Consider the following 144179-nt stretch of genomic DNA (forward strand, 5'->3'; position numbering starts at 1 on the left):
CTTGGAACTGAGGCATCCTCACTTGGGCACTTCAGCTGGTTGACCTTTTTGAGTTCTGTGGACTATATCTTTGGTACTCTGCACTTTTTCTCTTTGGCTAATATCTACTAATTAGTGAGAACTTACCATGCATGTCCTTTTGGGCCTGAGTTCCCTCACTCAGGATGATATTTTCTAGTTCCATCCATTTGCCTGCAAAACTCAGGATGGCCTCATTCTTAATAGCTGAGTAGTATTCCATTGGGTAAACAAATCTCAACTTCAAAAACATAAACAAAATCAAAAACAAAAACAGGGTAACCAAAACATTATGAACAATAAAAGTACTTCTGGGGAAATCATTGTCACTGACATCAAATTATTATCTTAAATTTAATATTTATATCAAATGCTGCCCAGTCCCTTTGTCCCCTCACAGAGACCCTACCATCATCTGGTATTTCCTTCTCCTCTGACAGGGCAGAGGATTCCCATGGGTATCCACCCACCCTTACACAACAAGTCTCTGCAGGGATCAGCAGATTTTCTCCAAGGGAAGCCAGAGATTTCAAACTGTGTTGAGGAACAGATTACATAGTCAGGGTATAGCTTTAGGGAAAGCTTCTGCTCTCTAAAGTTTTTTTTGTTGTTGTTTGTTTTCTTTGGTTTGTTCTGTTTTTGCTTTGTTGTTCTTTTCTTTCTTTCTTTTTCTTTCCTTCTTTCTTTTTTTTTAAAGACAGGATTTCACTGTATAGCTTTGGCTTTCCTGGAACTCTCACTGTACACCAGGCTAGCTTCCAACTCTGAGCTGTGAATGTCTCTTCCTCAACAATGCTTGGATTAAAGGCATTTGCCAGCACCACCCACTTCAAAGCTTTTGTTCCATTTATTTGTTTGTTTGTTTATTCAATTTATATACTGTTCCCATCCCTCTCCCACTACAACCTCCCTGTCTCCCCAGAGTAGAGGAAGTCCTCCTGGGTGTCCCTCCGCCCAGGGACAGCTAGTCCCAGCCAAACTAAGCACATCAGCTCCCACTCAGGACCAACCAGGAAGTCCAGCCAGAGGAAGGGTATTTCATTCAATTTTGAGATCATGATATAATTATATATTTCTACTTTCTCTTTCTCTCTTCAGATTCTCCCATATATCCCTCCTTGCTCTCTCTACACTAATCAGGACTCATGGGATGATAGTTTAAACATGAGATAAAGACAGGCAAGATATATGGCAAAGTGGACAGAGAAAGCCCATGAAGCCTCAACCATACACAAGAAACTATTGGAAACTATGAAATGCTGAGAGTGGGAGCAATATCTGCACACAGATTGGTTAGGAAAGATTATTATTATTATCATCATCATTATTATTATTTCCTTTGTTGAGTTATAACCACACCACTTCACCCTGCCAGTATAAGATGAAATAAGTCCTCTCCTATCTAGGTTTGGGTATATTTTGGAGCCTAGTAACCAGTTGAGGTAGGTGCTTGTGTCCCCTTGGCAGTGGCCCACCTTTTTTATGCTGTATCATTTCTAGTAGTTTGGGTGTGGTGTGGATCCACAGTGATAGTACACCCTGGGCAGGCAGGACCATTCTGCACATCACCCTGTGTTGTGTCAAGGAAATGTTAGTGATCCCCAAAATACAGGACTCTATCTGATACAGGTCACAGCAGGGTCTTTATTCCATTTGAGCTAGCTTGCCCACCCCCTTCAACACACCACCGTCATGCAGTACAGTTTTCATGGTAGAGGAACACTGAATGTCTATAGGAGCAAGGCTTTATAATAAGCAGCAAGCACGGAGTGCATGTGCATGCATGTAATTGGAAAGCTACTGTGGCCTTTAACATAATTGGCTGGTGCTGGGAGTCATATCATAAACATAACTTCTGCTCCCCTCTGCATTGGTGGTCATTAGGCAAGGCACGGGCTTATAACCTGGGGGTGCAGGTTGGTTGAGGGAATAACCGGGAGTCACTGGTATTGTTAAAGATGTAACTTGGAAATGCTGGTCTTGTTGGGGATTAGCCTAGAGACTGGACCTAGGTTCTGGTTTTGTTGGGAGGGCTTAGAAACTAATTCTAGGTATCAGTCTGTTTTACCTGAGTTCAAACTTAAGTCAGGTTCTCTAAATGAAGTCTGAACTTAAAAGATATGGCATCTCACATACATTTGAGGAGTCAGGATGAGAACTGATCATCCTATACCAATGCCCAAGTGGTAATGGTTCTACTGCATAGTGAGAGGATATGTGTTCAGATCCTGGGTCCAGTGCCTATACTTCTGTATCTGAGGATTCTTATCTCTCTTCAAGCAAAGAAATGGAGTTCCTTATATAGTTATATAATATGGTTCCTGTCCCTTGAAATAACTTAATCTTCGAAGTACAGTGGAAATAGGAACAAAATGGGATCTTTGTTTCCCAGGCTGAGTCACCTGATTCATTCTGAGAGGCACATGTCTAGCCAGAAGTAGCCAAGATACTGCAGTAGCAAATACTGAGTTTGGAAGGTAATGGGTCAGGGTGTTTGGCTCAGTCGAGGGATCACTTAGTGTGAAACAATGCATTATTGTGAAATAGCCTCTTACATGCCAGTTCTATGTTCCTAGTTTTGACTCACCAGAAGGGCATGTTGCTAAAGTAGCAGACACTGATTCCTGTGCAACAAGCACCATGCCACTCAACTCCATCCCAAACCCTAAAGCAGTAAGAAATTTGATTACTACCACTAAACAGAGTTCATGATTAGGCCTGTCTGTAATTCCATTATAAAATCACACATAATTGAAATGATAGAGTCCCCGGAACTCTATGGTGTTGCTGTATATCCTTGATTTGGTTGCCATAATCAACACCCCGATTCCACAGATACTGGGCTCAATTGGTGTTTCTTAATAAACCTTATATTCCAAGTTCAATTGAACAGATCCTCAAAACAGACATTATAGATATAGTAGCTATTGCTTCTAATTGGCAGCTCAGTCTCCAATTTTAGACAGTCAAGGGGTCCGAGGCAAATGTAATCCCTCCGACAAAGTACAGAAAACATGTGTGCAAACTTTCAGAGCAAAGCTGCCATTTTCAAAATATATTTCACCCTTACCTTTCTCTCTTTGGGAGAGAAGATCCTGTATCAATGGAGTTGTGAAATCTCTGTCCCAGAACACTCTTTCTCAAGGAGCTACTGGAAAACACCTAGCTAATGTTCTTCAATGGAAGAGTCCCTTGATTCAGCACACTAGTGACTAATTAAGAGGAGAGACTTAAACATTAGCATCAACTAATCCAAGAGTAACTTCAGAAGGATCATATGGAGTTACACTTCAGCACCTGGAATACTCCTATCTCCTATATTCCTGAGAGTCTGGTACATGGTTTACATTTCTTCCCCTGTCAATGCCCATCTCCATTGCTGTGATGCTCTTCAGCCTGGAGTTTCTGTTCCTGCCACGGTCACTCAAAACTACCATATAATTGTCATTGATTTACAGGATGATATTCCTTTACAACGTAGTGAAAAAGTTTTTTTTCCTTTTTTTTTTATTTGATATACTTTTTATTTACATTTCAAATGATTTCCCCTTTTCTGGCCCCCCACTCCCCGAAAGTCCCATAAGCCTCCTTTTCCCAGTTTGTTGGTTGCTGATTTGCCCTTTTGATGGTGTGCTTTTTCAAGGACTAATTCTCAGGTATCAAGCACTGGCCATCTATCTGGCTTTCAAAGAGCTTTCCCAGGGTATGCTCAACAGCCCCACCTTCTGTCAGCTCTTGGCAATACAGCAACGTACCCTAAAAGACAAAAATATACCCACATAGAATACCAAAATGCATTTGTTTGAATGTAGTAATGATTTCAGAGCAACAAAACCCATCAGTGTCATGGAAAATAAATGTAAACATGTTTCCTTGGTGTAAATAAACCAAGAATGAGCACAGATCTGAATTCTTCATTTCTGTCCCTCCATCATATCTTCCAGTGTTTCTGTTTCTCTGTTGCATGAATCTGGGTCTATACAGGCCTGAATCAATCTCATCAATCTCTCTCCTCCCCCCCCCTCTCTCTCTCTCTCTCCACTGAACTACACAGAAAGCATTATATGGGGAAGAAAATCTTGATACTACCTGCATTTTTTTATTCAATATTTATGGTAGGTATTCATTTTAAGAAACAGCTTTTATTCTCTTTACCATTTTCTGAATATGATTATCATAACACATATACAAGTACACATTTGTTACACTTGGTCAAGACCATTAAAAAGAGCATATTTTAAAATAAAAGCTAGGCCTTAGTTCAGATTTTATTGGTTGTTTACTGAGAAACTCATGTCAAGTAAGGTTGGTTGTTGCATGGATCCCTTAAAGATGGGTTATTCCAAGGAGATGAGTACAGTAGGCATCAGTCTCAAGTCTGAAGTGACCTCAGAGTATATTATTAACTCTGGCTGTGAGAGTAAGCAAAAAGTCCAATCTTAGAAAGTAACAGAAATTTCCTCAAACATGGGAGTCTTTGTGAGAACCAAGGTCCAGGTTGACCCGTGGCAGTTTGGACCAGTGGTGGCTCCTGGGGCAGGCAGTATTCCAGAGTTCAAGACATAGGCGATATATATATATATATATATATATATATATATATATATATATATATATATATATATATACATCTAAGCCATGTGACAGCCATATCTGCCAGGTGAGCCAGTTGCTCATTGCCCATGAGAATGCATCTGACATTGAGGGATGTTGTAAAATTTCCTGGGATGGCTTCCTGGCCACTGCACACATCAGTAACATGCAGCAGTGCACAGGATCTTTAGTTCTCTTCTGGGCTAAGCAGCCCCACTCACAGCTAATTTGAAGAAGCCACACCTTATGCTGGATATCCTGGGATCTTCCAATGGTGTTTGTGGCACACAGATCTTTCACAAAAAAATGTCTTCATCTTTCCTTTCTCACTTCATCCTTGTCTCTGATCCTCCATCTTTGCATGTGTGCCTAGCCCCAAATACAGATATGTGACTGATTACAGAGGGCACAGAAAGTCTGAGAGTGATGTAGAAACTTTGCAGAAAGGAAAGACACTGAAGTATACTAAATAGTCCCTGTTGATTGTGGTGGAGTGTTGTGGGGTGATGGGCTGGGGAGAAGATATTGTGACAGATCTCAAGATAGCTCATTAAAATTGCCTGACTTTGTGCAGTAGATGTCTCAGCTTGGTGCCCAAGCCCAGGGCTTGGCAGGCAAGGGGTGGGGGTGGAGGATGGAATATTTCTCCTTTTGACAAGTCTTTTTGCCCACAAATGTTCTTATTTCCTATCATACTCATGGCTCAGGCTTGAAAAACTGAATAGAGCTGCCTATGACTTGACCTGTGTCCATCCCACAGCCATATTCTGGTACATGGAAACATTGCCACCCATGTTTCTAAGTGACACAGAGCAAGTCAGGAACCGAAAACAGATATTCTCCCTTATGGCATCTGTTCACTTCCCCTTATTCCCAGACATAACCAGCCCTCTTCCCTGCCAGTTCAGGGTGATCCTGGGAGGATTTTAAAGATAAGAATCTCTAAACTGAGAGAATTCTTGTGATCTAAATTTCAAATTCCCATGGTAGGCTTGGCTGCTATACTGGTTCCCCTGGTGGGAGGGCTTAAGTAGACCTCTCCTGGATCTCTGCTCAGGCCCCTATAAGAATGCCCTGGCTTGGAACTGAGTGAGAACTGTTTAAGGTCTGATGCCTAAGTCCATGAACTTGTTTCTGAGGCTCCTCCACTATGTTCCTGATTGGCATTGGGGATTCTGTGTGTGTGCCTGTGTGCATGCATGTGTGTCTGTATGCATTTAATGCAAAAGTGTTTGTTTGAGTGTTTGCATGTGTACATTTCTGTCTAATAAATTCTACATGTCAGATGCACAGGAAGCTATGCCTCAGAAATCCAAGAAGCAAGGCCACAGAGGGCATGTAGTATAACATTTAGGGTGGACAGCTGAGAGTTGACCATGGGAAGGACAGGTTGTTTTGGAGGGTAAGCCATTAGGGTCCCCATGTCTCTGAAGTAGACAAGGCAGGCACAAGGTCTGTACTTAACCCTGGGTGTGTGGAATGCATGCGGCCTCGGCATGTGTCTTAGTCAATCACAAATCATGTGGCAACACCAAGAAGGGTGAGAAGACCCATGACCAGAAGTCACTGGCATGGAATCTCTGAGTACTCAGAGCAGGGCCTCCCCTATAGATTTCTCTTTGGAGCATCAGAGCAGATGTCTTTAAGAGGCTTCCTAGAGAGGGAGAGTTGAACTTCAATGATGGGGTTGTCATCAGGAGGCTGGGAGAGTGCTTTTCTTCTATGGATGATCACAGTCATTATGGGCAGTGTGGTATTGGAACTCCAGAGGCTTGGTTCTCAAGGGATATAAGAATTTCTGTGAGTACACATGTGCACATGATAAATGCTCTGACAATCAGACACGTGCTGCTGCCTTGATTACTGCCCCTAGGAGTGTAGATATGAAAGATGAGAGAAGGAATTAAAGGTAGAAGCAGAGACAGACAGATAAATAAAGAGAGAGAAGCAGAGAGGAGAGGAGAGGAGAGGAGAGGAGAGGAGAGGAGAGGAGAGGAGAGGAGAGGAGAGGAGAGGAGAGGATAGAGGAGGAGATGGGAGGGGAGGGGAGGGCAGGAGAGGAGGACTACATACTGTCTAAAGACTATATGACCTTCAACCAAAACCTCCTACTGGACCACCTGCTAGCCCACATCCGTCAATCCTGGAACCTTTCCAGACCCATGGGTGCTCACCTGTGACTGACAATAGATGAAAGATGAAGCAAGGTACATGGAAGCTACAGTAGATACTTTAACCTAAATTAGTTGGGCCCAAGTCAGGTACCTCAGCCCAGAGAACAAAACTGATCAATATGACCCAGGCATTCAGATAGGGAAAAGGAAACTCCATCACCATGTACATGGACAGTCGCTATGCCCTTCACTACTGTGTTCACTCTATGATTCATAAAGAGGGTATCTCACCACTATGGGAAAGGGCATTAAAGACAAAGAGAAAACATTAGCCTTTTCTAGTGGCTATTTGGCTTTTCCTGTAAATTGTGGACACCCATTGCCAGGTTGCTGACCTGGCTGCACAACAAATTATTATGGTATATCACAGCCTGAGACTCCATGGTAAGGAAGAAATGGACAGCTCAAACCCACAGGTTGATGAAGAACATCCGAGTCAAAGATCATTCTCACACAAACAACTGGCAGGATTGCTGGTAATTGTCCTTCACCAGCCACACTGGTTCCACAAATTTTTCTGAGTTGCACCTTTAAGGAATGTTACAACTAAATAGGACAGCCTGGTCCAAGATGCCAAGTTTGTCTTCAAATAAATCCGAACACAGAGGCCTTAACCAGGAAGGGGTCCAAATATGAGATCAACACCTCAGAAAACTCTAGGAAACCTGAATTCACTAAGATCTAACCTGCTAGGGGAGAGTAAATGTCCTGGCTAGTTCTTATTGGTACATTTCCAGGTGGGTAGAATCATTCACCTGAACTGAAATTCTTCAAAGAGTATCTTCAAAGTTCCCGATGGACTTCCCCTTAACAATAGGGTCTGACAATGGCCCAGCTTTCATAGCCCAAACTCAATTAATTGCTAAGATTGAAATTTTTATTGTACTCAGAGATATGGGCACTTAAAAAATAATCAGGTCAGTAAAAAACTCTTAAGAAAACTCGCATTATAGTCCAATAAAGGACAGATAGATATCTTTCCTTTGCTTGTGGAGGCACCCCATATAGGTAGAGATTTACTTCCTTTGACATTACATTTGAAAGGCCTCCTGTCAGGACCCATAATAGGACAAATTAATAACTAGCAGATGATCTTCCTGAGATGGTCTGTTTTGGATTAAAAATCACTGACAGATTTACTCTAATAGGCAAGGCTCTAGAAAATTCATTTTAGGAAAGATTCCTGCTATTAATATGTTTTCCCTGTTATTAATAAACATATATAACAATTACTAGGCATTAGCCTATTCGCTTTGAGCAGATCTCTACAGATCCATGAAGTTGTACTCTCTTGTAGGATGCTATATAGACAAATAGATGATTGCTTCACTCTTTTTTTTTTACAATAAATGTTGTAAATATTTTTTATAGGAGGTAGAAATAAATTCACATGTATATATTCACACTTCTTTAATAATTGATACATAAATAGTGGCTAGGTGTTGTTAGAAGCAATAAATAACTGGACTGATGTAAATATGCATTATATACTAATGCATTTATTAAATATACACATGCATATTTTCTTACTGTTTGCATACAGTGACAAAAATCACAAAACATATAGAATGATGATCACATTTTATGACTTCATCTTCCTGGATATGTACAATACTTCATATTAGCAAGTCTCCTTGGAGATTTAGCAAATCCCAGAACTGAGGCATAGAAAACATAATGTATAATGTAAAGTTTTGCCAAAACTTTAAGAAATTCCCAATAAATGATATTAGCATCAAAATAACAAGTACAAATAAAAATAGGACCAAGGTGGGCAATAATAAGCCAATTTCAATGTGAAATAATGATTATGACATGGATTATAATGATATATCTAAAGAAACTAATACAATTATTTTTTTCTTTATTTTTATTTTTTTATTTACATTTCAAATGATTTCCCCTTTCTTGGATCCCCACTCCCCACACGTCCCATAAGCCCTCTTCCCTCCCGCTGTTCCTCCATCTATCCCTTCTCACTTCCCTGTTCTGGTATTCCCTTATACTGATGCACTGAGTCTTTCCAGAACCGGTGGCCACTCCTCCATTCTTTTTGGACCTCATTTAATATGTGGATTATGTCTTGGGTATTCAAAGTTTCTAGGCTAATATCCACTTATCAGTGAGTGCATACCATGATTGATCATTTGAGACTGGGTAACCTCACTTAGTATGATGTTCTCCAGCTCCATCCATTTTTCTAAGAATTTCGTGAATTCATTGTTTCTAATGGCTGAATAGTACTCCATTGTGTAAATATACCACAGTTTTTGTATCTATTCCTCCACTGATGGACACCTGGGTTCTTTCCAGATTCTGGCTACTACAAATAGGGCTGCCATGAACATAGTGGACCATGTGTCCTTATTACATGCTGAAGAATCCTCTGGATATATGCCCAGGAGTGGTATAGCAGGGTCCTCAGGAAGTGTCATGCCCAGAATTCTGAGTAACCGCCAGATTGATTTCCAAAGTGGTTTCACAATCTTGCAATCCCACCAGCAGTAGAGGAGTGTTCCTCTTTCTCCACATGCTTGCCAACACCTGCTGTCTCCTGAGTTTTTGACCTTAGCCATTCTGACTGGTGTGAGGTGAAATCTCAGGGTTATTTTGATTTGCATTTCCGTAATGATTAATGATGTTGAACATTTTTTATGGTTTTTCTCATCCCCCTGAAGTTCTTCATGTGAAAATTCTTTGTTTAGCTCCATTCCCCACTTTTTAATGGGGTTATTTGGTTCTCTGGGTTCTACCTTCTTGAGTTCTTTGTATATATTAGATATTAGCCCTCTGTCGGATTTAGGGTTGGTGAAGATCCTTTCCCAATCTGTTGTTTGACATTTTGTCTTTTTGACAGTGTCCTTTGCCTTACAGAAACTTTGTAATGTTATGAGGTCCCATTTGTCAATTCTTGATCTTAGAGCATAAGCTATTGGTGTTCTATTCAGGAACTTTTCCCCTATGCCCATGTCCTCAAGGTTCTTTCCCAGTTTCTTTTCTATTAGTTTCAGTGTGTCAGGTTTTATGTGGAGGTCCTTGATCCATTTGGAGCTGAGCTTAGTACAAGGAGATAAGAATGGATCAATTCACATTCTTCTGAATGCTGACCTCCAATTGAAACAGCACCATTTGTTGAAAAGACTATCTTTTTTCCACTGGATGCTTTCAGCTCCTTTGTTGAAGATCAAGTGACCATAGGTGTGTGGGTTCATTTCTGGATCTTCAATCCTATTCCATTGATCTGCTTGCCTGACATTGTACTAATACCATGCAGTTTTTATCACTATTGTTCTATAGTAAAGTTTGAAGTCTGGGATACTGAATCTCTCTGAAGTTCTTTTACTCTTGAGTATAGTTTTAGTTATTCTGGGTTTTTTGTTATTTCAGATGAATTTGAGAATTGCTCTTTCTAGCTCTATGAAGAACTAGGTTGGGATTTTTATGGGGATAGCATTGAATCTGTAGATTGCCTTTGGCAAGATGACCATTTTAACTATATTAATCCTGCCAATCCACAAGCATGGGAGGTTTTTCCATTTCCTGAGATCTCCCTCGATTTCCTTCTTCAGAGATCTAAAGTTCTTGTCATATAGGTCTTTCACTTGTTTGGTTAGAGTCACCCCAATATACTTTATGCTGTTTGTGGCTATTGTGAAGGGTGTCATTTCCCTAATTTCATTCTCAGTTTGTTTATCCTTTGAGTATATAAAGGCAACTGATTTGCTTGAGTTGATTTTGTAGCCAGCCCCTTTGCTGAAGTTGTTTATCAGATGTAGGAGTTCTCTAGAAGAGTTTTTGGGGTCACTTAAGTATACTATCATATCATCTGCAAATAGTGATAGTTTGACTTCTTCCTTTCCAATTTGTATCCCTTTGACCTCCTTTGAGGAAGGCAGGATATCAGTAATCTGTGCCAGAGGAAACCCAGTCATCCAGTGTTGCAGAAATAACCTTAAAGATCCACAGTATGTTGAAGCACCAGCCAGTGACTATAGTACCATCTAACACCTGGGAGAACTAGATGGCTAAAGGCAAATGTAGGAATGTTACTAACAGAAACCAAGGCATTATGGCAGCATCTTAACCCAATTCCCCAACAATAGCAAGTCTTGGACCACCCCAACACACCAGAAAAACAAGAGTTGGATTTAAAAGCACTGGTCAGGATGCTGTTAGAGGAACACGTGAAGCTCATAAGTAAATCTCTTTTAAAAATTCAGGAGAAAAATGATCAAAAGCTAGAAGCCCTTACAAGGGAAATACAAAAATCACTTAAAGAAATTCATGAGAATATGGGTCAGAAGTTAGTAGCCAATAAGGAGGAAATGCAAAAATCACTTTAAGAAATACAAAAGTTTGATCAACAGGCAGAAGTCATAAAAGAGGAAACACAAAAATCGCTCAAAGAACTAGAGGAAAACACAAACAAGCAAATGAGGGAACTGATCAAAAAACTTCCAGGATCAAAAAACAGAAGTAGAAAAACCTAAGAAAGCACAATCGGAGAAAACTTTGGAGATAGAAAACCTTGGGAAGAAATCAGGGACCATAGATGCAAATATCAACAACAGAATACAAGAGACAGAAGAAAGAATCTCAGATGCCGAAAATACCATAGAAACCATAGACTCAACAGTCAAAGAAATGCAAAGTGCAAAAAGCTTGTAACCCAAAACATCCAGGAAATCCAGGACACAATGAGAAAGCCAAATCTTAGGATTATAGGCATTGGGGAGAGTGAAGATTTACTCTAATAGTTGTAAGATTTACAACTTAAAGAGCCAGCAAATATCTTCAACAAAATTATGGAAGAAAACTTCCCTAACCTAAAGAGAGAGATGCCTATGAATATACAAGAAGCCTACAAAACTCCAAACAGACTGGACCAAAACAGAAATACCTCTTGTCACATAATAATCAAAACCCCAAATGTACTAAACAAAGAAAGAATACTTAGAGCAGTACGTGAAAAAGGGCAAGTAACATACAAAGGAAGACCTATCAGAATTATACCAGACTTCTCACCAGAGACCTTGAAAGCTAGAAGATCCTGGGCGGAGCTCATGCAGTCTCTAAAAGAACACAAATGCCAGCCGAGACTACTACACCCAGCGAATCTCTCAATCACTATACATGGAGAAACCAAGATATTCCATGACAAAACGAAATTTACACAATATCTTTCCACAAACCCAGACCTACAAAGGATAATAGGGGAAAAACACCATTACAACGAGGGAAACTATAGCCTGGAAAAAGCAGGATATTAAGCTTCTTTCATCAAACCCAAAATAAGATAATCACACAAGTATAAAATTAAAATCAAAAATGATAGGAAGCAATAACCACTACTCCTTAATATCTCTGAACATCAATGGACTCAATTCCCCAATAAAAAAGACATAGACTAACAGACTGGCTAAGAAAACAGGACCCTACATTTTACTGCATACAGGAAACACACCTCAGTGTCAAAGACAAAAACTACCTTAGAGTAAAAGGCTGGAAGACAATTCTACAAGCAAATGGCCCCAGGAAACAAGCCAGAGTTGCCATTCTAACATCAGATAAAATTGACTTTCAACCTAATGTCATCAACAGAGACATGGAAGGTCACTTCTTGATGGTCAAAGGAAAAATCCAAGAAGAAGAACTCTCAATCCTGAACATCTATGCTCCAAATACAAGGGTGCCCTCATTCATAAAAGAAACTTTACTAAAGCTCAAAGCACACATTGCACCTAACATAATAATTTTGGGTGACTTCAACACTCCACACTCACCAATGGATCAATCAGGAAAACAGAAACTAAACAGGGAGACAGTGAAACTTTTTGTTATTGAAGCTTTGGACCAATTGGATTTAACAGATATATATAGAACTTTTCGTCCCAAAGCAAAATAATATACCTTTTTCTCAGCAACTCAAGGTACCTTATCCAAAATCAATCATATAGTTATTCACAAGACAGACCTCAACAAATATAAGAAGATTGAAATAATCCCATGCCTCCTAGCAGATCACTATGGAGTAATAAAATGTTATAGGAGAATTTAAGTGTAGGCCGTCTAGGTGAGAAGTGTGGGAATGTAAAAGGAATAATGGAAATAGTAAATGCCTTTGAATCGTAATTGCAGTGTTAGGGGTACTCAAGATTAGAGTGGAGAACAGGCAAAGGGAAAAATATAAACTATGAAGAAACTAATATATGAATTATAGAGTATCAACTTAATCGCAGTAGTAGATGCTATGGAGAAATGCAAAACCATGTTATTGAACTAAATAACCTGTTTAAACCATGAAAATATCCAAAGGTGTTTCAAGTAAATGTCAACTCATGCTCTTCAATGGCGATACACTAAAATTCTGAAACACTAATAAAATAAAAGAAATAAAGAGCAAAAGTTACAATAGGCACATAATAAAACATTGGATATGAAATATATTTCTAAAAATAGATGTGAGAAAATAAAGTTAACGTTCTAAGATCAAGAATTGACAAATGGAGCCTCATAAAATTATAAAGTTTCTGTAAGGCAAAGGACCCTATAAAAAGGACAAAATGACAACCAACAAATTGGTAAAAGCTTTTCATTTTTATGAGATCCCATTTGTCTGGTTAGAGTCACAGCAAGATAACTTTATACTGCTTGTGGCTATTGTGAAGGGTGTCATTTCACTAACTTCTTTCTCAGCCTGCCTATCCTTTCAGTGTAGGAATTCAACTGCTTTGCTTGAGTTGACTTTATAACCAGCCAATTTGCTGAAGTTGTTTATCAGCTGTAGGAGTTCTCTGGTGGAGTTTTTGGATCACTTAAGTATACTATCATATAATCTGCAAATAGTGATAATTTGACTTCTTCCTTTCCAATTTGTACCCCTTTGACCTCCTTATGTTGTCTAATTGCTCTATCTAGAACTTCAAGTACTATATTGAAAAGATGGAGAGAGAGGGCAGCCTTGTCTAGTCCATGATTTTAATGGGATTGCTTCAAGTTTCTCTCCATTTAGTTTGCTATCGGCTACCAGTTTGCTGTATATTGCTTTAACTATGTTTAGGCATGGACCTTGAATTATTGTTCTTTCCAAGACTTTTAGCATGAAAGGATGCTGAATTTTGTCAAATGCTTTTTCAGCATCTAATGAAATGATCATATGTGTTTTTTCTATGAGTTTGTTTATGTAGTGGATTACATTGATGGATTTCCTTATATTGAACCATCCCTGCATCCCTGGGATGAAGCCTACTTGATCATGGTGGATGATTGTTTTGACTTGTTCTTGGATTCTGTTGGCAAGAATTTTATTGAGTATTTTTGCATTGATATTCATAAGGGAAATTGGCCTGAAGTTATCTTTCTTTGTTGGATCTTTGTGCGGTTTTGGTATCACTGTAAATGTGGCTTAGTAGAATGAGTTGGGTAGTATTCCTTCTCTTTCTATTTTGTGGAATTTTTGAAGAGTCTTGGTGTTGGGTCTTCTTTAAAGGTCTGATAGAATTCTGTACTGAAACCATCTGGTCCCATGTTTTTTTTTGTTTGTTTGTTTGTTTGTTGTTGTTGATGTTTTTGTTGTTGGGAGACTTTCTATGACCCCTTTTATTTCTTTGGAAATTATGTGATTGTTTAGATGATCTATTTGATCCTGATTTGATTTTGGTGTTTGATATCTGTCTAGGAAACTGTCCATTTCCTCCAGATTCTCCAGTTGTGTTGAGTATAGGCTTTTGTAGTAGGATCTGATGATTTTTTTAATTTCCTCATTTTCTGTTGTTATATCTCCTTTTTCAATTCTAATTTTGTTAATCTGGATACTGTGTCTGTACCATTTGGTTAGTCTGGCTAAGGGTTTATCTATCTTGTTGATTGTCTCAAAGAACCAGCTCCTGGTTTTGCTGACACTTTCTATGGTTCTCCCTCTTTCGACTTGATTGATTTCAGCCCTGAGTTTGATGAATTCCTGCCTTCTACTCCTCCTGGGTGAATTAGCTTCTTTTGTTCCAAGGCTTTCAGGTGTGTGGTTAAGCTTCTAGTGTAGGCTCTCGCCATTTTCTTTTTGGAGGCACTCAGGAATATGAGTTTTTCTCTTAGCACTGCTTTCATTGTGTCCCATAGATTTGGGTATCTTGTGTCTTCATTTTCATTATATTCTAAAAAGTCTTTTATTGCTTTCTTTATTTCTTCTTTGGCCAAGGTATCATTGAGTAGAGTATTGTTCAGTTTCCATGTGTATGTGGGCTTTCTGTTGGTTTTGTTGCTATTGAAGACCACTTTTACTCCATAGTGATCTGATAGGAGGCATGGGATTAGTTCGATCTTCTTATATTTGTTGAGGTCTGTCTTGTGACCAATTATATGGAAAATTTTGGAGAAGGTACCATGAGATGCTGAGAAAAATAATAGCTCTGAATGCATTTTTATTATGCTATGGATAGGTGAGGCCACCATAGGCTTGTTTTTGAACAAGTCTTTGGTGGCCAGTGAGAGGAATGTGGTGGTTTGAATATGCTTGGCCTAGGGAGTGGCACTGTTAGGAGGTGTGGCTTTGTTGGACGAAGTGTTTCACTGTGGAAATGGGTGTTGAGACCTTCTTCCTAATTTTCTGAAATATAGTCTTTTCCTGTTTTCCTTTAGATGAAGATGTAGAACTCTCAGTTCCTCCAACCCACATCTGCCTGGGTGCTGCCATGTTCCCATGTTACAGATAATGGACTGAACTTCTGAACCTTGAAGGCAGCCCCAGGTAAACATAGTCTTTATAAGAATAGACTTGGTCATGGTGTCTGTTCACAGCAGTATAACCGTAATTAAGACAGAATTAACTAGGAAAATTAGGTGGAGTTGAATACTTTTTATGATGCTTTGGCTTGATATAAGCCCCATATGCTCATTTGTTTAAATGACCCTATTGGTGCCAGGGAGAGGACGTGATTGTTTGAATATGCATAACCCACAGGAATTTGGCACTAGTCAGACATGTCGCCTTATTGAGGAAGGTGTTGCTTTGTTATAGTAAGTTTGTAACAGTGGAGATGGGGCTTTGAAGTTTCAGGAAGTTCACAAGGCTGGCCAGTGTGGTTCCGATTATCCTCCTGGCTGTCTGTGGAAGGGAGTCTCCTAACTGCCTTTGGATCAAGCTGTAGAATATTTGGCTCCTCCAGAACCATGTCTTCCTGCATGCTGCCACACTTCCTGCCATGAAGATAATAGAAGGAAGCTCTATAACTGTAAACTAGCCCCAATTAAATGTTTTCCTTTATAAATGTTGTCTTAGTCATGAAGTCCCTACACTACAATGAAACTGAAACTAAGACAGAAGTGAGTACCAGAGACTGGGGTATTGCTGTGATAGCTCTGGCCATGTTTTTGTTTGAAGGAATGTAGATTTTTGGATTTGGAAAGCAGTGGGGTGGTTTAAGTGAGGTTTAATGTCTTGCAGTATTAGAAGCATGAAAGGCAGTTGGAGAGTGATTTGAACTGAGGAGGCCTGTCTCAAGAGACTTCAGAGGAACAGAATTTTAGTATGTGACTTAGGAAACATTCTTTTTGCATTTTGGTGAAGCATGTGGCTGATTTTGCCCTTGTCCAAAGACTCTGCCTGAAGTTAAGGTAAAGAGATTGAGGTTAGTAGCATTAACAAAGGAAACCTCAAAGCACCCTTGTTTAGACTTTGTTCTGTGGTTCACTCTTATGGCTGCCATTTTGAACAAGTATAGCAAACTCAGAAAGAATAATCCAAAATGTATGGTTCAAAGATAAATGGGGTAACAGAAAGTGGAATGGGGTTAACTCCTATGTTTTAGGATATTAAATGGAATTATAGAAGTGGTGACCTTGGGGCAAGTCCCAACCCAGATAAGCCTATTGTTTAATATGTTTCATACTTTCTACTTTGCCCTACATATACTTGTTAGGGGAAAAGAGGTATCTAAAAACAGTATAGGGATCACTGCAAATGTTAGTGTGTGGAGTCTAACTTCTACTAGATAAAACAAGTCTATTCATTAGGAAATATGTAATTCTATAGGTGCCATTGTAGCAAGGCCTGTACTATTTTCAGAGGACTATTACTATAACGTTGCCTGGTATTATCTTGTGTCTGGTAGCTTGTTTATACCATTTATAGCAGTTATTCTCAACTTTCCTAATGCTACAACCCTTTAATACACTTCCTTAGTTATGGTCACCCTCTACCTAAATAATATCATTTTTGTTCCTTCTACATAATTATAATTTTAAAAATTTATATCAATTGCTCATGGTAAAATGTTGTTTTACCCAGGGTGTGCAGAACTTCTTAGAATCTTTTATAAGGAAATCTTAAAAGGAAAGACTATGCTAATATCTCAACTTTGGTTCCTATCACTCTTGTTTTTACCACCTTGAAGAAAAATGCTTGTGGAAATTATGTCAGAATGTGAACTTATGTCACATACAAGTGTTAAGTGGTTGCTTAAGAGCCATCTTTTATTAATATTTAAAATTAGGTAAAGCAATCATTTACATATATCAATATGCAAATCCCAAGATAAAAAAAAGTCAGACAATTTAAGTTGAAGGCAATTGTCTAGAAGAGTATTGTGTTTTTGTGTTTGTTTCATGTACATTTCCATTGTTTTCTTTCAAATTTTTCGCTGTGTTGGTTTCTGTGTGCAGCCTGATTGATGGCTCCATCTCTGGGGTCTGGGTTACTTGAGACTGTTGGTCTTCCTATGGGGTTGCTCTCCTCCTTAGCTTATTCCAGCCTTTCCTTGATTCAACCTAGCAGTCCCTGACTTCAGTCCATTGGTTGGGTATAAGTATCTGTCTCAGTAAGGTACTTGTTGGGCTTCTCAGAAAACAACCATGCTAGGGTCCTTCCTGTCTGTAAGCAGACCATGGCATAAGTAATAGTTTCAGGCCTTAGGGCCAGCTCTTGTGATTGGATCCCAAGTTGCGCCAGTCACAGAGTCTCCTTTTACTCAGTATCTTCTATGTTTTTTTTAATTCGATATAATTTATTTACATTTCGAATGATTTCCCCTTTTCTAGCCCCCCACTCCCCGAAAGTCCCTTAAGCCCCTTTCTCTTCCCCTGTCCTCCCACCCACCCCTTCCCACTTCCCCGTTCCGGTTTTAACGAATACTGCTTCACTGAGTCTTTCCAGAACCAGGGGCCACTCCTCCTTTCTTCTTGTATCTCATTTGATGTGTGGATTATGTTTTGGGTAATCCAATTTTCTAGGTTAATATCCACTTATTAGTGAGTGCATACCATGATTCACCTTTTGAGTCTGGGTTACCTCACTTAGTATGATGTTCTCTAGCCCCATCCATTTGCCTAAGAATTTCATGAATTCATTGTTTCTAATGGCTGAATAGTACTCCATTGTGTAGATATACCACATTTTTTGCATCCACTCTTCTGTTGAGGGATACCTGGGTTCTTTCCAGCATCTGGCAATTATAAATAGGGCTGCTATGAACATAGTAGAGCATGTATCCTTATTACATGGTGGGGAATCCTCTGGGTATATGCCCAGGAGTGGTATAGCAGGATCTTCTGGAAGTGAGGTGCCCAGTTTTCGGAGGAACCGCCAGACTGATTTCCAGAGTGGTTGTACCAATTTGCAATCCCACCAGCAGTGGAGGAGAGTTCCTCTTTTTCCACACCCTCTCCAACACCTGCTGTCTCCTGAATTTTTAATCTTAGCCATTCTGACTGGTGTAAGATGAAATCTCAGGGTTGTTTTGATTTGCATTTCCCTAATGACTAATGAAATTGAGCATTTTTTAAGATGCTTCTCTGCCATCTGATATTCTTCAGGTGAGAATTCTTTGTTTAACTCTGTACCCCATTTTTTAATAGGGTTGTTAGGTTTTCTGGAGTCTAACTTCTTGAGTTCTTTATATATATTGGATATTAGCCCTCTATCTGATGTAGGATTGGTGAAGATCTTTTCCCAATTTGTTGGTTGCCGATTTGTCCTCTTGATGGTATCCTTTGCCTTACAGAAACTTTGTAATTTTATGAGGTCCCATTTGTCAATTCTTGCTCTTAGAGCATACGCTATTGGTGTTCTTTTCAGGAACTTTCCCCCTGTACCGATGTCCTCAAGGGTCTTCCCATTTTTCTTTTCTATTAGCTTCAGAGTGTCTGGCTTTATGTGGAGGTCCTTGATCCATTTGGATTTGAGCTTAGTACAAGGAGACAAGGATGAATCGATTCGAATTCTTCTGCATGCTGACCTCCAGTTGAACCAGCACCATTTGTTGAAAAGGCTATCTTTTTTCCATTGGATGTTTTTAGCCTCTTTGTCGAGGATCAAGTGGCCATAGGTGTGTGGGTTCGTTTCTGGATCTTCAATCCTGTTCCATTGATCCTCCTGCCTGTCACTGTACCAATACCATGAAGTTTTTAACACTATTGCTCTGTAGTATTGCTTGAGGTCAGGGATACTGATTCCCCCAGATTTTCTTTTGTTGCTGAGAATAGTTTTAGCTATCCTGGGTTTTTTGTTGTTCCAGGTGAATTTGATGATTGCTCTTTCTAACTCTTCTATGTTTTCGTCCCTATAGTTCTTTTAGATAGGAACAACTCTGGGTCAGTGATTTTGACTGTGGAATGGCAACATTTAAATGTAACTTACAAACTGATGGGAAAATACTGACAGATACTGACTGATGAGAAACCTGACAATCAGCTTTCTACATCCATAAACTTAGATTCATCTTTTGTTTAATTAAAATTAGAAGCATTTTGATATCTTCTCACTGAAAACTGCTTTTTTCTCTCAGAATTTTTCTAGAAATTTACAAATGTAATTTATTTACCAATGAAGTTCTTTTCATTTTGTCCATGTACATTTTGATTATAATAATGTATATTATATTAGTGTTTTTATTAAAATAAGATTTTATTATTTATTTGAGGAATCTGTTACTGCAAGATGCATGTCTTTATTAAAAATTAAATCTAGATAAATGCTGTTTGCATTGTTTTCCCATCAGTGCTTATTAGTGTAAGGGTAGTATTAAGTGTCCTTTGTTTTTTTGTCATACCTTAATGGCATTTCATTTTTCATTACTGTCAAATGACTTCAATTATGCTTATTTTTCTTGAATGTCATCTCTCCCAATATGCTACTCCTCCATCTTTTCCACCCAATGATGTATTCCTCTTGCTTTCATCCCCACCTGACTCAAATCCACCTACAATATCTATTTCCTCTTCCCAAGGAAAACCATAAGTCACCCCTCCTTGAGGCCCCCTTGTTTTGCTTAGGTTCCCTATGCCTGAGAACTGTAGCATGATTTTCCTTTACTTAACAGCTAATATCCAAATATAAATAAATGCATACCATGTTTGCCTTCCTGTGTCAGGGGTACCTCGATCAGTATAATTGTCTCTAGTTCCATGAATTTGTCTTTCAATTTAACGATTTCACTGTTTTTAACCATTGAGTAGTGTTCAATTGTCTAAATTCACAACTTTTTCTTTATTCACTCTTCAGTTGAGAGACATCTAGATTGTTTAATGTTTCTGGCCATTATGAGAAATGCTGCAATGAAGATGATTAAACAAGTGTCCTTGTGGTAATATGGAGAGTCATTTGGATATATGTTCATGAGAGGTACAGCTGGAACTTGAGACAGAACCATTTCTAATAGTCTGAGGAACCATTATGGTGATTTTCATAGTGGCTGAACTAGTTTGCTTTTTCACAAGCAGTGGAGAAGTAATCCACTTGTTTCAAATCATTGCCACCATGTGCTGTTCCTTAGGCATTCTGATAGGTGTAAGATGGAATGACAAAGTAGTTCTAAATTTCATTTTTCTGATGACTAGAGACATTGAGAATTTCTTAAGCGTTTCTTGGCCACTTGAGATCCTCTTGAAAATTCTCTATTTAGATAATGTAACCCATTTTTACTTGTTTTATTAGGTTTGTTTATGTCTGGTATATTGATTTCTTTATATATATTGGACATTAGCTCTCAGTCAGATTTGGTCTTTTCCCATTCTTTAGTATTTTGGTGGTGTTCTCAGCCTTACAGACTATTCTGTTTCACAATGTCCCATTTATTGATTGTTGTACTTAATGTTTCTACTATCAGTATTCTGTTCAGGAAGTTGTCCCGTGTGCCACTGAGTCAAAAAAAAAAAAAAAAAAAAAAAAAACACCTAAATTGCTCGTTGATTAGGTTAAGTATATTTGGTGTTTTTGTTGATATATTTAATCCACTTGGACTTGAGTTTTGTCTAGCGTGACAGCTTTGAGTCAATTTGCATTCTTCTATATGCTGACATCTAGTTAGACCAGCACCATTTGTTGAAGATGTTTTCTTTTTTCCAATGCATATTTCTGTCTTATGTATTATGTACAGGGTTCCATATGTATATGGATTTATGTCTATTCTTCAATTCAATTCCATTGATCAACTGGTCTTTTTTTTATGCCACTACCATGCCATTTTTTACTCCTATGGCTCTTTAGTAGAGCTTGAACTCAGGAAAACCTATTCCAGATGGTTTTTTATTGTACAGGATTGTTTTAGCTATCCTGTGTTGTTTTGCTTTAACTTTGTTGTAAATTTATTTTCTTTTGTTTTCTCATATGAAGCTGATTAGTACCCTTTTAAGATCTGTAAATATTTACTTGGAATTTTGATAGAAATTGTTGTGAATCTGTAGATTACATTTGGTAGGGTGACTCTTTTACTATTTTAATATGTCTAACCCATGAGCATGTGAGATCTTTATATCTTTTGATATCTCCTTCAATTTATTTCTTCAAAGACTTGAAGTTTTTGCCATACATGACCTTCATTCATTTGCTTAGAGTTATAACAACATATTTTATGTAATTTGTGCCTATTGTGAAGAGCGATGCTACCCTGATTTCTTTCTCGCCCTGTTTGTCATTTGTGTAGAAAAAGACTATGCTGTTTTGTTAAATTTAAATCCAGCCACTTCACTGAAGATGTTTATCAGCTCTAGGAGTTTCATGGCAGAATTCTGGAGAGTAAATTATGTATACTCTTATATCATTTATGAATAGTGATACTTTGATTTATTTTATATGTTGTATCCCCTTGATCTCTTTCAGATTTCTTATTGCTCCTGCTAAATCTTGAATTAATATATTGAGTGAGTATGAAAGAATGGAAAGCCTTTTCTTGTTCTTTATTATACTGAAATTCCTTTGAAATTCTTTCCATTTAATTTGAACTTTGGTACTGGCTTTCTGTAAATTGTCTTTATGTTGTTTAGGGTAGGCCCTGTATCCATAACATTTTCCAGACTTTTATCTTGAAGGGTGTTTGATATTTTTCAAAGGCTTTTTCAAAGTCTAATGTGATATTCATGTGTTTTTTACTTTCAGTTTATTTATATGATAGATTACATTTCTGCATCTTTGGGAGGAGACATCATGATGCATGATTTTGATGTCTTTTGGTTTGTGAGTATTATGAGTATTTTTGCATTTATGTTCATGAGAGAAAATCCTCTGTAATACTCTTTCTTTGTTTAATCTTTGTGTAGTTTATGTGTCAAGGTAACTGTGACCACATAAAATGAATTTGGAAACATTCCGTTTATGTTTTGTGCATTGAATTGAATAATATTCGCATTTTCAGTTCTTTAACTGTCTGGTAAAAATTTCTGCAATTTAAGCTTTGGTTCTATTCATTTCTTTACAAATGCCAGTGCCATTGAATTTGTGACAAAGATGCTAAGAATTTAAAGATCACTTTGATGAATCATTTCTTTGATGAATATGAAGAGTCTTTGTGTCTGTATTAATTTATTTTGATTTGAAATCTCTTTTGTTGGATATTAGGATGGAAAAAACAGGTTGCTTCTTGGATCCATTTGCTTTTCCAGTTTAGATCAGGATAATGGGAGCTCACATCTTGAAATAAAATCAAAAAGCAGAGAGAATAAACTGGTGGTAGTAAGATGATAATTGCCCTAATTTTCTGCCTGTAACAACATACTTCTGCCTAACCCCTACTCCAGCCTGAAATCAACACTAAACTTTTGTGGCCAAGTGTTTAAATTCTAAAATGTATGGAAAGCATTTCTTACTTAAATCACAACACTAATTCCTCCTCTCAAGTTTCACAGGTCACCACGGACAAGATAGATGAAAGATTGCTAGGACCAAAGGTAGAGAATGACTACAAAGAAAGTCTGTATTCCAGACAGAATAGGGCTTTTGTATATGTGAAATGATAGTACCTATAACTATATTCACAAGTCCCATGCAGGATCAAGCCAGACAAAGCTACACTTGCAGGAGTGACAGCATTAGAATATCCCACTCCTGGTTAAGGAACATTCACCACTTCCATTTGATCACTATAGGGAGGTAGAAAGTTAGATTTTTCTTTAGGGATATGAACTATGCAACTAATGACAACAGAACCTGAATATTGTGGGTTAAATGTGAAATGTCTCCTAAAGGATGTTAGTTATATGTGATTCTACCCAATTCATGAGAAGTGTTCTGCCAGCTGTAACCACTTTTATGTCTTGTTGAACGATTTGAGAGTTATGACGATGGACAGAAACAACAGGTTTCTGTCCATGGTCATACTTCCTATCTGAAACTATCTTGATGTCCCTGAGATTCCTGGCAACAGAAACCATGGTATATCCCAGATACCTGCTGACACAGGCAACCAGGTCATGATTGAATGCTCCTGACCCTTTGGATCAATTGATAATATCAGAAATACCACCAGGCAATGAAAATATATTGACATTACTAATGCATGATGCCACATGTTGAAATCTATAGTCTGTTTAACCTTTGAAGAGCTCCCTGATGTCTGAGATGCTAGGAACAGAAGCGTTTATCATGAAGGTCATTATCAATAATGCTGCCTATGGTCATAATAAGGTAAGTGCTCTGTGATGATACTGAAGACACTATTGATGCAAGTGATCCTACCTGCAGCCTGAAGCTATGTTGAGGTCAGTGGTGCATGCTGTGACCAGCAACAAGATGGAGCACATTTTTAATATTGCTGATGGAAACCCTGGTAATGGCTTTGAGGTCCATAGAGACACCCAAGGCCATTTTGAGGTAAGTACTCTAAACTAGCACTGGAGATCAAATTGTTGTGTGAGATCATACCTGTCACAGGAAATACTGTGATGTTTCCTGACACATGCATGTAGCTCCAGATGTTAAAAGAAAAAAAAGGAATGTACGGTCAGGAGAGGTGCATCCATCTTGGTTTCGGACTCCAGGGATCGGACAGACTGAGGTACACAAACATAATCCGAGGCCAACACCGCTGTGGTCTGAGCCCGACGGGCGTTGGCCTGCACCCAGGCCCTGGGCTGGTCGGGGGGCCATCGGGGTGCCAACCCACCCAGGAGGTTTTTTGCCCAGGCCTGCGCACGCGCCGCCATTTTGCCTGCAGGACGACAGAGAGCTCTGGCGGGCAGACCTGTAACAGGCATAGCCTGAGGCTAACAAAGCGGGGGTCTAGGCCCCAAAAGGCACAGGACTGACCCCAAGAACTGGGCGGCTTGGTGGGCCATCTGTGAGTCAAACCGCCCAGGAGGTTGTTAGCACAGCAGACTCTCCCCCCACCCCCCAGCGCTTTCAGGGAACGCGGGCAAGCACGCCCACCATCCTAGTCACCTGGCAGACCCAATTAACAGTCATAGCCCTAGGGGAACTTTGCTCAGACCTTGACCCCCAGGCTTTTGCCTGGACTCAGGGACTGGGAGGCCAGGCTAACCTTGTGTGCGCCAGCCCGGTTGGCAGATCGGCTGCCCAGCGGAGTGAGCTGAACACAGGGGAGGTCACAGCAGCATACACCGTCGGCACTCCCTGGGGGTGCACACGGGCTCCATCTGGTTCACAGACACAATCTGGGGCAAGGCCTCAGACAGAAGGCCTCAGCTCTACTCTCTCCGCTTCCGGATCCAGATCAGCCTGGGCGGCAGCACCACATCTCTAAGTCCTGCAAGAGGTTAGCTGGGCTTCCGAACGGCCAGCTGGGAGAAGTCAGTGTGCTCCAGTGAATCCAGCGGGCCCCAGCGGGAGCCTTCGGGTGCCTGCTTTGGGATCTGAACAGCCTGGGCAGCAGCACCCTGTCTACAAGCAGTGCAGGAGGTAAGCTATGCACCAGAGGCCAACTGGGAAGGGGCAGCTTGCACTGGTGAGTCCAGCACTGACAAGACAAACTAACACCAGTGAGAACTAGATGGCAAAAGGCAAACGAAGGAACGTCACTAACAGAAATCAAGGCAATATGGCAACATCTGAACCCAATTCTCCTCTACCAACATGTCCTGGATACCCCATCACACCAGTAAAACAAGATTTGGATTTAAAAATCACTGGTCATGATGCTGGTACAGGAACACATGAAGGACATACTTAAAGAAATTCAGGAGAAAATGGATCAAAAGTTAGAAGCCCTTGCAAGGGAAACACAAAAATCATTGAAAGAAATCCAGGAGAATACAAAAGCCAACAAGGAGGAAATGCAAAAAACACTTAAAGAAATACAGGAGAACTTTGGTCAACAGGCTGAGGTCATGACAGACGAAACACAAAAATCTCTTAAAGAAATACAGGAGAACTTTGGTCAACAGGCTGAGGTCATGAAAGAGGAAACACAAAAATCGCTTAAAGAATTACAGAAAAGCACAAACAAGCAAGTGAAGGAGCTAAGCAAAACCATCCAGGATCTAAAATCAGAAGTAGAAACAGCTAAGAAAACTCAAAGGGAGACAACCTTGGAGATAGAAAGCCTTGGGAAGAAATCAGGGGACAGAGATGCAAATATCAACAACAGAATACAAGAGATAGAAGAAAGAATCTCAGATGCTGAAGATTCCATAGAAACCATGGACTCAACAGTTAAAGAAAATGCAAAATGCAAAAAGCTTGTAACCCAAAATATCCAGGAAATTCAGGACACAATGAGAAGACCAAACCTAAGGATTATAGGCATAGATGAGAGTGAAGATTTACAACTTAAAGGGCCAGCAAATATCTTCAATAAAATTATGGAAGAAAACTTCCCTAACCTAAAGAGAGAGATGCCCATGAATATACAAGAAGCCTACAGAACTCCAAACAGACTGGACCAGAACAGAAATACTTCCCGTCACATAATAATCAAAACCCCAAATGTTCTAAACAAAGAAAAAATACTAAAGGCAGTAAGAGAAAAAGGCCAAGTACCATATAAAGGAAGACCTATCAGAATCACAGCAGACTTTTCACCTGAGACTATGAAGGCAAGAAGGTCCTGGGCAGATCTCATGCAGACTCTAAGAGAACACAAATGCCAACCAAAACTACTATATCCAGCAAAACTCTCAATCACCATAGATGGAGAAACTAAGATATTTCATGACAAAACCAAGATTACCCAATATCTATCCACAAACCCAGCCCTAAAAAGGATAATAGGAGGACAACACCAATACAAGGAGGGAAATTTCACCCTGGAAAAAGCAAGATAGTAACCTTTCATCAAACCCAAAAGAAGTTAAGCATTCAAATTTAAAAAATAACGTCAAAAATGATAGGAAGTAACAATCACTATTCCTTAATATCTCTTAACATCAATGGACTTAATGCCCCAATAAAAAGACACAGACTAACTGACTGGATACGTAAACAGGACCCTACATTTTGCTGCTTACAGGAAACACACCTCAGGGTCAAAGACAAATACTACCTTAGAGTAAAAGGCTGGAAGACATTTTTACAAGCAAATGGTCTCAGGAAACAAGCTGGAGTAGCCATTTTAATATCAGATAAAATTGACTTTCAACCCAAAGTCATCAAAAGAGACCCTGAGGGACACTTCTTGCTGGTCAAAGGAAAAATACAAAAAGAAGAACTGTCAATCCTGAACATCTATGCCCCAAATGCAAGGGCACCCTCTTTCGTAAAAGAAACTTTATTAAAACTAAAAGCACACATTGCACCTAACACAATAATTGTGGGTGACTTCAACACTGCACTTTCCTCAATTGACCGATCAGGAAAACAGAAACTAAAGAGGGACACAATGAAACTAATTGAAGCTTTGGACCAATTAGATTTAACAGATATATATAGAACATTCTATCCTAAAACAAAAGAATATACCTTTTTCTCAGCACCTCATGGTACCTTCTCCAAAATCGACCATATAATTGGTCACAAGACAGACCTCAACAAATATAAGAAGATAGAACTAATCCCATGCCTCCTATCTGATCACTATGGAGTAAAAGTGGTCTTCAATAGCAACAGAAATAACAGAAAACCCACATACACGTGGAAACTGAACAATAATCTACTCAATGATACCTTGGTCAAGGAAGAAATAAAGAAAGAAATTAAAGACTTTTTAGAACATAATGAAAATGAAAACACAACATACCCAAATCTATGGGACACAATGAAAGCAGTGCTAAGAGGAAAACTCATAGCCCTGAGTGCCTCCAAAAAGAAAATGGAAAGAGCATACATTCCCAGCTTAATGACACACCTGAAAGCCCTAGAACAAAAAGAAGCTATTTCGCCCAGGAGGAGTAGAAGGCAGGAAATCATCAAACTCAGGGCCGAAATCAATCAAGTAGAAACAAAGAGAAACATACAAAAAAATCAACAAAACCAGGAGCTGGTTCTTTGAGAAAATAAACAAGATAGATAAACCCTTAGCCAGACTGACCAAAGGGCACAGAGAAAGTATCCAAATTAACAAACTTAGAAATGAAAAGGGAGATATAACAATGGAAACTGAGGAAATCCAAAAAATCATCAGATCCTACTACAAGAGCCTGTACTCAACACAACTGGAGAATCTGGAGGAAATGGACAATTTCCTTGACAGATACCAAATACCAAAATTAATTCAGGACCAACTAGACCATCTAAACAGTCCCATAATGCCTAAAGAAATAGAAGGAGTCATAGAAAGTCTTCCAACCAAAAAAAGCACAGGACCAGATGGCTTCAGTGCAGAATTCTACCAGACCGTCAAAGAAGAGTTAATATCAATACTCTTCAAACTATTCCACAAAATAGAAACAGAAGGAACACTACCCAATTCCTTCTACGAAGCCACAATTACGCTGATACCAAAGCCACAAAAAGATCCAACAAAGAAAGAGAACTTCAGACCAATTTCCCTTATGAACATCAATGCAAAAATACTCAATAAAATTCTTGCCAACCGAATCCAAGAACACATCAAAACGATCATCCACCATGATCAAGTAGGCTTTATCCCGGGAATGCAGGGTTGGTTCAATATACGGAAATCCATCAATACAATCCACTACATAAACAAATTCAAAGAACAAAACCACATGGTCATTTCATTGGATGCTGAAAAAGCATTTGTCAAAATTCAGCATCCCTTCATGCTTAAAGTCTTGGAGAGAACAGGAATTCAAGGCCCATACCTAACCATAGTAAAAGCAATATACAGCAAACCGGTAGCCAGCATCAAACTAAATGGAGAGAAACTTGAAGCAATCCCACTGAAATCAGGGACCAGACAAGGCTGCCCCCTTTCTCCTTATCTTTTCAATATTGTACTTGAGGTACTAGCTCGGGCAATTCGACAACATAAGGAGGTCAAAGGGATACAAATTGGAAAGGAAGAAGTCAAACTATCATTATTTGCAGACGACATGATCGTCTACCTAAGTGACCCAAAGAACTCCACTAGAGAGCTCCTACAGCTGATAAACAACTTCAGCAAAGTGGCAGGTTATAAAATCAACTCAAGCAAATCAGTGGCCTTCCTATACTCAAAGGATAAGCGGGCTGAGAAAGAAATTAGGGAAATGACCCCCTTCACAATAGCCACAAACAGTATAAAGTATCTTGGGGTGACTCTTACCAAACATGTGAAAGATCTGTATGACAAGAACTTCAAGACTCTGAAGAAGGAAATGGAAGAAGGCCTCAAAAAATGGGAAAACCTCCCATGCTCATGGATCGGTAGAATCAATATAGTTAAAATGGCCATTTTGCCTAAAGCACTATACAGATTCAATGCAATACCCATCAAAATCCCAACTCAATTCTTCACAGAGTTAGAAAGAGCAATTATCAAATTCATCTGGAACAACAAAAAACCCAGGATAGCTAAAACTATTCTCAGCAACAAAAGGAAATCTGGGGGAATCAGTATCCCTGACCTCAAGCAATACTACAGAGCAATAGTGTTAAAAACTGCATGGTATTGGTACAGTGACAGGCAGGAGGATCAATGGAACAGGATTGAAGATCCAGAAATGAACCCACACACCTATGGCCACTTGATCCTCGACAAAGAGGCTGAAAACATCCAATGGAAAAAAGATAGCCTTTTCAACAAATGGTGCTGGTTCAACTGGAGGTCAGCATGCAGAAGAATGCGAATTGATCCATTCTTGTCTCCTTGTACTAAGCTCAAATCCAAATGGATCAAGGACCTCCACATAAAGCCAGACACTCTGAAGCTAATAGAAAAGAAACTGGGGAAGACCCTTGAGGACATCGTTACAGGGAGAAAGTTTCTGAACAGAACACCAATAGCGTATGCTCTAAGAGCAAGAATTGACAAATGGGACCTCATAAAATTACAAAGTTTCTGTAAGGCAAAGGACACCATCAAGAGGACAAATCGGCAACCAACAAATTGGGAAAAGATCTTCACCAATCCTACATCAGATAGAGGGCTAATATCCAATATATATAAAGAACTCAAGAAGTTAGACTCCAGAAAACCAAACAACCCTATTAAAAATTGGGGTACAGAGTTAAACAAAGAATTCTCACCTGAAGAACTTCGGATGGCAGAGAAGCATCTTAAAAAATGCTCAACTTCATTAGTCATTAGGGAAATGCAAATCAAATCAACCCTAAGATTTCATCTTACACCAGTCAGAATGGCTAAGATTAAAAATTCAGGAGACAGCAGGTATTGGAGAGGGTGTGGAGAAAGAGGAACACTCCTCCACTGCTGGTGGGGTTGCAAATTGGTACAACCACTCTGGAAATCAGTCTGGCGGTTCCTCCGAAAACTGGGCACCTTACTTCCAGAAGATCCTGCTATACCACTCCTGGGCATATACCCAGAAGACTCCCCACCATGTAATAAGGATACATGTTCTACTATGTTCATAGCAGCCCTATTTGTAATTGCCAGATGCTGGAAAGAACCCAGGTATCCCTCAACAGAAGAGTGGATGCAAAAAATGTGGTATATCTACACAATGGAGTACTATTCAGCCATTAGAAACAATGAATTCATGAAATTTTAGGCAAATGGATGGAGCTAGAGAATATCATACTAAGTGAGGTAACCCAGACTCAAAAGGTGAATCATGGTATGCACTCACTAATCAGTGGATATTAACCTAGAAAACTGGAATACCCAAAACATAATCCACACATCAAATGAGGTACAAGAAGAAAGGAGGAGTGGCCCCTGGTTCTGGAAAGACTCAGTGAAACAGTATTCAGCAAAACCAGAACGGGGAAGTGGGAAGGGGTGGGTGGGAGGACAGGGGAAGAGAAGGGGGCTTGCGGGACTTTCAGGGAGTGGGGGGGCTAGAAAAGGGGAAATCATTTGAAATGTAAATAAATTATATCGAATAATAAAAAAAAATTAAAAAAAAACGGCAAAAAAAAAAAAAAGTCCTGGAGAGAACAAGAATTCAAGGCCCATACCTAAACATAGTAAAAGCAATATAGAGCAAACCGGTAGCCAGCATCAAACTAAATGGAGAGAAACTTGAAGCAATCCCACTGAAATCAGGGACCAGACAAGGCTGCCCCCTTTCTCCTTATCTTTTCAATATTGTACTTGAGGTACTAACTCGGGCAATTCCACAACAATAGGAGGTCAAAGGGATACAAATTGGAAAGGAAGAAGTCAAACTATCATTGTTTGCAGACGACATGATCGTCTACGTAAGTGACCCAAAGAACTCCACTAGAGAGCTCCTACAGCTGATAAACAACTTCAGCAAAGTGGCAGGTAATAAAATCAACTCAAGCAAATCAGTGGCCTTCCTATACTCAAAGGATAAGCAGGCTGAGAAAGAAATTAGGGAAATGACCCCCTTCACAATAGCTACAAACAGTATAAAGTATCTTGGGGTGACTCTTACCAAACATGTGAAAGATCTGTATGACAAGAACTTCAAGACTCTGAAGAAGGAAATGGAAGAAGGCCTCAAAAAATGGGAAAACCTCCCATGCTCATGGATCAGTAGAATCAATATAGTTAAAAAGGCCATTTTGCCTAAAGCACTATACAGATTCAATGCAATACCCATTAAAATCCCAACTCAATTCTTCACAGAGTTAGAAAGAGCAATTATCAAATTCATCTGGAACAACAAAAAACCCAGGATAGCTAAAACTATTCTCAGCAACAAAAGAAAATCTGGGGGAATCAGTATCCCTGACCTCAAGCAATACTACAGAGCAATAGTGTTAAAAACTGCATGGTATTTGTACAGTGACAGGCAGGAGGATCAATGGAACAGGATTGAAGATCCAGAAATGAACCCACACACCTATGGCCACTTGATCCTCGACCAAGAGGCTGAAAACATCCAATGGAAAAAAGATAGCCTTTTCAACAAATGGTGCTGGATCAACTGGAGGTCAGCATGCAGAAGAATGCGAATTGATCCATCCTTGTCTCCTTGTACTAAGCTCAAATCCAAATGGATCAAGGACCTCCACATAAAGCCAGACACTCTGAAGCTAATAGAAAAGAAACTGGGGAAGACCCTTGAGGACATCGGCACTGGGAGAAAGTTTCTGAACAGAACACCAATAGCGTATGCTCTAAGAGCAAGAATTGACAAATGGGACCTCATAAAATTACAAAGTTTCTGTAAGGCAAAGGACACCATCAAGAGGACAAATCGGCAACCAACAAATTGGGAAAAGGTCTTCACCAATCCTACATCAGATAGAGGGCTAATATCCAATATATATAAAGAACTCAAGTAGTTAGACTACAGAAAACCAAACAACCCTATTAAAAATTGGGGTACAGAGTTAAACAAAGAATTCTCACCTGAAGAACTTCGGATGGCTGAGAAGCATCTTAAAAAATGCTCAACTTCATTAGTCATTAGGGAAATGCAAATGAAAACAACCCTAAGATTTCATCTTACACTAGTCAGAATGGCTAAGATTAAAAATTCAGGAGACAGCAGGTGTTGGAGAGGGTGTGGAGAAAGAGGAACACTCCTCCACTGCTGGTGGGGTTGCAAATTGGTACAACCACTCTGGAAATCAGTCTGGCGGTTCCCCCGTAAACTGGGCACCTCACTTCCAGAAGATCCTGCTATACCACTCCTGGGCATATACCCAGAGGATTCCCCACCATGTAATAAGGATACATGCTCTACTATGTTCATTGCAGCACTATTTATAATTGCCAGATGCTGGAAAGAACCCAGGTATCCCTCAACAGAAGAGTGGATGCAAAAAATGTGGTATATCTACACAATGGAGTACTATTCAGCCATTAGAAACAATGAATTCATGAAATTCTTAGGCAAATAGATGGAGCTAGAGAACATCATACTAAGTGAGGTAACCCAGACTCAAAAGGTGAATCATGGTATGCACTCACTAATAAGTGGATATTAACCTAGAAAACTGGAATACCCAAAACATAATCCACACATCAAATGAGGTACAAGAAGAAAGGAGGAGTGGCCCCTGGTTCTGGAAAGACTCAGTGAAGCAGTATTTGGCAAAACCAGAAAGGGGAAGTGGGAAGGGGTGGGTGGGAGGAGGGGGGAAGAGAAGGGGGTTTACGGGACTTTCGGGAAGTGGGGGGCTAGGAAGGGGAAATCATTTGAAATGTAAATAAATTATATCGAATAAAAAAAAATTAAAAAAAAAAAAAAGAGAACCCATCACGGCCTAGAAGTTCAGAGGTAAAAATCTACAGTCTTTGGAGCCCCTCTGCCATGTTTAACTTATGTTTCTTTCTAGTAAAAATTTACAATATATCTATTTCTCATATAATATACACTGCTTACCATCCCCTCAACTTACTCTTCTCAGTTCTTTTCCCATGTCTCCTCCCCTCCAGATCCACTCCTTTTCTGTCACTCCTTAGGAAAGTACAGGCTTCTAACAGCCAATAACCAAATATGACAAAATAAAGTAAAAAATAGAAAAATCATCACATTGAGGCTGGACCAGGAAGGCCAGCAGAAGACACAGAGTCCCAAGAACAGGCACAAGAGTCAGAAACCAACTTATTCATACACTCAAGAATCTCATAAAAATCTAAAGCTGGACGCTATAATATATATGCAGAGGACTTCCTGCAGACTGAGTAATCCCTGTGCTTGATGCTTTAGTCTCTCTGAGTCTATATGAGCCTTGTTCCATAGATTCAGAGGGTCTTGTTCTCCTTATGGCCTCAATCCCTGACTGGATCTTACACTCTTTCTTTCTGCTGTTCTGCAATGTTCCCTGGGCTCTGAGTAGAGGGATCATGGCTGAATAAGGTACTGATCTGTGAGTATAGGACAATTATACAGTTATAATCATTTCATCACTACATTTCTTCTCTTTTTTCGACCAGTATTATTTGATTGTACGCTAGGTCCCTGGGCTATCTAGTCTCAGGTTCCTGGTTATTGAAGCAGTCTTGGATATGGGTTCCATTTAGAAGAGTGGGCCATAGGGAAAATCAGTTATTGTTTGGTCAATCCCACAAGTTCTCTGCTACCATTAACCTAGCATGGCTTATAGGCAGAACAGATTCATGTCAAAGATTTTGTGGTTGAATTAGTGCTTATATCTCTCTTTGGTTAACTTCCAAAGTATCTACCTGCATCAGAAAACTAAACTGTAAGTATGAAGGTTCTGTTTAGGTACCAAAATGAATTTTACATGTTCAATGACTTGTGTTGATATTTTCCTCAACAATGGGGTCCCAGAGACTGTTTGCAGAGAGCAACCCATTATATTGGCAATGGTCTGTGTTGTTCGTGAGTTTCCATGGCATCCCCTTGGCCAACAACTCAATAGAATGCCACTCAGTACGTGTAGTGGAAGCTTTGTTTGGTAACAAGAGATGCCCAGTTGGAACTCAGTCCCCTTCATTAGTAGGAGATTTCCTTAGCATCACCTTCACATATTTTAGGAAATGACCTCTGCACTAGGTTTACCTATCATCCATCAAATGCCCCACTATTTGAACTATCTTTTCCTGTATTCCCTCCCTCAACCCCATCTCCCTCCACCATGCCACCTGATCTCATTCTTGTCCACCATGGTCCACCAATGAAATATATTCTATTTTCCCATACTGTGAGCATCCATGTGTCCACTGCAGTCCCTTCCTCTCTACCTAACTTCAGTTCATCTATAGATTGTAGACTGGTCATCAATTATGTAATGTTGAATGCTTTAGTGTTTCTATTGCTGTCACAAATTAGTATGACCATACAGAAAGTTTGGGAGGGTAGGTCTAATTTAGCTTACACTTCTTCATTGCTGTTCATCATTGAAGACATCCAGTACAGGAACGGAAACCAACAAGTAACCTGGAGACAGGAGCTGATGCAGAGACGATGGATGGGTGCTGCTTAGTAGCTAGCTCTGCATGGCTTGCTATATTATAGATAACTCAGGACCATAAGCCCGGTGATGGCAGGAAAAACAACAGGCAGAACCATTCACCATCAACCATTAATGAAGAAAAGTCCCTGAAGTCTTGCCTGCATAGCCTAATCTTATGAAGGAGTTTTCTCAATTGAGGTTCCCTGCTCTCAGATAACTTTAACTTGTGTCAAGTTGACAAAAAACAATTCAGCACAGTGAATAAAAACATATGAATCCATACATACCATATTTATCTTCCTGAGACTGGGATACTTCATTTGGCATGATATTTTCTACTTCCATCTATTTATCAGTAAATTTCATGATGTCAATTTTTTTTCGAATAGCCAAGTAATACTCCATTGTATCAATATACCACATTTTCCTTATCCATTCTTCAGTCAAGGTACCTGAAGGTTGTTTTTAGTTGCTGCTTATGAATACAGCAGCAATTAACATGGTTGTGCAAGTGTCCTTGTGATAGAATGAAGCATACTTTGGCTATATGCCAAAGAATGATACAGCTGAATCTTCAGGGAAATTTATTCCCAGCTCTCTGGGAAAGTGCTGCATTGATTTCTAGCCCAAGGTCTGGGCTTCTGCTTCCCTTATCAGTTTCTCAGATTCCTATAGAACTCCACCATATTGGCTACACATTCTCTTGGTTTCCTGTGCTCTCTTGGTGCTTGTGACTTCTGGTCTCTCTCATGCTCTTCTTTCTTCTCTCTTTTCCTTGTTCTCCCTCACCTCTTGTTAAAGACCCAAACTGTTTCATAGGGTTTTTTTTTGTATTATTTCCTCTCTATTTTACTTATTTTAGCCCAGAGTTTGATTATTTCTTACCAGCTACTACTTTGGGATACCATTTCTTTTTGTTCTAAAGCTTCAAGTGTGCTTTGAAGTTGCTAGTATGACATCTCTCCTGTTTTTTTAAGTATGCAACACACTCATTTTGTAGGTAAAGATGACTTTGAAATTTTAACTTTCTTGCCTCCATCTCTTAAGTGTTGGAAATACAGGCTTATGTCATCATACTTAGTTTGCAGGTTACTGGGAATCCAACCCAAGGCTCTGTGCTCATGCATGGTACCAACTACAGTATATTCTCACCCTTTAGCAGTTTTATCTCTGTGTGTATCTGGTTCACTTATATCCTAGAAAGGGTATCAGATCTTCTGTAATTGGATTTGTTTCTTGTCCCAACCTGCAGGACAGTCAACAGGGTCCCCAGACCACCTAGGAAAAGGCAAGAGACAAGAGACACAAGAGACAGACAGCAAGACAGTATTCTGATCAACCTGTCAAATTTTGTTTTTTACATAAGGCAATATAAAGGCAAGCAAGCAGGTGTAGGGAGGGGTGAAGGGGGAAAGTCATTGTATTCAGGGAACAATCTCAGGGGGCTAGCATCATTTCTCAGGAACAGTTTCTCAGAATTGTTTCTCAGAATCTCAGGGAAGACTTGGCAATTCCTGTAGGAACTTGGTACGATCAATTGATCATGAGGAGGTGAAGTGGAAAGGAGTTACTATGATAACCTAACTACAGGTGAGCTTCGTTTGTTCTAGCCCACTAGGGTGAGCTCTGCATGTACTGACCATCTAGCTTACTTGGCTAATCTTTAAACTACTACACTTCCTTCTAAAAGCAGCCTAGAGAAAGCAGGCTAGAAATGACTGAAAGGAGGGGGTTTTAAAATCTAAGTGCGAATGGCTTCTGGCATCTCCCCCTTTTCTGTATAAAAGAGAGCAGATGTCAGACAGCCATTGATGGAAAGCAGATGAGGCACCAATATAATGGAGCAGCATCTGTCATAGGATCATCCCAGTCACTATCGATCACCGTTTCCTCTCCCTGGGTGTCTTCACTAGCCACTAGAAATCCGTGTCTTAAGTGAGGATTTAAGGTCCTGGGAAGGTACGTGTCATCAGCAACTACTCATCAAACTTATTGTTTATTGGTGCCCCCAGCTTGTGGACTCGTTCTGGAGTCCCAGCTGGAATGGCTATGACAGGAATGCTCTCTCTGGCAGGGCACTCAGGTGTGCCATTTGGGTTGTTCTGTAACTGCCCTGGGGGTCTGGGTAGCTATTTCTCAATTCTCCATAATCAAATGATGGTAATGTATCTGAATGGGCTTAGCTGCCAAGTCATCTACCTGTTTTTAGTTAGGGTAGTGAGGCATTTAAAAGCCCATGGTGCAAAAGAACACAAAAATATTAGACCTACAAAGGGTCTTAGGATACTGGGTAAAAGTGTAGTGAGCCATGGAGAGGTGGAAAACCAGTTTTTATACCAACTTTCTTTCTGTTCTCTTTTTTTCTTACATTTTTCTTGTCCTTCTCTGACTTTTTTCATGCTATCTCTAACAACTCCTGTTTTACTAGAAACACCATTCTTATGTTAAAGCTTCACCGAGTCCTCCCTGTTGAAGGAACAGGAGATCCAGTGCTCACCTATTTTGGAAGACAACCTCATCTAGGGAGTCAATGGAGTCGAAGAAATCAATTATTCCCTGCTGAAGGCACTGGATATCTTGATCGATGGTGGCACTTAGTTCTGTGTACCTAGAGTTAGAAAGAACAAGGGAAGAAATACCTGTCCCTGCTCCCACAGCTCCGAGGCCAAGTAGGACAGAAATAGTAACAGCAGATATAGGTTTTCTGCAGGAGCGGATCAAAGGGGTGGATTCTCCAGTGGATGTGGATTGATCCCACAAGTGAAAAAAATCTTTAGAGTGATAATAAACTAAACAAGGAACCATCTTAATAAGGATACAAAACTCAGGACTCTCTACCTTCTTTTAATTTTGAAAAACTGAGCCAGAGAGGCAAAGTGTAAGGCCATCAAGGCACACCCACCAGGTTCCCTCTGAGGAAGAATAAAAAATGTTGCCAGGAGGGAGAAATTAGGTTTCTTTTTTGGTTTTTTTTTCCCTTCGGGAAAGGTGGTACATAATTTTAGTTTCATCTTTCCTTCTTTTTTATTTATTTTCTAAATTCTTTGTTTACATTACAAATGGTTTCCCCTTCCAGGTTACCCCCTCCCTATATGTCCCATAGGCCCTCTTCTCTCCACCCATTCTGCAAATACCCCCTCCCTTTTCTGTGTCCTGGTACTACCCTACAATGCTGGATAAAGCCTATCCAGGATCAGGGCCCTCTCCTTACTTCTTCATGGGAGTCATTTGATATGCTAACTGTGTCTTGGGTATTCAGGGCTTATGGGCTAATTAGTATACACTTATCAGTGAATGCATTCCATGTGTATTCTTTTGTGATTGGGTTACCTCACTTAGGGTGATATTTTCCAATTCCAACCATTTGCTTAAAAATTTCATGAATTCATTGTTTTTAATTGCTGAGTAGCATTCAATTGTGTAAATATACCACATTTTCTGTATCCATGCCTCCATTGATGGACATCTGGGTTCTTTCCAGCTTCTGACTATTATAAATATGGCTGCAATGAACATAGTGGAGCATATGTCTTTATTGCATGCAAGGGAATCCTCTGGGTATATGCCCAGGCATGGTAAAGCCGGGTCCTCCGGAACTGCCATGACCAGTTTTCTGAGAAATAGCCAGAATTATTTCCAGAGTCATTGTACCATCTTACACTCCCACCAGCAGTGTAGCAGTGTTCCTCTTTGCCCACATCCCCACCAACACCTGCTGTCTTCTGAGTTTTTAACCTTAGCCATTCTGACTGGTGTGAGGTGAAATCTCAGGGTTGTTTTGATTTGCATTTCCCTAATGACTAGTGAAGTTCAGCATTTCTTAAGGTGCTTCTCAGCCATCTGAAATTCTTCAGGCAAAATTCTTTGTTTAGCTCTGTACCCCATTTTTTTTAAATATTTTAAATTTTAATGCCCCTTTTGAGAACTATAGAAAACACATACATTAAATCAATTTTCTGATTCTTTCTTTTTTTTAGCTCTGTACCCCATTTTTTTAAATTTTTTTATTCGATATAATTTATTTACATTTCAAATGATTTCCCCTTTTCTAGCCCCCCCACTCCCCGAAAGTCCCATAAGCCCCCTTCTCTTCCCCTGTCCTCCCTCCCACCCCTTCCCACTTCCCCGTTCTGGTTTTGCCGAATACTGTTTCACTGAGTCTTTCCAGAACCAGGGGCTACTCCTCCTTTCTTCTTGTATCTCATTTGATGTGTGGATTATGTTTTGGGTATTCCAGTTTTCTAGGTTAATAACCACTTATTAGTGAGTGCATACCATGATTCTCCTTTTGAGTCTGGGTTACCTCACTTAGTATGATGTTCTCTAGCTCCATCCATTTGCCTAAGAATTTCATGAATTCATTGTTTCTAATGGCTGAATAGTACTCCATTGTGTAGATATACCACATTTTTTGTATCCACTCTTCTGTTGAGGGATACCTGGGTTCTTTCCAGCATCTGGCAATTATAAATAGGGCTGCTATGAACATAGTAGAGCATGTATCCTTATTACATGGTGGGGAATCCTCTGGATATATGCCCAGGAGTGGTATAGCAGGATCTTCTGGAAGTGAGGTGACCAGTTTTCGGAGGAACCGCCAGACTGACTTCCAGAGTGGTTGTACCAATTTGCAACCCCACCAGCAGTGGAGGAGTGTTCCTCTTTCTCCACACCCTCTCCAACACCTGCTGTCTCCTGAATTTTTAATCTTAGCCATTCTGACTGGTGTAAGATGAAATCTTAGGGTTGTTTTGATTTGCATTTCCCTAATGACTATTCATTAGTCATTCATGTTGAGCATTTTTTAAGATGCTTCTCTGCCATCCGAAGTTCTTCAGGTGAGAATTCTTTGTTTAACTCTGTACCCCATTTTTTAATAGGGTTGTTCGGTTTTCTGGAGTCTAACTTCTTGAGTTCTTTATATATATTGGATATTAGCCCTCTATCTGATGTAGGATTGGTGAAGATCTTTTCCCAATTTGTTGGTTGCCGATTTGTCCTCTTGATGGTGTCCTTTGCCTTACAGAAACTTTGTAATTTTATGAGGTCCCATTTGTCAATTCTTGCTCTTAGAGCATACGCTATTGGTGTTCTGTTCAGAAACTTTCTCCCTGTACCGATGTCCTCAAGGGTCTTCCCCAGTTTCCTTTCTATTAGCTTCAGAGTGTCTGGCTTTATGTGGAGGTCCTTGATCCATTTGGATTTGAGCTTAGTACAAGGAGACAAGGATGGATCAATTCGCATTCTTCTGCATGCTGACCTCCAGTTGACCCAGCACCATTTGTTGAAAAGGCTATCTTTTTTCCATTGGATGTTTTCAGCCTCTTTGTTGAGGATCAAGTGGCCATAGGTGTGTGGGTTTATTTCTGGATCTTCAATCCTGTTCCATTGATCCTCCTGCCTGTCACTGTACTCCAATTGGTCCAAAGCTTCAATTTGTTTCACTGTCTCCCTGTTTAGTTTCTGTTTTCCTGATCGGTCCATTTGTGAGAGTGGAGTGTTGAAGTCACCCACAATTATTGTGTTAGGTGCAATGTGTGCTTTGAGCTTAAGTAAAGTTTCTTTTATGAATGAAGGTGCCCTGTTATTTGGGGCATAGATGTTCAGGATTGAGAGTTCTTCTTGTTGGATTTTTCCTTTGATCAGCACGAAGTGTCCCTCAGAGTCTCTTTTGATGACATTAGGTTGAAAGTCAATTTTATCTGATATTAGAATGGCAACCCTGGCTTTTTTCCTGGGACCGTTTGCTTGTAAAATTGTCTTCCAGCCTTTTAGTCTAAGGTAGTTTTACTCTAAGGTATTTGGGGCATAGATGTTCAGGATTAAGAGTTCTTCTTGTTGGATTTTTCCTTTGATCAGCACGAAGTGTCCCTCAGAGTCTCTTTTGATGACATTAGGTTGAAAGTCAATTTTATCTGATATTAGAATGGCAACCCTGGCTTTTTTCCTGGGACCATTTGCTTGTAAAATTGTCTTCCAGCCTTTTACTCTAAGGTAGTTTTTGTCTTTGACATTGAGGTGTGTTTCCTGTATGCAGCAAAATGTAGGGTCCTGTTTATGTAACCAGTCTGTTAGTCTATGTCTTTTTATTGGGGACTTGAGTCCATTGATGTTAAGAGATATTAAGGAGTAGTGGTCATTGCTACCTATGGTTTTTGATTTTAATTTTATACGTGTGTGGTTATCTTTTTTGGGTTTGATGAAAGAAGCTTAATATCCGGCTCTTTCCAGGGTATAGTTTTCCTTGTTGTAAAGGTGTTTTCCCCTTATTATCCTTTGTAGGGCTGGTTTTGTGGAAAGATATTGTGTAAATTTGGTTTTGTCATGGAATATCTTGGTTTCTCCATCTATACTAATTGAGAGTTTCATTGGGTATAGTAGTCTCGGCTGGCATTTGTGTTCTCTTAGATTCTGCATGAGTTCTGCCCAGGATCTTCTAGATTTCATGGTCTCTGGTGAGAGATCTGGTTTAATTCTGTTAGGACCTTCTTTATATGTTACTTGCTCTTTTTCTCTTACTGCTCTAAGTATTCTTTCTTTGTTTAGTCCATTTGGGGTTTTGGTTATTATGTGACAGGAGTTATTTCTGTTCCGCTCTAGTCTGTTTGGAGTTCTGTAGGCTTCTTGTATATTCATGGGCATCTCTCTCTTTAGGTTAGGGAAGTTTTCTTGCATAATTTTGTTGAAGATATTTGCTGGCCCTTTAACTTGTAAATCTTCAATCTCATCAATGCCAACAATCCTTAAATTTGGTTTCTCATTGTGTCCTAGATTTCCTGGATGTTTTGGGTTACAAGATTTTTGCATTTTGCATTTTCTTTAACTCATGAGTCCATGGTTTCTATCGTATCTTCGGCCACTGAGATTCTTTTTTCTATCTCTTGTATTCTGTTGTTGATATTTGTGTCTATGGGCCCTGATTTCTTCCCAAGGTTTTCAATCTCCAAAATTGTTTCCCTTTGTGCTTCGTTAGTTGTTTCTACTTCTGTTTTTAGATCTTGGAAGTTGTGGCTCAGTTCTGTCATTTGCTTGTTTGTGTTTTTCTCTAATTCTTTATGAGATTTTTGTGTTTCCTCTTTCATGACTGCTGCCTGTTGATCAAAGTTCTCCTGTATTTCTTTAAGTGATTTTTGTGTTTCCTCCTTATTGGCTTTTGTATTCTCCTGAATTTCTTTCAATGATTTTTGTGGTTCCCGTGTAAGGGCATCTAATTTTTGATCCATTTTCTCCTGAATTTCTTTAAGTATGTCCTTCATGTGTTCCTGTACCAGCATCATGACCAGTGATTTTAAATCCAAATCTTGTTTTTCTGGTGTGATGGTGTATCCAGGACTTCCTATTGTTGGAAAATTGGGTTCAGATGCTGACATAATGCCTTGGTTTCTGTTAGTAGCGTTCCTATGTTTGCCTTTAGCCATCTAGTTCTCCCAGGGGGATATAACAACAGAAACTGAGGACATCCAAAGCATCATCAGATCCTACTACAAAAGCCTATAATCAACACAACTGGAGAACCTGGAGGAAATGGACAATGTCCTAGACAGATTCCAAATACCAAAATTAAATCAGGTCCAAATAGATCATTTAAACAGTCCCATAATGCCTAAAGAAATATAAGGAGTCATAGATGGTCTTCCAACCAAAAAAAAAAAAAAAAAAAATCACAGGACTAGATGGTTTCGTGGCAGGATTCTATCAGACCTTCAAAGAAGACCTAACACCAATACTCTTCAAACTATTCCACAAAATAGAAACAGAAAGAACACTATCCAATTCCTTTTAAGAAGCCACAATTATGCTGATACCAAAACCACACAAAGATCTAACAAAGAAAGAGAACTTCAGACCAATATCCCTCATGAACATCGATGCAAAAATACTCAATAAAAATCTGGCCAATTGAATCCACGAACACTTAAAATGATCATCCACTATGATCAGTAGGCTTTATCCCAGGGATGCATGGCTGGTTCAATATTCCATCCATCGATGGAAAACCATCAATGCAATCCACTACATAAACAAACTCAAAGAAAAAACCACATGGTCATTTCATTGGATGCTGAAAAAGCATTTGACAAAATTCAGCATCCTTTCATTCTTAAAGTCTTGGAAAGAACAGACATTCAAGGCCCATACCTAAACATAGTAAAAAGCAATATACAGGAAACCGGTAGCCAGCATCAAACTAAATGGAGAGAAATTTGAAGCAATTTCCTTAAAATCAGGGACTAGACATGGCTGCCCCCTCTTTCCTTATCTTTTCAATATTGTACTTGAAGAACTAGCTCGGGCAACTAGAAAACATAAGGATGTCAAAGGGATACAAATTGAAAATGAAGAAGTCAAGCTATCATTATATTCAGATGATATGATAGTCTACCTATGTGACCCAAAAAACTCCACTAGAGAACTCCTACAGCTGATAAACAACTTCAGCAAAGTGGCAGGTTATAAAATCAACTCAAGCAAATCAGTAGCCTTACTATTCTCAAAGGATAAGCAGGCTGAGAAAGACATTAGGGAAATGACACCCTTCACAATAGCCACAAACAGTATAATGTACCTTGGGGTGACTGTTACCAAACATGTGAAAGATCTGTATGACAAGAACTTCAAGACTCTGAAGAAGGAAATGGAAGACCTCAAAAGATGGAAACACCTCTAATTCTCATGGATCTGCAGGATTAATATAGTTAAAATGGCCATTTTGCCAAAAGCAATATACAGATTCAATGTAATACCCATCAAAATCCCAACTCAATTCTTCATAGAGTTAGAAATAGCAATTCTCAAATTCATCTGGAATAACAAAAAAACCAGGATAACTAAAACTCCTCACAACAACAAAAGAAATGCTGGGGGAATCAGTATTTCTGACCTCAAGCAATACTACAGAGCAACGGTATTAAAAACTGCATGGTATTGGTACAGTGACAGGCAGGTGGATCAGTGGAACATGATTGAAGATCCAGAAATAAACCCACACACCTAAGGCCACTTGATCCTCAACAAAGGGGCTGAAAACATCCAATGGAAAAAAGATAGCCTTTTCAACAAATGGTTCTGGTTTAATTGGAGTTCAGCATGCAGGAGAATGCGAATTGATCCATCCTTGTTTCCTTGTACTAAGCTCAACTCCAAATGGGTCAAGGACCTCCACAAAAAGCCATGCACTCTGAAGCTAAGAGAAAAGAAACTGGGGAAGACCCTTGAGGACATTGGTACAGAATGAAAGTTTCTGAACAGGTCACCAATAGCATATGCTCTAAGATCAAGAATTGACAAATGGGACCTCATAAAATTACAAAGATTCTGTAAGGCAAAGGACACCATCAAGAGGACAAATCGGCAACCAACAAATTGGGAAAAGATCTTCACCAGCCCTACATCAGATAGAGGGCTAATATCCAACTTCAGATGGTGTAGAAGCATCTTAAAAAATGCTCAACTTCATTAGTCATTAGGGAAATGCAAATCTAAACAACCCTGAGATTTCACCTTACACAAGTCAGAACAGTTAAGGTCAAAAACTCAGGAGACAACAGTTGTTGGCGAGGATGTGGAGAAAGAGGAACACTCCACCACTGCTGGTGGAGCTGTAAGATGGTACAACCACTTTGGAAATCAGTCTGGTGGTTCCTCAGAAAACTGGACATGGCACTTCTGGAGGACTCTGCTATACCTCTCCTAGGCATATACCCAAAGGATTCCCAGGCATGCAATAAGGACACATGCTCCATTATGTTCATAGCAGACTTATTTATAATAGCCAGAAGCTGGAAAGAACCCAGATGTCCCTCAAAGGAGGGATGGATACAGAAAATGTGGTATATTTATACAATGGAATACTACTCAGCAATTAGAAACAATGAATTCACAAAATTTTTAGGCAAATAATTTGATCTTGAAAATATCACCCTAAGTGAGGTAACCCAATCACAAAAGAATACACATGGAATGATATCTTTCATAAGTGGATATTAATTAGCCCATAAGCTCTGAATACCAAAGGCACAAATAGCATAACAAATGACTCCCATGAAGAATTATGGAGAAGGTTCTGATGCTGGAAAGGTTTGATCTAGCATTGGATGGGAGTATCAGGACAGAGAAAAAGGAGAGTGGTGATTGGAGAATGGGTTGAGAGAAGAAGGTTTATGGGACATATGGGGAGGGGTGATCTGGGAAAGGGAAAATTATCTGGAATGTAAACAAAAATATAGAAAACAAAAATATTAAAAAAAGAACTCCATTTCTTTGCGTGAAGAGAGATAAGAATCCTCAGATACAAAAGCATAGACACTGGACCCAGGAACTGAACTCATATCCTCTTACTGTATAGTAGAACCATTACCACTTGGGCATTGGTATAGGATCCTCAGCTGTCATCCTGACTCCTCAAATGTAGATGAGATGCCATATCTTTTAAGTTCAGACTTCATTTAGAGAACCTGACCTAAGTTTGAACTCAGGTAAAACAGACTGATACCTAGAATTAGTTTCTAAGCCCCACCAACAAAACTGGAGCCTAGGTCCAGTCTCTAGGCTAATCCCCAACAAGACCAGCATTTCCAGGTTACACCTTTAACAAGACTAGTGACTCCAGGTTATTGCCCCAACAAACCTGCACTGCCAGGTTACAAGCCCGTGCCTTGGCTAATGACCACCAATGCAGAGGGGAGCAGAAGTTAAGTTTATGATATGACTCCCAGCACAGTAGCTTTCCAATTAGATGCTTGCACATGCACTCCCTGCTTTCTGCTTATAATAATTCCTTGCTCCTATAGACATTCATTGTTACTCCACCATGAAATCTGTCCTGCATGACGGTGGTGTGTTGAAGGGGGAGGGCAAGCTCGCTGGAATGGAATAAAGACCCTTCTGTGACCTGTATCAGACTGAATCCTGTCTTTTGGGGGGATCACTAACATTTCCCTGGCACAACACAGGGTGATGCCCAGAATGGTTCTGCCTGCCCAGGGTGTGCTATCACTGTGGATCCATACCAAACCAAAACTACTAGAAATGATACAGCATAAAAAAGTTAGGCCTATGCCATGGGGATACAAGCACCTATCTCAACTGGTTACTAGGCTCCCAAAATAGACCCAAACCTAGATAAGAGAGGACATATTTCATCTCACACTGGAAGGGTGAAGTGATGTGGTTATATTATAACTCAACAAAGGAAATAATAATAATAATGACAACAACAATAATAATGATAATAATAATAATCTTTGCTAACCAATCTGTGTGCAGATATTGGTCCCACTCTCAACATTCCATAGTTTCCAGTAGTTTCTTGTGTATGGTTGAGGTTTCATGGGCTTTCTCTCTCCACTTTGCCATATATCTTACCCTTCTTTATCTCATGTTTAAACTATCATCTCGTGAGTCCTGATTAGTATAGAGAGAGCAAGGAGGGATTTATGGGAGGGTCTGAAGAGAGAAAGAGAAGGTAGAAATATATAATTATATCATGATCTCAAAATTGAATGAAATACACTTCCTCAGGCTGGACTTCCTGGTTGGTCCTATGTGGGAGCTTATGTGCTTAGTTTGGCTGGGACTAGCTGTTCCAGCGCAGAGGGAGATCCAGGAGGACTTCCTCTACCCTGGGGAGACAGGGAGGTTGTAGTGGGAGAGGGATGGGAACAGTATATATATAAACTAAACAAACAAACAAACAAATAAATGGAACAAAAGCTTTGAAGTGGGTGGTGCTGGCAAATGCCTTTAATCCAAGCATTCGGGAGGCAGAGACATTCACAGATCAGAGTTGGAAGCTAGCCTGGTGTACAGTAAGAGTTCCAGGAAAGCCAAAGTTACACAGTGAAATCCTGTCTTAAAAAAAAAAAAAGAAGGAGAGAAAAAGAAAGAAAGAAATCAAGAAAGAAAAGAAAAGAAAAAACAACAAAGCAAAAACAGAACTAAAGAAAACAAACAACAACAAAAAAGTTTTAGAGACCAGAAGCTTTCCCTAAAGTTATAGCCTGACTATGTAATCTGTTCCTCAACACAGTTTGACATCTTTGGCTTCCGTGGGAGAAAATCTGCTGAGTCCTTCAGAGACTTGATGTGTAAAGGTGGGTGGATACCCATGGGAATCCTCTGCCCTGTCAGAGGAGAAGGAAATACCAGATGATGGTAGGGTCTCTGTGAGGGGACAAAGTGACTGGGCAGCATTTGATATTAAATATTAAATTTAAGATAATAATTTGATGTCAGTGACAATGATTTCCCCAGAATTACTTTTATTGTTCATAATGTTTTGGTTACCCTGTTTTTGTTTTTGTTTTGTTTTTGAAGTTGAGATTCATTTACCCAAATGGAATACTACTCTGCTATTAAGAATGAGGACATCCTGAGTTTTTCAGGCAAATGGATGGAACTAGAAAATATCATCCTGAATGAGGGAACTCAGACCCAAAAGGACATGCATGCTATGTTATCACTAATTAGTGGATATTAGCCAAAAAGAAAAAGTACAGAGTACTCAAGATAAAGTCCACAGAACTCAAAAAGTTCAACAAGATGAAGTGCCCAAGTGAGGATGCCTCAGTTACTAATGAGAGGGAGAAGAAAGCAATCACAAGTGGGAGGGAGGAATAGAGGGAGGGAGAGATGGAGGGAGGGATCTGGGAAAGAACAGGGGAGAGGGAATAAGCAGAAGTGGGGAAGTGATCTGGTATTGTGTGAGGGAAAAGGACTGAAGCCTTGAGGGCCAGCAGAAAGAATGGAAACAAGCAATCTCAGGAGATAGGCGGCTTCGAGGGCCTTAGATAAAATGCCCAACTTATAGAGAGGAAACTTACAGAGCCCTCCTCTAGTAGGAAGACTGAGCATAAATAGAGGGAGAGGGGGGGCTATCCCACAGTCACAACTCTGACCCATAATTGTTCCTGTGTGAAAGAATTACAGGGATGGAAATGGAGCCAAAGGAGAAGAAGGTCCAGCAACAGTCCAAAGTGGGATCCAGCTGAAGGGGAAGTCCCAAGGCCTGATACTCTTACTGAGGCTATAGAATGCTCACAAAAAGGGACCTAGCATGACCCCATTCTGGAAGATTCAACAAGCAGCTAAAAGAGTCGAATGCAGGTATTTGCACCCAACCAATGGACAGAAAAGTAACAGACCCCTGTTATTAAATTAGGGAAGGCTGAAAGAAGCTAAGGAGAGGGGAGTCTTGTAGGAGGATTATGTAAATGTACTACATTTTCTGTATCCTTTCTTCTGTTGAGGGATATCTGAGTTCCTTCCAGCTTCTGTCTATTGTAAATAAGGCTGCTATGAACATAGTGGAACATGTGTCCTTATTACATGTTGGAGCATCTTCTGGATATATGCCCAGGATATATAGCTGGGTCCTCAGGTAGTACTACTAATTGCAATTTTCTGAGGAATTGCCAAACTGATTTCCATAGTGGTTTTACAAGCTTTCAATCCCACCAGCAATGGAAGTGTGTTCTGCCAATGCTCTTCAAACTATTCCACAAAATAGAAACAGAAGGAACACTACCCAGTTTGTTCTATGAAGCCACACTTACTCTGATACCTAAACCAGGCAAAGACCCAACAAAGAAAGAGAATTTTAGACCAGTTTCCCTTATGAATATTGATGCAAAATACTCAATAAAATTCCTGCTAGTGGAATCCAAGAACACATCAAAACAATCATCCACCGTGATCTTCATCCCAGGGATTCAAGGATGGTTCAATATATGGAAATCCACCTATGTATTCTGTAGAATTTAACTCAAAGAAAAAAAAAACAGGATCATTTCATTAGATTCTGAGAAAGCATTTGACAAAATCCAACACCTCTTTATGACAAAAGACTTGGAAAGATCAGAAATTCAAGGCCCATACCTAAACACAGTAAAATCAATATACAGCAAATCAGTAGCCAACATCAAACAAAATGGAGAGAAACTTGAAGCAATCCCACTGAAATCATGGACTAGACAAGGCTCTTCATTCTCTCCCTACCTGTTCAATATAGTACTGGAAGTCCTAGCCAGAGCAATTAGACACAAAAAGCAGGTTAAAGGGATTCAAAGTAGATAGGAAGATGTCAAAGTATCATTGTTTGCAGATGATATGATAGTATAGTTAAGTGACCCCAGAAATTCCACCAGAGAACTCTTAAATCTGGTAAACTACTTCAGCAAAATGTCTGGATATATAATTACCTCAAAGAAATCAGTAGCCTTTTTCTATACTCAAAAGATAAAGAGGCTGACAAAGAAATTAAGGAAATGACACCCTTCACAATAGTCACAAATAATACAAAATACCTTGGTGTGACTTTAACCAAGCAAGTGAAAGATCTGTATGAAAAGAAGTTAAAGTCTCTGAAGAAAGAAAATGAATAAGTGTCCCTTCCCCCACAGCATTTAGCTGTGATGTTCATGGCCCGCAGCCTCCATCCTTCCCCTGGTGTTATCTCTGGCCCTTGTTCCATTGACAACAATACAGCCCCGCTTTCACCTTAACAACCAAGGCTACCTCAGGGCAGTCTCACCTGGAGACCATCAGAAACTTATGTGACTGGACGCAGGTGACCTGCTGAGAAGAAGAACCAAGTAATTCGCGGCCATTTGGGGGGCAGGGTTGTTTTCTAAAGACTATATATATTGACTAAATAATAGTAAAGTCAGTCTCTATCGGCAACTGTCGTCTTGACTCAAATCCCTTTCGTCCCCTTCCCGTTTATCCCCAGAATTCTCTTCTAGGTCCCCAGTTCACATGTGGCCGTGGGCGGCTACATAATGGCGCCTTGAACACAGACAGACCTGATACGGGGGAATTTCCTGAGGTGACCCTATCTGGCGAAGCTTCGCAGAAAAAGTGGAAAGAAGATGGTATCCTCATGGTAAACAACTATAGGAGTTAAATGCTAGCACTAGTGTAAAATTTTATCCTTTGAAACTATTGTTGTGGGTGCAGATGGATACGGTTAGGCAAGCAAAATTGTGCTGACCCGGCACAGTGGCTGCTTGGGATAGATAGATAGGGAAAAATGGGACAGGAAAGTTCGAGTGAAATTTGTGCCCGCAACATTCAAGAGTTGCTTCAGGAGAAAGGGATAGTGTTTGAAGAAGGAAGGTTGGAAGATTTCTTGGATCAAATATATAATTGCTGTCCTTGGTTCCAAGAAAAACAAACGTTAAACGAGAGTACCTGGGAAAGAATTGGTAATTCGCTAAAGGCAGCCAAGGCAGATAATATTACCCTCTGCCTCTGGACACTTATAAAGGATATTATAGATGAATGAGGCTTGGAGGAATTAGATACTATTCAAGAACTTGAGGAATCTCAAGAAGAAAGCCTGCCGGAGAGGACCTCTGCAAAGAAGGACCCTCCCCACCCTAAGTTACAAAAACGCAGAGATAGTGCTGATGAGCTAATTATAAAAAAGGCAGCTCATCCCAAAAAGAGAACAGCTGAATCTCATGCGGAAGAATGGGCCCCTATTGTGCCATCTGCTCCGCCTATGACTTTGATGGCAGGAGACGAGATCCAGAGAGATATGCAGCTACAAAAGTTGGAGTTTGAAATTAAATTGCAGAAATTGACTAATGAATTACAGGAGCTAAAAAGGGTATCAAATACTAGAGAGAACGATGATCCCGAGACACGCCAATAGCCACTAGAAAGAACGATAAGCCAGGTTCGTGGAGAAGGGCAGGATACATCAGAACTCTTAGTTTTTCCTGTCCTTGAGATCGAAGACCAGTAGAATAGGATTAGACGATATCAGACATTGGAATTCAAAGTGATAAAAGAATTAAAGGCAGCTGTAGCTCAGTATGGCCCTACAGCCCCTTTTACACAAGCTTTATTAGATACTGTGATAGAGTCAAATTTAACTCCACAGGATTGGAGAACTTTGTGTAAGGCTACTTTATCAGGAAGAGATTTCTTGCTTTGGAGTCCTGAATGGCATGAGGCTAGCAAAAGAACTGCCACTGTAAATACTCAGGCAGGCCATCCAGAATGGAATGCAGATATGTTACTGGGAGAAGGTGTATATGCAGGAAATACTAATCAGATTGGGTTTCCCATCGCAATATATGCCCAGATTGCGATGGCTGCCCGCCATGCTTGGAATCTTTTACCATCAAAGGGAGAGCTTAGTGGAAACTTAACAGGTGTCAAACAGGCTCCTGATGAGCTTTTTCAGGATTTTGTGGATAGATTGTTAAAAACACCTAATAGAATTTTTGGAAATTCTCAGGCAGAAAATCCGTTGGTTACTCAGATAGCTTATGAAAATGCTAATGCAGCCTGCCGTGAGGCCATCAGACCACACAGGGGGAAGACAGACTTGGCTGGTTATATTCATCTCTGTTCTGAAATTGGCCCCTCGTATAATCAGGGTCTAGCAATGGCCACAGCGTTGCAGGGAACCACCATCCAGGGAATACTTTCACAGAGACGAGGAAATAAAAGGTGTTTTAAATGTGGCAGTCTGGGTCATTTTAAAAGTGATTGCCCTGATAACAGGGGTGCTATAAGCTGGCAATCAGTTTGCTCCCCAGGAATCTGTCCTAAGTGTAGGAAAGGAAACCATTGGGTTAGGGGATGCAAGTCCAAAACTAATATTCAAGGCAGTACCATGTTGGGAAATGAGAGGAGGGGCCCACCCTAGGTCCCGATTCATCCAGGACAGACAGTTTATGGGGTAACACAGCTGCTGCCAAGCCAAGAAAATCTATCTTCGAGCTTGCCAGAGCAACACCAGGAAGCATGGGACTGGACCTCAGTATCACCTTCTATGACGTATTAACCCCAGAAATGGGTGTCCAGATCCTGCCTACAGGAGTTTTTGGACCTTTGCCTGAAGGAACTTGGGGATTACTTCTAGGACGAAGCAGTTCTACTGTGAAGGAGCTGCCGATTTATCCAGGTGTCATAGACAGTGACTATGAGGGAGAAATAAAAATTATGGCTGCTTCCCCTCATGGTGTCATAACTATACCTGCTAACCAAAGAATTGCTCAACTTGTTTTGGTACCTTTACATCCACTGCCTTCCAAATTCATTAAAGATAAAAGAGGACAGGAAGGCTTTGGCCCCTCCGGAGTGTATTGGGTTCAATCTATTACCAATAAGAGACCTAACCTTAAATTGACAATTGAAGGAAAGGGTTTTGAAGGATTAATAGATACGGGAGCTGACGTAACAATTATTAAAGGACAAGACTGGCCATCTAGCTGCCCTTGTCGGCGACACTTACGCATCTCCAAGGCATAGGATAGGCTAATAATCCAAAACAGAGCACGAGACTTCTAACTTGGAAAGATAAAGAGGGAAATTCAGGGCAAATCCAGCCTTATGCTATGCAAATCTTGCATACTACCCTTTGGGGGAGAGATCTTTTATCACAAATGGATCTGGTTATGTGTAGTCCTAACGAAATTGCCTCTAGGCAAGAGATAGAGCAAGGATCTTTGCCTGCTCAGGGGCTTGGGAAAGAAGGGCAAGGCATTCGAAAGTTTAAAAGCCCCCAGGATAATCCTAACTCTAGAAGTCTGGGGCATTTTCAGTAATGGCCACTATCTTGCCTGCATCCCACACCGATAAAATTCAGTGGCTTAATGATAATCCTGTGTGGGTTGATCAGTGGTCCTTATCTAAAGAAAAAATAGAAGCTGCCTCTTTGCTAGTGCAGGAGCAGTTAGAGGCAGGACATTTAAGAGAATCTCTATCTCCATGGAACACCCCAATATTTGTTATTAAGAAAAAATCCAGTAAATGGAGATTGCTACAAGATTTAAGAAAGGTTAATGAAAATATGTTGCCCATGGGAACTTTACAAGCTGGTCTTCCATCTCCTGTGGCTATTCCTAAAGGATTTAATAAAATAGTCATAGATTTAAAAGATTGTTTCTTTACTATTCCATTGCATCCTAAGGATTGCAAAAGATTTGCTTTCAGTGTTCCTTCTATTAACTTTATGGAACCTATGAAAAGATATCAATGGACAGTTCTTCCTCAGGGCATGGCTAACAGCCCTGCCTTATGTCAGAAGTTTGTGGCACAGGCCATTCAGCCTGTAAGACAAAAGTCGCCAGATATTTACATTATCCATTACACAGATGACTTTCTGGTTGCAGGACAAAATCCTCACACTTTGCTTTTATGTTTTAAAGATTTACAGCAAGCTTTAGCCGCTAAAGGATTGCAAATAGCTCCAGAAAAAGTACAAACCCAGGATCCGTATATAAGCAAGAATGATTGTAAAACAATGTCAAAATTTCCTTACTTTAGCTCCAGTTCCCCATTTAGGGGTTAACCCACGAGGCCTTATACCTAATCAAATTTGGCAAATGGATGTAACTCACTATGCAGAATTTGGAAAATTAAAATTTTTACATGTTTGCATTGATACTTGCTCAGAACTTCTTTTTTCCTCCCTACATTTGGGAGAAGCCTCTAAAAATGTAATTGATCATTGTTTACAAGCCTTTAATACCATGGGATTACCCAATGTCATTAAGACAGACAATGGACCAGCCTATTCTGGTAAGAACTTTATCTCATTTTGTAAAGAATTTGGTATTAAACATAAAACTGGAATTCCTTATAACCCAATGTGTCAAGGAATCGTGGAGCGTGCTCATCGCACCCTTAAAAACTGGCTTTTTAAAACAAAGAAGGGGAATCTATACCCCCCCAGGTCCCCCAAAGCACATCTTGCCTTTGTCTTATTTGTTTTGAATTTTCTGTAAACTGATACAAAAGGACAGTCTGCAGCAGAACGACATTGGCATCCAGTTACTTCCAATTCCTACACCATGGTTAAGTGGCGGGACCCTTTAACTAATACATGGAATGGTCCAGACCCTGTTTTAATTTGGGGGAGAGGGTCAGTTTGTATTTTTTCTCAAGGAGAAGATGGAGCACGTTGGCTGCCAGAGAGATTGGTAAGACAGGTAAACACACCCTAAAACTGCTGGTAAGTATAATTAATTCACAAAGGCATTCCCTTAGCCACTTCTCACTTACTTGGGAAGAAAGGTTCCTTTGTGTTCTTACAGTTAATTTGCAAGCCAGGCCTCCTGCCTGAGCCACAAATTCGCAATCAGATTGAACGCCTTGGGCTTTCTGATACTGACCAAACAGGTTTTTTCTCTTAATCTCTTGTGCTTCAAGCAGGTATCTCTCAGATTCAACACTCAGAAGATCAGCCTCTACAGCAATGGCCACCAGGATGAGGATGGGTGGTTATAAAGGCCAGCTAGCCAGCTCATATTCACAGAGCATTTACTTTACCAGTGGATCCTCAAAAATGAGGCTGCATAGTATTCAGAACTATGCATGTTTCTTAATATAACAAAAATGGGCATCAGTTTGAGGTGCGAGGTGAGGCACTGCAAGGGAAAAGGAAAAAAATCCTGCTTCCGAATTTCCCTGAAAAGCACGTCTGGCTGCATAGGGGTTGACATTGAGAGACTGTCCTTAAATTATTAAGGCAGTCTATTTCCCCTCCCCTGAAAAAGATGTTGTTTAATGTTTAAGGGGGTCGGACCTCTGTTTTCCTTCACTGGTCAAAAGCCCGTCGTCCATTGGACGAATATATTTATATCCACTGAGTTGTTAAAAATTAATAATTTAGGGGGATAATTAGAGCATAAACTATTGGTGTTCTGTTCACGAACTTCCCCCTGTACGATGTCCTCAAGGGTCTTCCCCAGTTTCTTTTCTATTAGATTCAGAGTGTCTGGCTTTATGTGGAGGTCATTGATCCATTTGGAGTTGACCTTAGGACAAAGAGATAAGAATGGATCAATTTGATTTCTTCTGCATGCTGACCTCCAGTTGAAACAGCACCATTTGTTGAAAAGGCTGTCTTTATTCCACTGGATGTTTTCAGGTACTTTGTCAAGGATCAAGTGGCCATAGGTATGTGGGTTCATTTCTGGATTTTCAATCCTATTCCATTGATCTGCCTGCCTGTCACTGTACCAATACCATGCAGTTTTTAGCACTATGGCTCTGTAGTATTGCTTGAGGTCAGGGATACTGATTCCCCCAGCATTTCTTTTGTTGTTGAGAATAGTTTTAGATATTCTGGGTTTTTTGTAATTGCAGATGAATTTGAGAATTGCTTTTTCTAAATCTATGAAGAATTGATTTGGGATTCTGATGGGTATTGCATTGAATCTGTATATTGCTGTTGGCAAAATGGCCATTTTAACTATATTAATCCTGCCGATCCATGAGCATGGGAGATTTTTCCATATTTTGAGGTCTTCTTCTATTTCTTTCTTTAGAGTCTTGAAGTTCTTGTCATACAGATCTTTCACATGTTTGGTAAGAGTCACCCTAAGGTACTTTATACTGTTTTTGGCTATTGTGAAGGGTGTCATTATCCTAATTCTTTCTCAGCTTTATAACCTGCCACTTTGCTGAAGCCGTTTATCACCTTTAGGAGTTATCTAGTGGACTTTTTTGGGTCACTTAGGTAGACTATCATATCATGTGCAAATAATGATAGTTTGACTTCTTCCTTTCCAATTTGTATCCCTTTGACCTCCTTATGTTGTCTAATTGCCCAAGCTAGTACCTCAGGTACAATATTGAATAGATAAAGAGAAAGGGGGCATCCTTGTCTAGTCCCTGTTTAATGCGTTTACTATTTTTAGGTATGGGCCTTGAATTCCTGTTCTGTCCTAGACTTTAATCTTGAAAGGATGCTGAATTTTTTCGAATGCTTTTTCAGCATCCAATGAAATAACAATGTGTTTTTTTTCTTTGAGTTAGTTTATGTAGTGGATTGCATTGATGGATTTCCATATATAGAACCAACCCTGCATCCCTGTGATAAAGCCTACTTGATCATGTTGGATGATCATTTTTATGTGTTCTTGGATTCAGTTGACAATTTTTGCATTGATGTTCATCATGGAAATTGGTCTGAAGTTCTCTTTCTTTGTTGGATCTTTGTGTAGTTTTGGTATCAGTGTAATTGTGGCTTCATAGAAGGAGTTGGGTAATGTTCCTTCTGTTTCTATTTTGTGGAATAGTTTGAAGTGTATTGGTGTTAGGTCTTCTTTGAAGATCTGATAGAATTCTGCACTGAAACCATCTGGTCCTGTGCATTTTTTGGTTGGAAGACTTTCTATGATCCCTTCTATTTCTTTAGGGGTTATGGGACTGTTTAGATGATCTATTTTGTCGTGATTTAATTTTGGTATTTGGTATCTGTCAAGAAAATTGTCCATTTCCTCCAGATTCTCCAGTTGTGTTGAGTATAGGCTTTTGTAGTAGGATCTGATGACTTTGAATTTCTTCAGTTTCTGCAGTTATATCCCCCTTTTCATTTCTAATTTTGTTGATTTGAATACTTTCTCTGTGCCCTTTGGTCAGTCTGGCTAAAGGTTTATCTATCCTGTAGATTTTCTCAAAGAACCAGCTCCTGGATTCGTTGATTCTTTGCATGGTTCTCTTTGTTTCCACTTGATTGATTTCATCTGTGAGTTTGATGATTTCCTGTCTTCTTCTCCTCCTGGGTGAAATAGCTTCGTTTTGTTCCAGAGATTTCATGTGTGCCATTAAGCTACTAGTGTATGCTCTCTCTCGTTCCTTTTTGGAGGCATTCGGGGCTATTAGTTTTTCTCTTAGCACTGCTTTCATTGTGTCCCAAAGATTTGGGTATGTTGTGCCTTCTTTTTCATTAAATTCTAAAATGTCTCTGATTTCTTTATTTATTCTTTGGCCAAAGTGTCATTGAGTAGAGTATTGTTCAGCCTCCATGTAAATGTGGGCTTTCTGTTGTTTTTTTTTTATTAAAGACCACTTTTATTCCATAGAGATCTGATAGGAGGCATGGGATTAATTCGATCTTCTTATATTTGTTGATGTCTGTCTTGTGACCAATTATACAGTTGATTTTGGAGAGGGTACCCTGAGGTGCTGAGAAAAAGGTATATTTTTTTGATTTAGGGTGAACTGTTCTATAAATATCAGTCAAATCCAATTGGTCCAAAGCTTCAATTAGTTTTACTGTATCCCTGCTTCGTTTCTGTTTTCCGGATTGGTCCATTGAGAATAGTTGAGTGATGGAGTCACCCACAATTATTGTGTTAGGTAATATGTGTGCTTTTAGCTTTAGTAAAGTTTCTTTTACAAATTAGGGTGCTCTTGCATTCGGTGCATAGATGTTCAGAATTGAAAGTTCTTTTTGTTGGATTTTTCCTTTGACCAGCAGGAAGTGTCCTTCCATGTCTCATTTGATGACTTTGGGTTGAAAGTCAAATTTATCTGATATTAGAATGGCTTCTCCGGCTCGTTTCCTGAGACCACTGGCTTGTAAAATTGTCTTCCAGCCTTTTACTCTAAGGTAGTTTAGTCTTTGACACTGAGGTGTGTCTCCTGTATGCAGCAAAATGTAGGGTCCTGTTTCCTTATCTAGTCTGTTAGTCTATGTCTTTTTATTGGGGAATTGAGTCAATTGATATTAAGGGATATTATGGAATAATGATTATTACTTCCTGACATTTTAGATGTTATTTTTATATTTGATTGGTTATCTTCTTTTGGCTTTGATGAAAGAAGTTTACTATCTTGCTTTTTCTAGGGTGTAGTTTCCCTCTTGGTATTGGAGTTTTCCTCCTATTATTCTTTGTAGAGCTGAGTTTGTGGAAAAATATTGTGTAAATTTGGTTTTGTCATGGAATATCTTGTTTTCTCCATCTATGGTGATTGAACATTTTGCTGGGTATAGTAGTCTTGGCTGACATTTGTGTTCTCTTAGAATCTGCATGAGATCTGCCCAGGATCTTCTAGCTTTCATGGTCTCTGCTGAGAAGTCTGCTGTGATTCTGATAGGTCTTCCTTTATATGTTACTTGGCCTTTTTCTCTTACTGCCTTTAATATTCTTTCTTTGTTTAGTACATTTGGGGTTTTGATTATTATATGACAGGAGGTATTTCTGTTCTGGCCCAGTCTGTTTGGAATTCTGTAGGCTTCTTGTATATTCATGGACATCTTTCTCTTTACGTTAGGGAAGTTTTCTTCCATAATTTTGTTGAAGATATTTGCTGGCCCTTTCAGTTGTAAATCTTCACACTCATCTATACCTATAATCCTTAGGTTTGGTCTTCTCATTGTGTCCTAGATTTCCTGGATATTCTGGGCTACACACTTTTTGCATTTTGCATTTTCTTTGACTGTTGATTCCATGGTTTCTATATCTTTGGCATCTGTGATTCTTTCTTCCATCTCTTGTATTCTGTTGTTGATATTTGCATCTATGGCCCCTGATTTCTTTCCAAGGTTTTCTATCTCCAAAATTGTCTACCTTTGTGATTTCTTACTTGTTTCAGCTTCTGTTTTTAGATCCAGGATGGTTTTGCTCAGTTCCTTCCTTTGTTTGCTTGTTTTTTCCTTTAATTCTTTAAGAGATTTATGTGTTTCCTCTTTCATGACTTCTGCCATTTTACTTACTTTCTCTTGCATTTCTTTAATTCTTTTTTGTGTTTCTTCTTTAATGGCTTCTATCTCTTGAGCCTTATTCTCCTGAATTTCTTTAAGTGCTTTTTGTGTTTCCATTATACGGATTTCTAGCTTACTCATGTTCCCCTGTATTTCTTTTTTTTTTTATTTTCTATATTCTTTGTTTACATTCCAAATGATTTCCCCTTTCCAAGATCCCCCCTCCCCATATGGCCCATAAACCTTCTTCACTCCATCCATTTTCCAATCACCTCCCTCCTTTTTCTCTGTCCTTATATTCCCTTTCAATGCTAGATCAATTCTTTCCAGGATCAGGATCCTCTCCATACTTCTTCATGGGCATCATTTGTTATGCAATTTTTGCCTTGGGTATTCATTTCATTATATGGGTTTCTAGCTTATTCATGTTCCCCTGTATTTCTTTAAGAGATTCATTTATGTCCTTTTTGTGCTCTTCTGGCAGCATCATGACCAGTGATTTTAAATCTAAATTCTGTTTTTCTGGTGTGTTGGGGTATCCAAGACTTGCTGATGTCAGAGAGTTTGCTTCAGACGCTGCCATATTGCCTAGATTTCTGATAGTAGAGTTCCTATGTTTGCCCTTTGCCATCTTGTTATCTCTGAAGTTAGTTGGTCTTGTCTCTGGCTGATGTTTGTGCCTCCCATGAGGTTGTAGGGCTATTCTGCAATACTGGATGGCGGGGTTTCCCCTGTCACAGATTGCTGATATGCTACACTCCTCTTGGGTGCCCTTGGAGCTCTAGTGTGCCTTGCCCCAGATTGTTTCTGTGAACCAGGTGATGCCTGTTTGCTCCTTCATGTTGTGCTGATGGTGTATGCTGTGGAGAGTTTTTCTACAGGAATCAGCAGAGTGCTGATCACTGCGGGGCAGCAGCTCCCCCAATCGGCTTGGTGCACACAGTGCAAGCCTAGCTGCTCAGGCCCTGTCTTGGCAAAAGCCTGGCAGGCTCTTAGGCCTGAGAAAAGTTCCCCTCAGCCATGAGTGTTAACTGGTTCTGTCTGGTAGCCAAGATGGCAGCATGTGCAGGCTCCCTGAAAGTGCCGGGAGAGTCTGCCTGGGTAACAACGTCCTGGCCAGTTTGGCACACAGATGGCCCACCGGACAACCCAGGGCCTGGGTGTAATCCAATGCCAGGTGGGCTTAGACCCCCACTATTTTAGCCTTGGGCTATGACTTCTAGCCAGCTTTGCCTGCTAGAACTATTTGGCATCCAGTATCCAAAATGGTGGTGCGTGCGCATGCCAGGGACAGACTTCCAGGCAAAGCTAAGATTCTTTCTCTTTCTTTTTTTTAATTTTATTTTATTTATTCATTTATTTATTTATTTATTTATTTTTTATTTATTATTTTGATATATTCTTTATTTATATTTCAAGTGATTTTTGCCTTTCCTGGATCCCTCCTTCCTGAACATCACATAAGGCCTCTTCCCTTTCCCTGTTCCCCAATCCACCCCTTCCCACTTCCCTGTCCTAGTATTCACCTACACTACAGCACTGAGCCTTTCCAGGATCTTTTTCTTGTTATGAGGCAGTAGTTTTTATGTCATAAATTACTTTTGTCAAAGAGACAAATCATCTGCCTTATGATTTATAGTTTTGAAGTCTTGTAGATATAGACTCATCCATTATTTATTTTCTGTCCTTGTGCCTACAAGAAATTCCTTGTTCCCAGGTTATGACCTGTAGGTACCAGATAGTGCTCTCATTCCTAGCCTAGACGGAGTGTTTTTCTAGACTGTAAGGTAGTTTCAATGGTTTTTTTCTTTCTTTTCTGAATGCAATTAATCCGTGGCACATGGAGGTTTATAGAGCTCTATTTGCAGCTTTTATTCCTTAGTGGGCTTTAGATTACTTGTATCAATTTAGGAATTACATGAATTTATTATCAGCAATTATGAAATCATCAATTCATCTACACAGCAGTATTGCATGAAAGTACATCTTCATATTGATTCTGCAGGTATCATTAGGTTATGTAATAGTGGCAGGAAAGGCATATCAGTAGCAAGAGGTGGCCTTGGCATAAATCTTTAAGGACCCTGAATCCCAGAGCACACCCATCAAAACCATGCAAAGGGGTGGGCCATCTCCATAGCCAGCCTTTCCTAGATGTCTTTAGACAGACCCAAAATGCAGAACATATAAAGAAGTCTCTCTTGTCTCAGGTTAGGCCTGAAGTTGAGACATTACCAGGTGGACTGCATCCCTTGACGATTTAATTATACCAAAGGGGAAGGACTTTACATCATTAACAGCACAGTGGCTGTCACTGAATGAACTAAAGGGGAGCTGGTAATCAGCAAGCAGCATCAGTATGGCTAAGAGTTCACCCAGTTCACCAAACCCTGAAAGAAACAGAAGTTCATGCCCACAGTGTTCCAAGGTGCTTGAAAGAAAAAGCTGAATTTAGTTTTGGAAGAGTCAATAAACCCTGATGCAATCTTGGTGAGGGGCTCAGATACCAATTTCCTTTAATGGAGGTTAAGCATCAGGGGAAATGTGGATAGGATCTTGTTCTAAGGTAGTGATTGTCTATTTTCCTAGAAATCATAGATAGACCTGGGTATAATTATTTGGGGCTATTGTCCAGCCACAGAAGCTCAGGAATACTATAACATCCAGGGCCAGTTCAAGGATAAACTGGGGGATTTTATATCCTTGAGAGCTAGGAGAAATAACCTGTCTAAAAATGGTGTGACAATAGGCAAAGTAGGATGGGTTAGGTGCACCTAATAGATGAGAGCCATGAGGGGCTGAAACAGAGCTCCTGTGTGGAGCCCTTCGTGAAGACCAGGTATTGGAACTATGGCTGGGATCATAAAAATATAAGATCACATTATTAAATGCCTCATTTACTGTATTTGGGCTCTCCTTTGCTGTCTCTGTAAGTTTTGTCTTATAAGTGGGGGGCTCTAGGCCCCCATAAGGAAAAGTGGTGGGTAAGGTGTGGTTGTGAGTAGCAGGAACATTTCACTCAGGTGAGGTTCACCAGAAAGATCTGAATATAGACTATGGTATCTGTCATGGGGAACTCCATATGGTGTTGAGTGGGCAAGAAAAGGGAGTGCTTATGGATCTGGATCTTATCACCTATGACTATTAGCCCTGTAGCAGAGAGCCTAGGTCAGTTGTCGCATCAAGGATTTTAGCAACTCATGTCTGAGTAGCCAATTAATATGTCATCCATGTAATGGGCAACATAGATAGCAGTTAGAGGAGAGATGTTTGATAGTGGTCCAAATGAACATCTGGCAAATAGTAGGGCAGTTTTTCATGCCCTGCAACAGCACCTTCCATTGGATTCGCTGGGTAGACATGCTATTATTTACTGCTAATACTGAGAAGTGTGATGGCTCAAAGACCTAGAGTAGAACCAAATAGGACTTTGACAAAAAAAAAAAGTCAATTAAACAATTCATGATATTTGGATTAGTTGAGGGCCATAAGGAAAATGTATCTCCAGCTGGGCAGGGCAGATAGAACTGACCTCCACTGGGTCCCTGTGGGTCCCAGTTAGGCCAGGTCTTGTGCCATGGGGTATCTCATCTGTGAGCCTGGTTATGACAGACCTCCTGGGAGTCAAGATGTATCTGGATGTGGGAGGAGTTTCCGATCAGGGCCGAAATCAATCAAGTAGAAACAAAGAGAACCATACAAAAAATCAACAATACCAGGAGCTGGTTCTTTGAGAAAATCAACAAGATAGATAAACCCTTAGCCAGACTGACCAAAGGGCACAGAGAAAGTATCCAAATTAACAAACTTAGAAATGAAAAGGGAGATATAACAACGGAAACTGAGGAAATCCAAAAAATCATCAGATCCTACTACAAGAGCCTATACTCAACACAACTGGAGAATCTGGAGGAAATGGACAATTTCCTTGACAGATACCAAATACCAAAACTAACTCAGGACCAACTAGACCATCTAAACAGTCCCATAATGCCTAAAGAAATAGAAGGAGTCATAGAAAGTCTTCCAACCAAAAAAAGCACAGGACCAGATGGCTTCAGTGCAGAATTCTACCAGACCTTCGAAGAAGAGTTAACACCAATACTCTTCAAACTATTCCACAAAATAAAAACAGAAGGAACACTACCCAATTCCTTCTACGAAGCCACAATTACGCTGATACCAAAGCCACACAAAGATCCAACAAAGAAAGAGAACTTCAGACCAATTTCCCTTATGAACATCGATGCAAAAATACTCAATAAAATTCTTGCCAACCGAATCCAAGAACACATCAAAACGATCATCCACCATGATCAAGTAGGCTTTATCTGGGGAATGCAGGGTTGGTTCAATATACGGAAATCCATCAATACAATCCACTACATAAACAGACTCAAAGAACAAAACCACATGGTCATTTCATTGGATGCTGAAAAAGCATTTGACAAAATTCAGCATCCCTTCATGCTTAAAGTCTTGGAGAGAACAGGAATTCAAGGCCCATACCTAAACATAGTAAAAGCAATATACAGCAAACCGGTAGCCAGCATCAAACTAAATGGAGAGAAACTTGAAGCAATCCCACTGAAATCAGGGACCAGACAAGGCTGCCCCCTTTCTCCTTATCTTTTCAATATTGTACTTGAGGTACTAGCTCGGGCAATTCCACAACAATAGGAGGTCAAAGGGATACAAATTGGAAAGGAAGAAGTCAAACTATCATTGTTTGCAGACGACATGATCGTCTACCTAAGTGACCCAAAGAACTCCACTAGAGAGCTTCTACAGCTGATAAAAAACTTCAGCAAAGTGGCAGGTTATAAAATCAACTCAAGCAAATCAGTGGCCTTCCTATACTCAAAGGATAAGCAGGCTGAGAAAGAAATTAGGGAAATGACCCCCTTCACAATAGCCACAAACAGTATAAAGTATCTTGGGGTGACTCTTACCAAACATGTGAAAGATCTGTATGACAAGAACTTCAAGACTCTGAAGAAGGAAATGGAAGAAGACCTCAAAAAATGGGAAAACCTCCCATGCTCATGGATCAGTAGAATCAATATAGTTAAAATGGCCATTTTGCCTAAAGCACTATACAGATTCAATGCAATACCCATCAAAATCCCAACTCAATTCTTCACAGAGTTAGAAAGAGCAATTATCAAATTCATCTGGAACAACAAAAAACCCAGGATAGCTAAAACTATTCTCAGCAACAAAAGGAAATCTGGGGGAATCAGTATCCCTGACCTCAAGCAATACTACAGAGCAATAGTGTTAAAAACTGCATGGTATTGGTACAGTGACAGGCAGGAGGATCAATGGAACAGGATTGAAGATCCAGAAATGAACCCACACACCTATGGCCACTTGATCCTCGACAAAGAGGCTGAAAACTTCCAATGGAAAAAAGATAGCCTTTTCAACAAATGGTGCTGGTTCAACTGGAGGTCAGCATGCAGAAGAATGCGAATTGATCCATCCTTGTCTCCTTGTACTAAGCTCAAATCCAAATGGATCAAGGACCTCCACATAAAGCCAGACACTCTGAAGCTAATAGAAAAGAAACTGGGGAAGACCCTTGAGGACATCGGCACAGGGAGAAAGTTTCTCAACAGAACACCAATAGCCTATGCTCTAAGAGCAAGAATTGACAAATGGGACCTCATAAAATTACAAAGTTTCTGTAAGGCAAAGGACACCATCAAGAGGACAAATCGGCAACCAACAAATTGGGAAAAGATCTTCACCAATCCTACATCAGATAGAGGGCTAATATCCAATATATATAAAGAACTCAAGAAGTTAGACTCCAGAAAACCAAACAACCCTATTAAAAAATGGGGTACAGAGTTAAACAAAGAATTCTCGCCTGAAGAACTTCGGATGGCGGAGAAGCATCTTAAAAAATGTTCAACTTCATTAGTCATTAGGGAAATGCAAATCAAAACAACCCTAAGATTTCATCTTACACCAGTCAGAATGGCTAAGATTAAAAATTCAGGAGACAGCAGGTGTTGGAGAGGGTGTGGAGAAAGAGGAACACTCCTCCACTGCTGGTGGGGTTGCAAATTGGTACAACCACTCTGGAAAACAGTCTGGCGGTTCCTCCGAAAACTGGGCAACTTACTTCCAGAAGATCCTGCTATACCACTCCTGGGCATATACCCAGAAGACTCCCCACCATGTAATAAGGATACATGTTCTACTATGTTCATAGCAGCCCTATTTGTAATTGCCAGATGCTGGAAAGAACCCAGGTATCCCTCAACAGAAGAGTGGATGCAAAAAATGTGGCATATCTACACAATGGAGTACTATTCAGCCATTAGAAACAATGAATTCATGAAATTCTTAGGCAAATGGATGGAGCTAGAGAATATCATACTAAGTGAGGTAACTCAGACTCAAAAGGTGAATCATGGTATGCACTCACTAATAAGTGGATATTAACCTAGAAAACTGGAATACCCAAAACATAATCCACACATCAAATGAGGTACAAGAAGAAAGGAGGAGTGGCCCCTGGTTCTGGAAAGACTCAGTGAAACAGTATTCAGCAAAACCAGAACCGGGAAGTGGGGAAGGGGTGGGTGGGAGGACAGGGGAAGAGAAGGGGGTTTGCGGGACTTTCGGGGAGTGGGGGGGCTAGAAAAGGGGAAATCATTTGAAATGTAAATAAATTATATCGAATAAAAAAAAGATTTCTACAAAAAAATAAATAAATAAATAAATCTCTACTTTGATAAACTACCACCACCAATCACACACATGCATGAAAATATATAACAATTATCTCAAACACATGAGAGAAAAACCTATGTGAATTCTTTCTTTTCAAATCTGTGTTAATCTTTGTTACTTCACCTAATGTATCTCCCCTTCCATCCATTTTCCAACAAATGCCATGATTTTACCTTTTCAGTTGACTAAAGTTCCATCAACACACATACTACAGTTTATCATTAAGTACATAAAGGAAAAATAATGGTTCAATTTCTTAGCTCCTGTGATTATTGCAGCAATAAACATGAATTGTAAGAACGGCAAATATAACAGTAGTAGGACTTAGAGTCTTTTCAGTATTTGTCCTGGAGTGTGACAGCTAGGCCATATAATAAGTCTACCTTTTGAAAACCTATGTACGGATTTACATAGTGCTGCACCAGTTTTCATACCACCAGAGATACAAATAGGAGAGGAAGAACTAATATGATCCCTATTTGCAGAAAATGTAATTCTGTGCTTAAAAGTATGAAACAGAAAATGCATATATAAACACTTTCAGCAAAGTGGAATGACACAAAATCAACATTTAAAAATCAACTGGTTTTGGTACAACCACTCTGGTCTTGTGGTTCCAATTTTCTGAGGAAAATTGGACATAGTACTACCTGAGGACCCAGCTATACCACTCCTGGGCATATACCCAGAAGATGCTCCAACATGTAATAAGGACACATGCCCCACTATGTTTATAGCAGCCTTATTTATAATAGCCAGAAGATGAAAAGAACTCAGATGTCCTTCAACAAAGGAATGAATACAGAAACTGTGGTATATATGCACAATGGAATACTATGTAGCTATTAAAAACAATGAATTAATGAAATTCTTGGGCAAATGGATGGAAGTAGAAAATATCATACTGAGTGAGTTAACCAATCACAAAAAACACACATGATATGCACTCACTGATAAGTGGATATTAGCCAAGAAGCTCAGAATACCCAAGATATGATTCATAGACCACAAGAAGAAGAAAGACCAAAGTTTGGATGCTTTGGCCCTTCTTGGAAAGGAGAAGAAAATACTCATGGGAGCAAATATGGAGACAAAGCATAGAGCAGAGACTGAAGGAAAGGCCATCCAGAGATACTCCCACTTGGCAATTCATGCCAGATAGAGTCACCAAACTCTGACATTATTGTGGATGCTAAGAATTTCTTGCTGAAAGGAACTTTATATCGCTGTCCCCTGAGAGGGCCTGCCAGAGCCTTAAAATACAGAGACAGATGCCTGCAGCCAACCATTGCACTGAGGGTTGGGTCCCCAATGGAGGAATTAGAAAAGGGGCTCAAGGAGCTGAAAGGGTTTACAATCAAAGAGGAAGAACAATGATATCAACTAATCAACCCTCCCTCCAGATCTCCCATTGACTAAGCCACCATCCAAGTAGTACACATGGCTTTGACTGCATATGTAGCAGAGGAAAGCCTGGTTAGGCATCATTGGGAGGAGAGTCCTTGGGTCTGTGAAGGTTCAATAGATGCCCCTGAGTATGTGAATTGAGGGTGGGGAGGCTTAGCAGGTGGGTGGGTGGGTGGAGGAATGCCCTCAAAAAAGCAGAGGGAGAGGGGATGGGATTGGGAGTTTCTGGGAGGAGGGGAAAACTGGGTAAGGAGATAACACTTGATAAGTAAATAAACTAAAAATAAACAAAGTAATTAAAATTATCAACAGCTTTTGTATATACCAACAATGAACTTGCTGAGAAAGAAATAAAGGAAATAAAAGCCAATTCCTAATAACCTTTTCTAAAATAATAGAGGTTGGGTGATAGTTGAGTGGATACAGCACTTGTCATACAAATGTGAGAAGAACAACTGTTCAGATCTCCAGTACTCAGTGGTGAGTGAGTGTGCCTGCTCACCTATACTGTGGATAGTTGGAGACTGGGAATCCCAGGGACGAGCTGACTAGCTAGACATGCCAACCCCTGCTTCAGTATATAATGTGTAGATTTATCAAAGACACTAACATTATCATGTGGTCTTTACATGTACACATATGCACATATAACCATACATTTGTACACCTACATACATGAAAATACATTACACATACATGCCATTAACATCCACCCCCACTCACACTCACACATCCACCCATCTACACCCATACACACACACACACACACACACAAACACAGAGAGAGAGAGAGAGAGAGAGAGAGAGAGAGAGAGAGAGAGAGAGAGAGAGAGAGAGAGAGAGGTGTGGGAGGGAGAGGAAGAGGGCCCTATTAAATATAGAAACAGCATTTGTTTAACTGACTTCCAGTCTCAAGCTTCTCACATTCCAAATGTATAAAGCTATTAATTTGTTTTTTTTGACAAGGCTTGATCTTCTGTCTTTCCTGTTTATCTAGTTATTGGTAATGACCTAGTCAATAATGTACATTTCCATTGCACAGATGCAAGAAGATGAATTAATAAAAGAATACAAATGAAAGTAATATGTGAATGAAACTTATTTCCTTGTATTCTGACAAAGAAAATGAATAAATTTTAAAAGTTCCAAAAAAGAATATTAATTACTGAGTAAATGCTACAAATTATACTATTCAGTTATTTTCATTATTAAATTTAATATGTATAAAAGTTATTTTATTTGAACAACTGCATAATGTTATTATTAATAATCATATTATTTAGGAAACATTCCCAAGTACGCAGAATAATTCACAGAAATCTTAGTCAATCAAAAATCAAGTAATCATCTTTAGCCATTTCATTTCAAAGTGAAAAATTGAAAAATTTAAAAAATATTACCATGCTTAAAGCACTCGTTTGTGCGTTTACAAATAACTACTCAGTTTACCTTGATAGATTAGCTGAACTAAACATAGTCACTGTAACTTAAATTGAGAAAACTATTTTGTGCTGACATCTGACTTGCCAAGCTAATTCTCAAAAGGTATATATTACCTTACTTAATAGCTATAATTTCCTGTCCATTTAATCCTGCAGCAAGTTCTTCATGCCTAGTAGGATTATTTTGGTAAGTAAATTCAATGTTTTCAAAAATCGAAAAAAGACCAACAGGAAATTCAGATAATGGAGTGAAAAGTTATGATATGTACTAGTATGGGTATGTACCCGTGAATACAGAATTAGCCAAGAACATAATTTACCCCAGATTGTAAGAAACAAATGGATTTCCTGGAAGTACGTACCTTGAAAATTGAAATTACTATGATAAATTGGGGTTAAACAAAGAAATGGGGTGATGAGCATTGGGAGATACCAAGGAGAAAGAACATGTGGCAAAGCACTAAGGCAATGGAACTGGGAAATAATTAGATGGTAGGAAAGTGCCCCTGTGCTTCAGAATGATGATTATTGGTTGTGTAGCCAAAGGGAAACAGAAGTCTTTCACAAAAATCAAAGAAACAAACAAACACCCAAACAATTTCCATTCATCCAGCAAGATCAAACACTGCTCAAAGAAAACTGACAAGGAGTGCAACAAGCAAACCAAGTTCTTCTGTCAGTAGAATAATTTTCTGATCCATGTCCTCAATTTTCGACTTTCTCAGTGTATCAACGGCTGTACAAGCATGACCTTTCTAAGAATCAACTTGACTAAGGGCTTCAAGAATGAGTCTATGCAACTATGCTGCAGCTGCTTCATTGGAATGAAAGCTCATGCAGAGCTACTAATATGAGCCATTAGCCCTTTGTGTTTTCAGAAGTATATGACCTTCCAAAAGTAATCCAAACATGTAAATGGAATAGGAAACCAACCTGCTAACTGTGATAGACAAAGCAATTTTTAAGACCATAGGTGCTACATTCAAGAGTCCAACTGTGTCTGTGTACTGAATCTAGTCAAACACAGATAAAAGAGTTTGAAATACAACTTTCACCAATTCTATAAGGAGTTTATTTTTTTGTCCTTATTCTCTGAACAATAGCATATCATTTGCACAATAATTATATTGCAGTAAGTATTATTTAGCCATTTAGATATGTCTTTCATCATCCAGGAAGATTCACAGTTGTCACAAATTTATCTAGGATAAATCTATCTAGGATAGGTCATCCTTAAAATACAGAATAATATTTGAAAGATCATTTCCATGCATTCTATGTTCTATACAAATACGATCACTTTTTTTCCCTAGCGAACACACCAGTGATTGTGTAGCCCTCAGAGACTCTGAGGAGCAAGGTTCTAGATCAGCCTTTCCCATTCACTTATGAGGCTCCAATAGACATTACTGCAGCACTGATGGCCTCCAGTTAGAGGGTTCTATCCTGGTGCAAGATGGATATGGGAGCTCAGTCACTTCAATCATGCTGTCCCTTCAACAGTTCCTTGTCATGGCCCCAGACAGTGGGCATCAGACTAAGTAGCACTCTGAGGGTCCTCAGCATCTGCCCCTAACTCAGAAAGCTTGGATGATTGCCCTGATATAACAAGCAGACCTGCCATGCGAGGCAACTTGGGACTGGCCCATGCAGGTCTGAGGACAGCAGCTCTGGAGCTTTGCTTGATTCTGGAGACCAACAGTCACTTGAGTTCTGTGTGCTTCGCCATCTGGACGTGTCCACAGACCTTGGGAGAGACAAAGCCACTCTCAAAGGATCCTGCATGACTGCTACCTGCTGCGAGTCATGGTCACTCGAGTTCTGTGTGCTTTGCCCTCCCTAAGTGTCCACAGATCTTGGGAGAAACAGAGCTGCTCTCAAAGGATCCTGCGTGACTACTACCTGCTGCGAGTCACCATTGGCAAGTGCATTTGCTGAGACTTCAAGGGGCCCATTTCCCATTTCTCGTTCAATTTCCCTTATGACTAAATGGCCAGACGTGTGGAGAGAAGCCAGCAATCCCCTGCCCGGACTTTACCCTCTGACCATAGACCACCAGTGTCCCAGCCTCCATGGCCCAGGAACCCCTCCAGTGTCCCACAACTGAAAAGAGACACCCGACCCCAATGGAGGAAGCACTTGCAGGGTTCCCAGCCTCCATGGCCTGGGACCCCCTTCAGTGTCCCCCAAGCGAAAATAGATACCCAACCCCAATGGAGGAAGCACTTGCAGGGTTCCGAGCCTCCACAGCCTGGGACCCCCTTCAGTGTCCCCAACTGAATACTGACACCCACCCACAATGGAGGAAGCACTTGCAGGGTTCCCATCCTCCACAGGCTGGTTGCCCCTTCAGTGTCCCCCAACCAGATTATAACACCCCACATCAATGGGGGAAGCACATGACCAGCAGAGACTGGAGGGACTTTGTGCCTCTATGGCTTCTTAGACAAACTCAGCACAAGTTCAAGAGTTCAAAACCATATGAGGACCAGAGATTAAAAAAGAACCTGATGCTCATGTTACAGAAGAGCTACAGATACCCAAAGCTCTTATAAAGGGTTCAGCCAATCAGAGGACCCTGGACCCTCCGAGGGATCTGAAAGAGAACAGGAAATGGACAGTTTTTCTTCCTTTGAGGGTTCCTGCAGAAATGAGCAATCCACTGGCCAGGGACACCAGAACATTTGCTTTACAGCCATCCACCAGCAAAAGGGTGCCCTCATCTTCTGTGTTCACACGTGGGAAGGTGAAAAGAGGCAAGCCTATGTCTACTGGTTTGAAGTACCTATATATTTTGAAAAGATGAGTGCTAGAGTGCCTGTAACATCTACAAAACACAGTACCAGAGATGCCAGTGAAAAGTTCAAAGAAGATGACACAGTGCCTGGGCCATCTTCTGCTGACCCTTCTGCTGGCCAACGTGTACAGGTAATTCCCCCACACATTCAAGGTTCCCTACACTCTTCCCTATCTAGCCAAGGAGACTTGGGATCTTCCACTTCTCCCCAAGATTCTCAGGGTCTGTCCCTATCCACCCAAGATGTTCTGGAACTCACCATATGTTTCCAAGGGTCTATGGGACATTCCACATCTGCCCAGGCATCACAACGACCTACCACTAGTGCTGAAAGGAAAATCATCCATGCCTCCTCTTCCAGAAGGAGTTTCAAAAGTTTATCCCCTACCCTACATGTCCCTAATCTTTCCAATTCTCCCCCAAAGCATGTTGGACAAGCCCCCTCTGGTCAAGGGGACCTACAACAGGTACCACCAGACAAAGAGGGTACAAAAGCTTCTTCTCCCAGCAGTAAGTTCATTGATTTCTCATTTTTCCAAAATGTATCAAGCCCTACCCCCTATCCCAAGGAGAGTTTAACAGGTTTGACAGCTGCCAAAGCAGGGCAGAGAGATAAGTTCTCTCACAAAGACAGCCAGAGATATTCCTCCTCTCCCCCAAAGCACCCTATGCAATGAGCTTCCAGTAAAGTGAGTTTGTGACCTGACACTGCTGACCAAGGGGATTTTAGAATTTCCCCATGAACGCAAGAGGGCTCTCAAAGTCCTCTACCATTAAAAAATGATCTCAGATCATCTCCTACAGTCCATAGAGGACTAAATGGAACCACAATCCCCCAAGTGAGCCTTACACTCCTCATATTTGACCAAGCAGAGACAAAAATTTCCACATCTACACCAGAAGTTCAAGGAATTGTAGGGACTCTTGAGAGTTCCACTCATATGCAAGATGTGGTAGAAACTCCTGAGATGATCCAAGGGACTCTTGTGCCTTCTGCACATACACATAGTGAACTAGCACCCTCACAATGTTCCCCAGGGGCTCTGAGACCTTCCCAATCTGTCAGGGGGCACTAGGATTGTCCCCCTCTACAGATGAGGGTCAAAGACATGTTCTCAAAAGTAATCTTCCACGGAAATGGAGGTTAGATCATTCTCCAACTATGAAAAGGGAAGCTGAACATGCCCTTTCTAGCAGAAGACTGAAAGAGGCTCCCTGTAAACAACAAGTCTTCACAAAGTCCAAAACTGAACAAATATTATTCAAATATCTCCTACCAGACAAAAGGGCCCTCCTGACTTGTCATCAGGCCCTAGAGAGCCAAGGTTGTGCCCAAACACTCCCAGGGAGCCATGCACGCTCTGTATTTCTGCAGTGTGCTGAAACTATACAACAGTCCCTGCCTCCCAAGGGGACTGTAGGACATTCTGAATCCTTAGGAGAGGCTGTAAAAATTTCCACATATACATCAGAGATGCTAGGATTTCCAAAACCTGTACAGGATTCTCTGAGTACTACCCTATCACATAAAAGGACTATGGGACAGAATACATCTACAAAAAGAGTTCTAGCCACAGTCCCATCTTTTGAAAAGGCTCATGGATGTGACACATCTACAAAAGATGTTCTAGGACATATCCCATCTGTTCAATAGACTCTGAATCCAATCGTATGTGAACAAGCGGCTATGGCACATGATATGCACACACAAGTGTCTTTAGCATCCTTTACATCTAAAGAGGGGGATTCCTTGAATTCCACTTATGCACAAGAATCTGTAGGACCTACTCAAACTTCACAGGAGGCTATGGGAACTTCCTTATTTTCTAAAGAGGATCAGCCATCTTCCATATCTACACAAGATGCTACAGACTCTTACCTATCTGCATATAGGGCTGTGGTCATTCTCCAGGCCCACAAATAACTGCAGAACATCTTCCAAATAACCCAAAGGCTCTGAATTCTAGCTTATCTTCTGAAGGGGCCTTGGAACATGTTGCCCTTCAAGATGGGTATGAAACCTGACACTTCTATACAAAAGCTGTTATCCCATTCTCCAGCTGAAGAAAGCTTTTTTTGGAACTTCCACAAGTAAACAAAGAGGTCTAGTTATTTCCCTAACTGCGCACAAGGCTCTTAGACCTCTTATATACATCAGTAGTGCTCTAGCAGAAGCCACATCTACACAGGTAGCTTTAGTACCTTCTCCTCATTCTGAAGCAACAGTCAAGACTTGTTCAGGTACACAAAACACATTAAGACCTTCCACATTTGAGCAAGAGGCCATAGGATCTACCATATCTGAACAGGGTACTTTACAATTAACTCCATCTACCCAAGAGTGTCTCATTAACATGCCTTCTCTGGGAAGAAATGGTAGACATTTCCCCTCTATCAAAATGGTCCCCAGGCAGCCTGTTTCTAGAAAATACAACTTAAATGTTGATCCTTCTGACAAAGAAGACTTTGCAACTTCTGTAAAAGTGGAACTTACATCATCTCCTGCTTACAAAGAACCACCAAAAGTTACAACTACTCCTCAGGTGATTTCCACACCTTCTCTATCTGTCCAAGAGACCTTGGAAGATTCCACAGATGACCAAGGGACTGTGGAAAGTTGCCAATCTACCAAAGGGCATGCTAGACATTCCATATCTTCCCAAAAGGTTCAAGAGCCTTCTCTGTCTATCCACAAGGCAATAGTATGTTTACCATCTACTCCAGGGATTCAGGGAATTTCTTCATCTCTCTCAAGTACTCTAAAACATTTTCCCCATGCTCAAGGTGATTTGTCACTTTGCAAATCTGTCTTCAGAACTACATAACCTCCTCTATATTACAAAGGGACTAAGGGAAAGTCCATATCTAAAAAATCATCTAGAAGTTGTGCCATTAGCTCAAATATATCTGAAAACTTCCATTTCTTCTAAGGAATCTAAAAGTCCTTCTGCCTCCAGAACTCTAGCTGGAGAATATTTACCATCTGTCCTAGGATCTCTTGCACCATCAAAACCTAAGCAGCATCTAGAAACTTTACCAACTGTCCAAATGCCTTTAGGATGTTCAATATCTTCCCCTGGAGCTCTGTGTTCTCAGGTAATAAAAGAATCTTTGCCATCTGCTAAGGTGTTCGGAAAGCTTTTCCATCTTCAAAAAGTTTTACTGGACATTTGCCCCACCTCCCAAGAGATCTGAAAATTTCCTCACCAGCTCAAGGTATTTTAGGACATGTTAATCCAGCTCAGAGGCTTATGGAAACTTCTTTATCCTCATCTGGATTTATTTGACCTATGATATCTTTGCAACTACCTCTGTATCTTTCCCCAAACACCCAGAGTACTGTTGCTACTTCACCAACTATCCAAGGGACTCTTGTACCTTTGTTAACTCTCCCAACTAAGATGGAAACCTAACAATCTGCACAAAAGGTGCTAGGACTTTTGCCCCTAGATCAGATGCTCTAGTAATTTCTCCTTCAGCCACATGGCTCCTGGACACTCATCAGTGGCTCCAGAGCCTCTTAGCCCTTTTATATCATCTCAGGAGATTCCATCAAATGTGTCACATATTCCGGAAGGTCTAGATTTATTTCAGTATGGCTCAGGGTCCCCTCTAAATATAATGCCATCTACCCAATGGCAACAGGGAACTCCTTCATCCTCAGAAGGTAGTGTAGCACATTTGTCTTCTGCCCAAGGGGCTGTGGGACAGTTCACATCTGCACAACAGACTCTTGAACACTCTATAACTGCACAGGGAACTCTGAGACATTCTCTGTCTGGTCCAGGTGATATGGCACATGCCCTGTCTTCCCAGGGGAACAAAAGACCACTGCAATCTGTGGGTATGAATATGGGGACATATTTACATGCTCAGGGATCTCCAGGACATCTGAAAAATGTCTCAGGTTTTCCAAGACATAAGCTGTCTGGTCCTGATCCTTTGGGAATTTCCTTACCTGCTTATAATTCAGAGGCTTTGTTATCTTCCTCTTATTGCCAAGGATCTCAAGGGTCTTTGCTTTCCACCAAAGAAGGTGTAAAAGACTCACTATCTGCACCAAATGCACAGAAAACTTATCTATTTACTGCACAGGCCTAATATCCTTTGGTAACTACCCAAGGACCAGTAAACATTTATATACCTCCTAAACAGAATGTGCAGTCTGTGCCATATACAGTAGGGAATTTCCTTTTACAAAGGCCTATTGAAATGACATCACAGGCACAAGGGACCTTAGAGCCTTTAGTATCTGTCCAAGGGGTAGGTACAAAAAACAAATCAGAAAAAGACAATCTGAGACAGTCTATATCACTACAAGGAACAGTAGAACCATCTCGACATAAGACAGGGGCTTTAGGATCTTCTCAACATGTTCATAGGATGGCTCACATATTGCCATCTAAACAAGACACTGAGAAACATTCTCTGTCTCCTAAAGCTGCTACAGGACTGCCAAAATCTGAAACTTGGACTCCAGAAAATTTGCCACCTGAACTAAGATCTTCTTCATCTACTCAGAAAACTCAAAAGACATTATCTTCCCAAAGGAGTGTCAAACCTACATCATCTATCTGTACCATATGCTCATAAACTTCCTCAAACTCCATCAGGGACTCTAAAAAGAGTGAGATGTAAGCAAAGGACTATAGAACATTCTATGACTGTCCAGTGGACTGTGGATTCTTTGCCATATTCCCGAGGGTTTCCAGAGAATTCAGCATCATTCCAGAATAAGCTAGGGCACTTCCCACATATAGTAGAATCTCAAGATACCTCACCATCTCTCCAAGGGACTACAGGCCATTTGCCTCCTAAAGGGGCTATGAGACTGCACAATTTATGAGAGTCAAACTAAGACTCTTAAAAATTTTCTGTCTGAAGAAACAACTTCATATACTGAGGGAACTAAAAAAACATTGTTATATTCCCAAGGGAGTGTCAAACCTTCATCATCTTCACCACATGATCAGGAATCTCCCCAAACTACATCAGGGACTCTAACAACTGTGAGATGTAAGCAAGGGCCTCCAGAACATTCTATGCTTGTCCAGGGGACTGTGGCTTCTTTGCTTTCTACCCCAGCATTTCCAGAGCATTCAGCATCTTTCAAAAATAATCTAGGGCACTTCTTATGCAAGGTAGAATCTCAGGATACCTCACCATCTGTCCAAACGACTACAGGACCTTTTCTACCTCCCTTAGGACATACAGGACATTTACAATATGACTCAGGATCTTGAGAATCCTCCTTAGAAATCTCAAGGGATCTAGTACATTCTCTATCTACCAAACTTCGCATATCTGCTCAGGCAACTCTGGCATGGTCACCATATACTCAAGATTCTCTCCAGCAGTCATCATCTGCCCAAAAGAATCAGGGTACATCTGAGTCTGCCCCATGTACTCATAAGCATTTGTCTTTTGTCTCGGGTTTTTTGGGAATGTCTCCATGTATGTCAAGGACTACAGGAGTATTGCCACATGCCCCAAAATCTTGTGACTATTCTTCACCAACACAAGCAAGTCCAGTCCCTCCAACTTCTTCAAAAACGCTGTGACAACTTTACCCTATTCACAAGCAACTCTTGAGCTGAACACATCACCACAAATTTCTCCATTACCCTCACCATCTTTTCAGGTGCCTGGGAAAGCTTCCTTTTATGCAGAATCCACTTTTGGACAGCCCATAGCTGCACAGGGAGTTGAAGAACTTTTGCTTACTAGCTCAGGGACTCTGGGTAATAAAGAAAGTCACAAACAGGAACTAGGAATTTTTCCCTCTGCCCAAGTTCCTCTGGGAATCTACGTACCTGCTAAAGGCACTTTAGGATCTTTGTCATCTGCACAAGGGGTTCTGGGAACTTCCCTATCTGCCCTATGATTTCAGAAACTGTCAGCATCCAAACAGGAACTTGCATGAAATGTATTATATGTTTCAAAGTCTTTGAAACCTCCAACTCATTCCTAGAGGACTCTCCAATTTCCTCCATCTGCTCAACAAACTGTACAATGCTCATCATGTTCCCCACAAACTACTGTAGTTTTCCTATCAAGCCAGAAAAATCTGGAACGTTTTCATCTTTACCAGGTTATCCAGAACACTCCCCACCTCCACCAGGTGGTCAGGCACATCCATCATCTTCTCTAGTAGCTTCAGGACCTTTGCTAACTTCTAAAGGGAACAAGAAAAACTTCACAGCTCCAAAGGGAACTTTTCCAGTGCAAAGTTCTTTGTCACCCATCCAAAGGAATCTAGCACATTTATCACATTCCCCATGGGATTTGGGACAAAACACACACACCCAGAGTACCTTTTGGCATTTGCCATGTATGGGGGAAGATGCAGAATTTTCTCAATCTGCTTCAGGATCTATAGGATCTTTAATATCATCACATCCAGGTGAATATCTGGGTCATTCTGCATCACAAGAAACTGCGTCATCTGATCGCAGGGGTGTGGGACCTTGCCTATCAGCAAAAGGGACTCTGAAAGGGATTAAAATCTTCCCCATATGCTCAGGGCCATGGGGGAATTACTTATCTGTACAAGCCACAGTAGGTCAATCCATGTCTACAAAGCAGACCATGGGTACTTAGCCACCAACTCCAGGATCTTTAGGTTCTACCCAAAATTCTCAGGTGCTCCCAGGATCTTTGCCATCTGATTAAGGGCCACTGGAAATTTCTTTATCTGCAAAAGGAACTCTAGGCTCTTCTTCATCTTCCCAAGAGGCTTTTGGACATTCCCTTTCTGCCCAAGGTTCTCTAAAACTGTCTAGACCTAAACAAGGAAATGCACAAACTGTCATTTGCTTAAAAGACTTTGAAACCTCCACCTTCTTGCCAGCAAGCTAGGAGATTTCTTTCTCCATCTCCTCCACATGGTGCACAAAGATCCCCATCTTCTTCAAGGGACACTGGACCATTCCTAGCTAGCCATAAATCTCAAGAACCCATTCTGTATTCACCAGCAGCTGTAAATCAGTCACCATCTGTACTAGGTGGTCAACAGCATCTGGCACCTACTCCAGGCATTCTTGGAGCTGTGCCACCATCTTCTGAAAACCCCAAGGAACTTTCCAGAGCAGAAGAAGGAACATTGCCTGTGCAAACTCCTTTTTTCTCCAACCAAAGGAATCTAGAAAATTTGGCACATTCCACAGGGATATCAGGACAATACAAAAAATCACAGAGTACTGAAGGCCATTTGCCATAATGGAGGGAAGATGTAGCCTCTTCGCAATCTGCTTCAGTGACTCTATAAACCTTGCCACTATCACCTCTAAAACCTGGTAGACAGTCACCTTCAACCCAAGAAAATGCAGAAACTTTCCCATCTGGCCAAGGGTATCTAGCACCTTTGTAATCATCCCAGGGGCTTCTGAAACTTTCTATCTCAGCACAGGCAGTGAAGAAAATATCACAATGTTCTGAATGTTCTCATAATCCACTGGGTCTTTCCTCCTCAGAGAAAAGGAACCAAGCATCTTCTGATTCTGTTCATGGAGCTGTGAGCCCCTTTCTATCTGCACAAGGGACTGTAAATCTGTCCACATCTACATAAAAGTCCACCCAACATCTGCCTAAAGGCTTTCAAGTCCTTCCTTACATTCACAAGTTATAGGAACACAATCCACCTCTACACGCTGCACAAAGTCCCATTCATCATCTTCTCCAGTGTGTCAGGGATGTACCCACCCTGCTCAAAACATGGCAAGAACTTTAAAATCTGACCAAGGATCTCTAAGAATTTCTGCAACTGCACAAGGCTCCGTAGAGCTTTGTCATCTCTCAAGTGGACACTAGGACATTAACCATCTGCACCCAGTGCACAAAAATCTTCAACAGCTACCCAAGGATATGCAGTATCTGATGACTCACCTCTGGAACTTTCAATATCTGCCCAACTTAAACCTTTACTTTGTTTCCTAAGCCTTTTTGGCTTCCCTTTCCTCAGAAGGGATTTTGATTTCTCTAAATCTACAGAGGTACCTTCTAATTCATGCCAGGGACCAAATGAGTCTTTGAATTCTCCACAGAGTGTCCAACAATAAAATCCATTTGCTTCAGATTCTTCAGGATCTATACATCCTTCCAAAGGTCCCATGGTAATCTCGTTTTCTGGACAAGCAACATTAGGACTCATATCATCTGCCCTAGGACCTTTGAAAATGTCTTTATATATTCAAATGAATCTGGGACCCTTGCTATCTGTTCATGAAGTAGGAGGCCCTTGCCTATCTTTTCAGGGCAATCTGGAATGTTGCACCTGTACACATGGCTGGCCAGAAATATCCAATGCTTCAACAAGAGATTTTGAAATTTCAGCATCTACCACAATGGGTCTAGGATATTCTCCATCTTTCCAGTTGGATTTGATATTGTGACAACCATTCTTATTGTCTCCAAAACCACTGCTGTCTGCCCAGAGAGTTCTAGGAACAATGACATCTGCCCAAGAGCCTCCAGACACTTCCTTATTTTCCCAAGAGCTTCCAGGACCCTGTTTGGAAAAAAGCAGCTTTAGGATATTTAACATCTGATCCAGAAGATCTTGGAGTTTCTGAATCTGGCCAGGGCATACTAGAAACTTTGCCACATAATGCATAACAGTGTAGAAATACCACCTGTCACCCAAGAGATTATAGAAACTTTGTCAGCTGTACAAGATTCTCTCAGACTTCCATGTCCTTCATCACTTAGTCCAGAGGCAGAAGAAATTCTGCCTGTACCCAAATAATTTTTAAAATTTCATATTCTGAGTCAGGGACTTTAGAATCTTTGCCATCTATACCAGGGGCTCTTGGGCTTTTGAAGCCTAATGAAGGTGCTCTGAGTACTTTAGTATCTGAAGAAGCAATCCTGGGAACACCAACATCTCCCCAGGAAACTCTAGGACATTCTCAATCAATCAAGGGCCCTCTAGAACCTATGCCATCTACTTAAGACACTGTGAGTACTTCCTTCTCAACAGAGTTTTTGTGCACATGAGGACTTTATCCCTACCCCTTCTCATGAAGACTGCCTGAGACATTGCCCCTTTCACAAGAAATGCCCTAGACTTTACAATTCTACCCAAAGGATATTGAAATATGCACCATATCCTGAAGGGAACATCAGATCTTCCCTTTAAGAACTTGGGGCATTAAAATCTATCTCTGCTGCTGATAGTAGCCCCACTTCTTCCTAATGTGCCAAAAAGGACTCAATCACCACTTCTGATTCTGACAAAGCAGCCTATGTATCCTCACAATCTTATGAGGATGACCTCAGAAGTTCCCCACCTCCTCAAGTCATTCACACAAGATCTAAATTTACCAAAACCTCATCAGAAAATGCCCCTTCTGACCAAAGGGACACTCAACCTTCCCATTCACAGAATGAGAGTGGCAAAACACCCTCTTTATCAAAAAAAGGGCACAGACATTACTCAACTTCCAAACAAGATAGGGACCTGAAACATGCTCCCCAAGAGGGCATTTCTATTGAAGAGTTCATACAAACCTCTCCATCTCATGAAGAGAGCCTCAGACATTCCACCTCCCCTCATGAGATTCCCAGACACACTACTTCTACCAGGAGAAGACAGAAGAATTCTTCTTACACCCAAGGCACTCTGAAAACTTTTCCTGCAGACAAATAAAGCATTGAGTCATCTCCAGATGGCTACAGTACTGATAGTTGTGTCCACCTTTCATCATCACCCCAAGAGGATGTCAGTCACCCTCTTTCTACTAATGAGGGCTCAGAGCATGTTCCCATTGTTCTAGAGGGAGAGAATCCTTCTATTAGTGCCAACCCAGAGCCCACAGTTTTGCTTCCCCTCCTATGGAGATTCATACCTCCATCAGCTCCAAAAGAGAGTGCCACATCATCCCGTTAGCCAAGGAAAATACAGATGTACTTTATGTCAAGCAGAGGATGTGATGCCTGCCCTATCTTGCATAGGGAGAGGCCAAGCATTCCAATATGAATTTCGGTACCTACTTTGTGACCCTTCTGTCCTAGGAAGCCACAAATATTCAAATATTATCCAAGGCAATCCTAAAAGGATCACACTGCAAAGTGGGAGCTGTAGTTCTTTTCTCTCCCCAAAGGAGCTATCAGACCTCCCCAATCTGACCAATGTGGACTCAGACTTTCTAGTTGTCAACAAAGAGATATTGGATATGTGCCCCCTGTTACAGGTAGCCGCAAAATGTTTCAGGCTGAAAAAGATGGCCTCTCAAATGCCCCATCTAAGAAATTGGGCATCGGAGAGGTTTTTTATAACAAAAGAGACCTCAGAAATGTGTCCTCTACTCAAAAGTCAGTCAAACCTTCAAGTTCTGTTCTAGGAAGCTTCCAACTTACCCCTTCTGCCCATGATGGTAATCACAGCTTCCCATCCTGCCAAATGGAACCTGTAAAGCAGCCCATCTCATGAGGGTGTCCTGGGCCCTACTCTCTCTTATGGCATTTTCAGTTCTTTTCTTATCCACAAGCTGCCCTCATTTGTCCTACTCTGTGCCCCATATGAACAACAGGACTTTAGAAATTTATCATCTCATCAACTATATCAAACTTACAACCACTCCTAGCTGTCTCAGATGTACATTGAGACATCAGGTAGGCCCCTCTGACTAAAAGCACGACAAGAACCCCCCTTCTGATTAAGAGTAGCTCACAATTTGTAGCCATTAACACAAGCTGTACAATTTTCTCCTCATGGAGAATAACATGCTTCTTCTGACCAGTGAGGACATAGACCTACTTGATCTGACTTAATTGGTGACAAATCAACTCCCTCAATCTAAGGTGCACTGAGTGCATCTTAGTCTGATCTTCTTACTTCATGACCTCTGTCCAAAGAACAGTTCCCTGGTGCTTGAGGTCCTAATGTCTAAGAGTAGCCAAGAAAGCTGTAAACCCAGGAAAATTACCCTAAAGGTGGCCAGCATAAATGTGAAAGCTGTGTCATAGTAGGCAGCTGATTTTTCAGGAGGCCTAGCTGGGAACTGTCTCCTAGCATGTTGATAATTGATTACACTGCTACCTGGCCTGCATGATATGGATGTTCTAGGTTCACATGAAGCCTTGAAAAGGAAATATTCATGCCTTCTCTACTCTCTAATTTGACTCTTTCTTGATCTTCACCTGAAAGAAGGGTCTTTGACATATATGATTTCTACAACATGGTATGAGACTTTCTGCCTGTAAAGAATGGCATCCTTAATAGATTGTGTGTGGATATGTCAACTTTCTCATTCTGTCCATTGGTCTTCTAAACCATCAAGACTTACACTTTCTCCAGTGCCTAAAGTGGAGCTCAAATCATTCTCAAGTGTTCAAAGGGTCTTCAGGCATTCCCTTTTTAAACCGGGAAGCCAAATGCACTTCAGATATTCTCAAGTAATGACCTACTGCTTAAGAATCACAGATCTTCTAAAATACTGTATGGAACAAGGGGGATTCTGATTTGTCTGACTTCTGAACAAGGAATCCTCAGATAGCCTAAGTGACCTTCATCTTACCTGTCTAGAACCAATGTGCTTCACAACTTTCACCGATAACTCAAGGGGTTTCAGACTTATCCCATCAATATCAAGTGTGTCAGAAACTCCCCAGTGTTCCAGGCAGCATTAACATATAATTCCTTTGAGAAACTAAAATCTCAGACATTAATTAATTGCTCAAATAGCTCTCAGAGTAACCACTTCAGAACAAAGGTGTCACATAGGTCCTCAATAACAAAAGAGGCCCTGCGACATATGACATAAGCATAGGACTTCAGACCTTGACAGCATCTTAAGAAGGCCACAAATATAGCCATTTTACTATCAGAATGCAATAGCATTGAGGAAGTCACAATGGGGACTCAGATGTGCCCTTCTAGAACCAGGACAATTAATGCCTTCAGCTAATAACACTGTCAAGTAAGAAGTAAACTAACCCACAACTTGAAGGGGGTGACACCAAGTTGGATTATCTTTTGAAGACCTTAGCAAAATTCAAAAAGCTTGTAACCCAAAATATCCAGGAAATCCAGGACACAATGAGAAAGCCAAATCTAAGGAATATAGGAATTGATGAGAGTGGCGATTTACAACTTAAAGGGCCAGCAAATATCTTCAAAAAAATTATGGAAGAAAACTTCCCTAACCTAAAGAGAGAGATGCCCATGAATATACATGAAGCTTACAGAACTCCAAACAGACTGGACTAGAACAGAAATACCTCCTGTCACATAATAATCAAAACCCCAAATGTACTAAACAGAGAAAGAATACTTAGAGCAGTAGGAGAAAAAGGGCAAGTAACATACAAAGGAAGAGCTATCAGAATTATACCAGACTTCTCACCAGAGACCATGAAAGCTAGAAGATCCTGGGCAGAGCTCATGCAGACTCTATGAGAACACAAATGCCAGCCAAGACTACTATACTCAGAGAAATTCTCAATTACTGTAGATGGAGAAACCAAGATATTCCATGACAAAACCAAGTTTACCCAATCTTTCCACAAACCCATCCCTACAAAGTATAATAGGGGGAAAACACCATTACAACAGGGAAGCTATACTCTGGAGAAAGCAGGATATTAAGCTTCTTTAATCAAATCCAAAGAAGATAACCACACACGTATAAAATTAAAATGAAAAATGATAGGAAGCAATAACCATTGCACTTTAATGTCTCTTAACATCAATGGACGTAATTACCTAATAAAAAGACATAGACTAACAGACTGGTTACATAAACAGGACCCCACATTTTGCTGCATACATGAAACATACCTCAGTGTCAAAGACAAAAACTACCTTAGAGTAAAAGGCTGGAAGACAATTCTACAAGCAAATGGTCCCAGGGAACAAGCCAGAGTTGCCATTCTAATATCAGATAAAATTGACTTTCAACTTAATGTCATCAAAAGAGACATGGAAAGTCACCTCTTGCTGGTCAAAGGAAAAATCCAACAAGAAGAACTCTCAATCCTGAACATCTGTGCCCCAAATACAAGGGTGCCCTCATTCATTAAAGAAACCTTACTAAAGTTCAAAGCACACATTGCACCTAACACAATAATTGTGGGTGACTTCAACACTCCACACTCACCAATGGACTGATCAGGAAAACAGAAACTAAACAGGGAGACAGTGAAACTAATTGAAACTTTGGACCAATTAGATTTAACATATATATATATAAATTTTCATGCCAAAGCAAAGAATATACCCTTTTCTCAGCACCTCATGGTACCTTCTCCAAAATCGACCATATAGTTGGTCACAAGACAGACCTCAACAAATATAAGAAGATTGAAATAATCCCATGCCTCCTATCACATCACTATGGAGTAAAAGTGATCGTTAATAACAATAAAAACAACAGAAAGTCCACATACACATGGAAACTGAACAATATTCAATAATACCTTGGTCATGGAAGAAATAAAGAAAGAAATCAAAGATTTCTTAGAATTTAATGAAAATGAAGGCACAACATACATAAATCTATGGGACAAAATGAAAGCCGTGTTAAAAGGAAAACTCATAGCTTTGAATGCCTCCAAAAAGAAATTTGAGAGAGCATACACTAGAAGAATAATGGAACAACTGAAAGCCCTGGAACAAAAAGAAGCTAATTCACCCAGGAGGAAGAGAAGACAGGAAATCATCAAACTCAGGGCTGGAATCAATCAAGTAGAAACCAAGAGAACCATACTGAGAATCAACAAAACCAAAAGCTGGTTCTTTGAAAAAATCAACAAGATATATAAATCCTTAGTCAGACTAACCAAAGGACACAGAGAAAGTATCCAAATTAACAAAATTAGAAATGAAAATGGAGATATTACAGCAGAAACCAAGGTATTTCAAAAAATCATCAGATTCTACTACAAAAACCTGTACTCAACACAACTGGAGAATCTGGAGGAAATGGACATTTTCTTAGATACCAATTACCAAAATTAAACCAGGATCAAATAGACTATCTAAACAGACCCATAATCCCTAAAGAAATAGAAGGGATCATAGATAGGCTTCCGACCAATAAAAGCACAGGACCAGATGATTTCAGTGCAGAATTCTATCAGACCTTCAAAGAACACTTAACACCAATACTCTTCACACTTTTCCACCAAATAGAAACAGAAGGAACACTACCCAACTCCTTCTTCGAAGCCACTATTAAGCTGGTACCAAAACTACACAAAGATCCAACTAAGAAAGAGAATTTCAGGCCAATTTCCCTTATGAATATTGATGCAAAAATACTAAATAAAATTCTTGCCCACCGAATCCAAGAACACATCAAAACGATCATCCACGATGATCAAGAACGCTTCATCCCAGGGATGCAGGGATGGTTCAATATAAGGAAATCCACAAAAGCAATCCACTACATAAACAAATTCAAAAAACCCACATGATCATTTAATTAGATGCTGAAAAAGCATTTGACAAAATTCAGCATCCTTTCATGCTAAAAGTATGGGAAAGGACAGGAATTCAAGGCCCATACCTAAACATAGTAAAAGTCATATACAGCAAACCTGTAGCCAACATCAAACTAAATGGAGAGAAACTTGAAGCAGTCCCACTAAAATTAGGGACTAGAGAAGGCTGCCCCTCTCTCCATATCTTTTCAATATAGTTCTTGAAGTCCTAGCTAGAGCAATTAGACAACATAAGGAAGTCAAAGGGATACAAATTGGAAAGGAATAAGTCAAACTATCACTATTTGCAGATGATATGATAGTATACTTAAGTGACCCTAAAAACTCTACTAGAGAACTCCTACAGCTGAAAAACAACATCAGCAAAGTGGCTGGCTACAAAATCAACGCAAGAACATCAGTAGCCTTTAGATATTAAAAGGATAAGCAGACTGAGACAGAAATTAGGGAAATGACTCCCTTCACAATAGCTACAAACAGCATAAAGTATCTTGGGGTGACTCTAACCAAACAAGTGAAAGACCTATATGACAAGAACTTCAGATCTCTGAAGGAGGAGATTGAAGATCTCAGAAAATGGAAAAATCTTCCATGCTCGTGGATTGGCAGGATTAATATAGTTAAAATGGCCATCTTGACAAAGGCAATCTACAGATTCAATGCTATCCCCATAAAAATCCCAACCCAGTTCTTCATAGAACTAGAAAGAGCAATCTCAAATTCATTTGGAATAACAAAAAACTGAGGATAGCTAAAACTATTCTCAACAGTAAAAGAACTTCAGGGGGATTCAGTATCCCAGACTTTAAACTTTACTACAGAGCAATAGTGATAAAAAACTGCATGGTATTGGTACAATGTCAGGCAATCTGATCAATGGAATAGGATTGAAGACCCAGAAATGAATCAACACACCTATGGTCACTTGATCTTTGACAAAGGAGCTGAAAGCATCCAACAAGTGGTGCTGGATCAATTGGAGGTAAGCATGCAGAAGAATGTGAATTGATCCTTTCTTTTCTCCTTGTACTAAGCTCAACTCCAAATGGATCAAGGACCTCCACATAAAACCTGACACACTGAAACTAATAGGAAAGAAACTGGGGAAGACCCTTGAGGACATGGACACAAGGGAAAACTTCCTGAATAGAACACCAATAGCATATACTCTAAGTTCAAGAATTGACAAATGGGACCTCATAAAACTACAAAGTTTCTGTAAGGCAAAGGACACTTTTAAAAGGACAAAATATCAACCAACAGATTGGAAAAGGATCTTCACCAACCCTAAATCCGACAGAGGGCTAATATCTAATATATACAAAGAACTCAATAAGGTAGAACCCAGAAAACCAAATAACCCCATTAAAAAATGGGGAATGAGCTAAACAAAGAATTTTCACATGAAGAATTTCGGAGAGCTGAGAAACACCTTAAGAAATGTTCAATATCATTAATCATTAGGGAAATGCAAATCAAAACGACACTGAAATCTCACCTCACACCAGTCAGAATGGCTAAGATAAAAAAACTCAGGAGACAGCAGGTGTTGGTAAAGATGTGGAGAAAGAGGAAATCTCCTCCACTGCTGGTTGGATTGCAAGATGGTGCAAACACTTTGGAAATCAGTCTGTCGGTTCCTCAGAAAACTGGGCATGACACTTCTGAGGACCCTGTTATACCACTCCTGGGCATATATCCAGAGGATTATTCAGCATTCAGTAAGGACATATTGTCCATATGTTCATAGCAGCCCTATTTGTAGTAGCCAGAAGCTGGAAAGAACCCAGGTGTCCTTCAACTGAGGAATGGATAAAAAAAAAAAAATGTGGTATATTTGCAAAATGGAGTACTATTCAGCCATTAGAAACAATGAATTCATGAAATTCTTAGACAAATGGATGGATCTGGAGAACATCATACTAAGTGGGGTAACCCCATCTCAAAAGATCAATCATGGTATGCACTCACTGATAAGTGGATATTACCCTAGAAAATTTGAATACCCAAGACATAATCCACATATTAAATGATGTCCAAAAATAATGGACGAGTGGCCCCTTGTTCTGGAAAGACACAGTCCAAGAGTATAGAGGAATTCCAGAACAGGGATGCGGGAAGGGGTAGATGAAGGAGCAGGGGGAGGGAAGAGGGCTTATGGGAATTGTGGGGAGTGGGGACCCAGAAAAGAGGAAATCATTTGAAATGTAAATAAAAGTATATCAATAAGAAAACCATATAATTGCCTTGAGAAACTGAAATCTCATACATTCACTAATTGATCAGATAACCCTCAGAGTTACAACTTCAGAACAAAGCTGTCATATAGATCATCAATGACTAAAGAGGCCCTGAGATATACCACATAAGCAAGGTACTTCAGTCCTTGACTACATCTTAAGAAGGCCACAAATATAGCACTTTTACTATCAGCATGCAGTATCATTGATGAAGTCACAAGGGGACTCAGATGTGCCCTTCTAGAACCAGGACAATTTATACCTTCAGCTAATAACTCTATCAAGTCAGAAGTAAACTAATCCATAATTTGAAGGGGGCTGATACTTAGTTGGATTATCTTTTGAAGAAGGCTTCCACCTTATTTCCTCTAACCACAGTAGCCCCTGATATTAAGGGTATGCCTAAGGGGTTGGCTGACCTTCAATAAAAACACTTTATTCTTCTTCTGTCTGTACTGGAGGGGTCTGAGACATGTCCCTGTGATGAAGCAAATTACAGAACTGACATTGTGACTGAGGAGTGTGTCTCAAACATTCAGGCTCAGCTGTAGTGTGCTTTAGACTGAATCCTTGTGACCAAGAAGGCACAGGAGCTTCTCTCTTTGTTCACGGCTGATTCAGGTCTACACTTCAACTAAGAGAGACCAGAACAGCTCCCTCAGGCCTTATTAGTTAGGAAATACACCTTTGATCATGACCACCAAAAAAAAAAAAAAATTCCCTCAGAGAGCTCATCTGGATTCAAGTCCCATGGCCGATGAATAAAAACCTCAGCATGGATCCAAGGCCATCTCTCTTTAAGCAGCTCACCAGAAAGCTAACTGTCCTCCACACCCACACCTGTGTGGTTTACTGTAAGTTTAAATGGAGAACAGATCCAGGGTCTTTGACCTGACTTGTCAGAAGAAACCTCAGATTGCTGACAAGTCTGCGGAGGATTCCTCAGAAATAAAAATTTCTCTGAAGGCATGGAGGCCTGGAGTGCCTGTATCATCCTCCTCTACAGAAGGTAAACAAGTATACTCTGCCCCTGTCCAATGGGGTTGAGGACCTTTCTTCATTCCCAAACTTTAGTAATTTTCTTCCTTTGGTGACTGAGGCCATAAAAGTTATACCCTTGACCCAATGGGCTCCCATAACAATACTTTCTGCACAGGACCCCATGGGATATTTTACCTTTGACCAAGAAGCATTTCTCCCTCTGGTCTAAGCTCACAGAAATAAAGAGGAGGAATCAATTCCTGGAACCTTATGCCACTTCCTTGAGTACAGTCACATGACAGAGTGTGAAATCATCAGTCTGGTTCAGTTATGGTTGGTTGAACTTAATCATGCTGAGACATACCCAAACTGTTTATAAGTCATGGTATCTATATTTGGTCTCTTCCAGATTCAGCTAAAGATATGGATACCCTAGACTGTGAATAACAGTAGGTAGAAGGGGAGACAATGCTAGGACCTCATGATCTATGATAAGCAATTTAATTTTTGCTCAAAATATTATAGGAATTTTTATATTTTGATCATCTTTCCTTTTATGAGGACCTAGACCGTCCTTCTTCCCAACAGTACTCGTTTTTTCTACCTTTGTTTAAAGAGGCATCATATCTTCCCACTGAAGCAAATAGGGACTCAGATCATTCCAGTTTTTCCAAAGGATGCTTATAAAATTCATTTAGGTCGAGGAATACAACACAACTTCCTGATGTAAAGGACTGAGCCTCAGATATTTTTCCTAATGTTTCTTAGACTTTTTCCTCAGTTCAAGGTAAACTCTAAGTTCAAAAATGATGTAATAAAGAATCTTGACATAAATTCTCTGTCAAAGAAGAAGCATATATTCTATGTTCTTTGAATAATGGAATTATAGACACCCCCTTACATTTGAAGGGGCCTTAATAAAATTCTGATTAAGGAGCCTACAGAGAAGACACTTACATGAAAACTCACACAGATGTTCATTTTTCTCAATGAAACTTTAAATCTATATCCACTGACAATGGTTTCCTCATAAAATCCATTTCTATCCATTGAATCCTCAGTTGTATTCCTCTAGGAGGTCCTAATATTTCCCTTCTGACCTAGGTGGCTAGGAATGCCCAAATGAACAAAGGGGTTGCAGACCATTCGGAAATGATATCCTGGGACATAACAGTAAAACTCTGAGCCCTAATCTAACTTCTATTTTTAAGACTTTTACTTGAAATGGAGCAGTTCCAACTTTGTTACCAATACCTGTGCTGCCACTGTACAGGTTGTGGAGAACATAGATCCAGGGATTACTAACCAGTTTTGAAGAAAAATTCTCTAATTGCTGGGAAGCTCACCTCAGAGTCTTAGAACACATGGGTATTCTGGACTGTGAGGACATTTGCACCTGATTGGTTATTTTCTGCACCTTCTTACAATTCCTATGGTAACCTTTTGCCTTCTGTGATCTTTCTGCTCTTCCCCATCCTCCCAACATATTCTCTCTCAAAAATGGGGCCTATGACCTTCCCACATATGTTCAAAGTAGTCTTATATCTAACTTACCAGGCATAGGTCCAAAAGTGACTCCTTCTGTAAAAAAGGGAACCTAGTCAACTCTGGCTTGAGGTTCCCTAGTGTAGGTTTAGATTCAGAGCATAGAACCTGTGCCATCTGCCTTCCAGAAAGTCAATAGAAATGCAATAATATCAACATTTCTGCCTAGATCTGAACAGCTGAACAAACTAAAAGAAGTAACCTAGCCAGCAACAGTCATCCAAACATTGGGAAAAACAAATAAATTGCTGCCTTCTCTCTCCAAGAATGAACAGAAACTATAAAGATACAAAACTCTGAATAAGAACTGGAAACTTATGATCACTGTTGAAAACTTTCTCTACTGTACAAAGTACCAGGGACCTTTATCTCTGACAGAATTGTACATGGCTCCCTCACTCTGCTTGAAGTTGATTCTATCTTTTTTCAATAGGGCCTCAGAGTTTTCCTCTCTTACATGGGACTCACATTTCCCAGTGTTAACTTACTTCCTTTTACTAATTGAACACAATGTAAGACCTGTCCTAGGACTAACATGAGCCTAGTCCTCATTTGCCAAATGTATTATCCCTTACATGGTCCTTATATATTCCTATTCCTACCAAGTGTCTTTGAGTCTCTTTTCTAAAGGGCTGGCAGATTAAGGAAGATTATACCACACATTCTACACAAACATACATCTAACATTTTCTGTCTTCCCAGTAAGATTGTGGGCCTTTTGTCTCCTTTCATTCACCAAGTGCATTTTAGGACTTTAGTCTCTGCCCAAGGGGCTCTGGAAATCAAAATGTATTGAAAGGACTTTCAAAACTAGTTCCTGTGCCAAAGGGGTGTTTCAGACCTCCACCCTATACACTAGGGGACTTCAGGTTTATCTCTTCAACTAAAGACCCACCAAAGCTCCTCTTCAGCCCATGCCTTAGTGCCAATCTCTGTTGAACAAGATTGTCAGGGAAACACAATTGCAAACTCACAGGGTGACATTACAAGTTTTTGGGTATAAGACAGATGGCAGACAATAGAAAGGTAAAATTAAAATACCTATGATCTTCCTAGAGGTGGATATCAGAATTGCAGTGTTCCCTTCTCTCAGTTATGGATGTGTACAGATCAGTACAACATTGAAGAAGCATCAGAGTACAGACAACCACTCACCCTCTTGGAAGAGCATGCTGATTGCTTCTTGTACTCTTCTCAACAGTATATACAATGTATAGATGGTGGAATCTGGGAAGAACAGATGGAAACAAATGATGCAGTACCATACTCTTCTCCCACTACCCAAGTTTTGGTAGGTTTTTTTCCCATCTACACGGTGAAGAGACTGGATCTTGCTATTTGGTTAAACATGGCCAGACAGTTTCTTTTAAGCAAAGCAGTTCAAGATGACCCCAGAAGTTGCAGTTATGAATACAAGCTACTCAAACTGCACCTATCTTCCAGGCATCTCATAATGAAGGGTCACCAGTCCTTTATGCTCTTCCAAATAATACCCCAAACATTCCACTTTCTCTCTCCACATTCTGTTATAGGAATGAGTGGAGTTTACTATTTGGATTTCATAATTTTCTTTTTACCCAAGGGGACCAAGAATTAAGAGGGCTTAGAGCATCCCTCACCTCTATATGGGCATCAAAAATAACCCTCTAATGGTGGACTTTAGGTCATTTCCCTCTAACCATGGCCACTAAGAAAATACAGATGTGACCAAAGGGACTTCACTCAATTCTTTGCTGTGTGAGCACAGCCTGAAACTTAGGTCATCTGTTTTCATACCATGCTTCATGTACATAGCCATATAACTTATGATAAGCTTCAAGAAGACTTATAAACTAATAATCTTGACTGATGAATAATTCTTCGATTGCTGCTAGATCTACCATGGAGTAACTGAAGATAAGACTCTTTTAAACTGTGAAGCAGTCCTATCTCCCCTAATCAAGGTAGGCTAGAACACTCCATTTTCCATTTTCCTTAAAGAGGTCTCGGACTTAAAGCAGATTTCAGTCTGCTTTAATCGTCTACTCCTAAACATCAATACTTAGACCACTGTTTTCTATCCATTATATATCAAATGCTCCCTCTATATCTAAGAGGGTCCAATATCTATCCTATAAGATTGACAGAGCCTGAGATCATCTATCTATGCCTGCTCTAGGCCCAAAACTTCACTTTCAGTAAAATATGTCCTTAATAATTATCCTCTTTGTCCAAGAAGGATCCCAAACCACTCTCTTCCTAATAAAGGAGAGCACAAATATTCTACTTAACTGTGTCTCACAACCAACTCCTCATCTGAAAGGGACATCAGACTTCTTTCATTCCAGTGGTCCTCAAATCCACACCCTCTGTCCAAGAGGCCTGTAAATGTCATCCTTTCATAACAGGGCTTCATTGCTTATCCCTCTGCCTATGGTAACCTCAGACATGCCATGCCTACTCATAAATATTTCCTCTTTCCCCTCTGTCTATTGAATAACAAAGCTTTCTCCTAATGCCCACATTGGCCTGAAATCTTTCCTTGTGCCAAACGGGAGTGGGGAAATAGGGGGGGAATGGGGGGGCTCATGCCTACCCTCTCTTGTAAGGTGCCAATAGATCTTGTTCTATTGACTTTGTGCGCCTGATATATCCCAACTCTCTAGGATTATTTCTAAACTTATTCCTGCTACATATATTCTGAAACATTCCTCCACTGAAGAAAAGGGCCTTGGCCTTATCTCATCTAACCAAAGACTTCATTACCTAATGATAATCATACAACCTGTTGGAATAACAGAACCATTGCTTCCTGGACTTGACATAGCACACAAAATATATGACCATTCTAAATACTGAAAAAGAATTAAAAGCTTATCAAGCAATACTGGAACTTCCACTGCTCCACAGCATATTTACATTTTCTTCATGTCAAATGACATTTCTTGTTTTATTGAAAATAGCCAGAGATTTTACTCTACTGACAAACAGCTATAGAATTTCACCTATGCATAGAGTTTCTCAGAAATCCTGCTTATGACCAGGGTGCTTCAACAATCTTATTCCCATGAAGTCTGGCACATTACCTCTTTGATGAGGGGAACATCTGTGCAAAGCTGCCCAAGCTCCTCCACATCTTACCTGATTTAGACATTCACAATAGAGTGTGCTCCAGATCTTTCCTGTGTGATTGAGAAAATCCCACAATTCCCCATCTTTGCAGTGCATCTCCTACCTACAACTTCTAATTTCAGAGGCCTGGGAAGCAGTTTTCTTACCTAAAGATCTCTCAGCACTCTGGACTGAGGTCCCAAACAGAAGAGTATCAACGCAAGAGTAAGTCAGATTAGTATCTTTGTTGTGTTTCCTTAGAAACAGACATCCTGTCCTCCATGCAGAGGTATGTGTGGATGGATAGATATTTGTGGAAGACACTAATCCTGAGGCTACAGCATTGCAGCCTCTTAGAAGACTTCTAAGACTGCTGTCATGCTTACAATGGACATTCAGATGATGTGTATTCTAGATTGTGATTTCAAGTTTGGAGTTGATGCAGGAGTGAGTGCCTAGAATGTCCTATAATTCTCAAAGTATCAATCAACATTCAACTTCTGTTCAATAGGGCTGCAGACATAAGAGTAAGAGAGGCTAAGACTATTCCATAAAATCCTGGGGAGCTACTATTTCAGTCTTCTAATTTACAGCATCTTAGATCTATCACCTGTCCCCAGAGGGTCAGAAAAACTTCCTCTTCTGCAAACTGGAATACTGGATGTCTCCACCTACCTAAAGAAATCTGAGTTTCCCCTTTTACTGAGTTGGATTTTAGATGATTCCCTCTCCCTAAATATAATTATGTACACCAACTATTTATCTTCTTAACAATAGAATCTCAGACCTGTTTGTTCTAATAGAGAGCTACAGTTCACCAATATCCAAAAGGTTTTCAGAGCTTCTAAATATGCCCCTGTGTAAGTGGACTTCATAATTCTATTTAAATGGGCCTCAGAATCTTCTGTTGTGACCTAAGGAATTCCAATATACTGCCTCTAATTTACCAGGGGGCCTCATATTTTCATTCTCCTCAAGCTGTCTTCAAATACACCTTTCTGACCAAGGAGGACCTTGCATTGTCCTCCTCTAATGCAGCGTTTTCAGACATCCCCCATCCTACCTTTAGGACATATAATATTTCAATCTGCCAGAATGGACCTCTAGACCAGCCAGGCTTAAAGTTCCAGAGCACAAGCTTAGCAAATACAGTCCAGAACAGAAGCTCATTTCCTCGAGGTAGAAACGAAAATGGTCTATTCCCCACATTTCATACCTAGACCTAGCCAATGAACATATTCTTAAGAAGGAGAATCAGTGTGGGACTGTCAGCCAGGTTTTCTTATAAATGCTCACACTGCTGCCTGACTGATCCCCAAAATCACTACAGTGGACAGATGCTCTAGTCTGTGATGAGCTGCTAGCTGCTAAGGCAGTACCTGGAATGTGCTCCACTGCATGAGGTAGGATGGGACATTGATCTCATGTCAAGTGAAGAGTATGCAAGTTTAAACTACCCAACCAAACATGCTGCTTTACCTCTACAAAGGGCTTTTAGATTTCCAGGTTATCCTGAAGAAATCTGCCCTATCATATTTCTCCCCCTTGCTCTTTGCTCTCTCACCTATGGCCACTAGTCATACATCTCTGACTATTTTGGGGGACATTCTTGGTCTGAATATAAGACCATCAATAGTGCGCACATACTCTTTTTAATGGAATCTTAAAATTCCACCTCTGGCCAAGGATACTTCAGACAGTTCTTTCTCATTACATGGGGTCTCTGTACCAGCATCTTTATTCAGCAGACCTCTGGCTGTACTTTCTGCCCAAGCAGGTCTCCCACTTGGCTCAAAGAGACATCACATTAACACAATGTAAATAAAGGCTTTGTTCATTCCCCTGCTTATCAATATAAATTCCTCCCCTTAGGTTTGAGGTCTCCAGAGCAGCAAGGAGAGCCAGGAGTAGCACTCATCATCTTCATGGCTTTCATCATCAGTGGAGTGGTCTCAACCTTAGTATCCAGACATGGATCTTTGAACATAAACCTGCCAGGATGGCAAAGCACTAGACACCCACCCACGTTCTCAGAACCATGTTCAGAGTGCTGCATATCCTCCTGAAATGCCACAGATGACATGTTTAACTTTTATTGTTGTTTTCTTCTTGTTGTTGCTCTTCTCATTGTCTCTGTTGTTTTAAGTTTAGAAGAGGGCATATTGTTATTTTGTTATTATGGAAGTCATCTACTGGTGTTAAAACAGCACTGCTAAATGTTTCACATTTTCTACTCTATTTGGAAATCAAAATGTATGCATAATTTTTTCTCATTGTTTCAAAGACACACACACTATGTAATTCTATTTGACAAATGTAATTATTTTAAGCAATATTCTAATGAATATATATATTTTATGTGTAAAACTGATTACTGTGTTGTGTTGTTTCCCACCTGAAGACAGTTTCACTCGAAGTTATTTGGAAGATAATTTCTTACTGATATGTCTTAAATATATATATATCTTGGAGCTGATGACTGTTTATGACTGAATATCTCCAGAACAATATGTATCTTCTTTAGAATTGCTGTCTAGTGGATTATAAATATCAGTTGGTACACAGTAACAACTGAAGCAATGAACAAGTATGAGAGAGATTGGGGGTATAATCCTTAAAAATAGCCAAAAATATTGGAAAGTTTAGTCATTAACTAATCAAATCTATATGTATCAAATCAACATTGTGTGTTTTGTGGTGTGTTTGTAGAAGACTTTACAGTTTGAATGTTCAATCATTATGTATTAATTGGGGTTAGTAAACTATGCTCAGTGTGTGTGTGTGTGTTTGTGAAGTAAGGGCACCATGTCTTTAGTGTTTAGACAATCATCACATCTATCTCCATGTCTATCCATCACATATGTATGTAAGTATATATGTACGAATGGATGTAGTTATGTATGCATCTATCCCTTCATCATCTATCTCTTTTCCTTTCCATTACCCCTCTTTCTTTGTTTATCTCTGATCTGTGAATATATGTATGCATGTAGCTAGGTAGGTGTAGTTATTTAAATGTAATTGGTCCCCATAGGCCTATAGGCAGTATTAGGAAATGTACCCTGTTGGAGTACGTGTTTCTTTCTTGGAGGAAGGGGGTTTGAGGTTTCATACATGCTCAAGCCATGCCCAGTAGGCATCTTTCTGTCTGCCTGCCTGCCTGTATGTATGTATGTATGTATGTATGTAGGTATGTCTCTCTGTCTGTCCAAGATTAGCTGTGACAGTGTGTTTAGTGATCCAGGAGTGCATGTGGGTTTGGTGTCATTTAAAGCAGGCACAGACACAATTACAAACTTGGTGGAAGAAGCAAGCTTTAAGAAGCTCACACATACCTAAACATAGTAAAAGCAATATACAGCAAACCGGTAGCCAGCATCAAACTAAATGGAGAGAAACTTGAAGCAATCCCACTAAAATCAGGGACTAGACAGGGCTGCCTCCTCTCTCCTTATCTTTTCAATATTGTACTTGAGTTACTAGCTCGGGCAATAAGACAATATAAGGAGGTGAAAGGTATACAAATTGGAAAGGAAGAAGTCAAGCTATCATTATTTACAGATGATATGATAGTCTACATAAGTGACCCAAAAAACTCCACTAGAGAACTCCTACAGCTGATAAAAAAAAAAAAAAAAAAAAAAAAAAAAAAAAACTTCAGCAAAGTGGCAGGTTATAAAATCAACTCAAGCAAATCAGTAGCCTTCCTATACTCAAAGGATAAGCAGGCTGAAAAGAAATGACACCCTTCAAATAGCCACAAACAGTATAAAGTACCTTGGGGTGACTCTTACCAAACATGTGAAAGACCTGTATGACAAGAACTTCAAGACTCTGAAGAAGGAAATGGAAGAAGAACTCAAAAAAGGAAAAAACCTCCCATGCTCATGGATCGGCAGGATTAATATAGTTAAAATAGCTATTTTGCCAAAAGCAATGTACAGATTCAATGCAATACCCATCAAAATCCCAATTCAATTCTTCATAGTTAGAAAGAGCAATTCTCAAATTCATCTGGAATAACAAAAAACCCAGTATAGCTAAACCTATTCTCAACAACAAAAGAATTTCTAGGGAAATCAGTATCCCTGACCTCAAGCAATACTACCGAGCAATAGTGTTACAAACTGCATGGTATTGGTATAGTGACAGGCAGGAGGATCAATGAAACAGGATTGAAGATCCAGAAATGAACCCACACACCTATGGCCACTTGATCCTTGACAAAGGGCCTGAAAACATCCACTTGAAAAAAGATAGCCTTTTCAACAAATGGTGCTGGTTCAACTGGAGGTCAGCATGCAGAAGAATGGGAATTGATCCATCCTTGTCTCCTTGTACTAAGCTCAACTCCAAATGGATCAAGGACCTCCACATAAAGCCAGACACTCTGAAGCTAATAGAAAAGAAACTGGGGAAGACCCTTGAGAACATCGGTACGGGGGGGAAACTTCCTGAACAGAACACCAATAGCTTATGCTCTAAGATCAAAAATTGACAAATGGGACCCCATAAAATTACAAAGTTTCTGTAAGGCAAAGGACACCATCAAAAGGACAAATCGGCAACCAACAAATTGGGAAAAGATCTTAACCAACCCTATATCAGATAGAGAGCTAATATCCAATATATACAAAGAACTCAAGAAGTTAGACGCCAGACAACCAAATACCCCTATTAAAAATGGGGTACAGAGTTAAAGAACGAATTCTCACCTGAAGAACTTCAGATGGTGGAGAAACATCTTTAAAAATGCTCAACTTCATTAGCCATCAGGGAAATGCAAATCAAAACAGCCCTGAGATTTCACCTTACACCAGTCAGAATGGCTAAGGTTAAAAACTCAGGAGACAGCAGGTGTTGCCAAGGATGTGGAGTAAGAGGAACACTCTTCCACTGCTGGTGGGATTGCAAATTGGCACAACCACTCTAGAAATCACTCTGGAGGTTCCTCAGAAAACTGGGCATGTCACTTCTGAAAGATCCTGCTATACCATTCCTGGGCATATACCCAGAGGATTCCACCAGCATGTACTAAGGATATATGCTCCACTGTGTTCATAGCAGCCCTATTTATAATAGCCAGAAGCTGGAAAGAACCCAGGTATCCCTCAACAGAAGAGTGGATGCAAAAAATGTGGTATATCTACACAATGAAGTACTATTCATCCATTAGAAACAATGAATTCATGAAATTCTTAGGCAAATGGATGGAGCTGGAGAACATCATACTAAGTGAGGTAACCCAGTCTCAAAAGATCAATCATGGTATGCACTCACTAATAAATGGATATTAGCCAGGAAATCTGGAATACCCAAAACATAATCCACACATCAAATAAGGTACAAGAAGAATGGAGGAGTGGTTCCTGGTTCAGGAAAGACTCAGTGTAGCAGTATAAGGCAACACCAGAACAGGGAAGTGGTAAGAGGTAGGTGGGAGAACAGGGGGAGGGAAGAGGGCTTATGTGACTTTCAGAGAGTGGGGGCCAGAAAAGAGGAAATCATTTGAAATGTAAATAAAAAATATATAGAATAAAAAAATAAAAAACGAAAAATATATCAACAAACAAACAAAAAATAATCTCACACAATTTTACATATATACATGCACACAGACACACACACACATTTGGTGAATGGAGCAAAGTTCCAATTTTATTTTTTCTTGCATTGTTTACCTATCCCTGCAAAATCTGTAGTATAAAAATTACAATGTGATTACATTCTATTTTCTTTTATTGAATAATTATGAGTATATGTATGAAAAAGTATCTACCACAATATTGTCCCATGATTACCTGTTTATAAATTACAGATAACCCAAATTATTCTCAAGAACCCATACATGTTCTTAACTAATCAATTTGTTATAGATTAACAAAGCATAAGCAAGCAAGGTAATTTTGTCAGCAGTTTCTCTTACTGGCAGGGTACACTTTGCATTCATAGAGAAAGGACCAATTACTTTATTACTTATCTCAAAAAGTAGTCTTATAAAAATCTTAAAAGAATCGCAGAACTAACCATTTATATAAAAAACAATCAACTGTTTCCACATCGAATCCCCAGGGTGCACATCTATTAATTAAACATTTTTATTTAAATCACATGAGGGAACTGAGGGGAAAAGTGGGTACAAGGAATTAATCATCACCTGTTCACCAGCCCAGCTTTTACAAGAACGGCATGTTTGTTGGTATTTCTTTCCAAGAGTAGTGGTTGATTCATTCCTTTGCCCCAGCAGCAATGCTTGAAAATGTTCAATCCAACTAACACTGTGGGTGACAATGACATTGCCCACTAAGAGGTGGAACCTCTCTTAGAGATTTTATACAACTCATAGATTATGAGGGATGTGATGTGAGCGAAACTCCACAACAGCATGAAGTCCTCAGGAGACTTAGTCCTCAGGGCTCTGCCTCTCTCAGGCACACCCACTGGGCTTGGTCTAACTGCTGTGCCACATTCCATAAGTTCTAATGGTTTTGCTGTTCCTCTTGCACAGCACCCAACATTTATCTATCTAACATTATTTATGTTATGCAGGGTATAGAACATACATATGGAAGTCAGAAGGACATGCCACAATGTCTTGTCTTTCCTTCCACCATGCACATATACTAGATCAAACACAGATTAGCTGGCATAGCTGAGTTACTACATACCTATCTGACTGGTCCCAATACTGTGTTGTAAAGCTGACTTAAAGGATTATTTAAAGTTTTACTATCAAGTGTACATGATATCATCACTGTTGCCTCTGTTACCCATGGAATGTATACACTTCAATTTTATGTGGTTTAACTCACCAAGAATCCATCACGACCTAGTAGTTCAGAGGTAAAAATCTACAGTATTTAGATCCCCTCTGCCATGTTTAACTTATGTTTCTTTGTACTAAAATTTACAATAAATTAATTTCACATATAATATTCCTTGCTTACCATCCCCTCAACTTTACTCTTCACAGTTCTTTTCCTACCTCTCCTCTCCTCCAGATTCACTCCTTTTCTTTCACTCCTTAGGAAAGTACAGGCTTCTAACAGGCAACAACCAAATATGAAAAAATAAAGTAAAAAATAGAAAAATCTATTGATTTTGGACATTGAGGCTGGACCAGGAAAGCCAACAGAAGACAAAGAGTCCCAAGAGCAGTGACAAGAGTCAGAAACCCACTCATTCATACACTCAAGGATCTCATAAAAATCTAAAGCTGGATGCTATAATATATATACAGAAGACTTCCTGCAGACTGAGTAATCCCTGTGCTTGATGCTTCAATCTCTCTGAGTCTATATGAGCCTTGTTCCATAGATTCAGAGGGTCTCTTTCTCCTGATGGCTGCAATCGCTGACTGGATCTTACACTCTTTCTTTCTGCTGTTCTGCAATGTTCCCTGGGCTCTGAGTAGAGGGATCATGGCTGAATAAGGTACTGATCTGTGAGTATAGGACAACTATACAATTATAGTCATTTCATCACTACTTTTCTTCTCTTTTTTAGACCAGTATTATTTGATTGTACCCTAGGTCCCTGGGCTATCTAGTCTCAGGTTCTTGGTCATTGAAGCAGACTTGGGTATGGGATCCATCTAAGGGGTGGGCCATAGGTGAAATCAGTTATTGTTTGGTCAATCCAACAAGTTCTCTGCTACCATTAACCTCACATGGCTTATAGGCAGAACAGATTCATGTCAAAGGTTTTGTGGTTGAATTAGTGCTTACATCTCTCTTTGGTTAACTTCCAAAGTATCTGCCTGCATCAGAAAACTAGACTGTAAGTATGAAGGTTCTGTTTAGGTACCAAAATGAATTCTACATATTCAATGACTTGGGTTGATATTTTCCTCATCAGTGGTGTCCCAGAGTCTGTTTGCCGAAAGCAACCCATTATCTTTTCAATGGTCTATGTTGTGTGTGGATTTCCATGGCATTCCCTTGGCCAACAACTCAATAGAATGCCACTCAGTACCTGTAGTAAAAGCTTTGTTTGGTGACAAGAGAGTCCCAGTTGGAAATCAGTCCCCTTCATTAGTAGGAGATTTCTTTAGCATCACCTTCATATATTTTAGGAAATGACTATTGCACTAGGTTTTCCTATCATCCATCAAATGCTCCACTATTCGAACTATCTCTCCCTGTATTCCCTCCCTCAACCCCATCTCCCTTCACCATGCCACCTGATCTCATTCTTGTCTACCATAGTACAGCAATGAAATATATTATATTTTCCCAAACTGTGAGCATCCATGTGTCCACCCCAGTCCCTTCCTCTCTACCTAACTTCTGTGAATATACAGATTGTAGACTGGTCATCAATTATGTAATGTTGAATGCCTTAGTGTTTCTATTGCTGTCACAAATTAGTATGACCAAAGAGCACGTTTGGGAGGGTAGGACTAATTTAGCTTACACTTCTTCATTGTTGTTCATCATTGAAGACATCCAGTACAGGAATGGAAATCAGCAAATAACCTGGAGACAGGAGCTGATGCAGAGATGATGGATGAATGCTGCTTAGTAGCTAGCTCTGCATGGCTTGCTCATTTATAGATAACTCAGGACCATAAGCCCAATAATGGCAGGAAAAATAACAGTCAGGACCATTCACCATCAATCATAAATTAAGAAAAGGCCCTGAAGTCTTGCCTGCATAGCCTAATCTTATAAAGGAGTTTTCTCAATTGAGGTTCCCTGCTCTAAGATAACTTTAACTTGTGTCAAGTTGACAAAAAAAAAAAAAAAACAAAAAAAACAAAAAAAAAACAATTCAGCACAGTGAATAAAAACATATGAATCAATACATACCATATTTATCGTCCTGATACTGGGATACTTCATTTGGCATGAATTTTTCTACTTCCATCTATTTATCAGTAAATTTCATGATGTCATTTTTTTTTCCGAACAGCCAAGTAATACTCCATTGTATAAATATACCACATTTTCTTTATCCATTCTTCTGTCAAGGTACATGAAGGTTGTTTCCAGTTGCTGGCTCTTATGAATACAGCAGCAATTAACATGGTTGTGCAAGTGTCCTTGTGATAGAATAAAGCATTCTAAAGAATGACAAAGAATGATACAGCCGAATATTCAGGGAAATTTATTCCCAGCTCTCTGGGAGAAGTGCTGCATTGATTTCTAGGTCAAGGTCTGGGCTTCTGCTTCCCTTACCTAGTTTCTCAGATTCCCATAGATCTCCATCATTTTGGCTACTCATTCTCTTGGATTTCTGTGCTCTCTTGGTGCTTGTGACTTCTGGTCTCTCTCTCGCTCTTCTTTCTTCTCTCTTTCCCTTGTTCTCTCCTACCTCTTGCCAAAGACCCAAACTTTGTTTCATGGATTTTTTGTATTGTTCCCTCTCTATTTCACTTATTTTAGCCCAGAGTTTGATTATTTCTTACCACCTACTACTTTGGGATGCCTATTCTTTTTGTTCTAGAGCCTCAAGTGTGCTTCAAAGTTGCTAGCATGACATCCCTCCTGTTATTTTGAGTAGGCCTTACACTTGTTTTGTAGGTAAAGATGACTTTGAAATTCTAAATCTCTTGCCTCCACCTCTTAAGTGCTGGAAATACAGGCTTATGTCATCATGCTCAGTTTGCAGGTTACTGGGAATCCAACCCAAGGCTCTGTGCTCATGCATGGTACCAACTACAGTATATTCTCACCCTTTAGCAGTTTTGTCTCTCTGTGTGCCTGTGTGTCTGGTACACTTATATCCAAGAAAGGGTATCAGATCTTCTGTAATTGGATTTGTTTCTTGTCCCAACCCACAGGATAGTCAACAGAGTCCCCAGACCACCTAGGAAAAGAGACAAGAGACACAAGAGACAGACAGCAAGACAGTATTCTGATCAACCTGTCAAATTTTATTTTTTACATAAGGCAATTTAATGGCAAGCAAGCAGGTGTAGGGAGGGGTGAAGGGGAAAATCATTGTATTCAGGGGAACAATCTCAGGGGGCTAGCATCATTTCTCAGGAATAGTTTCTCAGAATTGTCTCTCAGAATCTCAGGGAAGAACTGGCAATTGCTGTAGGAACTTGGCACTATCAATTGATCATGAGGAGGTGAAGTTGAAAGGAGTTGCTATGGTAACCTAAGCACAGGTGAGCTTCATTTGTTCTAGTCCACTAGGGTAACCTCTGCATGTACTGACCATCTAGCTTACTTGGCTAGTCTTTAAACTAGTACATTTCCTTCTAAAAGCAGCCTAGAAAAAGCAGGTTAGAAATGGCTGAAAGGAGAGGGTTTTAAGATCTAAGTGAGAATGGCTTCTGGCATCTCCCCCTTCTCTGTATAAAAGAGAGCACAGGTCAGACAGCCATTGATGGAAAGCAGATGAGGTACCAAGATAGTGGAGCAGCCTCTGTCATAGGATCATCCCAGTCATCATCAATCATCCTTTCCTGTCCCTGGGTGTCTTCACCAGGCACTAGAAATCTGTGTCTTAAGTGGGTGAGGTCCTAGGAGGGTGCCTATCATCAGCAACTATTCAGCAAATTTATTGTTTATTGGTGCCTCCAGCTTGTGGGCTCCTTCTGGAGTCTCAGCTGGAATGGCTGTGACAGTAATGCTCTCTCTGGCAGGGTACTCGGGTGTGCCATTTCGGTTGTTCTGTAACTGACCTGGGGTTATGGGTAGCTATCTCTGGATCCTCCAGAACCAAATGATGGTAATGAATCTGAATGGGCTTGGCTGCCAAGCCATCTAACTGCTTTTTAGTTAGGGTAGTGAGGCATTTAAAAGCCCATGGTACAAAAGAACATAACAATAATAGACCTACATAGGGTGTTAGGATACTGGGTAAAAGTGTAGTGAGCCATGGAGAGGTGGAAAACCAGTTTTTATACCAACTTTCTGTTCTCTTTCTTACATTTTTTCTAGTCCTTCTCTGACTTTTTTCATGCTATCTCTAACAACTCCTGTTTTACTAGAAACAGCATTCTTATGTTAAAACTACACAAAGTCCACCCTGTTAGAGTAACAGGAGATCAAGTCCTCACCTATTTTGGGGAGAACCTTAACTAGGTTGTCAATGGAGTCAAAGAGATCAATTATCCCCTGCTGAAGGCATTGGATATCTTGATCGATGGGGGCACTTAGTTCTGTGTACCTAGAGTTAGAAAGAACAAGGGAAGAAATACCTGTCCCCACTCCCACAGCTCCAAGGCCCAGTAGGACAGAAATAGTAACAGCAGAGATAGGTTCTCTGCTGGAGCTGCTCAAAGTGGTAGATTCTCAAGTGGATGTGGATTAATCCCACAAGTGAAAACATTCTTCAGAGTGATAATAAAGGAAACAAGAAACAATCTTAACAAGCATACAAAATTCAGGACTCTCTCCCTTCTTTCGATTTTCAAAAACCAAGCCAGAGAGGCAAAGTGTAAGGCCATCAAGGCATACCCACCAGGTTCCCTCCAGGGGGAGAATAAAAAAAAGTTGCCAGGAGGGAGAAATTAGTTTTTTTTTTCTTCAGGAAAGGTAGTTCATAATTTTATTTTCTTTCTTTCATTCTTTCTTTCTTCCTTCCTTGCTTCCTTTCTTTCTTATTTTCTAAATTCTTTGTTTACATTCGAAATGCTTTCCCATTTCCCAGTTCCCCCTTCTCCATATGTCCCATAGGCCCTCTTGTCTCCACCCATTCTTCAATCATCCCCCTCCCTTTTCTCTGTCCTGGTACTCCCCTGCAATGCTGGATCAAGCCTATCCAGGATCTGGGCCCTCTCCGTACTTCTTCATGAGAGCCATTTGATATGCTAACTGTATCTTGGGTATTCAGGGCTTCTAGTCTAATTAATATCCACTTATCAGTGAATGCATTCCATGTGTATTCTTTTGTGATTGGGTTACCTCACTTAGGATGATATTTTCCAGTTCCAACCATTTGCTTAAAATTTTCATGAATTCATTGTTTTTAATTGCTAAGTAGTATTCCATTGTGTAAATATACCACATTTTCTGAATCCATTCCTCCATTGAGGGACATCTGGGTTCTTTCCAGCTTCTGGCCATTATAAATAAGGCTGCAATGAACATAGTGGAGCATGTGTCCTTATTGCATGCAGGGGGAATCCTCTGGGTCCGGAAGTGTAATGCCCAGTGTTCTGAGGAATCGCCAGACTGAGTGGTTGTACCATCTTACACTTCCACCAGCAGTAGAGCAATGTTCCTCTTTCCCCACATATCTGCCAACACCTGCTGTCTCCTGAGTTTTTAACCTTAGCCATTCTGACTTGTATAAGGTGAAATCTCAGAGTTGTTTTGATTTGCATTTCCCTAATGACTAGTGATGTTGAGCCTTTCTTAAGTGCCTCTCAGCCTTCCGAATTTCTTCAGGCGAAAATTCTTTGTTTAACTCTGTACCCCATTTTTAATAGGGTTATTTTGCTCCTTGGGGTCTAATTTCTTGAGTTCTTTGTATGTATTGGATATTAGCCCTCTTTCAGATTTAGGGTTGGTGAAGATCCTTTTCCAATCTGTTGGTTGCCGTTTTGTCCTTGTATCAGTATCCTTTGCCTTACAGAAAATTTGTAATTTTAGGAGGTCCCATTTGTCAATTTTTGATCTTACAGCATAAGCTATTGGTGTTCTATTCAGGGACTTTTCCCCTGCGCCCATGTCCTCAAGGGTCTTCCCCCAGTGTCTTTTCTTTTAGTTTCAGTTTATCATGTTTTATGTGAAGGTCAATGATCCATTTGGAGTTGAGCTTAGTACAAGGAGATAAGAATGAATCAATTCGCATTCTTCTACATGCTGACCTCCAATTGAATCAACACCATTTGTTGAGAAGACTATCTTTTTTTCCACTGGATGTTTTCAGCTCCATTGTCAAAGATCAAGTGAACATAGGTGTGTGGGTTCATTTCTGGCTCTTCAATCCTGTTCCATTGATCTGCATGCCTGACATTGTACCAATACCATGCAGTTTTTATTACTATTGCTCTGTAGTAAAGTTTGAGGCCTAGGATACCGAATCCCCCAGAAGTTCTTTTACTGTTGAGAATAGTTTTAGCTATCCTTGGTTTTTGTTATTCCAGATGAATTTGAAAATTGCTCTTTCTAGCTCTATGAAGAACTGAGTTGGGATTTTGATTGGGCTTACATTGAATCTGTAGATTACCTTTGACAAGATAGCCATTTTAACTATATTAATCCTGCCAATCCATGAGCATGGAAGATTTTTCCACTTTCTGAGATCTTTGATTTCCTTCTTTAGATATCTGAAGTTCTTGTCGTATAGGTCATTCACTTGTTTGGTTAGAGTCACCCCAAGATACTTTACGCTGTTTGTAGCTATTGTGAAGGGTGTCATTTCCCTAATTTCTTTCTCAGTCTGCTTATCCTTTGAAAATATAAAGGCTACTGATTTGCTTGAGTTGATTTTGTAGCCAGCCACTTTGCTGAAGTTATCAGTTGTAGGAGTTCTCTAGTAGAGTTTTTTTGGGTCATGTAAGAGTATTATCATATCATCTGCAAATAGTGATAGTTTGACTTCTTCCTTTCCAATTAGTATCACTTTGACCTCCTTATATCGTCTAATTGCTCTAGCTAGAACTTCAAGAACTAGATTTAAAAGATATGGAGAGAGAGGACAGCCTGGTTTAGTCTGTGATTTTAGTGGGATTGCTTCAAGTTTCTCTTCATTTAGTTTGATGTTGGCTACTGGTTTGCTGTATATTGCTTTTACTATGTTTAGATATGGGCCTTGAATTCCTGTCCTTTCCAAGACTTTTAGCATGAAAGGATGCTGACTTTTGTCAAATGCTTTTTCAGCATCTGAAGCAATGACCATGTGGTTTTTATTTGAGTTTGTTTATGTAGTGAATAGCATTGATTGATTTCCATATATTGAACCATTCCTGCATCCCTGGGATGAAACCTACTTGATCATGGTGGATGATCGTTTTGTTGTGTTCTTGGATTTGCTTGGCAAGAATTTTATTGAGTATTTTTGCATCAATATTCAAAAGTGAAATTGGCCTGAAATTGTCTTAGTTGGATTTTTGTGTGGTTTTGTTATCAGCGTAATTGTGGCTTTCTAGAAGGAGTTGGGTAGTGTTCCTTCTGTTTCTATTTGGTGGAATATTTTGAAGAGTATTGGTGTTAAGTATTCTTTGAAGGTCTGATAGAATTCTGCACTAAAACCATTTGGTCCCATGCTTTTTTTTTTTTTTTTTTTTTTTTTTTTTTTTTTTTTTTTTTGTTAGGAAGGCTATCTATGACCCCTTCTATTTCTTTAGGAGTTATGGGTCTGCTTAGATGATCTATTTGGTCCGGATTTAATTTAGGTATTTGGTATCTGTCTAAGAAATTGTCCATTTCCTCCGGATTCTTCAGTTGTGTCGAGTACTGGCTTTTGTAGTAGGATCTGATGATTTTTTGAATTTCCTCCGTTTCTGTTGTAATATCTCCCTTTCCGTTTCTAATTTTGTTAATCTGGATACTGTCTCTTTGCTCTTTGGTTAGTCTGGATAAGGGTTTACCTGTGATGATTTTTTCAAAGAACCAGCTCCTGGTTTTGTTGATTCTTTGTATGGTTCTCTTACTTTCTACTTGATTGAGTTCAGCCCTGAGTTTAATGATTTCCTGTCTTCTCCTCCTCCTGGGTGAATTAGCTTCTTTTTGTTCCAGGGCTTTCAGTTGTTCTGTTAATCTTCTAGTGTATTCTCTCTCCAATTTCTTTTTGGAGGCACTCAAAGCTATGAGTTTTCCTCTTAGCACTGCTTTCATTGTATCCCATAGATTTGGGTATGTTGTGCCTTCATTTTCATTAAATTCTAAAAAATCTTAGATTTCTTTTTTTTATTTCATCCTTGACCAAGGTATCACTGAGTAGAGTATTGTTCAGTTTCCATGTGTATGTGGGCTTTCTGTTGTTTTTGTTGCTATTGAAGACCACTTTTACTCCATAGTGATCTGATAGGAGGAATGAGATTATTTGGAATTTTTTATATTTGTTGAGGTCTGTCTTGTGACCAACTATTTGATTGATTTTGGAGAAGGTACCATGAAGTTCTGAGAAAAAGGTATATTCTTTTGCTTTGGGATGAAACATATATATATTAAATCCAGTTGGTCCAAAGCTTCAATTAGTTTCACTGTCTTCCTGTTTAATTTCTGTTTTCCTGATTGGTCCATTAATGAGAGTGGAGTGTTGAAGTCAACCACAATTATTATGTTACATGCAATATGTGCTTTGAGCTTAATAAAGTTTCTTTTATGAATAGCACCCTTGTATTTGGAGCATAGATGTTCAGGATTGAGAGTTCTTCTTGATAAAATTTTCCTTTTACCAGCAAGAAGTGTCCTTTCATGTCTCTTGATGACCTTAGGTTGAAAGTCAATTTTATTTGATATTAGAATGGCAACTCCAGCTTGTTTTCTGAGACCATTTGCTTGCAAAATTGTCTTCCAGCCTTTTACTCTAAGGTAGTTTTTGTCTTTGACACTGAGGTGTGTCTCCTGAATCCAGCAAAATGTAGGGTCCTATTTACATAACCAGTCTGTCAGTCTATGTCTTTTTATTGGGGAATTGATTCCACTGATGTTAAGAGATATTAAAGTGTAGTGGTTATTGCTTCCTATCATTTTTGATGTTGATTTTATACTTGTGTGGTTATCTTCTTTTGGGTTTGATGAAAGAAGTTTAATATCCTGCTTTTTCCAGGGTATAGTTTCCCTCATTGTAATGGTGGTTTCCCCCTATTATCCTTTGTAGGGCTGGGTTTGTGGAAAGATATTGTGTAAATTTGGTTTTGTCGTGGAATATCTTGGTTTCTCCATCTATAGTGATTGAGAGTTTCTTTGGGCATAGTAGTCTTGGCTGACATTTGTGTTCTCTTAGAGTCTACAGGAGCTCTGCCCAGGATCTTCTAGCTTTCATGGTCTCTGGTGAGAAGTCTGGTGTAATTCTGATAGGTCTTCCTTTATATGTTACTTGCTCTTTTTCTCTTACTGCCCTAAGTATTCTTTCTTTGTTTAGTACATTTTGAGTTTTGATTATTATGTGACAGGAGGTATTTCTTTTCTGGTCCAGTCTGCTTGGAGTTCTGTAGGCTTCTTGTATATTCATGGGCATCTCTCTCTTTAGATTAGGGACATTTTCTTCCATAATTTTGTTGAAGGTATTTGCTGGCCCTTTCAGTTGTAAATCTTCACTCTCATCAATGCCTTTAATCCTTAGGTTTGGCTTTCTCATTGTGTCCTGGATTTCTTGGATGTTTTGCATTACAAGCTTTTTGCATTTTGCATTTTCTTTGACTGTTGAGTCCATGGTTGCTATGGTATCTTTGGCATCTGAGATTCTTTCTTCTATCTCTTGTATTCTGTTGTTGATATTTGCATCTATGGTCCCTGATTTATTCTCAAGGTTTTCTATCTCCAAAGTTGTCTCCCTTTGCGCTTTCTTAGTTGTTTCTACATCTGATTTTAGATCCAGGAAATTTTTGCTCAGTTCCTTCACTTGCTTGTTTATATCTTCCTGTAATTCTTTGAGAGATTTTTGTGTTTCCTCTTTCATGACTTCTGCCTGTTGATCAAAGTTCTCCTGTGTTTCTTTAAGTGATTTTTGCATTTCCTCCTTATTGGCTACTAACTTCTCACCCATATTCTCCTGAATTTCTTTAAGTGATTTTTGTGTTTCTCTTGTAAGGGCTTCTAGCTTTTGATCATTTTTCTCCTAAATTTCTTTAAGAGATTTATCTATGCCCTTCATGTGTTCCTCTAACAACATCCTTACCAGTAATTGTAAATCCAACTCTTGTTTTTCTGGCGTGTTGGGGTATCCAGGACTCGCTGTTGTTGGAGAGTTGCGTTCAGATGCTGCCATAATGCCTTGGTTTCTGTTAGTAACATTCCTAGTTTGTCTTTAGCCCTCTAGTTCTCACTTTTGTTAGATGGTCTTATTGTCACAGGCTGGTGCTTCAACCTTCTGTGGACCTTTAAGGCTATTTACCTGACACTGCGTGACTGTGTTTCCTCTAGCACAGATTGCTGATATGCTGCTTTCCTCTTTTGTGCCTTTGAAGCCCTGCTCAGTCTTACCCCAAGCAATGTTATACTTGGTTTGTCATGGTGAACCAGGTGTTCCAGGACTGCTCTGTTGTGGAGCAAAGATGGTGGTGGTGGTGGAGGGTCACTCCCTCTGTTGATTCTCACATAGGACACAGGCCCCACCAGCTGGCAGATGAACTGCCTATGTGCTCGGGTCCTGGGTACAGGCAGACCCCTGGTGGTTTGCACCCCCAGAGAACTTAAACTCAGGGTAATACAGTACCTAGTGATGTTTTTCTGCCCTGGCAGGCAGCAAAGATGGCTGTGGGGAATTGCTCCCTCTGCTGCTCTCTATGCAGGACACAGGCCTTATGCCTGACCAGCTGGCAGATGAATCGCCTATGTGCTCAGGTCCTGGGCACAGGCAGACCCCTGGTGGTTTGCACCCCCAGAGATCTTAAGCTCAGGGTAATACAGTACCTAGTGATGCTTTTCTGCCCTGGCAGGCAGCAAATATGGCTGCGGGGAGTCTCTCCCTCTGCTGTTCTCCACACAGGACACAGGCCTCATGACCATCTTGCTGGCAGATGAACCGCCTATGTGCTCAGGTCCTGGGCACAGGCAGATCCCTGGCGGTTTGCACCCCCAGAGATCCTAAGCTCAGGATAATACAGTTTCTAGAGATGCTTTTCTGCCCTGGCAGGCAGCAAAGATGGCCACGGGGAGTTGCTCCCTCTGTTGGTCTCCCTATTAGACATTTCTTGAGAAAGATCTTTTTTTAATGAAATTATTTTATTGGGTTTTTTTATTCGATATATTTTTATTTACATTTCAAATGATTTCCCCCTTTCTAGCCCCCCACTCCTGGAAAGTCCCATAAGCCCCCTTCTCTCCCCCTGTCCTCCTACCCACCCCTTCCCACTTCCCCATTCTGGTTTTGTCTTATACTGCTTCACTGAGTCTTACCAGAACAAGGGGCCACTCCTCCTTTCTTCTTGTACCTCATTTGATGTGTGGATTATGTTTTGGGTATTCCAGTTTTCTAGGTTAATATCCACTTATTAGTGAGTGCATACCATGATTCACCTTTTGAGTCTGGGTTACCTCACTTAGTATGATGTTCTCTAGCTCCATCCATTTGCCTAAGAATTAAAGTTAGCTTATGTTCTTTTAAAGTTAGAAGTAAATGCTTTTATAATTACAAGGATCCACAAAGTAAAAAACAACCATTTAAATTTATAATAAATTTGTATGGAGTAGGCAGGCCAAATTTTAATGTCTTCATAATTTGTATATAGCCTTATTAATCTTTCACAGATCTAAGCTTGAACTGTATTTTGAACCACATCCGTATGAATCTGTTAAAAATATTCTTTTGGCCAGAAACTCTCTAGGTGAGGCCTGCAAGATGAAAGCTGTATCTCTAAAGTCTCTTCTGAAGCAGCTCTGATCTTTGCATTAATTCAAATGTAAATCTTTTGATCTGTTATCTCTAAGGCCAGACCTACAACAACCAGTCCTGCAAGCAGTAGCCTGTAACCAGATCTCATAGTATAAAGGTCAAATAACAAAAGGGACCTATAATATTAAAGCATAACTACAATTTTTGAAGGCAAAACTCAGTTTTAAACAATCCTTTTTCCTTAAAATTAATGGCAAACACATTACTTTCATACTGCAAAGTTTGTCTATTAGTTCTTATGCTTGAATGTATGACAGTGTAACTTATTGAAGAGACATTATTTTAAATCTTATTTTTATAGGTCACATTTCTAGGATAAGAACCACATAAAACATTATGTTAATTTAGAAATATCTTAGAGGCCTGTTTTTCTTCAGCTGTGTCATGCCATGTATTACTTAAAATAGCTCTAACCCCAAAGTATTGGATTTAAACTTACCTTTTATTACCATCAATATACTGGTTAAATCATGTCCAATAACTTATGAGCCAATACTCTATATAGTCAAGACATGTAAAACATTTATACCTTTCAGACCAATTAGAAATAAAGATGAAGTGAGTACATGAATCTCATAAATTTAAACCGAACAAATTTTTTTTCCAAGGGAAAAAAGCACTTTGAACCCAATCTTCTCCATTGTAGAAAAATTGTTAGGAGAAATATTCATTAGTCCACTTGCCCCAGAACTGCTTTAGGAAGCAGCTTTTTCTCCAGCTGTGTTGGACTCCTAGTTAAGAATGTGAGGCACCTTAAATAAGCTTCCACTGTGTAAACTGTGACTGGCAGGACTGCCAGCAGATAACGGGTTTTTGTTTGTTTGTTTGTTTGTTTGTTTTTTATCATTTTAATCTTTTTAACATGAAACATTAAACAATCATCCAAACAAGGGCAAACATAAATGGACAGATATATAGACAGATTGGTGCTCCAATAGGCAGACAATAAACAGAAAGGAAACTTGATGTCACAAAGAGACCCAAATATCCTAACTAGAACTAAGGATATCTCCAGTAGGATCCAGAGAGGAAGCAGGCAGTGTCCTGCTTTCCTTTCCTCCCCAGGAGACTTTTGAAATAGCTTTTAACCATTTTTTTTTATTCGATATGTTTTTTTATTTACAGTTTAAATGATTTCCCCTTTTCTAGACCCCCACTCGCCGAAGGCCCGTAAGCCCCCTTCTCTCGCCCTGTCCTCCAAACCACCCCTTCCCACTTCCCCGTTCTGGTTTTGCCGAATACTGCTTCACTGAGTCTTTCCAGAACAAGGGGCCACTCCTCCTTTCTTCTTGTACCTCATTTGATGTATGGATTATGTTTAGGGTATTCCAGTTTTTTAGGTTAATATCCACTTATTAGTGAGTGCATACCATGATTCACCTTTTGAGTCTGGTTTACCTCACTTAGTATGATGTTCTCTAGCTCCATTCATTTGCCTAAGAATTTCATGAATTGATTGTTTCGAGTGGCTGAATAGTACTCCATTGTGTAGATATACCACATTTTTTGCATCCACTCTTCTGTTGAGGGATACCTGGGTTCTTTCCAGCTTCTGGCAATTATAAATAGGGCTGCTATGAACATAGTAGAGCATGTATCCTTATTACATGGTGGGGAATCCTCTGGGTATATGCCCAGGAGTGGTATAGCAGAATCTTCTGGAAGTGAGGTGCCCAGTTTTAAGAGGAACCGCCAGACTGACTTCCAGAGTGGTTGTACCAATGTGCAACCCCACCATCAGTGGAGGAGTGTTCCTCTTTCTCCATACCCTCTACAACACCTGCTGTCTCCTGAATTTTTAATCTTAGCCATTCTGACTGGTCTAAGGTGAAATCTCAGGGTTGTTTTGATTTGCATTTCCCTAGTGACTAATGAAATTGAGCATTTTTTAAGGTGCTTCTCTGCCATCCGAAGTTCTTCAGGTGAGAATACTTTGTTTAACTCTGTACCCCATTTTTAATAGAGATGTTTGGTTTTCTGGAGTCTAACTACTTGAGTTCTTTATATATATTGGATATTACCCCTCTATCTGCTGTAGGATTGGTGAAGATCTTTTCCCAATTTGTTGGTTGTCGATTTGTCCTCTTGATGGTGTCCTTTGCCTTACAGAAATGTTGTAATTTTATGAGGTCCCATTTGTCAATTCTTAATCTTAGAGCATACGTGATTGGTGTTCTGTTCAGAAACTTTCTCCCTGTACGGATATCCTCCAGGGTCTTCCCCAGTTCTTTTCTATTAGCTTCAGAGTGTCTGGCTTTATGTGGAGGTCCTTGATCCATTTGGATTTGAGCTTAGTACAAGGAGACAAGGATGGATCAATTCCCATTCTTCTGCATGCTGACCTCCAGCTGAACCAGCACCATTTGTTGAAAAGGCTATCTTTTTTCCATTGGATGTTTTCAGCCTCTTTGTCGAGGATCAAGTGGCCATAGGTGTGTGGGTTCATTTCTGGATCTTCAATCCTGTTCCATTGATCCTCCTGCCTGTCACTGTACCAATACCATGCAGTTTTTAACACTATTGCTCTGTAGTATTGCTTGAGGTCAGGGATACTTATTCCCCCAGTCTTTCTTTTGTTGCTGAGAACAGTTTTAGCTATCCTGGGTTTTTTGTTATTCCAGATGAATTTGATAATTGCTCTTTCTAACTCTGTGAAGAATTGAGTTGGGATTTTAATGGGTATTGCATTGAATCTGTATATTGCTTTTGGCAAAATGGCCATTTTAACTATATTGATTCTACCGATCCATGAGCATGGGAGGTTTTCCCATTTTTTGAGGTCTTCTTCCATTTCCTTCTTCAGAGACTTGAAGTTCTTGTCATACAGATCTTTCACATGTTTGGTAAGAGTCATCTCAAGATACATTATACTGTTTGTGCCTATTGTGAAGGGGGTCATTTCCCTAATTTCTTTCTCAGCCTGCTTATCCTTTGAGTATAGGAAGGCCACTGATTTGGTTGAGTTGATTTTATAACCTGTCACTTTGCTGAAGTTGTTTATCAGCTGTAGGAGTTCTCTAGTGGAGTTTTTTGGGTCACTTGGGTAGACTATCTTGTCATCTGCAAATAACGATAGTTTGACTTCTTCCTTTCCAATTTGTATCCCTTTGAACTCCTCATGTTGTCGAATTGCCCGAGCTAGTACAAGTACAATATTGAAAAGATAACATCTATGCTCCAAATTCAAGGGCACCCTCTTTTGTAAAAGAAACTTTATTAAAGCTCAAAGCACACACTGCATCTAACACAATAATTATGGGTAACTTCAACAATGCACTTTCCTCAGTGGACCAATCAGGAAAATAGAAACTAAACAGGGACACAATGAAACTAATTGAAGCTTTGGATCAATTAGATTTAACAGATATATATATATATATTTCACCCCTCCCTACACCTGCATGATCGCATTTAAATTGCCCTATAGAAAAAATAAATTTGACAGGTTGATCAGAGTACTGTCTTGATGTCCGTCTCTTATCTCTTGTTTCTCTTGTCTCTTGCCTTTTCCTAGGTGGTCTGGGGATCCTGTTGACTGTCCTGGGGGTTGGGACAGTCTGGCACCCAACAAGGAGGCCCCCATAGAGTCACCAAGGAGAAGTATGCTGTAGAATCCAGGGAAGAGCTCTTCATGTGCAGCTCCGGGAGCAGATAAGGTTGAGGCATGGTTGACCTGCAGGTCAGCCAGGGAAAAATCTCCATGGCGACAGCATCTCATAAGGTGAGACATGGGACAAGGATTCCCTTAGCACTCCTGTTAGTACTCCCTATTCATTTCATGGCTCAAAGAAACTCTCAAGATGCAAGGGGTGGGGTTAAGAAAAAGAGATCTTAGGTACTTCTTTGAGAAGTACTTGGGATCTTAAGTATTTCTTCAGACAAATTTGTTCTTTGAGTTTGTTTATGTAGTGGATTGCATTGATGGATTTCCTTGTATTGAACCAACCCTGCATTCCCGAGATAAAGCCTACTTGATCATGGTGGATGATCATTTTGAAGTGTTCTGGGATTCGGTTGGCAAGAATTTTATTGAGTATTTTTGCATCGATGTTCATAAGGGAAATTGGTCTGAAGTTCTCTTTCTTTGTTGGATCTTTGTGTGGTTTTGGTATCAGCGTAATTGTGGCTTTGTAGAAGGAATTGGGTCGTGTTCCTTGTGTTTGTATTTTGTGGAATAGTTTGAAGAGTATTGGTGTTAACTTGTCTTTGAAGGTCTGATAGAATTCTGGACTGAAACCATCTGATCCTGTGCTTTTTTTGGTTGGAAGACTTTCTATGACTCCTTCTATTTCTTTAGGCAATATGGGACTGTTTAGATGATCTATTTGGTCCTGATATAATTTTGGTATTTGGTATCTATCAAGAAAATTGCCCATTTCCTCCAGATTCTCCAGTTGTCTTGAGTACAGGCTCTTGTAGTAGGAGCTGATGATTTTTTGGATTTCCTTAGTTTCCGTTGTTATATATCCCTTTTCATTTCTAAGTTTGTTAATTTGGATACTTTCTCTGTGCCCTTTGGTCAGTCTGGCTAAGGGTTTATCTATCTTGTTGATTTTCTCAAAGAACCAGCACCTGGTTTTGTTGATTCTTTGTATGGTTCTCTTTGTTTCTACTTGATTGATTTCGGCCCTGAGTTTGATGATTTCCTGCCTTCTACTCCTCCTGGGTGAAATAGCTTCTTTTAGTTCCAGGGCTTTCAGGTGTGTCATTATGGTGGTAATGTATGCTCCCTCCATTTTCTTTTTGGAGGCACTCAGGGCTATGAGTTTTCCTCTTAGCACTGCTTTCATTGTGTCCCATAGGTTTGGGTATGTTATGTCTTCATTTTCATTGTGTTCTAAAAAGTCTTTAATTTCTTTCTTTATTTCTTCCTTGACCAAGGTATCATTGAGTAGAATATTGTTCAGTTTCCACGTGTATGTGGGTTTTCTGTTGTGTTTGTTGCTATTGAAGACCACTTTTACACCATAGTTATCTGATAGGAGGCATGCAATTAGTTCGATCTTCTTGTATTTGTTAAGGTCTGTCTTGTGACCAAATATATGGTGGATTATGAAGAAGGTGCCATGAAGTGCGGAGAAAAAGGGGGAAAGTCATTGTATTCCTGGAACAACCTCAGGGGGCTAGCATCATTTCTTAGGAACACTTTCTCAGAATTGTCTCTCAGAATCTCAGGGAAGAATTAGCATTTGCTATAGGAACTTGGCACTATCAATTAATCATGGGGAGGTGAAGTGGAAAGGAGTTGCTATGGTAACCTAACCACAGGTGAGTTTCATTTGTTTTAGCCCACTCAGGTGAGCTCTGCATGTACTAACCATCTAGCTTACTTGGCTAATCTTTAAACTTTTACATTTCCTTCTAAATGCAGCCTAGAGAAAGCAGGCAAGAAATGGCTGAAATGAGGGGGTTTTGAGATCTAAGTGAGAATGGCTCTTGGCAGTTTCTGAGGCTCCTCCACTATTATAGGGTTGTGAGTCCTGTGTCCACTCTGCCACAGGGCACTGCCACTAGGGGAGACAGGATGTAGGAGTTAACTGCTCTTACCCCATGCTATTTCCAGGCATGTGTTGGGCCATATGGATGGCCCGAGAAACAGCTCCAGGGTTGTGGAAGCACAGTCTGAGGACGGGACAGTTAAAACTGACTCCAGGGTCCCAGGGCCTGCAACAAGGCCACTGCCATCTGATTCTCAGGTTCTTTGACATCCAGATGCCACTAGAGGCAGTGGAAGAGCAGAGAAAGGATTGGGGGCCCACAGGCTGGATATAGCCCAGGGCAGCAGGGGTAGGAGCTCCAGGTGGTCCTGCAGTGGTTAGTCCTTAACTTGACCATGGTTGGCTTGGGCTTGGAATTGGTTGTGGCTGAGAGCACAGAGAGGCCTTCTACAGGAGATTAGATGGTGGCTCTATACAAGTCCTTCTCCATGACGTGCTACAGCAGATGCCAATGAAAAGAGGCAGTCCATGGTTTTAAGGCATTTATTGTCATGGCAGAAAGTGGATGATTAAAGCCATACCTTCCTTTTCAGGGTGGGCCTGAGATTAAATACCTTTTGCAGAAAGGAGTGTCTTTGAAGGAAAGCTTATTGGCTAAGCCCTTCAAACTTGTAGGTATCTCATTAAAATGGAGATCTGTCTTGAGCCTATGTGTCTGCAGGTCACATCCTTTGCATGAAAAGGGATTTGGGGTGTTCCCCTTTACATGACTGATGGCCACAAATCTATAGGTGTCTGTGGCTACTGACAGGGACCTGGTGCCTGGGAACAGGTGAAATTCCTACCATCCCTTCTGTGTCTCTGGGGTTTTGAACCTTAGTTCAACGAGGAACCAGGCTACCTTTCAGGGTCTGGTCCCATGCACTATGACCTTGATAGGCATGGAATGTGTAAAATATGGAATTTTACACATATTTGCATATGTTTGCATATGGATATATATCTAGTATAGTCTCTGTGTCAGCTGTACAGGAAGTTATGCCTTATAGAGCCCAGGGACAAGGCTACAGAGAGAACAGAGCGTGGTGTTTAGGTTAAACATCTCAAAGTAGGCATGGGGAAGGACAGGTTGTTTTGTAGCTAAAGCCAATGACAGTCCAATCCCTCCGAGACAGCCAAGGTGGGCAAAAGGTTTGTACTTGTTCTGGGATGTGTGTATATGCACATGGCTTAGTCTAGCAAATGAATCAAATTGTAGCATAGATGCATTCTGGCATAGCACATCCTTGGAATTTGCCAGGATGGCACCTCTGTGAGCTGAGATTAGGTCCAGTCCAAAGAATCTCTGTTAGAGAGGAAGGGTTAGAATGCAATGATGGTGCTCCCTCCAAGAGGCAGGGAGGGTCTTCTAGGTACAGCCTAGAAACTTTTGGCAGTATGGTGGTATAATTCTGGAGACTTGGTCCTCAATGGATAGAAGGTTTCCTGTGGGTCTAGAAAGATTTACCCAAGTGTACATGATAAATCCTCTGTTAAATAGATAGGTAGGCATTTCTTCCCTGGATAGAGTCATTAGGACTATAGATATGGAAGAGCACAGATGGAGAGGAGAGGGAGTTAGTAGTAGAATTAGGGATAGACAGAGATCAAGAATTGGAAGAGAGAGAGGTAGAGGGGGAAGGGAGAAGGAGGAGGAGGAGGAGGAGGAGGAGGAGGAGGAAGAAGATGAAAAAGAAGAAGAAGAAGAAGAAGAAGAAGAAGAAGAAGAAGAAGAAGAAGAAGAAGAAGAAGAAGAAGAGAAAATCTCCGTGTATTTATTGTGTGTATCTCCCTCCCTCCACCTCTCTCTGTGTGTATATGCGTGTGTGTGTGTGTGTGTGTGTGTGTGTGTGTGTGTGTGTGTGTGTGTGTATCTGTGGTTTGGTATGGTGTGCTGTGGTGTGTGTGTGTGTGTGTGTGTGTGTGTGTGTGTGTGTGTGTGTGAGGTGTCTTTAATGTTGGTGGTGGTGGTGGTATGTGGTGGCATGTGATGGTTGTCTCTAGTTTGTTGCATACAGCCTGGTGACAAAACCCATTCTCTCATATTTTCTGCAGTATGGAATTTTCTCACTGATCTTTGGACCCTGGAGAGAGTGGGTGAATGTACTACCATAATTTTCTGAGAGGATACCTAGGCATTTTGCAGTAGAGGAACATGGAACACAAGGGTGGGGATGTGTTGCAAGTATCCTGGTATGACAGATGAGAACTGTCTTTTGCCTTGTAGGAGGTACTCATTTGTACACTTTATTCACTTCAGAGAGCTCTGAGTTGCATGTGTGCTTAGTACTAGCCATAGTTTGGAGGTTGTCCACAGAAGATACAAAAACGTGCAAGTTGAGAGTGACTTGGAAACATTGAAGACAGGAAAGTGAGCCAAGTATCCTGAGTCATTCTGCTGATTGGGGTGTGGATGTGGTTGTTTGGTGGGAGATGAGAGAGACTTCCAGATAGCTCTAAATTGATTCCTAACTTTGCCTAAGAGATTAATAGCTTGAGAACTCAATATCAGGATTTGGCATACAAGGTGGCAGGAAGAAGAGAATGATTCTTCCTTTGGTATGTTCTTGTCTCCACATCAAGCTCCTGGGTATGGCATTGAAAAGTGGGGATAGCAGAACTCCACTATCAAGTCAAGTCCTCATGACTTAAATGGGATTTTTACAAGTTTTTCTAAATTTAGGATTTCAGAGAAGTGTTTATCACATGCAGCTTTGTTATGTTTGTGTGTGCTCCCTCTAGTCCACTATTCCTTAGAACTTGTACCATGAAACCATGTTAGATTTTGTAAAAAGGCCCTTTCTGCATCTATTGAAATGCTCATTTATTCTTTTTCTTGAAGTCCATGTGGTTTATTACATGTATTGTTTTAGTTGCATGTTCTGAGGCAATGAAAAACAATTGCGTTGCCCAAGCAGAAGTTGGACTTTAGTTTGAAATGATCATTAAGTGTATCTGTACAGTACTTCCACTCTCCATTTGTAACTTATAGAATATATAGGTTGTTTACATTTCTTAGATCTTTTATAGAGAACAACAAGTATCTGAGGTAAAGGATATCAAGTCCTTTGGGCACATCCCAAGGAGGGGTACATCTGGGTTATCTGGTATATAGTTTTAGGTTTCAGAATCATCCATGGTGTTTTCTAGAATGACCTCACAGGTCTTCAATCCCAACACAATATTGGGATTCCCTTTACTTGACATCCCCCAACCTAACAGTCCATTGTTGGCTGTTTTGGTGAACTTTGCCATTTTAACTGGGCTAAGACAGATGGATCTTGTTTTTGATTTGGTATATATTTCCCTAATTACTGGGGACAATGAACCTTTTTGTAGATATTCTGAGACATTTTCCATCACTTGACATCTCTGTTCCAGACTCATTTTTTATTTTTGAGTTTATAATTACTGTATTTGTCTTACCTTTCCTCTCTACAAACCTCCTGACTATCCTTTAAATTCATAGGCCCGGTTTTTTAATGTGTCATTGGGCCTTTTGTTGTTCTTTATAATAGTTCTTTGCACATTCTGGATATTTATCCTCTGTCTGAAAAGTAAGTGGCAGAGAAACTCTCAGTCTGTGGGCTTCTTCTTTACCTGACTGACTGTTTAGCTGCCCACAAACTAAAATACTTTCACGAAGTCCTATTCGGCATTAATTTTTGGACAAATTGAGTCCTATTCAGATAGGCCTTTCTATTGTGGGGTTTTCACCAGAGAAGACCACTCAGACATACATTTACGCTAATGGGAAGTCTTTCTTTGTTCCTGGCAAATACACTGGGTGTTCAGGATCCCAGTGTATCACTGAGCCTTACTTAGTGTGAACTTTATTGGGGGGGGGGGGGGTGGGCTCACAAGGTTTATTTTAAAATTTAACAGTTTTCACTTGAATACTATGATGTTGTTTTTTAAATAGGATATATTATTTATTTACTTTTGAAACATTATCCCCTTTCCCAGTTTACCCCTTTCTTGGAAATCCCCTATCTCATTCCTCCCTCCCCCTGCTTCTATGAGGGTATTCCTCCATCCTCCCAACTCCCGCCCTCAATTGCCCTACACTGGGGCATCTATTGACCCTTCATAGGACCAAGGACCTCTCCTCCCATTGATGCCTTATAAGGCATTCCTCTGCTACATATGCAGCTGGAGCAATGTGTACCATTTGGTTGCTAGCTCAGTCCCTGGGAGTTCTGAGGGGGGGGCTGATTGCTTGATATTATTGTTCTTCCAATGAGGTTGCAAACCCCAGCCCCTTTAGTCCTTTCTCTAAGTCCTCCATTGGGGACCTCATACTCAGTCCAATGATTCACTGTGAGTGTTGGCTTCTGTATTTGCAAGGCTTTGCTTGGCAGAGCCTCTCAGAAACATTTTTTTAATATTTTTATTTTCTATATTCTTTGTTTACATTACAAATGATTTCCCCTTTCCCAGATCCCCCCCTCCCCATATGTCCCATCAACCTTCTTCTCTCCATCCATTCTCCAATCACCTCCCTCCTATTTCTCTGTTCTTATATTCCCCTCCAATGCTAGATCTATCCTTTCCAGGATCAGGACCCTCTCCATACTTCTTCATGGGAGTCATTTGTTATGTGATTTGTGCCTTGGGTATTCAGGGCTTCTGGGCTAATTAATATCCACTTATCAGAGATTGCATTCCATGTGTATTCTTTCGTGATTGTGTTACCTCACTTAGGATGATATTTTCCAGATCAAACCATTTGCCTAAAAATCTTGTGAATTCATTGTTTTTAATAGCTGAGTAGTATTCCATTGTGTAAATATACCACATTTTCTGTATCCATTCCTTCTTTGAGGAGCATCTGGGTTCTTTCTAGCTTCTGGCTATTATAAATAAGGCTGCTATGAACATAATGGAGCATGTGTCTTTATTGCATACCGGGGAATCCTTTTGATTTCTTCCTTTATTTATTATATGTAAGTACACTGTAGCTGTCTTTAGACTTACCAGAAGAGGGCATCAGACCTCATTATGGATGCTTGTGAGCCACCATGTGGCTGCTGCGATTTGAACTCAGAATATTGGAAGAACAGTCAGTGCTATTAATCTCTGAGCCATCTCTCTAGCTCTAGTGTGGACTTTTAAGCATAAAAACATGTTCTGGGGTGACATACTTCAGTTGACAAGAACAGCTGTTCAGAAGTGGAATTACAGAAGCCAAAAACCAAGGATAGCTCATTTAGAGACTTTCTCAGTACTATGTACTTTGATGGACCAGGTCTTTATTTTCAGTTTGTCAGGTGTGCTGTCTATGTGCTGACTTTTATGACCTGAATGGTACTTCCATTTTAGAGCCAATTGTGCTAAGGTCTGGGAGCCTACTAAGGATTAAGGACCTGTTACATTCCCACTGGTCTTAGTGAATGAGCCAAATCATGAACTCATTCTGTTTGAAAGACTTATGGTTGGTCCTAATGACCATTAGTTTTACTAAATTTATACTTTTTCTAAATTAATTGGCTAAAAGAACAGTCTGATACTATTTTTCTCGTTAATGTATTTATCTCTTTTCCTCCTTTGAGTTCTTTGTTTGTTTGTTTTTACTTTTGATGACTTAGCACACAGAGAAAGAATATGTTTCTTTAAGTATCAAGAATTTCTTCCACATATGATGCTTTCTGTGTGTTTCAGTAGGGAGAGAGAGCAAGAGGAGGGAGAGGGGAGAGGGGAAAGGGAGAGGGAAAGGGAGAAGGAGAGGGAAAGGGAGAGGGAGAGAGAGAGATTGATTCAGGCCTGTACAGACCCAGATTCATGCAACAGAGAAACAGAAACAGTGGAAGATATGGAATGAGAGAACACCTGAAAGCCCTAGAACAAAAAGAAGCTATTTCACCCAGGAGGAGTAGAAGGCAGGAAATCATGAAACTCAGGGCCGAAATCAATCAAGTAGAAACAAAGAGAACCATACAAAAAATCAACAAAACCAGGAGCTGGTTCTTTGAGAAAATCAACAAGATAGATAAACCCTTAGCCAGACTGACCAAAGGGCACAGAGAAAGTATCCAAATTAACAAACTTAGAAATGAAAAGGGAGACATAACAACGGAAACTGAGGAAATCCAAAAAATCATCAGATCCTACTACAAGAGCCTGTACTCAACACAACTGGAGAATCTGGAGGAAATGGACAATTTCCTTGACAGATACCAAATACCAAAATTAAATCAGGACCAACTAGACCATCTGAACAGTCCCATAAAGCCTAAAGAAATAGAAGGAGTCATAGAAAGTCTTCCAACCAAAAAAAGCACAGGACCAGATGGTTTCAGTGCAGAATTCTACCAGACCTTCAAAGAAGAGTTAACACCAATACTCTTCAAACTATTCCACAAAATAGAAACAGAAGGAACACTACCCAATTCCTTCTACGAAGCCACAATTACGCTGATACCAAAGCCACACAAAGATCCAACAAAGAAAGAGAACTTCAGACCAATTTCCCTTATGAACATCGATGCAAAAATACTCAATAAAATTCTTGACAACCGAATCCAAGAAATAAAGAATTCAGATCTGGGCTCACTCTTGGTTAAATTACACCAAGGAAACGCATTTACATTTATTTTCCATGAAACTGATGGGTTGGTATTCTATGTGTGTATATTTTTGTCTTTTAGGGCACATTGCTGTATTACCAAGAGCTGTCAGAAGGTGGGGATGGTGAGCATACCCTGGGAAAGCACTTTGAAGGCCAGTGCTTGATTACTGAATTAGTCCTTGAAAAAGCACACCTTTTTCACTAGGTTGTAAAGGAATATGATCCTGTAAATCAATGACAATTATTTGGTAGTTTTGAGTGACCATGGCAAGAAAAGAAACTCCAGTCTGAAGAGCATCACAGCAATGGAGATGGGCATTGACAGGGGAAGAAATGTAAACCATTTACCAGACTCTCAGGAATATAGGAGATAGGAGTATTCCAGATGCTGAAGTGTGACTCCATATGATCCTTCTGAAGTTATTCTTGGATTAGTTGATGCTAATGTTTAAGTCTCTCCTCTTAATTAGTCACTAGTGTGCTGAAGCCAGGGACACTTCCATTGAAGAACATTAGCTAGGTGTTTTCCAGTAGCTCCTTGAGAAAGAATGTTCTGGGACAGAGATTTCACAACTCCATTGACACAGGATCTTCTACCCAAAAGAGAAAAAGTTAAGGGTGAAATATAGCGTTGAAAATGTCAGCTTTCCTCTGAAAGCTTGCACACATGTTTTCTGTACTTTGGCAAGGGGGGGGGGGTTACCTTTGCCTCGAACCCCTTGACTGTCTAAAATTGGAGACTGGGATAACTATTAGAAGCATTAGCTACTATATCTATAATTTCTTTTTTGATAATCTGTTCAATTTAACTTGGAATGTAAGGTTTATTAAAAAACACCAATTGAGCCCAGTATCTGTGGAATCAGGGTGTTGATTATGGCAACCAAATCAAGGATATACAGCAACACCATAGTCTTCAGGATCCTCTCTCATTTCAATTATGTTTAATTTTATAATGGAATTACAGACAGGCCTAATCATGAACTCTGTTTAGTGGTAGTCATCAAATTTTTTACTGTTTTAGGGTTTGGGATGGAGTTGAATGGCATGGTGCTTGTTGCACAGGAAGCAGTGTCTGCTACTTTAGCAACATGCCCTTCTGCTGAGTCAACACTAGGATCATAGAACTGGGATGTAAGAGGCTATTTCATAATAATGCATTGTCGCACACTACCTGATCCCTCGAGCCAAACACCCTGATCTATTACTTTCCAAACTCAATATTGGCTACTGCAGTATCTTTGCTACTTCTGGCTAGACATGTGCCTCTCAGAATGAATCAAGTAACTCATCCTGGGAAACAAAGATCCCCATTGTGTCCCCATTTCCACTGTACTTTGAAGATTAAGTTATCTCAAGGGACAGGAATCATATTATATGACTATATAAGGAACTCCATTTCTTTGCTTGAAGAGAGATTAGAATCCTCAGATACAGAAGAATAGACACTGGACCCAGGATCTGAACTCATATCCTCTCACTGTGCAGTAGAACCATTACCACTTCGGCATTGGTATAGGATCCTCAGTTGTCATCCTGACTCCTCAAATGTAGGTGAGATGCCATATCTTTTAAGTTCAGACTTCATTTAGAGAACCTGACCTAAGTTTGAACTCAGGTAAAACAGACTGATACCTAGCATTAGTTTCTAAGCCCTACCAACAAAACCAGAGCCTAGGTCCAGTCTCTAGGCTAATCCCCAACAAGACCAGCATTTCCAAGTTACATCTTGAACAATACCAGTGACTCCTGGTTATTCCCTCAACCAACCTACACCCCCAGGTTACAAGCCCATGCCTTGCCTAATGACCACCAATGCAGAGGGGAGCAGAAGTTAAGTTTATGATATGACTCCCAGCACAGTAGCTTTCCAGTTAGATGCTTGCGCATGCACTCCTTGCTTTCTGCTTATAATAAAACCTTGCTCCTATAGACATTCAGTGTTCCTCCACCATGAAATCTGTCCTGCATGACGGTGGTGTGTTGAAGGGGTGGGCAATCTAGCTGGAATGGAATAAAGACCCTGCTGTGACCTGTATCAGACTAACTTTTGTCTTTTTGGGGATCACTAACATTTCCCTGGCACAACACAGGGTGATGCCCAGAATGGTCCTGCCTGCCCAGGGTGTGCTATCACTGTGGATCCATACCACACCCAAACTACTAGAAATGATACAGCATAAAAAAGGTGGGCTGCTGCCATGGGGACACAAGCACCTACCTCAACTGGTTACTAGGCTCCCAAATAGACCCAAACCTAGATAGGAGAGGACATATTTCATCTTACACAGGAACGGTGAAGTGATGTGGTTATAACTCAATAAAGGAAATAATAATAATAATGACAACAATAATAATGATAATAATAATAATAATCTTTGCTAACCAATCTGTGTGCAGATATTGCTCCCACTCTCAACATTCTATAGTTTCCAGTAGTTTCTTGTGTATGGTTGAGGCCTCATGGGCTTCCTCTGTCCCCTTTGCCATATTTATATCTTGCCCGTCTTTATCTCATGTTTAAACTATCATACCTGTGAGTCCTGATTGGTCCTGAGTGGGAGCTGATGTGCTTAGTTTGTCTGGGACTAGCTGTCCCAGGGTAGAGAGAGACCCAGGGCTACTTCCACTTCTCTGTGGAGACAGGGAGGGAGTAGTAGGAGAGAGATGAGAAAAGTATGTAAATTAAACAAACAAACAAACAAATGGAACAAAACCTTTGAAGTGAGTGGTGCTGGAAACTGCCTTTAATCCAAGCATTCAGAAGTCAGAGACTTTCACAGCTCAGAGTTGGTGGAGAGAGAGAGAGAGAGAGAGAGAGAGAGAGAGAGAGAGAGAGAGAGAGAGAGAGAGAGAGAGAGTTAGTTACAGGAAAGCCAAAGCTACACAGGGAAACCCTGTCTTTAAAAAAAGAAGGAAAGAGAAAGAAAGAAATAAAAGAAAAAACCAACAAAGTAAAAACAGAATAAAGCAAAGAAAATAAAGAAACCTTTGGGGAGCAGAATCTTTCCCTAAAGCTAAAGCATGACTGGGGTATCTGTTCCTCAACACCATTTGACTTGTCAGGCTTCAGTGGGAGAAAATCTGCTTAGCCCTGCAGAGACTTGATGTTCAATGGTGGGGGGATACCCACAGGAGGCCTCTGCCCTCTCAGAGCAGAAGGAGATACCAGATGGTAGTAGGGTCTCTGTGAGGGGGCAAAGGGAGTGGGCAGCATTTGATATAAATATTAAATTGAATAATAGACTTCAATGTCAGTTGCAATGATTTCCCCAGAAGTTCTTTTATAGTTCATAATGTTTTGGTTGCCCTGTTTTTCGTTTTTTGTTTTTGTTTGTTTTTGAAGTTTGAAATTACTCTTTCTATTTGTGTAGAGAATTATGTTGGAATTTTTATGGTAATTGCAATAAATCAATGGATTGCTTTTGGTAAGATAACTATTTTCACTGTTAATCCTGCTGATTCACAAGCATGAGATATCTTTCCATCTTCTGAGTTCTTTCCTTTCTTTCTTCAGGGACTTGAAGTTCTTGTCAAACATGTCTCTCACTTGCTTGGTTAGTGCTACAATGAGTTATTTTATATTATGTGTGGCTATGTGAATAGTATTGGTCCTTAATTTCTTTCTCAGCCCCTTTATCATTTGTATAAAGTAAAGAAACTAATTTGTTTGAGTTAATTTTCTATCTAGCCACATTGCTGAAGTCGTTTATCAGTTTTGGAGTTCTCTGGTGGAGCTTGAGGGACACTTATGAATATTATCATGTCATGTACAAATACTGATACCATGACTTCTTCCTTTCCAATTTGTATATCACTGAAGCTGGAAAGAACCCAGACGTCCCTCAGGAGAGGAGTGGATACAGAAAATGTGGTACATTTACACAATGGAGTTGTAGTCAACTATTAAAAAACATGAATTCATGAAATTCTTAGGCAAATGGATGGAGCTAGAAAATTTCATGCTGAGTAGGGTAAGCCAATCACAAAAGAACACACACAGTATACACTCACTGATAAGTGGATATTATCATAAAGTCTCGGAAAACCCAAAATGCAAGCTCAAGAAGACAAAAGTGTATTTACTTTGATCCTTATTGAAAAGTGGATCAAAACACCCATGGCTCTCAGCTAACCAATAGAATGTACATAGAGTCCACATTGGAGCAGCTAGACAAAGGACCCAAGGAGCTGAAGAGATTTTCAGCCCTTCAGGAGGAACAATAATATGTACCAACCAGTATCCCCAGAGCTTCTAGGGATTAAACCACTAACCAAAGAGAACACATGGAGGGATCCATGTCTCCAGCCTACATATGTAGCAGAAGATGGCCTTTTCAGACATCAATGAGAGGAGAGACCATTGGTGCTGTAAAGGTTCGATTCCCCAGATTAGGGTAATGCAAGTCAGAAAATTCAGGCACTGGAGGATGAGGAGGGTAAGGGAGGATGGAATGGGGGATTTTCAGAGGAGTAAGACAGAAAGGGAATAACATTTGAAATGTAAATAAAGCAAATATCTAATAAAAATGAAATGAAATAAAGAGAGATCTCACTTATTTAATTAGCATTAATTATACACAGAATGGGCTCCATTACATCATTTCACACAGATACATAATCCATTTGAATCAGGTTTTCTCCCATGACCCTGTCTTGTCCCTTATCTCCTGCTGATTACATCTCCCTGACTGCTCCTATTGTATTCTCCTGGTTTATTAATGAGTTTCATCAGGTCTGTTTTCAGGGTGAGGAATTACTCACAGGGACATAGGCACTTATTAACAGCTGTAACAGGGACATAGGCACTTATTAACAGCTATAACACTTAAGAAAATATCTTCTCCTCTTCCATCAATTGCCAACTGGCAGTTGGCATCAGACTTCAGTGGAACTTCATGACTACCCCCCTCCTTACTACTGTTAACTGCCTGTGAGTCCTCAGGGAGCAGTTAGGAGTAGTTTGAGACCCCATCCTCCCAGAAAATATTAACTGTCTGTGAGTCCCTGGAAGGTCTAGGCTATGTGTTTTTGATGGAATGCTAATAGGCCTAATCTTGTAAAGGTTTTATATATGCAATGACATCTACTGTGTCTAAATGCTAAGAAAGTAGAAAAAAAAGCCCCAAGAGGGCAATAAGAAATTTGAATAGGAGTAAATTAGAAAGGGGAGTACTGAGTATAGAAGAGCTTAAGTGCAGATATTAATAATTGTGTTGGAGTTGTGGGCAGGACTATGTTCAGAGTACAAATGTAGAAGCCCTGATGAAGGCCAAGAAAGGAAACTCTAAAGTTAAGTGCTTGCTTTTTGTTTTTCTTTTTTATGGTTTAATTTTATTTTATTTACTTCTGTTTTTTGTTTTTTTCAATGCTAATAGGCCTAATCTTGTAAAGGTTTTATATATGTAATGACATTTGCTGTGTCTAAATGCTAAGAAACTAGAAAAAAAGCCCCAAGAGGGCAATAAGAAATTTGAATAGGAGTAAATTAGAAAGGGGAGTACTGAGTATAGAAGAGATTAAGTGCAGATATGAATAATTGTGTTGGGGTTGTGGGCAGGACTATGTTCAGAGTACAAATGTAGAAGCCCTGATGAAGGCCAAGAAAGAAAACTCCCAAGTTAAGTGCTTGCTTTTTGTTTTTCTTTTTTATGGTTTAATTTTATTTTATTTACTTTTCTTTTTTGGTTTTTTCAAGACAGGGTTTCTCTGTGTTGCCCTGGCTCTCCTGAAACTCACTCTATAGACCAGGCTGGCCTCAAACTCAGAAATGTGCCTGCCTCTGCCTCACAAGTGCTGGGATTAAGGGCATGTGTCACCACTACCTGGCTTGATCTTTTTGTTGAGTACCAGAGTTTACTTTGTTGTTTTGGTTAAATACCAGAGTTTACTTCCCAGTGTCCATGTTATATGACTCACTGCTGCCTGCAAAAGCAGTTCTAAACCAGTGATTCTTAACCTTCTTAAGGCTGTGACAGGGTAATACAGTTCCTCAAGTTCTGGTGACTCTCAACCATAAAATTATTTTTGCTTTGCTACTTCATGATGGTAATTTTGCTACTCTTTTGAGTTGTGATGTACATATTTGTGTTTTATGATGGTCATAGGCAACTTCTGCAAAAGGGTCAGTCAAGCCCCTTCATGACCCACAGAGTAAGAACCACTTGTATGAAGGATCTGATGCACTCTTATGGCACATTTAGGCACCAGCACTCATGTCCACATACCCCTATACTGACACAAATAATGATAAATATTCTTTTTTAAAAAGTCCACAATGAAGTCTCCTAACATGTAAGCTAATTAAGAGAAAATAAAATGAAATCAGTTAAATAAGGTACCCAATATAGTACATAAAACTGTCTACAGAAGCCGCTATTTTCATTTTAAAGCAGAATCTAGCAGGACAAACTTATTAAATTTCTAATTGTAACCTTTCAAGTTTCCTTGGAAATCACATGTTAAACACCGTGAATGGAAACTCAAGAAATCAGAGCATATAACATGACTAGTATACAGTATAGTATATCAAGACTTACCCTATGTTCTGAGGAAGTCCAAAAAGGAACTGAAGTCCAAACTTCTTGTCAAAATAGATGACTATACTTGAATAGAGAGAAAGTTTATTGTAACAATGAATGAATGTAAACAATGAAACTTTTTAAAATTATTTATAACTTTATTTTGGTCATTAAATATGCAGTAATTGCTCGTGTTAATTACTTTATATTTCCATGCTTATACATAGGAGATATTTTCATATGCTAAGAAATAGTAAGACATAATATCAACTGAGTATAATTTGAAAAGAATACACATTTGTGATGGTTGGTTGTCTCAAATTTGAATCACATAACTAAGGAACCTTGAGTCAAGATGCAATTGATATGGGATGATGACCACACACACACAGACACACACACACAGACACACACACACACACACACATACATACACACACACACACACACACACACACACACACACACACACCAAATGTGGGCAGCACTTTCTGGTAGCAGCCCAGAATGGAAAACATGGAGAACAAGGATAATTATTCATATTTTGTGTGTATTTCTAATTAACTCATTTTTTTTTTGCCAAGGCAAGCTTGAGTTAAATTTTTTCTGTCCTTTCTCCTTGGTGGCTTCTCAGAGGTAAAATGATATAGGTTCTAATCCACAGGAAAAGTATACACAACAGCAGTCACTATAACCTACCATGTAATATATGTTAACACATTATTTTGACTTTCACTTAAAAATATATTTAATTACAAATTGTACAGTATAATGCAGAAATGTGCCTGAGATTATTGCAAGACGATAGGCCTGTAGGATACTGAGGTGGTTTCCATCATTTTTAAACTTTATGAGATTTTTTTTTATTTACATTCAAATGTTATCCCATTTCCTCATTTCCTCTCTGAGAACCCCCTATCACATGCCCTCTCCCAATGCTCACTAACCCACCCACTCCCACTTCCCTGTCCTGGCATTCCCCTAACTGGGACAATGGGCCTTCTCAAAACCAAGGGTCTCTCCTCTCATTGATGTCCAACAAGTCCATCCTCTGCTACATATGAAGATGGAGCCATGGGTCCCTCCATGTATACTCTCTGGTTGGTGACTTAGTCCCTGGGAGCTCTGGGGGTACTGGTTGGTTCATGTTGCTGTTCTTCCTAAGGACTGCAAGCTCCTTTAGCTCCTTGGGTCCCTTCTCCAGCTCCTCCATTGGGTACCCTGTACTCAGTCCAGTCGTTGGCTTAGAGCATCCCCCTCTGTATTTGTTAGGCACTGTCACAGCTGCTCAGGAGACAGCTATACTAGGCTCCTGTCAGCAAACATTTGTTGGCATCCACAATAGCATCTGGGTTTGGGAACTGTATATATGGGATGGATACCCAGGTGGGGCAGTCTCTAGATGACCTTCCCTTCAGTCTCTGTTACACACTTTGTGTCTGTATCTCCTCCCATGGGTAGTTGGTTTCCCCTCCTAAGAAGGACTGAAGTATCTACACTTGGGTCTGAGGACCCAGCTATGCCACTCCTGGACGTATACCCAGACGATACTCCAACATGTAATAAGGGTATATTCTCCACTATGTTCATAGCAGCCTTAGGTCCTACTTAGAAGGGCGATCAAAATACCCATGGATGGTTTTCATTTCATTCACAGTATTAATGCTGTTAAAATCTAATAGTTCAAACTAATGGTAGATTATTATAAGTTCTAATAAGTTACAACAGTTGTAACAGAGGCTGACACTTTTTAAACAATTTAAGATATTAGTAAATGTATAGCTTAATGGCACAAACTATACATTTACTAAGATCAGGGTTTAAATTTATGCATATCCAAAAACATATCATATATTGTAAAATTTCATTGGAAATAGTAAAAACTACAAAATTATAGAATTTACTGTCTGAATTTTTTCTAAAGGTATGTGACCTTTCTATATATAATTTACAACATTTGTTTACTCTAATAATGCCATGGTTAACTGGACTTCATGAAGAATCTTTGGCATGTAAATGGATACCTTAATAATTAAATGTGGCCAGGACTATTATGCATAAACTGTATCTAGGGTAAACTGATTCATACTCAGAGGTCTCTAAGTATATGTTCATATTTCAGTTGAAGTTACTCTGCCTCTTCACCCAAACGATTACTTTTTCTATAGCGTTAGAATGTTTGTTCATGAAAACAGCATATTGTGTATGTATAAGTCACTATTTTTAATATAAAATCCCAGGCTTGAAATTTTGAAAGTGCTACACAATACATGTATTCATCATAATGATACATCTTTAAAGGTAAAACTTAAAAGGAAAATTACAACATAAAAAAAACCTGGGTTTCAAAATCAAGAGAATGTCATCTGAAGGAGGCAATGTATGGTATAAAGGAAATGAAAATGAATTTTGATGAGCTTTTTATCCATGATAGAGAAAGAGAATTTATTCAGGATATCTAAATTATAAGTAGAGGTTTAGTAGATATAACACATTTGTCTGTTGTATTAGCTCTTCTTATTTTTATTAATGTGACATGAAATAGACTTGTTTGGGATGTAATAACCAAGTTGAAGAATTACTTTTTTTCAGATTGTCCTATAGGAAAGTCTGTGTGACATTTTCTTGATTGGTGATTGATGTAGAAGGCCACCCTACTATGGGTACTGCCACTCCTGGCTTGTATAAGAAAACAAACTGAGTGAACTAAGGAGAGCAGCCCGGTGTTAGACATCTGCCCTCATTTTCCTCATGATAAACTATAAACTAAATGATGAAACAAACCCTTCCCTTCCCAGCAGGTCATGACTTTTTATCACAACAAAAGAAGGAAGCAGGAACATCTACATAAATATAATCTGTACATTTTCATACATAGGTATTAATATTTTTCATCAAAATCCCAAGCCTCAGTCTCTCAAAGAGGTACACAATACATTTTTTTACAAAGTAATAAGCTTTTAAGAAAAAGAGGAAAGAAAATAAGTATATTTAGTGTACATCTTCAGAAATGAAAGGATGTAACATAGCATTGGCTCATTGACAATAAGAGATTAAAATGTCAAATTTTAAACTGCAATCTAGAGAGACTAGGGAATTATGTTTTTCTGTGATTGTTTAAATGTGCCATGCTCTCTGCCATAATGGTTATGGGTTTTAACACTCTGAAATTGTTAGCCCCCAAATAAACTCTCATGTCTCCATACACTGAAATGCAATCATTACTTTCTGCTATTTAGTTTGTGAAACAACATCTATTTCCCCACTAATGTGCCCCTTCCCAATTTTATGTTATCTTTTATATGAGGTAATTCACTAAGTTGAATTAGTGCTGCCCATGTGAACTTGGATATGAATCTATCCACTAGAACACAGAAAACCTTTTCATTAGTTAGAACACCACTCCATCAGGTTCTAACTGCCACTTTATCCTCCTAAGAGGTGGAGCATGGAGAACACACCCGATATTTAAGTGCATAATTCTGGCTGGCTTGTCTTATATGGATATCTAGATAATCACAGTTGCTGTGAGTTTATGAACTAAGAGCCCAAATTTCTTTCCAGAAGTCAGCATTTCACAGCATGGCTCACTTTCTGTTCCTTATATTGTTCTTCCTTACTCTACTTTGGTGCTGTTCTGTAAGATTTGGAGGGTGTTAAAGGTGGCATTGTGGTCTCATTTGAGATTTTGCATTCTCAGTCAATTATTCTCTGAACACTGGAAAGTTGTTGGTCTTTCCAATGATGGTTGTGTATTTCAAAAGAAGCTTTTTTTGACTAAGGTTGCTAGCAATCTATGTGTATAAACATAAACATAGAAAGAAATTTTACATCACCATGAGCAAAATTATCATAGGTTCTATTCTACAACTTACGAACTCCCCATCTGAGCCTTTAACTACAATTTCAGTACCAAATATTAAATTCCCTCAAGTTAATATGTCTCAAAGCCACTAAGAAAGTATATGTTTACATCATAATAGTTGTATAACCATAGCAACAGTGAGAAGCTCTTGACTGTAAAGGCTGGCTGTGTTAGAGTATGCTGTGTCCATCACTGTGTAAGACCATGGGTGAGTTTTCTTTCCTAAAGCACATGGTGTAGTATATTCTGACAGTGTAAAAGCTAGCCAGCCAGAACATAGTTTTCTAGTAACTTTGAGATGAAGTTTTCTGTGTCTTTAGTTAAAGGGTATGGTGCCTTTATCATTAGGGTTTTACATGAAGCTGAGTTGGTTAACCAAGGACAATGACAAAGTGGTGTTATTTTGGAAGCTATTGGGAACATCAAGGTGTGATATCCTATCCTTATCGCTGTGATTTTTATTTAATAACCTATAGTGCTGGGGAGTGAAATTATTGATGCATGCTGGCTAATTCAGAACAGACTTTGAACTTTGGTCTTTGAGTTTTTGTAATTGTCATACACTATGGGGGCTTTCAGAATTGGACTGAATGCATTTTTATTATACTGTGTATAGGTGTGGCCACCAGATGCTTGTTTTTGAACAAGTCTATGGTGGCCAGTGAGAGGAATGTGGTGGTTTGAATATGCTTGGCCTAGGGAGTGGCACTGTTAGGAGGTGTGGCCTTGTTGGAGGAGAAAGTATTTCACTGTGGAAATGGGCTTTCAGAGCTTCTTCCTAGTTGTCTGGAAGTCAATCTTCTCCTGTTTGCCTTTAAATGAAGATGTAGAAATCTCAGTTCCTCCAACCCACATCTGCCTGGTTGCTACCATGTTCCCATCTTGTGGACAACAGACTGAACTTCTGAACCTTGAAGCCAGCCCCAAATAAACATAGTCTTCATAATAGTAGACTTGGTCATGGTGTCTGTTCACAGCAGTATGAACCTAATGAAGAAAGAATTAACTAGGAAAATTAGGTGGGGTTGGATACTTTGTATTATGCTTTCTCTTGGTTTAAGCCCCTTACTCTATTTTGTTTGAATGAGATTATTGGAGCCAGAGAGTGGATGTGATTGTTTGAATATGCTGAGCCCACAGGAATTTGGCACTTGTCAGACATGAGGCCTTAGTAAGGAAGGTGTGGCTTTGTTACAGGAAGTGTTTCCCAATAGAGGTGGGGCTTTGAGGTTTCAGGAAATTCACAAGTCTGGCCAGTGTGGTTCAGACCATCCTCCTATCTGTCTGTGGAAGAGTCTCCTACCTGCCTTTGGATCAAGCTGTAGAACCCTTGGCTCCTCCAGGATCATGTTTTCCTGCATGCTGCCATAATTCCTGCCATGATGATAATAGAAGGAAGCTCTAGAACTGTAAGCCAGTCCCCAATTAAATGTTTTCCTTTATAAGAGTTGTCTTAGTCATGGAGTCTCTACACTGCAATGAAACTGAAACTAAGACAGAAGTGGATACCAGAGACTGGGGTATTGGTGTGATAGGTCTGACCATGGTTTTGTTTGAAGGAATGTAGATTTGAGGATTTGGAAAGAAGTAGGGTGCTTTAAGTGGGGTTTAGTGTGCTGCAGTATTAGAAGTATGGATGGCAGTGGTGCTGAAACTGATTTGACCTGAGGGATCCTGGCTCAAGAGATTTCAGAGGAACAGAATTTTTGTATGTGGCTTAGAAAATGTTCTTTTGGTATTTTGGTGAAGCAGGTGGCTGCTTTTGCCCTTGTCCAAAGAGTCTGCCTGACAATGGTAGAACTGGGGATGTCTTCCTGAGTGAGGTGACCCAATAACAAAAGAACACACATGTTATGCATTCACTGATAATTGGATATTAACCCAGAAGTTTGGAATACCCAAGAAACAATCCACATATCAAATGATGCCCAAGAAGAACGAAGGAGAGGCCCCTAGTCCTAGAAAGTCTTGATGCAGCAGTGTAGGGGAATACCAGGACAGGGAAGCAGGAAGGTGTTGATTAGGGAACCTGGGGAGGGAAGAGGGTTCATGAGACTTTCAGGGTGAGGGGATCCAGGAAAGGGGAAATTATTTGAAATGCAAATAAAGAGTATATCTAATAGAAAAAAAAGACAAAGAGTCTGCCTGAGGCTAAGGTAAAGAGATTTAAGTTAGTAGTATTAACAAAGGAAGCCTCACAGCATCCTAGATTAGACTTTGTTCTGTGGTTCACTCTTATGGGAACCATTTTGAAAAAGCATAGCAAACTGAGAAAGGAAAAATCCAAAGTATATGGCTCAAAGATAAAAAAGGGTAACAGGACTTGGAATGGAGCTAAATCCCAAGTTCAAGAATATTAAATGGAATTAAATGAGTGGTGAAGACATTAGGGCAATAGAATACCTAGCTAAGCTTATTGTTAATGTATTTTGTATAATATAATGCTAAGGCTAGTTATATCCCCCATTCACTCATGTGTTTTAACAAGCCTATGAGTGCCAGGGACTGGAATGTGATTGGTTGAATAAGCTTGGCCCATGGAAAATTTGCAATAATCATATATGTGGCCTTATTGGGAAGGTGTAGCTTTGGTACAGGAAGAGTGTCAGTATGTGTCACAATGGAGGTGGGAATTTGAGGTTTCAGGAAATTGTCATGTCTGGGCAGAGTGATCCATCCATCTTCCTGTCTGCTTGTAGAACCCTTGGCTCCTCCAGCATCATGTCTTTGTGCATGCTGCCTTACTTCCTGACATGATGAAAATAGAAGGAAGCTCTAGAACAGTAAGCCAGCCTTAACTAAATGTCTTCCTACACAAGAGTAGCTTAGTCATGGAGTCTCTTCACTGCAATGAAACAATAACTAAGACAGAAGTTAGTACCAAGGACTGAGGTATTGTAGTGATAGGTCTGACCATGGTTTTGTTTGAAGGAATGTAGATTTTGGGATTTGGGAAGCAGTTGGATGCTTTAAATGGGGCTTAATGGTCCATAGTATTAGAAGCATGGATGGCAGTGGTGCTGAGAATGCTTTCAACTGTGGAGGCCTGGCTCAAGAGACTTCAGAGGAGAAGAGTTACAGTATGTAACTTAGAAAACGATTAGTATTTTGGTGAAGAATGTGGCTACTTTTGTCCTTGTCCAAAGAGTCTGCCTGGGGTTAAAGCAAAGAGATTTTGGTTAGTAGCATTAACAAAGGAAGTCTCAAAGCATCCTAGTTTAGACTTTGTTCTGTGGTTCACTCTTATGGGGAGCATTTTGAACAAGTATAGGAAACTGAGAAAGAATAATCCAAAATGTATGGTTCAAAGATAAATGGGGGAACAGAAAGTGAAATGGGGTTAACTCCTGTGTTTTAGGATATAAAATCACATTAAAAAAGTGGTGACATTGGACCAAGACCAAACCCAAATAAGCCTATAGATTAATATTTTTCATACTTTCTACTTTGTCCTACATATACTTGTTAGGGGAAAAAGGTATCTAAAAATAATATAGGGGTCATTGAAAATGTTAGTGTGTGGAGTCTAACTTCTACTAGATAAAACAAGATTCTTTATTAGGAAATATGTAATTCTATAGTGACCATTGTGGCAAGGCCTCTACTATTTTCAGAAGACTATTACTACAAACTCACCTGGTTTTACCCTATGTCTGGTAGCTTGTTTGTACTATTTACAGCAATTGTTCCCAGCCTTCCTCATGCTGCAACCCTGTAATACCCTTTGTTGTGGTGACCCTCAACCTAAAAATAAAACATTTTTGTTGCTTATTCATAATAATAATTTTATAAATTCATATCAATTGCTCATGGTAAAATATTTTATCCAGGGTGTGCAGACCTACTTATAGTCAATTATAAAGAAATTTATAAAGGAAAGACTATGCTAATATCTCAACTTTGGTTCCTATCACTCTTGTTCTTACGACCTTGAAGAAAAATGTTGGTGGAAGTTATGTCACAATGTGCACTTATGACACATACAAATGTTAAGTGGTTGCTTAAGAACAATCTTTTATAAATATTTAAAATTAGGTATATCAATCATTTATGTATATCAATATACAAAGCTCCAGATAAGAAAAATGTCAGGCAATATAAGCTGAAGGCAATTGTCTAGAAGAGTATTGTGTTTTTGTGTTTGTCTCGTGTACATTTCCATTGTTTTCTTTTAAATTGTTGTGAAATTGGCTGTGTTGATCTCTGTATGCTGCCTGGTTTGTGGTTCCATCTCTGGGAGCTCTCTGGGGTCTGGGTTAGTTGACACTTCTGGTCTTCCTATGGGGTTGCTCTCCTCCTCAGTTTCTTCCAGCCTTTCCCTGATTCATCCACAGGGGACCCTGACTTCAGTCCACTGGTTGGGTGTAAATATCTGTATCTGTCTCAGTCAGCTGCTTGCTGGGCCTCTGAAAAAATAGCCATGCTAGGGTCCTGCCTGTAAGCAGACCATGGCATCAGTACTAGTGTCAGGCCTTGGGGCCTGCCCTTGAGTTGGATCACAAGTTGGGCCTGTCATTGGGCCTCATTTCTCTCAGTCTCTTCTCTGTTTTTGTCCCTGTAGTTGTTTTAGACAGGAACAATTCCTGGTTTTTGACTGTGGAATGTCAACATTTAAATGTAACTTGTAAACTGATGACAAAATATTACCTGTAAATTAAGTTACTACATCCATAAACTTAGATTCCTCTTTTGTTTAATTAAAATTAGTAGCATTTTGATATCTTCTCAATGAAAATTGCTATATTCTCTCAGAAATGTTCTAGAAATTTGCAAATGTAATTTATTTACCAATGAAGTTCTTCTTATTTTGTCAATGTACATTTTGATTATAATAATATATATTATATGAGTTTGTTTTAATTAAGACATTATTATTTGTGAAATCTTCTACTTTAGGATACATGTCTTTATTAAAAATTTAGATAAATGTTATTTGAATTGCTTTCCCATCAGTGCTTACTAGTGTAAGAGTAGTATTAAGTGTCCTTTGTATTTCGTCATACCTTAAAGACATTTCATTTTTCATTTCTGTCAAATGATTTCATTCGTGTTTATTTTTCTTGAATGCCATCTCTCCCAGTACTCTACTACTCCTCCTTTCCCATCCACTGATGTATTCCTCCTGCTTTCATCCTCACCTGACTCAAATCCACCTACAAAATCTATTTCCTCTTCCCAAGGGGATCCATAAGCCCCTCACCCCCACTCCCACCCCCAATTTAAGCCCTCCTTGTTTTGCTTAGGCTCCCTGTGCCTAAGGACTGTAGCATGATTTTCCTTTACTTAACACCTAATGTCCAAATATAAATGAGTACATACCATGTTTGCCTTCCTGTGTCAGGGTTACCTTACTCAGTATAATTGTCTCTAGTTTAATTCATTTGTCTTCAAATTTAATGATATCACTGTTTTTAACCATTGAGTAGTGCTCAGCTGTGTAAATACACAACTTTTTCTTTATTCACCCTTCAGTTGAGGGACATCTAGGTTGTTTAAAGTACCTGGTCATTGTGAGGAAAGCTGTAATGAAGATGATTAAGCAAGCATCCTTGTGGTAATATGGAGAGACATTTGGGTATATGCTCAATAGACAGTATAGCTAGATCTTGAGACAGAAACATTTCCAATAGTCTGAGGAACCATTATGTTGATTTTCATAGTGGTTGTACTAGTTTGCTCTTCCACCAGCAATGGAGAACTCTTCCCATTGTTCCAAATCATTGCCTCCATGTGCCGTTCCTTGGTGATTGAACATAAGCATTATGATAGGTGTAAGATGGGATACCAAAGTAGGATCATATCAGGATTTGCAAATCAGGAATTGCATTTTCCTGATTTCTAGAGATCTTGAGCATTTTTAAGTGTTTCTTGACCACTTGAGATCCTCTTGAGAATTCCCTAAGTAGATAATGTAACTCAATTTAATTGTGTTATTAGGTTTTTTCATCTCTGCTTTCTTGAGTTCTTTACATATATTGGACATTAGCTCTCAGTCAGATTTAGGTTTGATGAAAATCTTTTCCAATTCTTTGGCATTTTGATGGTGTTCCCCACCTTACAGAATCTTCTGTTTCACAGGGTCCCATTTATTGATTGTTATACTTAATGTCTCTGCTTTCAGCGTTCTGTTCAGGAAGTTGTTCCCTGTTCCACTGAGTCCAGCATAAACCCTAAATTTCACATTGATCAGGTTAAGTGTATTTGGTGTTGTGTTGATATAGTTAATCTACCTGGACTTGAGCTTTGTCTAGCGCAACAGGTATGGGTCAATTTGCATTCTTCTATATGCTGACATCCAGTTAGTCCAGCACCATTTGGTGAAGATGCTTTCTTTTTTTTTTTTTTTCAATGTATATTTCTGGCTTATGTGTTATGCGTCAGTTTCCATATGTGCATGGATTTATGTCTATTCTTCAATTCAATTCCATTGATCAACTGGACCTTTTTAGTAGAGGTTGGAATCATGAAAACATTCCAGATGGTCTTTCATTGTACAGGATCGTTTTAGCTATCCTGTGTTGTTTTGCTTTGATTTGGTTGTAGATTTCTTTCGGGTTTTTTTTTTTTTTTTTTTTTTTTTTTTTCATTTGAAGCTGAGTAGTGCCCTTTTAAGATGTGTAAATATTTTTCTTGGAATTTTGATAGCAACTGCTTTGAATCAGTAGATTGCATTTGGTAGGATGACATTGTTTTACTATTTTAATATGTCTAACCCATGAGCATGTGAGATCTGTCTATCTTTTGATATCTCCTTCAATTTCTTTCTTCAAACATTTGAAGTTTCTGCCATACAAGACCTTCATTTGTTTGCTTAGTTATACCAACTTATTTTATATAATTTGTGTCTATTGTGAAGAGTGATGTTTCCCTGATTTCTTTATAATTTGTGCATCAAAAGTCTGTGCTATTTTTTAGTTAATCATATATCTAGCCACTTCACTGAAGATGTTTATCAGCACTAGAGGTTTCATGGTTGAATTCTGGGGAGCAACTTATGTATACTATTATATCATCTACAAATACTGATACTTTGATTTATTTTAAAATGTGTATCCCGTTAATCTCTTTCAGATTTCTTATTGTTCCTGCTAAGTCTTGAATTAGTATATTGAATGAGTAAGAAAGAATGGAAATCCTTTTCTTGTTACTTATTATACTGAAATTCCTTTGAAATTCTTACCATTTAATTTGAATTTGGCGACTGGCTTTATGTAAATTGTCTTTATTATGTTTAGGTTAGGCCTTGTATCCATAACATTTTCCAGACTTTTATCATGAAGGGTTTTGGACATTTTTCAAAGGATATTTCAGAATCTAATGAGATGATCATTTGTTTTTTCTTTGTTGATAGGGTGGATTACATTTCTAAATTTTTGTATGTTGAACCACCTCTTCATCTTTGGGAGGAGTCAACATTATGATGCATGATATTGATGTCTTTAGGTTTGTGAGTATTGTATTATGGGTATTTTTGCATTTATATTCATGAGGAAAATTGGTCTGTAATAATCTTTCTTTAATCTTTGTGTAGTTTAGGTGTCAGGGTAACTATGGCCTCATAAAATGAATTTGGGAACACTGTTTATATTTTGTTAATTGGCTTGTGTAATATTGGCATTATCAGTTCTTTAACAGTCTGGAAAAAAATTGTATAATTTAAGCTTTAGTTCTATTCATTCACTTTACAAATAAATAAATACAAATAAATTCACTATGCACTTTGGTGCATAGATGCTAAAAATTGAAATATTACCTTAGTGAATCTTTTCTTTAATCAATATGAAGTGTCTTTGTGTGTCTGCATTAATTTATTTTGATTTGAAATCTCTTTTGTTGGATATTAGAATGGAAAAACCAGGTTACTTCTTGAATTTATTTGCTTATATAGGTTAGATCAGGATACTGAGAGCTCACATCTTGAACTAAAACCTGAAAGCAGAGAGAATAAACTGGTGGTAGTAGGATGATCATTACCGTGATTTTCTGCCTGCAACAGTATACTTCTTCCAAACACCTACTCAAGCCCTGCAAGCAACACTAACCTTTGGAACCAAGGGTTAGAATTCTAAAGAGTATGGGAAGCATTTCTCACTTAAATCACACTACTTCCTCCTCTAAAGGTTCAGAGGTCACCATGGAGGAGATAGTTGAAATATTGCAAGAACCAAAGGTAAAGGATGACTACAAAGAAAGTCTTTTTAAGACAGAATAAGAGTTTTGTATATGTGAAATGATAGTGTCTATAACTATATGCACAAGACTAAAACAAGATCAATCCAGACAAAGCCCAGCATGTAAGAGTGACATCTTTAGACTATCCCAGTCCTGGTTAAGAAACTTTAACCACTTCCATTTGGTCACTATTGGGAGATAGAAAGTCAGAATTTTTAGGGATATGGACCATGTACCTAATGACAACAGATCCTGAATATGGTTGGTTAAATTAGAAATGGCTCCTATAGGCTTAGGTGTTTACACAATTTATCGTCCCTTGGTGCCGGTATTTAAGAAGCTTATGGTGATGTCCGAAGAAGTATGTTACTGTAGGCAGGCTTTGAGAATACATAGCATTGCTGGACTTCCAATTTAGTCCCCTTCTTTGTGCTTGTGAAAGATGAGAGCTTGCTGCTTCCTACTCATTCTTTTCCTACACTGCCATACAGTCCTACCATCATGAAGTTTTTCCATCTTAAAGCCTATGGAACAAAACCATTCCTTCTGTAAGGTGCCTTGGTCATGGTATTTTATCATACTAATACTTGGGTTTAACAGAAAGTACACATAAAATATGAAGTGGATAGTTACTGCTACAAGGATAGAGAAGGACTAAAATGGGGAGTGGAAGTTTTTTTACATGAACACCCATCTGCTAGAAATATGTAAAGTAGGTAACTTTACTTGGTATAAGTTTGGCTTCTAATTGGATCCAAGGCCCACTATACAGGAGAGGACTCATGTTCCATAATGCTAATTTGACCAAAAAGCTTAGGAAGTCATAGGACATATGGGAGTACCTACTACTTTTATTTTTTGCTAGATGGATTTAGTATCAACTCCCACATGAAAAAAAAAAAAAACCATCATACTTATTTGGGTAATGTGTGGCAGGAATAATGATATAATTCCATCATTTGAAGCAAAGTAGTCACAATTAGAAAATGTTATATAATTTGAAATAAAAATGACATAAACAAGTACATACATTGTCTTTTTATTTAACTTCTCTTCTTTTATAATTCTTCTATAGTAGGGATCTGAAACATGCTTTCTTGTAGTTATCTCGAAACACACATTTAAAAAAAAAAATTAACCATATAAACTCTACCATACACTAGAATAGCAGAGTTTACATCTATCTAGTGCCTATCAAGTTTCAGATATATTTTTTAATTTATTTTTTGAATATCATCTTCACTACATTGCCAATGGTAAAACCTTTCCCAATATCCCTCCTCCCCTAAGACCCCCAATCCCTCCCCTTCCTCCTTCCCCCTACCTCCAAGTGTATACCTCACCCAACATGCTCCCTCCTCTGCCCCCTCAGTTTCCACTTGTTCAGGCCTCTGTTGAGCCTTTACCTGACCAAGGACCAAGGCTGTAAAATCCTTCAGCTCCTTTGGTCCATCCTCCAGCCCCTTTTCCCAATTTGTTGGTTGCTGTTTTGTCCTATTGACTGTGTCCTTTGCTCTACAGAAGCTTTGCAGTTTTATGATGCCCCATTTGTTGATTCTTGTTCATAGAGCTTGAGCTATTGATGTTCTATTCAGGAACTTTTCCCCTGTGCCCACGTGATCATGATTCATCCCCACTTTCTCCTCTATAAGTTTCAGTGTGTCTGGTTTTATGTGTAGATCCTTGATCCACTTGGACTTGAGCTTTGTACAATGAGAAAAGAATGGTTCAATTTTTCTACATGCAGATCTCCAGTTAATCCAGCACCATTTGTTTAAAATGCTGTCTTTTTTCCACTGGATATTTTTAGCTCCTGTGTCAAATATCAAGTGACCATATGTGTGTAGGTTCATTTCAGGGTCTTCAATTCTATTCCATTGATCTTCCTGCCTGCCTGCATACCAATACCAAACAGTTTTTTTTTATCACTACTTCTCTGTTGAGGTCAGGGATGGTGACACCCCCAGAAGATCTTTTGTTCTGGAGAATAGTTTTTGCTATCCTGTGTTTTTTGTTATTTCAGATGAATATGAGAATTGTTCTTTCTATATCTTTGAAGAATTGATTTGGGATTTTGATGGGAATTGTATTGAATCTGTATATTGCTTTTGGCAAGATGGCCATTTTTTTATTCAATATATTTTTTATTTACATTTCAAATGGTTTCCCCTTTTCTGGCTCCCCACTCCCTGAAAGCCCATAAGCCCTCTTTCCTCCCCCTGTTCCCGCATCCACCCCTTCTCACTTCCCTGTTCTGGTATTGCCCTATACTGCGACTTTCCAGAACCAGGGGCCACTCTTCCATTTTTCTTGTACCTCATTTGATGTATGGATTATGTCTTGGGTATTCCAAATTTTTAGCCTAATATGTGCTTATCAGTGAGTGCATACTATGCCTGATCTTTGGAGTCTGGGTTACCTCACTTAGTATGATGTTGTCCAGTTCCATCTATTTCTCTAAGAATTTCATGAATTCATTGTTTCTAATGGCTGAATAGTACTTCATTGTGTATATATACCATATTTTTTTGTATTCATTCCTCCGTTGAGGGACGTCTGGGTTTTTTCCAGATTCTGGCTATAATAAATATGAACATAGTGAAGCATGTATCCTTATTTCA

The sequence above is a fragment of the Apodemus sylvaticus genome, chromosome X, assembly GCF_947179515.1.
Source record: "Apodemus sylvaticus chromosome X, mApoSyl1.1, whole genome shotgun sequence".
NCBI classification, from domain to species: Eukaryota; Metazoa; Chordata; class Mammalia; order Rodentia; family Muridae; genus Apodemus; species Apodemus sylvaticus.